This window comes from Excalfactoria chinensis, chromosome 1 (assembly GCF_039878825.1).
Source record: "Excalfactoria chinensis isolate bCotChi1 chromosome 1, bCotChi1.hap2, whole genome shotgun sequence".
Lineage (NCBI taxonomy): Eukaryota > Metazoa > Chordata > Aves > Galliformes > Phasianidae > Excalfactoria > Excalfactoria chinensis.
This window is the reverse complement of record NC_092825.1, coordinates 113,531,756-113,643,184: the sequence shown is the minus strand read 5'-3', so window position 1 is coordinate 113,643,184 and position 111,429 is coordinate 113,531,756. Positions and strand designations below refer to the sequence as shown.

The 111,429-nt window shown below is 41.1% G+C and overlaps 2 protein-coding genes across 9 annotated transcripts; both read right to left on the bottom strand.

Moving 5' to 3' along the window:
• Positions 1-2,756: 2,756 nt before the first annotated feature.
• Positions 2,757-30,112, bottom strand: BCLAF3 (BCLAF1 and THRAP3 family member 3). The gene is made up of 12 exons (XM_072330062.1): positions 29,977-30,112; positions 20,295-20,366; positions 18,655-19,233; positions 17,652-18,311; positions 15,345-15,523; positions 14,540-14,654; positions 14,296-14,359; positions 13,348-13,466; positions 12,168-12,279; positions 8,981-9,076; positions 4,858-5,013; positions 2,757-3,166 (listed from the first exon to the last, which is right to left on the bottom strand). The coding sequence occupies exons 2-12, from the start codon at positions 20,333-20,335 to the stop codon at positions 3,137-3,139; spliced, it is 2,151 nt and encodes a 716-aa protein (XP_072186163.1). The 5' UTR covers positions 20,336-20,366; positions 29,977-30,112; the 3' UTR covers positions 2,757-3,136.
• Positions 30,113-36,445: 6,333 nt separating this feature from the next.
• On the bottom strand, positions 36,446-110,306 carry MAP7D2 (MAP7 domain containing 2). Of its 8 annotated transcripts, XM_072328997.1 has the most exons (18): positions 110,148-110,306; positions 73,718-73,795; positions 70,650-70,813; positions 62,389-62,503; positions 61,397-61,495; positions 59,398-59,508; positions 57,995-58,117; positions 54,919-55,067; positions 53,727-53,854; positions 46,511-46,743; positions 46,015-46,141; positions 44,556-44,760; positions 44,302-44,406; positions 43,358-43,411; positions 42,768-42,846; positions 41,832-42,018; positions 39,933-40,212; positions 36,958-38,604 (listed from the first exon to the last, which is right to left on the bottom strand). In XM_072328997.1, the coding sequence occupies exons 1-17, from the start codon at positions 110,188-110,190 to the stop codon at positions 39,963-39,965; spliced, it is 2,250 nt and encodes a 749-aa protein (XP_072185098.1). In that variant the 5' UTR covers positions 110,191-110,306; the 3' UTR covers positions 36,958-38,604; positions 39,933-39,962. The 8 variants fall into 8 exon arrangements, with proteins under 8 accessions (XP_072185153.1, XP_072185098.1, XP_072185107.1 ...); XM_072329006.1 differs by lacking the exon at positions 57,995-58,117; XM_072329012.1 differs by lacking the exon at positions 57,995-58,117 and having other exon boundaries at positions 54,919-55,043; positions 110,148-110,305.
• Positions 110,307-111,429: the final 1,123 nt, after the last annotated feature.

Here is a 111,429-nt window from a genome sequence, read left to right as displayed (position 1 = left end):
ATAAAACAAAGCTAACTATCTCTTAGACAATTGCATTCTTAACTTGCTTTTCCAATGCAAATGCAGTGACCGGCTTTATTAATACAAGGAACTGTTTTCCTTTGGAGCAGAGGATTAATCACATAGTTAAAGGTAAGCAGTTACATTAACAATTCTACTCAGTCCATGCTGCTATTAGAAATAATGCAGTAATCAGAACATTCTTTAAGTCTTGGTACAGCGGGCGTTTTCTACAATGTAGTCACAATATAGAAAGGCACCAAATTATTCAAGTAAACTGACCTTCTTCTTAACGCTCCTTTTCTCAACTGGAGCCCTCTCACAAACCAATCAGTAACTTCACTATATTATTCTCAACCAACTATCCTGTGTCAGTACAGCAGAGCTTTCCTGTGCAGAAAGAAAAAAGATGAGCCAATTACTTGTGTATGAGTATACAGATGCAAGTCTCTAGTTGAAGATTCAAAGCACAGTAAGTTGCAGACCAGACAGTTAGGTTCCCTCTGGCACCTCATTCAGTCACTGAATTAAATTTCAGTACAGATCCGATTAGCAGAGCAAAGTTATTGGTCAAGAATGTGATTTCAGCAACTGAAACAGGAACTACATTTCATCATATGACATTCATCTTGGGACCCGGGTGGGGGTGAGGTGAATAAAATACATCAAAATCAGTAAACATGTTAAAAGATATCACATTGGTAATACATCGCTTACAGTTACAGAAATAATAATTACATACCATGTGGTAACGCGTTGCTTACAGTTACAGAAATAATAACCTGTATTAAAGAAACTAGACACAAAGTACTAAAACTAATTGTGCACAAAGAAAATAAAGCACTAAACTGGAGGCATTCACACTCTTAAACCCGGTTTTCATATTACAATCAATAAAATGAAATGAAAGAGCAGCATTAACTGGCTGAAGTCTGATGCTTCAGCATTATTTCTAGACAACCTTAGCAACACTGACATGCCACAAGTTTCTTCGCATATCCACTTCTCCCATTTGCTCAACAACAAATTCTCTTCCAGGCTTTAGTAAGAACAAAAAAGGAAGCTTACAGAAACAGCAGTATCCTGCAAAGCAAGACAAGACAGCTTCAGGAGTTTGTCCTGTATAGTGTATGGTTTCACCTGTGCTTTTCGGTTACACAGAACACATGTTCAGGAGCTTGTCAGTTTCAAGGTGAACCCGCACCAATCTGCAGAGGTACACGCAGCACTCCCAACAATGGGCTGCTAAATGAACATGGTGACTCCTTGTTTGCTTTGGGTTGGTTCAATTTGTTGCTTCATTTCCTTATTTCCACTTGTTGGAAAATCCATGCAGGATGATTTAGTTGGGTTCATCAGCGACAGCAACACAAGTATCTCTGATCTGCAGGTAGTTAGCTGCTTCCATTTGATCATGAAATTCTTTTTCTCCAGCTTCCCATCTTGAGTATGTTTCTCAGAAAGTTACCTAAATACTAGTTGAATCACTTAATAGTTATTTAAAGTGAAAACTTGAGCTTTAGGAACCAAAACCATCTGGTGTTATTGTTGAATCACCATAGCATCAATGAATCCGGCACACTTCCCACCTACTTATTTTCTATGAATGCTAAGCAGTACATCCCATGAATTAAGATTAAGTGACACTATTTTAGCTGCTCTGAGCCATACTTACGCTTCCAATAAATAATCCTCTACTGTGGAAAAAAAATGAGACAAAGAAATCATGCAAAGAAAAAAAAGAGCATCACATCCTGACTTGCCACCAAAAGACAAATATCCTTTTCTCTGAACCTACCCCTACCCACTATCAGAACTGTGACCTGTTATCCATAACAGAGCCTAGCCTGCATTCCCTACACCTAACACTGTCCCAAAAACGATGAAAAACGTTTCCTTAAAACAAATAAGGACGTTATCTGAAAACTACTGCGTATGCATCTTTCATTTACCTGTAATAAAAAGGTGAAGAAATCTGTAAATACATATGCCCAACCCTACTATATATATTATATTAAGGCAAAGCTATAAACAGGAAATAAGCACAATATTGTTTATAGCTGCTGAAAAACATGTCGAGCTATTTAAATTCTGCGTACAGCATAACAACACGTTCTCCTCTGAAGCATTGTAAGCTTTGGAGAATCACTGGGATTTTGAACAAAATTACAAGCTATCTGCATTTAAAGCAGTTTCAATTATGAACAACTTTGTTAGAATACATGCTTATAAAAAAAACGTACATTTTTTGTTTTGCTTTTTTTCCCCCCTTGCAACTAAACACTTCAGGCCCCAATTTCAGAACTCAAGAAGCCACCAAGTCATTTATGACAAGATTAAAGAACACGTGGCTTGGTCAAGAATGTCATACATTACAAAAAAAAGCCCAAAACTATGAGAGAGAATAACTTCGAGTACAGACCAACTAACCCCCTAACAAACCCAAGCATGCCTTCAGTGCAGTTACTAACTACTGCTACAGGACATTACATACCTGCCCATTACCATTCGTTATAATCAAGTACCAAAAGCCATCTCAGTCTTCACACTTCACAAATGTATATACATCTCAGAAACCCAAGAATAGTATTAAACTAACATGAAGTGATACAAAATACTGTTTTATGGAAAGGATTGAACAGAGGCGTCAGATCTATTGCACAACCTATCGGGTCATTTCTTTCTTGGAATATCCTGAGCTATGTGCTATCACCAAACAATTCAGGCACTTTTTTATTTTGTTTTCCTTTTTTTATTACATAAGCAATAAACTTTGAACATATAAACCTCTGGGTATCACAACTCAAGTTCCATCCGTAACATCATGCTCAGAGAAAAAAAAAAGTAATAAATAAGACTCCCTTCAGTGACTTCTTTACTCGAGACCGGTATGCAAAAGGAACTAAAGGTACATACTACAACATTTCAGTTGAATACTGTAGTTTAAAAGCAATTATGAAAACCGTAAAAAAGTTCTGCAGCATTCTCCTACCGAAAAATAAAGTTATTTTTGAATCAAGAAAGTTACAGGGTTAGTTCCTCTATCCCAACTTAGGGCTGGACAGAAGTTGTCAAGAAGCGAACAGATGTTCCCTTTGCTGTGTTGCGTGTTTCAACTTCAGGATCAGAGCTCAGTTCAGGTTTCTGTCCCGATATTTATATTTCCCTATAGAACAGAAGGAAAGCAATTGTTACTGTCAGGTTTCTAACAGCAAAAAAAAAACACAAGCCCACAACTTTCTTATAAATACCGTATTATTACTGTAACATACAAATCCTTCTAGTTAAGGACTGGAAGAGCACAACTGTAAAGACTGTGCCTTAAAGGATGCATATGCATTATTATTTCAAAAGAGTTAAGTAAACCAAAGGCATTCTCACCAGTTTAACAAATCTTAAGGACAAGTGCAATTACTACACTGAAAAATAAGGGAAGTGCTGCAATCTAAGGAATAGTCACCTTTAAATAATTACCCAACCAGCAATCAGCATGTTTAAAAAAAAATGGCCGTCAGCCCTAAAGGTTTATTTGACTTCAGTGATACTCAACTTCCTCATCAGCCACAAATCAATATTCAGATCTTATTATGATTTCAAATAGAGAAACGTAATCACCAACAGCCAGATTTTAAGATTGTTCCAATAAGTTCCAGACAACTTGATAGCCGATTACAGAACTGCATTGGAAATTAATGGGGGGGAGAGGGGGAAGGTGGGGAGGTGGAAAGCTCACTACAACAGAATCAAGTTACGGCACTTTATGCCCATTTTCCAGATCTATAATTTTTGGAAAAAAAGCTTTCCACACCTTTTTTTTTTCCCCATTGATACCAATTTCATCTGCCCTTCAGATATATCTATTGGAGTCCATTCCAATTTAAAAACAATTCATCAGTATGTTATAGCAAGAAGCCAACTGTTTAACACGTTTAGTTTTCTTTATTCTTTATCTGTTAGTTTTGTTTATTTTTCCACTCCTTCTTCATTCTTCTACCAGACTGGAAACTTGGCTTTTTTTAAAACAGCTCTAAGAGCCTATTAATGTTTCTGCATTCTAAGAACTCAACTCTAATCCAACTACTAATGCTTATTATGCAAGTGTATTTACTCATATGTACACAGACACAGAATTACAAAACTAACATTCTCAAAGGAACGCAGAACTGGAAAGGGCTGTGCGGGTCATCTAATTCAATTCTGATGCCATTGAGTAACCCCACGTGACTCTGATCATACTTGACCAATCCTAATGCAAGATTTATAATGTTTTAACCACTTGTCTTCCCAAAAGCTGTAATGTTTTATACAGTTCAGAAGTTCTTCTGCACTTCTATATTATCACTGTCTCACACACACTGCAAATCAAGAGGTATAAGATAGACGTGCCCGAGTTTTTCAGCCTGAGTTTGTCAAAGCATTTTACTCAGACACCATATGTTGTGGAATGCTTTATTCAGAACAGCACTTTAAGGCACATGACGAACATAAGATAACATAACAAAGAACAGAATCATAGCCTTAATCAAAAAGTGTATTAACATTCTTCATATTAATTTAGTATTGCAGTCTTAGACAATCTAACACTTTCACAGAGGTCCACTTTCTCTTATCAATAAGAAAGTAGACCAAGAAGAGATTACTGGAACAGAAGCGATCACAGAACCTCACTGCACACCTCAAACAAGTATCCATGAAGGAAATAAGTGCAAAATCAAGTGTCTCCTTGTGCTTTTACAGGCAATGTTCCAAAGTATCCCATCTGAGCTACTCCATGGAGATATAAATACTGGAGTGGACCATTTGAATATTGACATTTTTATATAAGTACTTAGTGAAAAAGAAATTAAACCAACTCACCTTTTCTTTCCTCAGAAATCCATCTCTGTATTTATTAGTGGTAAATCCCCTTACGCCAACAGAACGTAACCGTTGGTACTTAGCTTGAATATATAAACCCTTCTGTACTAAGCCTGATTTATAATGGGGTTGCAAACGGCCATCTGCAAAGTTGCTCTGTAACGGTAGGGAAAGGGAGGGAAAAAGTGCAGAATAAGGGCACCAAAACTCAATAGCTGGTATTTACAGTTAAATATACATGCAAAACCTACAGTATTGAACAAGAATATGCATTAGCAGCAAGTACCGAGCCTTTTCCTTATTCACAGCTTACTGTTCCTTAGAACACCAGCTACCACATGGATCCAGTAACTGCCATATTACATTCGCTGTTTAAAACACCTGAAATTATCATTGTTACAGAAAAAAAACAGAAAATGCTAAAAGGAAAACATCAACAAGAAAAGAAACAAACAAAAAAACCACCCTTACTTGCTACCAAATTCACTGATACTAGGCCTGCAGCAGGCAAATGTGTTGAACCTAAAAATGTTATGCTAAGTAGAGGTTAGCATGACCGTATCATGTACCTTCAGACCATAAGACCTTAGAATTGCTTTCCCTACTCTGTTCTTTTATCACCCCCAGACTGTACTACTGTATGCCAGCCTAGCATGGCAACAGATGTAACAGAGCTTATACCGCTGAGGGAATTATAAATGCACAGAAATAACAATACAGGCAGAGCAACACTGATAGCAGCAGTTAAAAGGATAAAAATCTGTTTATAATTGAGCACTCCTATCTCCAACAGAACAAGCCGTGAAGTCTCAGAAAAGCCCTGTTTATTTTAATTTTGTCTAGTTTTCCAATAATGCAGTTTAATGCTTCCAAACGTGATAGTAACAGCAAACATTCCCATAGATGCTCACCCTTGAAAGCTTTTTCACCCCATTCAGAGTAAAAAAAAGTACATAAAGAGGAAACATTGTGTCAATATAATCACACCTTTATGACACCCTTTATGAACAGCTTTAAAGTGCAAGAGAATTAAACAACAGAAAAAGAGCCCTTCTTGAGTATGACCCAATTGCCCTGCTGAATTCAGCCTCCTTTTAACAGAGTAAAGATGACTTCAAGACAAAAAGCACAAGCACTGAGGTTGTGGTAAGTTTGGTACCAGTTTTCCCCACTGTGTATGTGGGGAACAGCTGAGGGCTGTACAGAACAGAGATGCCTTGATGCAAACGCAGCTTCTGTTACTTCAAAATAAATAAATCACTTCAGCCACCTCCTACGTAGAGATAACCATGAAGCTGTCCCCACCAGTCCCCTAGCATCACTCTCATGGTGCTTGTAGACATAGGACATACTCGGAGAAGGATACTAAATGCTATTTAAGCCCTTTACTGAGAAGTATCAGATTCCAATCACAATACAATTAGGTGCGAGTAAATTCCTTAAGTAGATACACGCCTACCATAGGGGAAGCTGAAGGGTGTTTGTAATGCTATATTAAGCCACTGAACACACTTAACAGCAGAGGTCCTCGTTTCTCCTACAGCTGCTGCAGCTCTCTGCTCTGACATCGGTGGCAAGAAAGGGGGCCTCAGAGGTCTGCTGCTGCTTGCCGTGCAAATGCAGCAAAGGAGCAGAACAAATAAGAGGGGAACAAAAGGCTCAAGATATTGAAAGTGAGAAGATACATACACTTCAGTTTCAACTCAAGCCATCTACACAAGCAGGGAGACAGAGGAACAGAGGGCAGAATCAGCTGCAGATACACTTAATAGATCACATACTTGGTACTGCAGTCACACAGCTGAAAGTAAAGTGAAGTAATCTAAGGTGCGTGAAAAACAACTACATTTCAGTCTAAGGAAAAAGAAAGCTGAAGTGACATCTAATTTTACATCAATGCCATCTTATAAGCAATGCTAATCACAGTGCCTATGAACCAATGGCTTTCAAGCTCTGAGAAGCCTGTAAGACTGAATATACTACCCCTGTATTGCATCTGGCTAGGATGAAGTCATTTTTCCTCACAGCAGTCCACGCAAGGCCGTGGTTTCAATTGGTGACCAACAGCAGTGTTCTGTCTGTGGCTGAACAGCATTACTACTCTCTTCCTTCAGTCTGCCCCCCGGCAAGCTGGCCAGGCAAGACAATGGGAGGGGACACAGTCAGGACAACTTACCCAAACTGACCAAAGGATTTCCATGCTCATGCACTTGATCAGTAATAATAATGAGGAGAGGGAGCTTTGGGATAGGTAGCCATTGCCTGGAGGCTGGCTGAGCATCAGTCTCTCTGTGGAATGTGGTGAGCAATTGCCTTTGCATCATTTATTTTTCTTTCATCTTCCCTTTACTCAACTGGTGACACACTGGAACAAATTGCCCAGAGAGGTTGTGGATGCCCCATCCCTGGATGCATACAAGGCCAGGCTGGATGCGACTCTGGGCAACCTGGTTTAGTGGTTGGCAGCCCTGCACATAGGAGGGGGGTTGAAACTAGATGATTTTCACAGAATGGCCCAGGTTGGAAGGGATCGTGAGAATCATGACTCTCCAACACCCCCATCCATAGGCAGGGCCATCAACCTCCACATTCAACCCAGGCCATTCTGTGATTCTGCGATCCTCATTCCATCTCATGAGTTCTCTTGTTTTTGCTCTCCCTGTTCTCTTCTCTAGTGCTGCTGGAGGCGGGAAAGGAGAGCGAGCAAGCCATTAATACACAGGACCGTGTAAATTACAGAATGAAGTTCAGTTCAGAAGATTGCTATACATGTACCCACTGAAACCAATCACAGTCAACATTTTAAGGTCTTCTTACAGAAGAGAACTTTCCATCTTTGCAAGATTTCTTCGGATCTTTTACAAAACTGCTGCTCTAAGGTATTTTTTCCACAGAATGTTAAGCTTTTTGCAAGACCATATGCTTCTTAAAATAGTCTGAATAACTCCCCCCGTTTTTTCTTTTTTGCTTATTAGGTTAGAAATCTCCAATTTTATGTATCAGGAAGAAGAATTTAGTATATTTTTAATATTCAGCCAAGGAAAGCTCAAGTGTCAAATCACCTTCCTTAAGCAGGTTTCAGCAACAGCATGGGCAGAAAAAGTCCTTTAAGTTATGCAATAGGAAATTAAATGTAAGAACATCGATGAAATCAAATCAGCTTTTTCAATGGCAGTAATAATGTGCTATATACATATGGAAATCGCAATACCAGTGAAAATGCTATTTTCTCAACAGATATTAAAGCACTGTGGAACCAATCACTGGATACAGCAACGTTCAGTTTCACATGTAAAGATAATTTAAGCAGACTTATGTTTGCATAGTCTTCAGCAGAATTCTGTGCTGATGTAAAATAAAGGAAATTGAAGGCTGCTTTGAATAATCTACCAACATAGCCTGAAGGAGACAGTGCTGAACAATCATTCAGCCCTTATAAACAGGCAATTTGGAGGGGACAGGAAAGAATACTGATTAAGTGACTATAACACCTTCATATGTTAAGATGGAGTTACGACAGGCTGACAGTTTTAACTTAAGCTTCAGCTTGGAAGTTTTTTTTCCTGTTTGGTTGTTTTGTTTCTTTTTTAAAACAGCAGAATAGTGAGCCATTTCTGACAGGGTTAGCTTAGCTTCCTGGCAGACTGACTGCTTTTCTAACAGTTCCCTTATATTTAGTCTGAGGGAACAGAGAAGCCCTTCTGCCCTTCAAATTGTTATCCAGAGTGCTAGCTGCTGAGCTAAGCTAACTAAGCTTTACTTCAACTTCACTACCTTTAGAACAAGAAGGATCAATACCTATTTTGTGTGCTATTTTACTCCTGAGAACACACTCGTTAAATAGTAAGTAGGGGTAATTTTAAAGGAGAAAATGAGAAAGCTTTTTTTCTGGCATAAATAAATCTAACCGGACGCTTTTCTTTCAGCTGTATGGATACAACACTGAATAATTCAGCTCAATCCACTGCCAGCCCTCTTTCCTCCCATTACATCAGCAGAAACAATTAGGCTACATTGCCACTATTCTTCACAGCATTTAATGTCTTCAAATCTGCATCACTTGACCAAATTCAACAGGATCAAAAAACACAATTGATACAATGCACTTCCAATAAAAATGTACCTTAAAGTGTCTCCTGATAGGACCTGTATTTTCAAGGCGTCCTCTAATATGTCTGTGCGGAAAAGTATCATTTGTTCTTGAAGAATAGTAAGAATTCTAGTACAAAAACAGATAGCAAAGTTATTAGCTTAACAGTACTAAATCATGAAGGAAAAGTTCCCAGGTTATAGTTACATAAATTGCAGCCCTTCCAGCCTTGTGACACTTGACACAATGACAAAGCCTGTCATTTGAAACCTGGCTCTCTGATGTACTCTTTTTTTCCTCTCCATATTTACCTGTAAGCCAGTGCAAACAAACCTCAGAGGAGTTCTTCAGGACTTCCCAGGGTCTGATTTTTAAAATGATAGGTGGAACGCTCTCAAGCAGAGTGGTAAGAGGTATCTACTGCATACTTTTTCCCACTGTGTTTTTCCACACCTTTACCATTTTTTGCTGACACAATGTGCTATTGCTACCTCTCTCTTGCAGTAAAGAGCAGCTTCCCACAAAAACTGGAGAGCTCTGCCTGGAATTAACTGAAACAATTTCTATTCAAGTACCTGTAAGAATGAGCTAAATCACTACGTACTTTTTTATCCAGCAACTATTATCTTAGCTCTTGCTTAAGTTTCAATCCCTTCCTCAGTATTTTCATGCATTTTTGTGCCCCGCTAATATACGTTTATTTTAGCATGCTTTCTATTTGTTTTCCTGTTTAATAAATGTGGCTGGCCCAACATCAACATCCTGGTGCCACACCAAACTATTCCTTAAATCCATTGTGGATACAGTCACACAGCTCTGAAATTGTTACAAAAACACATCTCACAAGCTAAATGTAAGGCTGAAATTACAGTAGGCTACTTAGAAACTGCTCCAGCTCTCAGCTCCCTCAATAAATAGCAGAGCAGTGCTAGTACCTCACGCATATGGAAATCAAGCTTGAGCTACAGCCTGCCGAGATCTTTTCCCACAGCACCCAATCCTCAAGAACTACTTCAAGAAAAGCCATCTATAAGCACCAGTCTCACATAGCTTGTCTGCACACCACAGGGAACTATTGGAGCCAGTTTAGTTAGCTGAACCATTTGCATGATCTCAGATCTGCCCAGGACAAGACTGTGTTCTTTCTGCATTACATAGTCAGCATTTAACAGAGTAAATAAAAAGGAAAACAAAAGGAACAGAATAAGAATAGAGCAAAAATAAAGAACAAAAACAGACAAGAAGATACAATTAGAAGGCACTGATTAGTATACTCCAGACATATATGCAAAATGTCCATAAAACCTCAATGTCAGGTGGTGAGCACTGGGTCATCCTACTTCTACTGATGCATGTAGATGCCAAAGCAAGGTGTTCTACATTCCCTCTTTGCCTGCAAATTAACTTGTGTATAGCTGACACCATGAAGAGTCATCTCGCATTTTTAATACCTATGCTTTCTTAGCTACTGCTGTTCTGAACTGGTGAGTTCCTCAGTGCAATGTATCGCTCCTCAGGAACATTTAAACTATTTAATAACTGCATGTTTTCAGTTTGCTACTAGATGTCAAAGTGAAGTTTTCCTGAATCTTCAACAGTTCAAACAATAACTCAGTCGCTATTCCAAATGAGCATCCAGCATCATTTTGCAATTACTATATTAGTGAAGGAGGTATTACTACGTGTTTTCAATCTTAGTCTTTGGGTTTGGTTTTCGTTTTTCCTTTTAAAATTGTTGTGGTGAGTCATTTTGCACTTACACCTGCCAGACAGCTACCCCTCAATGGCAATCTCAACTTCAACTACATACAGACTGTTTCTGATGGACCTTAAAGGTTTTGTGGTCTTCTGAAAGCTTGTCCATGGGCAACGTATAAAAACTGACAGTTTCCCTTAGTCTCCCCTTTCTTAGCACCAGCCACAAAACAGGTTTTAGAATTCTATGGTACAAACCAACATGGACAGCTGCACAAGCTTCATTAAACAAGCACAAGCACTTGGAAATAAGACTGCACTCATTTAGAGAGTTTTCCAAAAGGAGTAGACATTTATTTCAACTGAACTTAATATTAACTGCCTTCTCAATTTCAGTACTAAGTACATTACAAAGCAAGAGCCTAAGACAGAGCAGGTGCCCAAGTTAGCCCTGATAAACTCTGTAACAACACAGACAGGCTATTCCATTGTAAAATACTTCATCTTTAGGAACACAATCCCAGGCATTTCTGTAATCTTATCTACGTAAGATTACAAGATACAAAACACACAAGATATTTCAAAAACTTCTCTCACGAGGAGAAACACCATTACAGTAACAATGCTGGACATGGTCATCTGGTCTAACTTCTGCCTTAAGCAGGTTGCCTGGGACCTTCACAGACCTGAACCACTCTGACTTGAACCATTCTGTGAATGCTACTGACACAGAATATGATTCAGATCATTCCTCTGGACTGATGACAACTGGCTCCCCTTCCCTTCCCCCAAGGCATTTCATATAATTTCAAGTTACTTGCTCAGTAAGAATGCCTTCTAATTTGTGGTTTAGATAATATACATATTATAAAGTGGGAGAAATGCAGCATTCAGGAACCTACACTACACGTAGCCTTATAAAATAAATTTGTACTATTTATTAGAACATCTTTAAAAGAAAAATAAAATAAAATAAAATAAAATCAATTAACTCCAGTAAATCATTATGAACCTTAAGTTAGTTTGGCCTGTTCATACTACTCAATTAGAAGTCTAAAGTTGAGCACTTTATCTCCAGACTCCCTGAAAAAATACTGCTTCCACTGTAAACACACCCAACCTAAACTAACTTTCTGACAAGACAAATTCCTGGCAACTTCCCTGTGAGTTAATAAAATACAGTAGCAAAGTTGTTTTAGAGTACTCCAGAGGTGCTCAAAAGTAAAATAAATACTTTTCTTTTACCAGCATTTGGTCATAAAAGCTACTTTTGCTCTCTTACACTATTCTACATTGCAAAAGATGCATGGGGAAGCACTGTGTGCACTAGGACTGAACTAGAACCATTTTTATCACTGAGCAAGTTTGAAGACAAAGAACCACATGGAAATTAAAAAGGCAAGAGCTCACAGATCATTAGTTATATCGGCCTAAAAAGTGCAGCAGAAAGTGAATTATGAAGATAAGGGAAAAAAAACCAGAAAAACAAAAACAAGGCAGAAACTACTCTTAGATTTAAGCTTACCAGGTAAGGTTTCCCAATAAATTTCCTGAAAGGTGGCTTAATGAACCTCATAGGTTTATGGAAGCCATCAAGTTGAGAGTTTTGTAATCTTGAAAAACTGCAGCTTTGATTCCTGAGAGAATAATTCCAGAAAGAACAATCAAAATCCAGAACCATAACATACAACATCTGGAATTTTAGATGACCGTATTTTAGTATTGGTACCACTTAGAAATGGTGAAGTGATGGCTTTCAAGTAATCTTAATCTAACATACTTGATTAAGGACAAGTCCTCTAGCTAAAGAGAAGTCCAAGTTACACACAATTACATAGTAAACTTCATTTTCTTATGCAATGATAACAAATAGTGACTTCTGTCTTCAAAGCTCCCACAGCTACACCACCACGCCAGGCTACCACTGCCCTCTACTGGCTGACGTGCTTTTTGCATTTCAGCGATTCAAGACTGAGCCGCAATCTTCAGAGTTGCACAGTATTTCTTATCTCACCAAACTCCAAATCAGACAGAAGCTCTGGTAAATGCCCAGATGCTTCTGTATGCCTGTTACATCCTCAGTACAATGCAGCTCTGACTTCGGGTTTTGCTTTTGTTTCGTTACTGAGCACACTACTGATTGCAGACACACCCACAACCAATAAATAAAATGAATGTATACCATGAAAAGTAATTACTGGAAGCCAAAATTTATAGTTCCCAGAACTATAACATGTATAATAAAAAAGGCCAACAGCTAGCTAGCTGATTAAGCACTTTCAAGTGCTTAATATGTGAACTGTGGGGAAAAAAAAGTCTATTTTTTAGGAAGACTTTATCCATAATCCATTACTGCCCTCAGCCCGGAAATGCATTAGCCATCAGCACTGCAAGTCTTAGTGTCCTCCAGTCCCCATCAAGCTTCATAAAAAAACATGAGCTTCCCACTTGAAGTAGTACATATAGAAGGTTTAAGCAAGATAGCAACCGCAGAAGTTTGACAACTTTCATCTTTTTGTTTAAGCAATCTCAAGCACAAGAACTTTTTTCTACAAGTCTTTCCCAAATACACACTTAGTGCCAAGATTTGCCATTCTGGACTATTTAAAGTGAAATGGCAATATACTAAAATATCTGCAAAACGTGACTACAGTGTAGATGCATTTCATTACAACTCTTCAATCAACACCTCTCACACAAATTACCTTGGAGCTGTACCATCTGTATGAAATGCTCTCTCATCTTCATTCTTCAATCTCTCTTTTCTTCTCCTTTCTATATCATGGCGTAGATCATTTGGATCTTCTAAAACTCTGATGATGTTCTATTGAAGAGGAAGGGTTGACACCAAGTTAGCTAGTAATAAGGAAACACTGACTTGATTTGTTCTTCAAGGGTTTTCTTCAGTATATAATCTTGTTAACCAACCACACTGACAGGACAGATGTGCATCAGCCCAAGAATCCAAAGTCCAAGACAATAACAGTAGCTACTCCCAAGCTATTACCTTCTCACACCATCTGCCTCCTTACACATTTCTGAACAGCAGTGGACAGAACACTGGAATTACAGCTAAATAACAGCTCAACATAGAGCTGACAAGAAAAAAAAGTATTCGCAAACTTCAGTAAATCTTAATTAAGAATAGTAGAGGGTCTTAAATTACACCTCCACATATCAGCACAGGAAAAAAAATAAATAGGAAACCAAATTGCAGTAAATGTAGTTTAAAAAGAGAGAAACAAAATCCCATGGCTCTGGAAAAAAAACAGGGACTAGGACTGCATTCAGTATAGAACTGCACTCAAGACATTGGGCCAATCTAACATCAGCATAGAAATGTTAAGGGTTTTTTCCAATCTCAGACAGAAATCAGAATCCACATCAGTTGCCCACTTAGTATTTACACTAAGTAAGAATAACCAGTTCAAGCAGCAGTAATAACCATGCTCCAGTTATTCTAGAACACATCTGCACTCTACTTACAGATATTAAACATACTTATATCACTGTGATAAATAAATTCATGCACATTCCTTTCAAAACAGAATTGCCAGTGGTCTTCAAAGCATCTAAGAGGAGCTTATTAATATAAAGAGGAAAAGCATTACTTGCACCTATATCATTTTCACTGAACTATTAAAAAAAAATACCTGAGGAGATTCGGATGGGACAGTTCGTTTGTTCTGAAGTTCTGCTAAAGACATGTCAATCCTCCTGAAACAGCAAAATCACACAGCAACAAGCAACATCAATATAAGTCATTATTAACCAACTACAGAATCTTTACATACTATGAACAGATAGTTTAGAGTCAGGGGAAAAAAAAAAATTAAAACAACAACTCCGGCTATGCTACGTAAAGCAAATAAATGAAGGCAGAAGCGCACCAATTACCTGTGAATTTCTGGATCCAAACTTCTTTTAACTTCATTCATGTTTGGAACTGGTTTATCCTGGATTTTCGAGAACCGTTCATGCAGTGTTATGTCGGAAGATGTAAAATAATTTGCTGTGAGAAGACATTTAATACAAAAATGTTTACGTGCACTATTTTAAGTGCTTCGTGGGACATCTTATCTTTCAAAAGATTAACTGCTAAGGACACCATAACAATTTCCAAGACTGAATTCCAAACTACTTCCACTTGCAGGTTAACGTTCCCAAATGAGAGACTGGGCCAGCTCAATTCAGAGAGCCCTCCTATTTAGTAAGATTAAGCTGAAGAAAGTTAACGTTCATCAGTTCCATCATGGTAACTGCTAGAAGCTACAAATAACGTTCCACACTACATGTGATGCAACAGTCCAGAAACTCATCCAAAAAACTACAGGAGCTATACGTAATTAATAAGCTGTGACTATAACAAAGCTTTATTTCCCTCCACCCCCCCAACCCCTCATCCCACTCCTCTCACTTGTTAAAAAAGCAGTTTAATCTCAAGCACTTCCATGAAATTCCTTTTACATTAACAGTCTATTGTCCTTTTACATTAACAGTAATGCTTCTATTAAGGAGCAAGACCTTCTAACCAACGTGCTCCACCCAACTACTTTAGATCTTCAACCTACGCTCTCCTTAAATGAATGACACAAAACCAAATGTAACCTAACATTTGATATTTACAATCTTTACATGCCTAATTCGTTATTTCTTTTTTAGTAACTTAAATACATACATATACCCCAAATATGACAGCCACCTTTAATTTGATGGATAATTGTGATTATTTCCTGAGTAAATTCTCTCGATGGGTCGTTCTCAACACCTCGTGTTACAGATTCCATGTGCTTGAACACCGGATGAAAGTTCTCATTTTTCCTGCCAACGGCAACCAGATCCCGTGACATCTGTCTGTCTGTAGTATGACTAGAAGCAGCCCTAAAATAAATGTTTGGAGATGCTCAGTTTAAAAGAACACTCGGAAAAATTCATACGAAGAAGCAAAACAAAAATTAAGTTTCATGGCTCTTATTCCAAAAACAAAATCCTTTTTTTTATATTAAAAAAACAAAAAACAAACCAAACAAACCATAAGCAGGAAGATTAACAGCTCTAACTATTCGTCTGCAAATCCTTGTTTTGGTGGTATCTGATACAAAACATGTACATTTTAAACTTAAGACATCTATCAAATAATACAGACATACGAAGACATATGAAGTTCTGTGAGGCAATTACGTGTCTGTTATATAAAAACTAACAAAACTCTCAGCAGCACACAAATGCTAAAACTGAATCACTTGAGTTTAGTGAAACATCTTCCCAGTAACAGTATGTGAACTTAGGAGTGTGTGTAGCATCGTTTTGTCAGGTTTTACTCATTCTAAACAGATGCATAAATCAAATGGTCGCATCGCTTTGCAATAACTATTATCACAAGGAGGCTGGCATTAAAATTTCTGCTGTTCTTGGTGCAGTAGAAGTACTTCTCATTTGGAAAGAAACTGAGAACTCAAATATTCCACATAAAACTTTTAGGACAAAGACGTTACTGTCCATTCTGCAAAGTGATAATGCACCTGCCCGTTCTGTACTTGAAAAGTAAGAGTAGAATTTCATATAAAAATCACACCAGAACCAGCCTCCAGCAAGTCCCAGGAGTCAGCTATTTGTCTCCAGTAAATGCCTTTCAGTGAATCCAAACAGTCTCAGTTTAGGTATTTGTTACTGATGATTTGAATTGCCTAACTTCTCCCAAGGCTTATAAAGAATGTATTCTTCTCAGCTCGGCTGTTTTAAGTCATGTGTTTGTTAAATGCCTAAAGTAGGCAGTATGAATACTCTCAGTCATCAGCTTCTCTAAAATTAGCCATTGAGTTTCTGCTAATGTCTTCATTATTGTTGCAAAGGCAAACCTGCACATCAAGTAAGCTGTAGTCAATATAGTAACTCCTTCAGTCTGTAAATAATTACTACATGCATTGTTCACGACTTTCAAGAATAGCAGCAAGAGGATACTATATATAGTAATCAACCCACAGGCTTTCAAAAAGAAGAAGGAAGAATTAAGTTTTTTCCTTATATTATCACTTAGATAGAATTGTTTCCTTTCCTCAGTCTCTCATGCTAACTTCTTACAGGATGACAGTAACTTTTCTTTACAGCATACAGAGTATGCATTATATATTCTCTGAAATATTGGAAAAAAACTGGCAAAGATGTTCTACTTGAGAGAAGAGGTCAAATACCTTTAAAATGAAGACTGAACAGCTTCCAAAAGCTATTACTGCCATTATCCTCACCTAAAACAGCTAGCCAGTTAACCAGAAAAGCCTGCAAATATCTGTACAAATCAGGCTGCTTAGTCTTTACAGTATATCCTTCATTTAGATTTCCATATTACCCCTTTTCTCCAATTCAGGTGACAAGAGAAAGTACTATAAACAGAAGTACTATAAACAAGATAAACATACTCTATTACTTTTCAGTTCTGAGGCTCCAAAAGATTGTAACATCATTCACTGTTATACTAAGTAATATAACCCAGGGATTTATGTATTTTTTGACGGCTTTATTTGACTTGATCTTAAGCATGCAAATGCACACCTGAGATTAACGCAATTTAAAGGTTACCTGGTTTTCAAAAGAAATGAGATACTCCTCAGGTAGTCAAAAAAGTCACCATATTCCAGAACAAAGAACAGGATTCAACTTTTCTGATTTTCTGTGTTTTAAATAAAACTTCATACATTTACTCATAATAAGCAACTTGAACTACAGTTTCTACTGGTCTTATCTTCTCTGTTCTTTCCACCTGCTACTACACTGTCATGATGTTAACTGGGCTTTTTGGGGGCGATTTTTTATTGGTCGGTTGCTTTTCGTAAACAGCAACAGGCAGCCAGTTTCCAGCCTGAACAAGTCAGTGCTTTAAACAAAGTAACATCAGAAAGGTACAACCTTAGTTTGTCCTCATTACCTCCCAAGGAAACACTGTTTTCTTTGGATATTCATAAACTAAGCAGACTGGAATAAACAACAGGTGAGAGGAAACAAATACCCGTACCTGTTCACCGCTTTCTTCATGTCCACTTTGATTGTGAGATGTTCCCTCCTACAGTTGACATCTGACATTTTCACATCTGAAACAGTATGACTTGAATCATGCTGGCTACTGGAAGAATCTCCTTTTCTCCTGAGTTCCCCTTCTTTCCTTACTCTTTCCTTCTGCTTGTTTTTAAAGGGTCTCAGATCAACATCGATTTTGGAAGAGTTAACACAAGCATTGCAGCCCTTCTTTGAACTATATTTATCAGGGACTTCAACGTGCCCTTCTTCAGTCTGTCTCGCTCTTCCACCACTAAAGTAATCTAACTTTTTGTTATTCCAGGCACCCTTAGAAGATCCGTATTTCTGATCTTCCTGCTTCACATACTTCTGAGCTCTATCGTCTGTGAAAGACTTTTCCCCATCCAGGTGCCGGCGCCGTTTGTGACTGTACTCATAGGCTATCTTTGTGACAGATCCCTCCGAGTACTCCCTTTCAGCCGATCGGTGAGGCTGGGAACCCAGATTTCTTTGTTCCTCCTTTTCTTGGTAGGGTGGAAAAGAACGCTCTTGCTTCCACTTGGAATTTCTTGCTACTTCTCCACCGTCATACCTCTCCATTTCTTTAGCCCTTTTAGACGTGTGCCCATATTCTCTGTAATCGTGATCTTCAGGATACCTGTGTTGACATAAAGCAATTTACACTTGCACTAGAGAAGAAAGCGAGAACTTATATGTGAAGAATGTTGGACAGCAGAATGCGTGGCAAGTTAACCCATAATCCCTCACGCCAAGGTACGGATGTGCAGGGGCTCTTAAGAGGGAAATATTATCCTTTCATACTCTAGCCATCAATATGATTTACTTAAAAGACAAATACTTCACTATTACCAGTCGCCCATAATTAAACTACAAAGTGGCAAACGTGTTTCAAGGTGATTATCTTCAACTATAATGAAAACAGACTTTCACTTGAGGCTTTACACCACAATACCCAGGTTTTAATTATTTTATTCCTATACCTCTTCTGTAAAGAGCTCCTTGACGTAAATTCATCAGAAACTCTTCTGGGTGACTGACCATACTTCTCTTCATGTAACCTCTGGTGCCTCAAGTCATCTTCATGCCATTTTCTTTCAAATTTACATGAATCCCCTAACGGTCTGTGAAAAGGTTTAATTCCTTTTTCATTTCCAGTGACTTTGTAGTGTTCAAACATGTATCTTTCTTCCATTTTGTACTGGTAAAATGATCGATCATGCTCTTTATATGGTATTTCTGAGTATTTTGGTGGTAACTGACATCCCCTGTTGCCTTCAGTTCTTTCCGATGAATGTGTTCTGTAGGGCTTATGACCATACGCATCTTCCATGGGAATTCTTTTCAGGTTTGGTGAAGGTGATCTACGTTCATACATTCTCTGATGGTTATTTCCATGAGGTGCGAACCGGGAATTGCTTTGTCCATATTTTTCATCATCTGTTCTCCAAGTCATAGGTTTCTTTAGGTCCTTACGAAAGCTTTTATATTCACAATCGTAGTTCACATGAGCATGCCTTTGCCTGTGGTGCTCTGGACTCCTGAATGCTGGAGATAAGGACCTAATGCAAAAATAAAATTCACTTTGAGTAGTCCCATAAAACTGAATCAATTTCTTAATAAGAACATCCATTCCCTAAAGAAGTACAGTTTTGATCAACTGGAAAGAAAAGTTTAGAACTTAGTTCAAAGTTTCTTTGAACTTCCAATTCCTGACATTCTGTGGTCCTGTGTGTACACACATATACACATATTATACAGTTACTGCAGCTTCTGCTCTTAAAAGTTCAGTAGTACCCCTCTCAGCCTTTAATTCTGACCTACAGTTAGTAAAATGAAAGCAACTTCCAGCCAAAATCTCATGAAAGAAAAGCAGCACAAGCCACTAGCAAGAAACAAAGTAATTCCAGACCAAAACCAGACACAGCACTCGCTGTATATTCTCAGAAAACAGCATTAGAACGAAATTCAAGGGAGTTAAGTCCTTTATGCATATACTGCAAATATATTAATATGTTTCAGCAAACAAGTTTAAAATCAGAACCTGGATCTTCATAAAACTACCACCAGTACCTATGCTGCCATGCCAAAATTTCTTTGACTGTTTTGGTTAGGGCTCACAATTTTATGAGAGCTCAGGCATTACCCCCCTTCTTCACTCACAGAGCATTCCTGATCATCAGTACAGTATGGAGAAGGCAGGATATCACTAAAATTATGTTTGTGTTACTCAATAAACTTCCTTGATCGTCCAAGACCAAGAGGCAAAACAGAAATAAGCTACAGACATCAGGTGGGGCTGGAGTAAAGATAAGTTTAACTGATTCAGTACTTGGAGATCGGTATTTCAGACAATTTCGATTCCCAAAATATCCAAGCCTAACAAGGTTCTTAGCAAGAGCGAAAGCTTCATCTTTCCAGTTTTAATTAGTTATTAAATTATGACATGGAAAAAAAATGTTACAGAAGCTATTCAGTTTGGAAAACAAATTATGATTCTTTAAAACACTTCTCTGCAGTTATGGACGTAGTTTCTTCTGCCAATGTCTGGAGACTTCATTATAAATCCTTCTATGGAACTACATTTCAGAACACACAGTGTTGTTACAGATAAAGCATTTACCTTTGCTTCCATCGTGGTGATCTTGATCTAGATCTTGTCATCTTCACTCGTGTTTATAGGAAGTTCTTGAAGCTGTAAAAATGATACAGTTCACTGGTATGATAAAAGAACTCACTACAGTTTGCAAGAGGGGCACACTTAACCAGGATAACATTAGATGCATTAAGTTTGAGGTGTGGCATATTTTTTAAACAAGCTTTATTTTCACTACTAGTTCCCATTTTAAAGCAAGTGACTGTTACCCTAACTGCTGATCTTAGAATAGTTTACTTTCATTGCAAAAGGTACGAATACCTGACTATTCTTCATCTCTGTCTCCCCCATCCAATAATTTAATTCTGCTTTGAACTATTAATCCCAAGAAATATACAGGAATTTAAAGATGCTGCAAATATTAGGAGGCACCGAATGCCGTAGATGACAGAGAAGGGACAGGGAGCTCGTTTTAAAATGAAGTGTACAAGTATTTGTTTTCATTATGTACTCATACATGCTGAGTTTCACATTTGTAATCAATACACCAATATCTTCACATCATTACAGACCTCCTGCAAGCTTCTACTGCTCCATCCAATGTTAACATCTATATTATCACATTTCATCCAAATGAAACTATATCTGCAAAAGATATATTTCTGTACTTCACTTGCTAATAACCCACTACCAAGACAGATGGCTCTTGAATCCTGGAAGCAGTTTTGGACATCCCTTCTCATAAGATATACAGAAGCATCAGAAAGAGATCTATGAGGTCTATCCTTCTTGGTGCTCTTCAAGAAAAGGTACTGAATGCTTGGAAAACAGGAAAAGAAAGGACATACAAGCTCACCAGTAACATGACTGGTAAATAAGAACAGAGCAGTTATTCATTATTTAGCAAAGACAAGGATTAAAACTGAGTAAAGTTATCAGGTAACTGGTTAGAAGTTGGAATTTGAACCACATACCCAAGCCTACAGCTCCTAATTACTACAAGATGCTGTAAAAGGCAGAAATATAAATAGAGGCAAAAAGAGAACTATCAACAGCTCTGAAATTAATGAACAACCAGCCACTTGAAACTGGAAACAAGAATGCATACAGGTCAGTGTTGTTTTATATGTGCTCTGCTATTTACCATATGAACTTGTTCCCAGGCCCACACGAAGATAGAAAACCACTCCAGAAAAACCACCTACAGACTTTTTGATACTTCAAGGCACTCAGATCTGTATTTTGTAATTAAACTTTTCACCCAATCAACTGAAATTGAAAGGAAAAAAAGGGGAAAAAAAACAGAACCAAAAAACAAACCAGCAAGCTTTAAGGCTCATAAAAAACAGGCAGAGTCACACCTATATGTGTGTTCCCCCCAGTCCCACATCATACCAACTGGCCAGATATTACCCCTTGCTATAGCTTGTATGATTCTGTCAGCAATAAAACAGCACTAACATACAGCAAGCTTCTAATACTTACCATCACAGATGAGTGCTAGGCAAACCATGTATATAATCTGCTACATTCCAAGCTAATTCTGAAAATGCTCACTTTGTATTCATTAAGTTGGATTGTAATCTAACTGAACTATAACTTGCCAGACATAGTAACAGCACAGTTCTAGATCTCAGAAGTCTTGCATTCTATGAGAGTATCTGCTCTGCAGTGAGTCTATGTGGCAAGACGCAAAGCTTTAAGAACTGCTGCGAGAGACAGTGAAGCAAGAAAGTACCACCCCAAGATGGCACACAGAACTTCTTCCTTGAGCTTTCAAACATGAAGTTAAGCATTTCCTCTTAAATCCTAAAGACGCGCATCTAAGGACTGCATGGCTCAAATTCAGGCCCTTTGGCCAGTAGAATCTTTGAGTGAATGTAGTTAACTGAGGTACTCTAACACCAGTACTCACATTAAGTAATTTTCAAAAATAAAGGTGTGGCTGCAATTATTTCCTACTTCTCACAAGTAAGGACGCACCCTATCAAACTGCACAGTATGTCAGAAACATGAGAAAACTGCCCCTGCAAACATTTCACAAGAGACGAATATACCACAAGCTCCGAAGATTTGTCACTATTCTCTTTCCTTATAAGCTTTAAGTGACTGCTTCATACACCATTCAAATTCTTATTTTCTATCCTCCCTTCAGTTCTGAACTTCATTTTTCACTTTAGAAGATATGTTAAAACTAAAAACACAGTGTACCATTAAACCCCACCAAAATCACCATTCAGATCCTGATGCAGCACCACAGAGCAACCAAGCTAGAATCTGAACTTCCATACCCACACATGACTTTCTTTCCAGACCAGCTAAACAATTGTACTAAAAGCATGAGAAGGAATGTGATGGCCTGTTCAGGACCTTGCCTTAGGATAAATAGGATTACTGTCACTTCCACTCCCTAGCAGAAAGAAAGCATTCGCTTGTTTTAATGCACCTCCTAAAAAGTGACCCTGAACTAAGAGATTCACTCACAGCCAACTTAAAGATGCAACATGTAGCATACGAACACAGGAAACATTCAATGCCAAACAAAATTCCCATTGTAATACCAGAGTCATATAGTCATCCACAGAGAATTTCTAAGCACGCTGCTAAACTCAGGTTTAAATCCTCTATTGTAGATCAGCAATACAGTTCCAAATCAAAACAAATACGGTACTAAACAGCAAACCTTCCTATTGCAGAAGGATTTGGAAGAAATGGAGGCCCTGCAGTTCCCAAGCGAGCCATCCAGATGTCTCCCAAAGGTCAGCTCATTTTGAGTATGAGAGATGCCAGGACCTGCTGTACTCTGGATTCTGCATTTCACCAACTCCTCTCGTTGTACTTTATACGATACCGTCACTACAGAAATGTGCAAAAATGTCTGTAACTAAGAAGTAACATTACTAGGTTCATAGTGATCCTTGCATTCACTGTGTTACAACAATAAGTGACTCATTGCAAGAGTTATCAGCAACTGTGTTTAGGCAGTTCTTAAACTACTAATGGGAAATCCCACCTTTTATTTTCTTTGCCTTGACTTTTGGAATGGGAATCAGTCAATGTCTCTCTAAGAAGAAACTGCCCTTATCCTGCTTCCAGCTCTCCTCTGATTCTACACTTAGGAAACCGGAGTTTTCTTGAACTTTCTAGTAACAACCTGAAAAATGTATCTTGAGAAGAAGTAATTTGGGAATGACCACAAACTGTTTGGGACAAATCAAATAGAACACACATTCTTGCAATAGGACCACTGACTTGTTTTTCCGAATTAAACTAGATTCCAGCCTCTTTGATTTTCTCTAGCAAGAAACACACATAAAAACACACAAGAAACTACAACTGTCCAGCTGAATGGAACCAGAGTTCTTGCTAATGCAAAGAGTCCCAGCAGGTGGGCCCCAAACAGCTAAGATCTTACAGACAGAACACAGATGGAGCAGAAGTAGTTAACTCTTTGTAAACAGACCATACATTGTCAACTGCTTTACATAACTTTCTGGGGTACTTCCCATCATCCACAACATAGATGACAGAAGAAACCCTAAAATGGAAATGAACAATTTCAGAGGAGCCGCAACCAAGGAGCTGCACTTAAATTGTCATTTCCCCTGTGGTGAAGTGAGGCATTTTTTATCCCTTTGTAAGGGCTGCCAGACAGTCACTGGAACATCACACAGGAGGAAGAGATAAGCAAGTATTTCATAAGTTGGGTCACACAGCAGACAGATGCTGACCCTCACTGAAAAAGCCACCTAGTTCACTATTCTTTCACTCTCCACTAGAGGAAATGAGTAGCTGCAAGCTTTCCATATGGCTCTCTTACAGGCTGGGATCAACAAGGAACTGCAAGGGACATGCCAGAGCATGCCATGTAATGCTACAGGGCTTATCAAGAAAGAGAAACTAGAAACTGATCGTCAGCATCACTACAGCCAATCGTCAGACAGAAATACAATCAAATAAAACCCTCAGCTGCAATCCAGGCAATCTGAAGATTTTAAAGCCTTTAACAGAGAAGACTAAACAGTGTTCTTACCTTACTCTCAAACAAGAAGCACAGAACAGCAACTTATCTAACAAGTAAGTTAAAATAGCTAAATCAAAGCTTGCCACGTGTGTGTCCCCAGCTATTGCCTGAGCAGGACATAAGCCTTGCTTGCTCTTCAAAGCACACACAAGTTCCCTTGACACTGCCACTCAGAAAGGAGCCTCAAACAGAGAGCTGAACCATAGCACATAAATCTGCTTCCTGAAGCGTGACTGTGCTTACCAAAGCTAGCAGGTATACACAAATCTTGCCCCCAACAGAAAATGTCTCAGAAAAAAACGTAAGAACAGACTCGCATCTCCGAGCAAACTAGCTAGAGCCTTTCTGAACTGCTGTGAGACTTCACATGACCTTTAGCTCAGTGCTTCCCTGACCGGCTTGGACACTACCATCACAAGCAGAGGCTGCCAGCACTGTGCTGGGTCACATCAGCACCTATTTTCCACTCATTTTTCTATTCCAAGTTTGCACCCTACTGCACAGCCACAAGCCCTGCTGGGGCTAAAAGCAGGATGCCGTGAGTTGGGCCTCAACCACCTTGCCTCATACTCCTCACTTCAGACCTTCCCCTGTATCGTATCTAGAGACAGCAGCGTGGGGACATGGCAACATGAAGCTCCTAGAAGAGGCAGAAAGGGCTCCAACTGACTGATGGCGGTCGAAAAGTCATCCAGCACTGACTGATGGCTCTGCCAGCCCTAGGGGTAACTCCTGACACACTCCCTCTGGGCAGCACAGGTAGCTTTGTATGCTATGAGCTAGAGCGGCTACTGAATTCAAGGACACGCACACACTGTTGAGACGATGAAACTCGGCTGAGGGATTTCTACACTGTTCCTTTTTATAGGCAACGGGTCCCCTGAAAAGCAGTTTTACCAGAGAAAACATTTTTTCCTTTTTTCTTCAATAGCGAGATAGCAGAGCTCAAAGTTTACAAATATTCCAGAGTATTGGCAGTCCACCCGGACTTTCAAGGTCAAGCTGGCAGGTGCAGAAACCTAAACCTCAGATAGCTCCCTAATGAAACTCTCTGAAAGCAGAGGATTCTTTCTAAAAGCTAAAAAACAGCAGCTTATGCCCACATCCTCCACCTAAATCTGTCGCAGGTTAACCGAAAATCTACCTGTGCCTGTGACGGGGGGCAGGTGGCCTACAGGGCCGCTGGCCCAAAAAGGGAAGGGGAAAAAGGGAAAGGGAAAAGAAAACAGCAGCAACGATCTAAGGAGGCACATTTATTTTCTAAATACTATATCAAAATACAGATAACACAATATAATACAATGTAATTGAAATTAAGGCTAATGAATCAAGCAAAATAGGAGAGAGAGTGAGTCCCAAAACCGAGAGGCCTACTGTAACTCTAGGCAAAACGGCTAGAATGCTCCCCCACACTCCAAGGATCCAAGAGAGCGATTCCAGCCCAGGAGTGAGATTATATAGAGTCCTTGTCCCATGACTTATCCCTGACCGTGATGTCCTCTGAGATACGTAGTCTTTTTCTATGAGCTGCACATTCGGTAAATTATCCATAGTTTACATGATGTTATGATGTGGAATACTGATAGCAAAATTACAAAACCATGACAAAAGAGAAAACAAATCTATGCAAAAGACTGTTGAGTATAGCCAAGCATAGGCTGCTGAAGAAAGGGAGAGGTCTTGCAAGGCTGGAGAACAGGATGAGGCACAGTCCCAGTAATCATCCTTTTGTCAAACTACCCCTAGCTGTGCAGGTCAAATGAGACTGTAGCTACAGCTCTGTCACTCTACTCACCTCCAGCAATCCCTACCCACTTAATCTATGCCTAACAACATGCAGCCCAATATTCACATCAAGAGCCTGAGCTATAGCCATAAACTGTCAAGGAAAGGAGAATGTAACACCTTTGATACAACACAGAGCCCATAAAACCGCATGAAGATTAACATATAAACAACTCCTCACGTTGTCAAGTAATTGAAAAAAAGATCTTAAGGAACCAGGGGAAGTTCCTCTGCTTTTCAGCAAGATCATGTGTTTTTTTTGTACCCCTGCCCATATCTTAGTTCACATACTTTATAACAGTTTGGTCCCCCTTGCTTATCATGGTGAACATGTATAAAGAGTATAAAAATCAGGACACTGCAAGAAAGCCTTTGGATCTCCCTTCAGCTGCCCTGAGACCTCCCCAGTACACATGCTCCACCCCACACCCCAATGCCCTTCAGTCCCCACCTCACAACAGACACACTGATGAGACGGACTGTATAATCTTTCCTCCCCTAACTTACTTTGCCCAGAATTTGTATAACCTTAACCAACCCAATTTACACTTACCTACCCCATTACAGGCCTCCCCAGCTGGAATACTGACTAGTCACATGCTAATACATTGGTTGCTTAGAATACATGTGATTATAGATCATATCTGCAACAGCTTGCACATAATACGTTCAATAAATTGTTTTGGTGCACCCAACCTGTGTCAGTGCAGTGTGATGTAGTCACCGTCTTCTTGCTAGGCAAAACATACCAAGGAACAGGGCGGGACAAAGACCTAGATTTGAATTCCATCTGCAGTTTCCTCACCGCTCTTGTATCCGATGAGTGTTCTTTTGGATTACAAGATACCTCCTTCCAGGTTTTTGTTAAGTCCAAGGTTACAGATTGACGTATCTTAGCACCATGTTACCTTAACCAAATCTCCTTGGCCAGTCCTTACCGCCCATCCTCAAAAACACGTGCGGCAAAGTGGCTGAGAGAAAGGAGTCCAGAGAAAGCAGGAACCAACACCGCAAATCAACACTCACACCAACCACACTGCACTGCCAAGCCACAGCCCCTGCAAAGTCCACTCTGACCCCTCATCCTGTCAACCCCCCTCCCAGCCATCATGGCTGCAGCCTCCCATAAACTCAGTCACTGCAGCTTTGAAATTTTGTTCTCTCTTTCCAGCTTTTATCCTGCCACAAAGCTGGTGAAGGGTGTAGAGGGCAGGATGTATGAAGAGCGGCTGAGGCCTCTGTGTTTGCTCAGGCAGAGCAGAGGAGCTGATGGAGGCCTGATGGTGGCTGCAGCTCCTGACAGGGAGCGGAGGGGCAGCGCTGAGCTCTGCTGTGTGTGACAGCGACAGGGCCCGAGGGAACGGCATGGAGCTGTGCCAGGGGAGGGGCAGCTGGGGGGCAGGGAAAGGGGCTGCACCACAGGGCGGTGGGCATGGAACGGGATGCACAGGGCTGTGGGCACGGCCCCCAGTGCTGGAGTTCAAGGAGCATCTGGACAGCGCTCTCAGACATAGGGTTTGGTTTGGGTGGTGCTGTGTGGAGCCAGGGGTTGGACTCCGTGATCCTTACAATCCTCTTTCAACTTTGGATGTTCTTTGATTCCTCTTACAGTCACAGAAGGATGAAGACCTACTGCAGGAAGTACAGTCCTACCTGAAGTATATACTTCTTACTGATACAACTTGTTTAGCGTATGCAGCTCCTTGAGATACACAGGAAGTATTTCCTTGCCCCTGTGCGTATGAACAAAAGAATAAAAATACCTTAGCTAATCTAATGAGGCATGTAACTTAAGCTCAACATGCTCTCATTTAAAACTAACCCATTTAATGACACTAATTAGCAGGCAATGCCTTACCTTCGTAGAAAAACAGATTACAATGTGAACTTGAAGAGACTAACAAGAATTAAGTCTATATCACATAATAAATTATGTATTTCAGTCTCAAAAGTATCAGGGTCAGGAGGTCATAATAGGTGATTGTCTCATTCCATTTTGCTCTCACAGGACCCTACCTGGAGTACTGCGTTCAGCTCTGTGGTCCCAGTACCAGAAGACTGTGGGGCTGTTGGAGCAGGTCTAGAGAAGCACTGCTCCTAAGGAGATGAGCTGAGAGAGCTGGGCTTATACAGCCTAGAAAGGAAAAATCTCTGGGGAGACCTCATTGTGGCCTTCTAGTTCCTAGAGGGGCCTACAGGAAAAATGGGGAGTGAGTCGCCATCAGGGAGAGCAGTGATAGGACGAAAGGATGACAGCTTTAAAATAAAAGGAAGCAAGTTCAGATTAGACCTGACAAGGAAATTCTTTACCCAGAGGTTGGTGAGGTGCTGGCACAGCTGCCCAGAAAAGCCGTGGTACTCCATCCCTGAAGGCGCTCAAGGCCAGGTTGGATGGGCAGCAGCCCTGTCCACAGCAGGCAGCTGGAACTGGGTATGCTTTAAGGTCCCTTCCAACTCAACCATTTCACAATTCTATAGCATGTCAAAAATTCATGCCCTCATTGTCTTAATATTTAAGCTTAAGAAAAACAAAACACAAAAACCACAACTTCCTGCCTATTGAATGCCATCCAACAGGCATCAACTGTAGTAACAGAGATGTTTGCCGTTTAATCTTAAATCACAGAAGCAGAAAGAATTGCCTTATTTACTCAAAAGCCTTGTAGAATCAGCAACATCACACAGTTGCTGCTGCCAAGGTCCTGGACAACCAGAGCTGTTCTCACCAGTGAGACCAGCCATGCTGGAAGGCTCCCAGGATGTTTCCTCCTTCCCTGAAGAGCCCGCTTCCACTCAGGACAGAAAGAGAACCCAGCCTGCGTTGCTTCCCAACAGGTGAACGCCCACAAGGCCCATCTCATTACACCATAGGTAGAGGGAAAGTCGGTGTGAGCGCTCTTACAAAAGCCCTGGCAGAAATACCAGTTATTTTGCTAACGGCAGATATGGAGGAGTAAGTACACGGACACTCGCTAAGACAGCTGTTTATCAGTATTACAGGGTGTGCCTCTAAGGGAAGTTAATTAATTCAGCTCACCTCATCAACACCAATATTAAATTAAAAGAAAATAAGTAAACCCTAGCAGTCCTACAGAGCGGAAAGATGAAAACAAGAGGGAAAAATATCTTAATCATCACATCCTCCACCCCCCTGTGCCCAGCTCCAGATCTCAGACTGCCACAGCCCAGCTTCTACTACCAGCACCCTTCCTCCTCATGTGCTTCCTGGAGCCTCTCACACTTGGCCAAACTTTGAGGACAGATTCTGTCTCTTCTCGAGGTCCGCAGAAACGCGAGGTAAGCAGGTAAGCAGAATCTGCCTGCAATCTGAGGAGCCTTTGTTTTAAGCCCTTGGGGAACTTAAGCTGCATTTAGAAGTGACTCAGGACAGCGGTGAGCAATACGGACACCGTTACCACCGTGCTTGCTCCCCTCCAACCTACCGGTGTGCCGCACCTTCAGATGAGGGTGAATAACCACGGAACGCAGCACGGCATCAGTCAGATCGGTATCAGTTCACTTTCCTCCGGCCCAACTCGAACCCACGGTGCAGCCGCTCAGCTCGGGGACATCTCGGTGCCGAGCCGTCGGCTCACGCTGCCGTGCATCACATGCACTATACGGGCGGACGCAGGCACGGTGCAGGCCGCGCGGCCGCCAGCGCAGCGATGCCCGCTGACCTCCCGTCCCCTTCACACCACGCCGCCCCCACCTGACTGACAGACGCCAACGTTTCCCCCTCGAGGCCGCCCCGAGGCCGGGCCGTTCCGCGGAGCCGCCGCGGTTTTGCCCCCCCCCCTGCGCGAGCCGGGCCCAGTAGCGGCACTGACACCGCACGGCGCCCGGCCCGGCCCGGCCCTCGCCACCCCGCCGGGCCTGCCCAGGCCCAGCCGCACTCACCGCCCGCGGAGCCGCTTCCGGAGCCACCGCCGCCGCCACCACCACCTCCCCGGCCTCCTGCCGCTGTTCCTCCGGCCGCCGCCGCTCCGCCCCGAGCAGGTGCCCGGCGAGGAGGCGGGGCGGGTCCCGGCGGCAGCGCCGGCCGCAGCTGCTCCCCACGGGCGCGGCGGAGAGAAAGGGCGGGCGGCCCGGAAGGGGAGGGACGGGACGGGGCGGGCCGTGCTCCGCCTTGTTCTTCTCCTCCTCCTCTTGTAGCCGCTCCGCACATCGATCTGCCCTCGGGCACTGCTCGGCTGCCAGGAAGTTCACAGAGGCCTCACAGCCTGGAGGTTCCGTGACAAAGTTCGTGGAGCCATATTGGCTCCTGTGGTGGGGCCGCACGACCCCGGGCTGACAAAGGCTGGATGCAGAGGAACGGAGGTGTCGCGGCCGTGGCTTGTCGCTTACTCCATCCAGATGCATCCCGTGCCTGCATTTACTTTACTTCTTGGAGTGCCCAAGTGTGTGCCCAGCACTCTGCTTCTCCAGAGAGAGAATTGAGCCCAGCAGCATGAGCGCTTCCCTTCCTGGGCTGTCAGCATACACACCTCATGTTGGTCACTGGCTGGCCAAGCGGGTTTGGTGTTGGAGCTAGTGCTTCTTTCATGCACTGATGTATAAGGAAGCCTTTCAAAATGGAGTTAATGCTGTGATTGGAAAGCGCAAAAATAGATTTAATGCAGAGTGAAATAACATGTAAAATGAGATAGCAACTTTATCTACTTTATGCTGCTCAGCATCTGAGGCCGTTGGTTGAGGGCTGTGAGTACCATTTTGGCGCACTATCAGACCTTAACAGAAAATGAACTGAGATCGGGCACAGGGAGGTGCATTAGCCTCATTCTAAGCACAGGGTTGATGCTGTTTTTTGTGTTCACATGAGCTGCAGGAAGGTGGGTGATACCTGATACAGCCTCCTTATCGTTTTGCAGGCAGGTGACATCTGATCTGGTGCAGAGCTTGCCAAAACCAAGCCAGCTTGTCAACATCTTTTAAAAAGAAACAAGGCAGAAAAAGAGCCGGAGTCCATACTGTGTTATATCCTCCTGACAGTCCTGATCCAGCTCGTCAAACCACAGCCTAGCAGTGTGAAGTTAGATGTTTGTCCTCCCTAGGTGCAGACATTACTTCCTCTCCATAAGCTCCTGGTTAGATGTAGCTCACAGAAGTGGTCCCAATTCCCTCATGTTTCCAGTGTGGACTGCTGACTTGGACAATCCATCAACTTCTGGCACCTGGCTGACATCTTCCTGCCAACCCCTTACAGGGCCAGATCCTTTAGCTGAGTATTATCTTCAGATCAGCTTCTTCTAGACCTCGGCAGAATTGCTGCTCTTGGGACTGAGGCATCCCTTCACAGCTTCAGTCCTTTATACACTCACTCAAACACAAGGATAGCGGATGATCTGCTGGAGAGGAGCTCTGTGGAGAAGCACCTGGGGGTCATGATAGACAGAGGGTGGCCGTGAGACAGAGGTGCACCTTGTGGCCAAGAAGGCCAATGGGGCCCTGGGTTGCATTAAAAAGAGCATGGTCAGCAGGTTGATCTTCCATGTACTCTGCCCTGGTGTAGCCACATTTAGACTACTGTGCCTCCTCCCCAGTTAAAAAAAGGACAAGGATCTCCTAGAACTCTTTTTAAAACAAGTAGCCTTCCCAATTAAAAGGGATTGCAGAAGATATACTGAACTGTTTGATTCAGAAGTACAGTCACAAATCGCACAAACCAATGCCTCCTGCTTCTTTGCCTGTTGGTATTGTTGTTATTAGAAGCTCAGGGTGAGTCTTAGACTCCTAGAACATAGAACATCCCCAGTTGGAAGGGACCCACAGGAATCACGGAGTCCAACCCCTGGCTCCACACAGCACCACCCAAACAAACCCTATATCTGAGCACGCTGTCCAGACGCTCCTTGAACTCCAGCACTGGGGGCCGTGCCCACAGCCCTGTGCATCCCGTTCCATGCCCACCGCCCTGTGGTGCAGCCCCTTTCCCTGCCCCCCAGCTGCCCCTCCCCTGGCACAGCTCCATGCCGTTCCCTCGGGTCCTGTCGCTGTCACACACAGCAGAGCTCAGCGCTGCGCCTCCGCTCCCTGTCAGGAGCTGCAGCCGCCATCAGGCCTCCATCAGCTCCTCTACTCCTCTGCTCTCTTCTGAGCAAACACAGCCGTTTATGTGTCTTGCCCTGGACCTTTCACCATCTTTGTAACCCTCCTTTGGACATTCTCTAATAGTTTTATGTCCTTCTTATCTTGTGATGTCCAAAACTGCACACGGCGCTCAAGGTGAGGCTGCACCACCTGGTGAAATTAAGACTGGAGAAAGAGAGACCAGGAAAATGGGACTAACAGAAAAGGATTTGGTCTTATTCCCAGCTGCAACTGGTGCAGTGGTTTGCCTGTTCCCTATGAGCAAGGAGGCAATTACTACCCTGCAACTCAGAAGTTAGCAGATGCCTCACTTGAAGCAACAGTGGTTCAAAGGAGTAAGCATCGCCAACCCATCTCTGTGCACATGTGATAAACTTATACATCACACACACTAACTGATGCTTCATATCTCTTTGAATTCTGCTCAGATGCTCTGGAGTCAACACGCACTTACCCTGATCGCTAACATAAGGTGTATCCACCAAAGTCTCTCTGCTGGGACCGCATAGTCTAAGAAAACATGAAGTTAAACACACATTACAAATTAAATTAATATTCAAAGCAGCGCCTGTTAGTAGTTCCCCAGCATCATTATTTTCCATCTCTAAAGTGTCAAGACTATGCTACTGCACAAGGCTTGAGAATTACTTCTTATTAAGACTAATTATTTTAATCTATTTTCATGTTTTTTCTAATTACGTATCATTAGAATAGAGAATAGCTTTCATATCCCTTTAATGTTTAATGTAGTAAACATTCCCTTTGGAAACAGCATGCATGTGGTTTGCATGCTAAATACTTGGAAATTATGGATGGAAGTAAGCAAGGATTCAGACAGAAACTGATAGGAGATAGCAGATGGATCTTATCTATCTTTCAAGCAAGTGATTTGTTTTCTACATCAAACATTACTATTGGAGCTAGACTGTATGGGGGTAGGACTAGGTGATCTTATTGGGCTTTTCCAACCTTAATGATTCTGTGATGGGTAGATCCATCACAAGGAACTGCTGTCTAAGTGTAATGATAGTTTTTTATCAGCCAGTCTCTCAGTTCCCCATAGGGAAATGCTTCATTTGTACTTTGCTGGTTTATTATGCTTGCTGATAAGACTTGTGTGGCTTCATTAACTTTGATCTCTTCTTTTAGAGGAGTTTCACATTCACGTTTTGCTTTTCACTTCTCATCCACCCCTGTCCCTTAGCACAATCATTCCTTTTTTTCTTGCACTGTATCAGAATGTTTTTACCAAACCACAAATCGTATCTGCCGTCTTGAAACAGGACCGAGCTGCCTAAGGCTTTGCAGACACACAATGCAGCTGCTGCTTTTAATACAAAAAGAAAGTATTTCTGTCACCCCGTAGAACGCAATTAGCCAAACCTCTGAGCCCTCAGTGAAGCAGCATCAGGTTTTTCTCATTATAGAACCGTGAGACACCAGTGCTTAGATCAACTCCCAAGGTTACTTGTCAAAATTACTTTAAATCTGAAACACCTCATCCAGACAACAGGGAATGGTAAACCATAATAATAAGTCATAAGAGCTTTGTTCAACAGCATTCTGTAGAACAGTGCTATTTTCTTAGTCAAGGCTCAAAGCAACAGATAACAGCTCCCTCTATAATTGAGGAAATAAGCCCCACATTATTTAGCCTTGAAATTTAAGGAAAGCTATAAAGTAATCACTTAATTAAAACCCGAGGGGAGGTGAGAGGCTGATGGATGGAGCATGCCTGGGCTCTGATAGCATCACCAAATTATGCTTTAAAGAGTCCTTCAGCGAGCCTGACATCTCCTGATGTACGGATGCCTGCGTGTTTTATGTACAAGGTTATCACAGCTGTCCTGTCACAACTTGCAGAAGCCGTGCCATTGCCGCCAGGCATACGGTCTCTGTCAGCAGGGTTGGGTTTTTGCAACATAGCTGTGGAAACAGTCTCTGCATATGAATGAATCCAAACATGCGATGCAGGTAACAGAAGATCCCACTTTTAGTCCTAAACAACACTGACCTAAAGACAGAAGCGTAAACTAACCTTGTTCAAATTGAGGTTAGAACCTTCTAGCTAAGAGGAAAGAAATGCTGACACAGCCCTCACCCAGCAAGGTCCATCCAATTCTGACTGGGACTGTATGGCTTTATCACCTCTAACAGCAGCACATTGCTGCAGATAATCCATCTCCAAAACCCTCAGGTTTTTTCTTTCTCTGCTAGCAATGGTGCAGGCAGTCTTTGCCCAGGAGCTGCAAGATCAAACTCCTTCCAGCAGGGCTAAAGTGTTTGAAATGCTAAGAGGTTTAAGTCAAGAAGAAGAAGGAAAGCGTGAAAACTGTTGTTTTTTCCCACTCTGGGAAAATCATAAGCAATCCTATAGAATTTACTGGCTTTAAGCCCCCATAGCTCTGCATGTTTACCATAGTAATAACAATATTTCTGACAACGTTGCCATCTGTATTTGAAAGGAGAAGTTATTCTGGAAAAGGATACACAACCATTATTAATGTATGTGTCTATTTCAGTAAAGCTCCTGAGCAAACATCACACACCAATTTCCAGAGTGTTTATTTTGATGCTGAGAATTGCAGTGTTCGGGAACCTCCACACACAGCCCTCTCGTTTTAGGAAATTACTACTCTGGCCTTGAACCATTAGAAATTCTATCAAACGTGTTATGGTACTTCCACCACCAACTGCAGAACAAACACGGCAACTGAGGCAAACACAAGAGCCAAAAATTATTTGCGTGGTCAATAAACCATTCTCTTGTAATTTAGGTAATAATTTTAAGAGCCTAAGCATCTTTTCTCTTAGTGTTTCTGCACTGGAACAGGCTGCCCAGGGCAGCGGGCACACAGCCCTGAGCGCCACAGTACAAAGAACATCTGGACAATGCCTGGTGGTGTCAGGGGCAGCTGGAGCAGCCAGCCACTTTAATGAGCTGTATGCTATAGCTAAGGAGGCAGGAAGCTAGTCAGCAGGCAGTCACTTTTGGAAGTGATGGGAGAGATCCATGCTCTGCCAGCCAGAGCAGCAGACTGTATCAGCAACAGCACAATCTGTGCATTCACAGGAGAGAAGATGATCTTCCCCTTGCCTGGTCCTTTATCTCTCTAGATGAAAACACAGCCTCGGGATCCAGATCCACCCATTGCTGATGCTGCTCTGCTTGGAAATGAAGGTGCTCAGAAGCCAGGAGGGAAGCTTGAGGCCTTTGTGAGGCCTGAGACAAGCTTTGGTTGTCAATTCCCAGAGCAACTCCAAGGAAATTGCTGATCCTAATCAGAGTTACCACGATGCCCCATTACCTTGCATGTATTATTGATGCGTGCATTAGAAACTTGCTAGTAGTTATTCTAGTGATTGAAAATAGATCTGGGAAAAAGACAGTAGCAGTGCCAGATTCTTCTTGGTGCTTAGGACACCTGCAATTGCATCACTGCCCAGGGAGGTGGTGGAGTCACCATCCCTGGCATTGTTCAAGAGGCGTCTGGATGAGGAGCTATGAGATCTGGTTTAGTGGTTTGTGGTAGCAACGGTAATGGGAGGACGGTTGGACTGGATGATCTTGTAGGTCCTTTCCAACCTTGTGATCCTATGATTCTGTGACTCCATTGTGCTGTGTCAGCACTGTGTATTAGTAGCTAACATTAGCTGCTAACCTAACTTTTTGAAGTAATGCAGTTCTCATGTCTTAGTCTGAGTTCTGCTTCAGTCATTCCCACACTCCTGGTCTGCAGCTCACTTGCTAAAAGTAACCTGGAAAAACAAAAATTTTTTCACCCCATATAAAAATCCACTTGAGGATTGTACCTCCAGTCTGCTTTCTTGCTTCTTCTCACAGTGTCATACACAAATACTTTACAGCAGGAAAACTCCACCAAGGATGAGTGTGAATCCTTGGCAATCATTCACCAGTTTCAGGACCACTGATAAATGAAAAATGAAGTTCTCTGGGCAGAGCTGAATCACAGCAGCAAACATTCATATTGATGCAGGGAAGTTGTATCATCTAAAACAAAAGGTGGAAGTGAAAAAATCCCTCAACAAATAGAGCTTGCTTCAGATATTCAACCAGTTTCTAAGGTTACATGTGAAAGAAGATGTAAAAGGAAACAATATGAGGCCTTTCTTTACAAATACTGACTTACCTTGCTTCCTTTAAGCTCAGTAAATAGTTGAGCGGACAGGTCACATGAATGATTTCAGAGCTGATAAGAGTGAGATGAACTGTTATCCCGGAAAATATTAACATACCTTAAAAATAAAAACAGTCTTGATATAAGTTTTAATTTTCAACAAAATTATGACTTAAAAAAAACAACACAAAAACGTCTTTGCAGAAGTTTTTTCCCTAACATTTCAGTAGACTATAAATAGCAGCTCTAAGCCAGTTACTTTCTAAATACTGGTACATGCATTTAGCTTGAAGAGAACATCGATGCACAAACACCCTTACAGAACAGGCACTCAGTAGAACAGCATCCAATGGCCACAGCTCTCAAGTTCTCTTTCTCATTTGCCTTCCCATGTAATAGCCCAGAGAGCTGAAGCTGAGGTTGCAAGCTGTTTCCTATGCCACCAATAGCATCAAGTATGCCACTGATTGGAAGCCCTCAGCTTATAGCTCTTCTGCTGCCGGTCTACGTTTCTTCTGTGTATTAACAAGCCCTCAGAAAGCAAATCAGTGCACAGCAAAGGAAGCAATGTGAAATATATTAACACATGGCTACTTTTAAATGCATCTTACTAACAGCAAAAAAAAAAAAAAAAAGCTAAGAAACAACCGTTAGCTTCATAAATGAAAATGTATTTCACCTTTGTACATGCTACACGTCATGCAAATAAAGAAATCTACATGTTACACAATCACACCGTAATAAAATATCATGTGACATTTGTCAAACACAACGCACCACAGCGAAACAAACAGTTTGGTTTGGTTGGGCTTTATTTCAGAAATAAAGGTAGGACTAAATTGGAAGACACGGTACCATGCTACAGCTTACTGCACAGTCAAAAGAAATTACTTTTTCTGAAGTACACCAACATAAATAGCCAGATTGCTGTAGGAATGCTTTCTTTATACATTGCACTTGATTTCATTGGTTACTTCCCCATTGCGGGCTTCAAAGAGCACAAGAATGGGTCTACAACTGAGTTCAAGCTACACTTGGAACTCCCCTATGTGTAAAAAAAACCAAACAATAATAATAACCAAACAAGCCATGTTTCCACTTTTTTTTTTGTCAGTTTCCAAAGACAGCAGTATTTATGATTTATTTTTATAAGGAACTGGACAAAAGTGTCCTCAAAGCAGCACATCATCTTAGCATATAGTTATCGTAGGTTACCAACAGAAATAAAGTTAACACTGTATGGCACGTAATGTCTACACACAATACAGCTCGATGTGGATTTTCCCATACAGATGCTTATAGGATATTAAGTAGGCTAGCAGTGCTTGCTGCGTGTCTCCCCAGCCTTTGTATTTCTGCTGCGACTTTCATATATTATTTTGCTGTCAACCGTATCTTGTTTTGTTGAGCCTGTAAGGAAGACAAAACACTCCTGCACATGACAGAAAGACTGCTGGTATTAAACAAGTGTCTGCATCTCCCAAGGTTATCGTGTTACCTGACCCCCCCCGACATACTCATTTGCATCTACTACAGTTATACTATAATATATTAAGGGATTATACTCAGCATTGTGCCTGCATTGTTTACAGGTGTTACACAGGTATGTTTTTAAACACACAATTCATAATCACTCCAGGACTATTAATATTAACCAGTAAGTGCCACCAGTGACTAAAACTGTTAACATCACCATTACAAGGTAATTCCACACCCCGCAGTCAGTAGGAAAGTTCTTTCACTCGCAGTAATTATCAAGTTTTAAGACTTTTCAGCTATAGCTTTGAATTATACGCCTGCATAAAAGCTGCCAACAATTCCTTATTAAAAACAAAAAAAGAGATAGGCACAGAACCAAAGTAGAGCGTAGTATTTCTTTTCAGTGCACCGTGGGCAAACTTCATTGCTATTTACAATAAAAAGATGGCTAAATGGATGCATGACAAAATTCAGGAGGAATGATCTTAAAATTAAATGCACAAGGAAAAATCACAGTGAGGTGTTCGGATGCATTTTGAATTAAAAGAAAAAAAAAAATAAATAAGTGCTTGACTAGCAGCTAAAGCTCGAATTCTAATGCATATTCAGTCTTCCCTGAAACCATCCAGGTTCTACATCATTGTATTCCACCAAAAGCAGCCAGTGAGTTGACGTATTCCCTGGGAAGACAAAGTTTTATTCAGCTCTGATTATTTGAAATCCAGTGTCCAGGACTGCAGAAGCTTTTTCAAGTGCCAAAAGTTCATGTTTTACCACCAGTAGTGTCACAAGGACGTACCTCCTCCACAAACTGCTACCTCTGTCAATTGAAAAAATAAAAGAAGAAAATCAAGTCAGCTATGCAAGTTAGATGACCTCAAGCTGGTAGTCTAGAAAACACTTAATAAAATCAACTACAGCAATGTACTTGAAAATGTCATTAAAGCTTACTTACCTTCCCCCCACTCCTCCCTACCATACTGTTTCTCAGCCTTCCAGAAGTGATTCTACACTATGCTGCAAGTACCTACAGCAGCAGAAGAGAGTAAGCAGCTGCAATAACCACCATTTTCTAGTTCGACTCCACTTCTAGCTGTTTTCTTTATCTTAATGTACTCCGAAGACTCATAGCAACAGTATTTTATTACTGAAGAAAATGAGCAGCTCACTACTCACTGTATTCTGAGAGCAGGAAGAAAGTGTTTCAGTTTACCAGACACATTCAGTTGCTGACAGCTCAGTAATACATACAAAAGAATAAATCTTTGAGACCAGCCCTGCAGAGAAGGATTCGGGGGACCTGATGGACAAAAAGCTGGACATGAACCAGCAATGTGCTCTTGCAACCCAGAAGGCCAACAGCATCCAGACTGCATCAAAAGAGGGGTGGCAGCAGGGAGATGGAGGTGATTGTTCTCCCTCTACTCTGTCCTTGTGAGGCCCCATCTGAAGCACTGCATCCAACTCCAGGGCCCTCAAAACAAAAAAGATGTGAAGCTGTTGGAGTGGGTCCAGAAGAGAGCCACAGGGATGATCAGAGGGCTAGAGCACCTCTCCTATGAAGAAAAGCTGAGGGAGTTGGGCTTGTTCAACCTGGAGATGAGACAGCTGAAAGGAGGACATCCAGTACTTGAAGGGAGCTTACAAAAAAGGAGGGAGAATGACTTTTTACACACAGGTAGTGACAAAACAAGGAGCAATCGCTTTAAATTGAAAGAAGGAAAATTTAGGTTAGATTGAGGGGGAAATGTTTTATTCAAAAGGCAGTGAGGTGCTGGCACAGCTATTCAGAGATGCTGTGGTGCCCCATCCCTGGAGGCGCTCAAGGCCAGGTTGGATGGGGCCCTGGGCAGCCTGAGCTGGTGGGGGGCAGCCCTGCTCACTGCTGGGGCTTGGGCTGGGCGGGTTCTGAGGTCCCTTCCAACCTGAGCCATTCCATGATTCTATAATACGATGCCCATTTAAAAAGAGCTGTAAATGTGAAAAATTATGCTACGTTTAAATATCCAAGAGATTATATGTGAAAAGAAGAAGAAAGCTGCTGTTTACAATTGCTATATCATTCTTACAATTGCTATATCATTCTGGGAAGTTCACGAGTAATCACACAATTTATCACATCTAAAGATATTGATCACACTACTGTACCTTTATCTGTTCTGTTGAAAAGCGAGGTTGTCAACAGATTGAATTCAGTGTATTTTCCTGTCCTGGACTGTTAAATCCCTCAATCAAGTTTTTGTTACAGTCATCAATGCTAATAGTATCACTGGATGTCTTGGAATAAGTAGCCGGGCCTGTGAAATCCAAGAGATCTTCAAGAGCCTTGGCATTACTTGTCCCATTTTGGTCGAAAGAAACACCGGGCATGAGTTCATTCATGGGTGAATATTCAGGGATAGAGATAAGTTCTTCTTTTGAAACAGGGCTATAAAAAGATAAATGAAAAGAAGATGCAGAACAACAGCTGCTGAGATATTCATTAACCAACAAATTAATCTTCTGACCATTCAAGAAATACTACTTATCTTAAGGCCAACTGCAGCAAGCTTTTTACCTGGAATATGTCCCAAATTGAGGAAAAAATAAAATAAAATTACTCTGTTCAGGATAAAAGGTCATATTTAATCTGTATTTCTTAAAAATTAAGGTTTGTGGTTCCTCTGCGACATGAACAATCATCTCCAAAAGCCCACATTTCTAATAGTATACTGAATTGAATTTACTGTCTCCCTTCAGCATCTGCACCTTCCATTATCCAAATATTTAACTGCACCTTACAGATTATTATCCCGAACCTGCAAGCATATAACTCCAGTCCTTGCATTTCACACTTTAAATAGAAATCCATTTCTCAATACTTTATTAACATACTTTAGCCACAGAAATCCAGAATTTAAGAAGCACTACAACCAGCTGATGCTTTGCAGACTAAAATTTGCGAGGATGTTTCAGTTTAGAGAAGAAAAGTCAGAGGGAGAATTTCACTATGATTTCTATGACCACACCAAACTTTGGTGGTGCACAGTGACACTAGTAAGAGACTGGGGTTAACGCAGATCAAAGAATACAATTTACCTCAGGGAGGCTGAGCTGTAGAATCTGCTGTAAGATAGATTGTGGAAGCATCGGCAAGTTGAAAAAGCAGTTAGATAAACTCATGGGAAATAGGTAAATCAGCAGATATTAGACAGAGTGAGGTGGACTCCTCCCTTCCAATATCCATAACAGAATACTTCTGTGTGGTTTTGGAATGCACTAAGTTCAGGTTCTCTCCCCAACCACTTTTTTCCCATTGATGCTCGTTGAAACAGAACAATGGTCTAAAGGAACTTTTGGTCTGTTCCAGTAATGCTCTTCTCATGTATGTATGCATACTTACTGAAATACTTATACACTATGAGAGCTTAATGGGTTAATTTGGCTCGTTAATTCAAGAAATGTAGTATGAAGTTCCACGCTTAAAATTCTGAGCTCACTTTCCCATAGCAAGCTTAAATCACCAATTTTCTTCTTAACTGCAAATCCTTCCATCAAAACCCAACAGTGTTTAATACGTAGGGCACTGCTTACTGATACCATAGACTCATTCCAGTTAAACACAATTTTAAGAGCCTAATTTTCTTTGTTCTGTTTGTAGGGACAGAGAAAAGCTTCTGCATTGTAGTTATGCAGTCTTGGGACACACAAAATATAAACGGTGGCATCTGAACAATATCTACAATGTTACTGTCACAGTGTGACATTTTGGATTCTGAGAATTACCTGAAAGGTTTGGACAAATCTGTATAGAATCTGTAAGTAAGAACAGTAGGAAGATTTTTAAGTTCCCCTGCCCCTAAATACATGAAATGAGATGAAGTTCAGGCTCTTGTCCAAAACAACTGCTTTGCATCTTGACAGATTTGGAACATATCACCATTGACACCACACCACTCCCCACACTGTGAGGCTGGGGAGAAATAAAAGAGTACCGAAAAAAAAAGTACCAGCAAACAAAACAGGCAAGTGCGTGTGCTAATTTCTATTGGTAGTTATGGTCTGTACCTCACATCCATAGACTGAACCTCATCTGTTGAATCTTCCATGCTGTTAGATTTCCCATCTACAGCTTCCAGCTGAACAAGTCCTGGGACAGACTTTAGTCCATTAGCAACTACATCTTGAGAAGGTACTACAGAAGCAGCAGTCTCTAAGCTTTTACTTTTCAGGCAAGTTGCCAGCCCATTGATCTCTACAAAACAAGGACAGAAATTGTGACAGTAGCAATATCTTTATTTAATCATTTTTAAAACATCACAAATGCTTTTAATAGACAGAATAGAAAGGAAGACTGACAATGCAGTGGGACTCAGTTTCACCTTTGACTCATTCTGTTATAGTTGAAATCCTCCTTTCCACCCTAAAATTGTGCTTTATGCTCCATCATTTGGATTTAATGAAACAGGAAGAGAATGTATCATCTTTTTTGTCATGTGCTAAAAGCCTTAACCTGGGGAAGTAACCAAGTATAGATAAATGCTGCACATATATATATGTGTGTGTGTGTGTGTGTATTTAAATTCATGCTTAAAAAATATATGCCGTTTTCATTAAGTCAAATTAAATCTTATTTTCACCAAGTGAGATTTGGAACAATGCTATAAAAAGCTTGCGAGCTTGACTGTGAGCCAAAAAAATTTTTACCCACAAAGCTGAAATGCAGGTTGCAGCAGGCAAACCAATTAGTAGACTGGAACTTCCCATTTATAGAAATGCTATGTCAGGTACTAAATGGAGGACAATCATTCTTCAGCTTACATAGCAAAATGAAGTCTCTCACTGAGACTCTCACCAAGTCTTCAGTGCCTAATATTCGTGACTGACACAAATCTAACCTACTTGTTTTCAGAGAAGAGCTAAGAGCACATCATTTGCTATCTGAGCAAAACTCTGAAAGAAACTAGTTATGAAAGCAGGTAAGAAAAATATAGTAAGTTTTACCTGGCTGGTTAAGAACAAGGGGTTTTGGTTGCTTTTCCACATTCAAAGTTGATGGTATCTCCAGTTTTGGCTCTTCCTTCTGCAGTCAAGTAACAAATCAAGTCTATTAGACAAAGTACTGTAAACTTCATGGAACTGACTGGGCTCAGACTGTGTGGCATTGCTCACGACCAGACAGTGGTCAAAGTTCATTGACAGCAGTAACAAAGTTTTTCATTTAATATTGGGTAGAGATTTTTTTTATTATTATTATTTGTATTTTAACTTCAAAAAGAAAATAGTTCATGGAAGTAACTGACAGAACAGTTTTTTAGTAGAAAACTTACAAGTGGAATCTTAACTGTCCATCACTTCCAAGCTGGAAACAGCAGCTTTGTTCTCAAAACCTACAATCCTGGTAGGCCTAACATGGAGCGCTCAGTAACTATGCTCACTGGCTGGTACAAAGCAGAGGGATCACAGCAGCAAACACTACTGGGTGTAGAGAGAACCTAAGTACACCTACTATAATGTAAAAAGACAGGGTTGAATTTTCACGAGTTATTAAAATAGAGGCAACGCAAATCCTGAAACCACATACAACTTCATACCTTTATTTCTGGTGTTTCACTCCTCCTTGTTCTCTTCATTATTTCATCTATTCTCTAGAAATCAAAATAAGTTGGAGGATGAGAAGGAATGGAGGAGTAGAATGAACTATCTGAAATTACTCTTGCTGGAATTCTGAAAGGCATTACCCTAAAAACCTTTTTTTTCTTCTTTGTGCATTAGAAAAAACAGCAACGACAAACTGTTCCAATGAGCCTTGATTCTTTGCACTGTCATGAAAGGAAACTACTATTTCACATGTAAGGACATTTTACTTTGGTATTCCAATCTACAACAGCAACATGTTTCCAGCTCAGTGGTAAACAGTTAAAAATAACATATTAGAATAACATATATGGAAGGACCTTCTATAACTAGAAAGAGGCTCAGCAGCTCTGCAGCTGTTGTCTCTATTGCTACAGAACTGTATACAAAGCTATGCAGTTCCAGCCATTTCCTTGTGCAAAAATTGTGGTAGACAGCTCTGCTGCCTCTGCACAATGTAACCATAGACAAGCCAGGTGGGAGAAACCTGTTTGTTAATCTCATTAACTTTCTAAATTAAAAACACTGAACTTCTGTTGAGTAAGTTTTAGAACAAAGTCACTCATGTTCCTCAAGAGCCTGTGATGCCCTGCGTTGGGTGGCAATGAATGTTTGCCTTGGCATGCCATGCTCTATTTGTGTTAGGCATTTAACCTTGTGGGTATGGGCTAATTGTGTATTTGTTCACTGCTTAACACAAAGTCATTTGCCTTCGGCAGTTCCACTTTGTTACAAATGTAGACGTTCCCCTGACTTGCAAGAAGCAAATACTAAATTAATCATAAATATCAGTTTGTAATCCCCTCAGATAATTACTTCTGGATACTAGTAGGTACTTTCTGGGTTATATATTTAAACAAGAAATTAAAATAATCATCTTAAACGAGACACAAACATCTACCTTCTTCCGCTCCAGTCTTTCTTGCTCAATTTGCTGCATGATTTGTTCCCTTTCAAGACGAAGTTGCTCAGCTGCCTCACGGGCTTTGATTTCTGCTTCTTCCCTCTAATCAGAATGTGTAAAATACAGTAAGTCCATTATTTATTACAGGTTAATTACTATACGGAATAAATTCTTTATTTATATGCATATATAAGAGCACGTACGTATTTGTAAGTATACGTATTCATATACATTTCTGTTTGAGATGATACCTGTTTCTCAAGTTTGGCTTGGAGCTCTTTTTCTTGCTTTTCTTTCAGCATTTGTTCTTCCTCAGCTCTCCTCTTGGCTTCCTCTTCTGCCTTTTTCCTAGCTGCTTCTTCTTCACGTCTTCTTTCCTCCTCTTTCTTACGAGCCTCTTCTTCAAGACGAAGCCTTTCTTCTTCTGCCTTTCTCTTCTGCTCTTCTCTTTCAAGCCTGCAAAAAGGAAAAATACCGATATATTTAAAAGGTTTCATCTTGTTCAGCATGAATCCTACTGTACACATGATATACAGTGAGCATTAAGTAACTATAAGTCAGTGTACATTTTCATGGATAATACCAAGAATATAACTAAGAGGTTGAGAACATGCCCAGAATTTAAGTTGATATCAAAGTTTTATTCCAGTCTTTTCCTTATTGCTTAAAACACCTCATAGAAATTATACTTTTCCTTAGGGGAAATAAATAAATAATTAAATAAATAATTTCCAATCTAATTTCCAACAGGATACAAATAATGTCTGTAAGTTTCAATAAAAAAATTAAAACTCCCTCTTCCTCTGTACTTAATTCCCAGAATACTGGATTCTATAAACAAGCATACGCTTCTGTCCTTGCTCACAGCTGAAGATAAACAGATTGGATGAGTAGCAGTGAACAGAATCCACAAAACACAGTGATCTGCACAAAAGAGTGGGTCTGTCTATTCCACTTGTGCTGTTCATAGGCCTGTACAGGGACAGCTTATTCACTATCAGATTCAAGAGCTGTTTTGACAACTGATCATTCTTATCCTTGCATATTGGAGAAGTGGGAAATATTCCCATCAGGCTGAGCTTGCAGACACTTCTGATTTTATCCCCCCACATTCTCAGTAAGAACAGACACAGTCCCAATTTAGACATGCACAGTCAGTGCTTTAATATTAGGGAATGAAGCCATGATCCGCTGACATATGTAACCAGTGCCGAATACGAAGAACAACCCAAAGGCTTGCTCCTGAAACAGAGCCAGAAATTCACTGTTTAGACACAGCAACCTTCAGTGTGCCCACACTTCTAAAGCCCTCACCTGCCTATGACAGGGTTGGGCAGAGAGAAAAACTTCAGGGTGATGTTTCAAATAATACAAGCCTTGCAGTTTAAGGCATATACTAGCACTTATCTGTGAACCAGTAAAACTAAAACTACCTCATATGCTTTTACAAAGTACTGCATACTGCAGAGTGGACGTACCTAACTATTTGGATGGGTTAGTTTCTTCAGGCTTCCTGAAGGGACGCAATTACTATTTTCAAACTTCCCTAGTCATAAGGACTGCAAATGACACTAACGATGAATACAAATATAAGGAGATTAACTTTTAAATGTAAGCTTCTGTATTGATTCTGAAGATACTATTTTGAAGCAGCTCCTGCGATGCAGGTTAGATTATTAGCCAGTAACTTTCACGAATCAATGAAGATACCTCTCCCGTTCTTCTCGCTCCTGTCTCTCCCTCTCCTCTTGTTCCTTTTGGAGGCGGGCCTGTCGTCTTTTTTCAGCTAGAATTTTTGAAGCTTCTTCTGCATCAGTAGTTCCTGCTGTGATCTTTCCTAGGAGATGACGACCAAGGATGAAAAGTTAGAGAAGGAACTATGAAAGTGTCCGGTTTTTGCTCACTGGAAAATGAGCCTAGTTCATACTGTTACGTCACTTTCACTTTTCAAATGCATATATCAGCATTTTCAGCAACCAGAACATGGCATAGGTGAGGGCATCCCTGCATTTCAACATTTTCACATTCCCATTAACTGACATTTTTCATACGTTGATAACCCATACATAGCTGCTTCCAGCATGTACTTTCACACATGCTCATAAATCTGTGGCCAAGGAGAGTCATGAAAAAAAACAGTTCACTGCTGTCTGAAATCCTCAGGGGCCCACAATGCTTTACAACATGTTCTCTTAGAAAAGCTCACCTTCATTACTTTCTGACTTTCCTGCAGCAGGCACATGCTTTTCAGGAGCCACCTGGCCTGCCTCTTCAGTGCGTGCTCCTGGGGATTTTTGATGACTGACATTTTCCTTCTCTTTATCTGCTTTCTTTTTAGGAGTTTCCTGGTTGAGATTAGAAGTGGCACGATGCTTCACAGGAGAAGCTGGATATTGTTTGGCATTTTTAGGAGACTGAGGATAAGTCTTTGCAACTGTCCTGATGAATTAAAAATTAAAAACAAAATTGAGTACAGTTTATACATGGTACGACTTGGAATCAAGTTCCATCTTTACAAATATCATTCTTCCTTCTTCTATTCGAATATCAGGTTTTTTTGCACACTACTGTATAGAATCTACCCCGATGCAAGCAATCTGAAAAGCAGGTAACTGAAAAGCTAGTTCAAATGATTACTGACTCACTTAAAAAGACCAATAATATCATCCAAGTTGCATGAAAGTAGTCATGGACAACCTAAAAGCAATTCTTTTCGTAACAGCCATTCCATAATCATCTTCTCTACTGTGCTGTATTCAATAGCTCATCTCAACATTTAAAGCAAAGCTATGACCAATTATTACCATGTAACAAGGTAAAACCAAGCACTACAAGAGACGGAACCAACCAAACCCTTCCACAGTCCACTTTACTGGTTCAGTTGGTGCTTTCATCAGTACCAGAACAAAGGTCTCAAGGCTCAAAGATGCGCTAATGGTGATGGCAGAGCACAGCAGCAGTGCTGCCGATATCTCATTTGGCTCTGCGTACTTCAGATCGAGTGACAACCCTGAAATCAGCTTTGGCATAGTGAAAGGGTAAGGACAGTTGGCAATGTGCAAATATTTTCAGCGAATAAGAGATTACAAGGAAACATAAAGCCACACACAAACACCGTTAATTATTTATATAATACCGGCAACAAGAACTAAATGCTTCTAACATTTAGAAGAGCTGGGCTGCATGGCTTAATACTATGGAGGTTAAAGAGATTACGATCTGAAAAAAAGTGATTTATGTGAGTCTCATTAGAAGAAACAATCCTACATTAAGGAGAGCATTACACAAGCAGTTTTAACCTTCCTTATGAACATATAATTATGTGTTACCCCTTATCGCTTTCTTAATCTGCACAATACATAGTTTCAAATACTACAGCATATTTTCTGGACTGTACACACACTCTGGTAGACCACACACATGAAAAGTATGGACACTGGTGGAAAATTAATGGATGAGTGTGCGAAGATTTGTCTAGATTACAGTACTGTGCGGACAGAGACTATTATAACTGGAACATGATTTGCATTACAGAGCAGACAATAAAAATTACACGTCTTTCAAGTCTCTCTCAATTCATGAGCTCAGGAAAATAAAGGGTTCTTTTCCACCATACTAAAAGAGGCTGAGATAACAGAATACAGGGAGCTCATTTAAAGGAGCCCAGTTTGTGAGGAAGAAGAGTCTGCAGAGAACAGGTGGATTCTCAAGCCCTCTAAAGACAGAGGCACAGATTTCAAAGTCCCTACCTATATGCATACATATAGGTCTCACATGTGTGCCTCACCATCATGTCATTTCCTTTCATAAAAATATAACACGTAAACAGAAAGCAAATGGCTTTTTTCATCCTTCTCCACAGCACAAAGGATGTTTCTTGCCAGGTTCTCAAAGCACAGTTCCTTCTTGTGGCCTTTTAACATTCCTGACTCTACCACATATTTCCTACGCTGCTTTTTACTTAACTTGTTGTGACAGGAAGAGCAAAATAGTCATAACTAAGGCTGACTCACTTTCAGTAGTAGCACAGACATAATTGTTCTCTAATGAAGACGCGACAATCACATTAAAGAAGCTGGTAGGAAGGAATCGAGCCATGACAGCTAAGAATCCTGGACTGCATAGGAATTAGAGCTCCGTACAAGTCACTGGTGGACAAGAAAGGTGCCAGATAGACTGAGTAAAAAACTTTGAACTTTAAGACCTTCAAGATTCTTTTCTTACAGCAATTTGGCAATAAGAACAAGCATCACTTTAATTGTTTTAAAGCAACTAAAAAGGAGGAGCATCTAAAGCCAATTTACAAGGACAGCGGCAGTGAAGGATAGAGAGTTAAAAGCTGAGAAAGCCCATTCGGAATAAAAATGTTTTTCCTTCAGAAATTTTTATATCATTTACTCAATGTCAAGTAGAAATTATTAAGTAAGCACTGTCTTTCTCCCTTGTATTTAATCATATTGCCAACTTAGGATATTAAATATTCCTGAACATGGGAAGAACTGCTACTAGAAGAGGCTTGCCTTCTGCTAGTATTCAGATTGATACTACTTTTTACCAGCAGGGACAAGCCTTATTTTGAAGACAGAAAATAGAATCATCAAGGCAAATGGACACATATGGGGATCTAGTTGGATTTTAAAAGTAGATTTCCCTATGGATAAAAGGAAGGGGATGCAATTATATGCTACAGGAGTACAGGAAGCATACGTGATGAAGATTAATTAACTAAAGGAGACTCCTCAAAATCCAAGAAGTGGCAGCACATCAGCTGCCTGAAAGTTAGCTCCTCTAAGTCACCAGATTTTACAGGTGGATGCAGAAGCACAGGAAGCCTCTTCCTCCCAGCAAGAAGTCTCAGCTTTCTCCTCTCATTCCCATGCTGATGGCAGCAGCTGGTAAGGAGCCATTCACATCATGACCCCTAAACACACTGCACAAATCTCGATCGGGTCTGAGGATCCACTGATGCTGAAATTACGGTGGCTTTTTTTTTTTATTTTCCCAATTAAAGAGAGGCAGCAGTAGACCACAGAGCAGGAAAAATGTCTTAGGAATAGCAGGAGAGGAGTTCAAAGCTTACTTTAGCTAAGCACACAATGTAAAGTACACGGAGTACAACCCAAGTCAGAGGTCACATCCAATTTTGTTCACAAGCAGCAAGATGGAGACAGCATGCTTTCTTCCAAAGCCAGGTACATGACAGGTCATTGGTTACAGCACTTACACAGGCTAACTTTAAATTAGAGATCAGCAGCAATGCAATACTGCATTTTTTTTTCTCCCCTATCTGCCTATTAATTGACAAAAGCTCTGCTGGAACCATACTGAGGACTTTCAAGTTCTCAAACTTGCTGAGAATTCTCTGATCAAAACACCATTCCTGGATTCTGACGTTTTTGCTCAATTATTTTTGATATTTTCTCAAAAGCATTTCATTTTACTCTCATTTTTCATCTTTTCTAGCCTGCCACAGATTCATTTCCCTTTCCGATTCCTTAAAAGAGCACAGACTCAGACCACGTCTATTGAATATTGCTATTTTCTTTGATAGTTGCACTGTTACCAATGTTTTCAAAACCCCCAGTTGGCCCATCCTGTAGGCCAGCTGCTGAAGAACTCAGCATAATCCAACATTTTATCATTGTTATCTTTTCCAATGCAGAACAAAGACTGAGAAAAATAAATGCAGTAGGTAACAAAAAAACTTTAAAGCTGGGTTAGTGGGGGACATAGAAGCTAATTCTGTGAGGAGTTCACCATAAAAACACACATCTTTCCAATAGGCCATTTTTTTAAAACTTTTTAAGATCTGGGCATTTTTGTTCTAACGTACATATATATTTAATCGCTATTCTGTAATTCGATTGCCCACATGTATTTTGAAGACAAAGCAATGTCCCAGTGGCTGCAGTGGAACACTGCCCAAAAGAACCAAGTTACAGTTTTAGTTAGTGCAACTGTCAGCAAAGGACAGTGGTACAAACTGGGAGCTGGAAACAAATGAGGAGGAGCAGAGCTGCATTCCCAACTCCCTCCCCCCCCCCCCCCTTTTTCTCCTCACATAAGTGAGATAATGGCTTGGCAAAATAACCTAATGTAGAATCTTGTCAGAGCTTTCCATTTTTATTCACTGTGGCTTATCTGAAAGCACTTAAAAACTACGCTCTACTTCCTTGATTCAGTCAAGTTCCATTGATTTCAAAGGAACTATTTACCCAAAGACATGTGAAGGACATAGGCTTTATTGCTTTGCCAATCTATAAGATAGGACACTTACCTAACCCGCTGAGGGACGCTGCAAGAATAAACTGATTAGTGTATGGATCTTGGAAAGTGAAACAATCAGGAGAAAAAAACCTCACACAAAATCCTGGTATTATCGACTAAGTAAGCGCTCTGAAGAACAGAAGCATTTTAAACCATCATTACCCATGTTTACAATTAGTTTAATTTTTAATTTAAAGAACATTCTCTATTTTCCCAGCTCCAACCCACTGACAGCCATCACAGTCAAATGATCTATACTTCATTCAAAGCAGTACTTTCATGATTCTTTCTTGTATGGCACTTCTTGATAACATAGTTAGATTTTGCTATCATTTCAATTCGTCTCTTGCTTACAAGTATTGCTACTCCTTAACAAACATACTTCTTTCTCTCTCCTTCTTAGATCAGCATTTGCTTACACATTTTTCTTGGATGTTACATTTTGCACAGTTTGTTTGCTTTTTTAATTTCCTTTCCTTCTTCTTTCTCACCGAAATGTGTACTTTTACAAACATCTCTATTTATATACTTAATGCAAATCTATCCTGCCATCAGTCACTGTCTCTGCTTAGGTTACAGCTTTATAGTCCCATCTGAGCCTGTTTCAGTCACTCTACCATGACAAGAAAGCTTTCTAATTAATAAACAATGAAATAAGATAGAAAGAAGACATGCAACTACCACTCACAAACCAAGATGATGACTACAACAGCACCATGCAACCTGGAATACCGAGACATACATTTTTCACAAGCAAAATGCATACAGCTAACTACCACCTCAATCATAGCCCACACTTGATTATTTACTCAACAGCTTTCAAAGACAAGGCACTATGTGGGATTGCTAACTACTAATGCTGTTGAATACACATCCTTATTTCTTCCACATGTAATTGTTGGTCATACAATGTGCTGGATGGAGAATGATTAAACTTGAAAAAGACTGTCAGGTTTGCAAAGAGAATGAATATTTTATATATATACTAAATCACATTTAAATTATTCTTAAGCCCCACAGTTTATTTTAAAGGAGAAGCTAAGGTGATACGATCTAAAAGAAGGTTCCTACATTTAAGTCCACTGACCAGCCAGATCATCATCTCTACGTAATATTCAAGTATGATGATCAGAATGCATTTTGATTTTTTTTAATCTGTAAGGGAAGTCTGAAGAGTGCTACAGATTTAAACTGCATTTGCTGTAACTCTAATAAGGTCAAAGAGGGTGTTCTAATTGGGCCATGTTAAGATTAAATGCTCAGTATTTGCAGCAGTGGTCAGAATAAGATTTTCTTAAGGAGGGAAATAGGGGATAACTATCCAGCTTAAAGTCACAGAGAAACCCATAACAAGCATCTTAGTTCCTCCATGCAGCACCCTGCTTCCTCCTTTAAAAAGCAGAGTCTATACTCCTTACATGCATTAAAACATTTTCCTATAAAAAAGGTTCTCAGAATTTGCATCTTGGGAGTGAAAAAAATGAAAAAGAAAAAAACCACATCTTTGCCAAATCTTCTAAGGGAATTAGTTCTATAAATTAAGAGCAGCCATGCCTTTTTCACCAAGCATTAAGCATCTGTTTGGTTATTTGACCACATCTCCTCCCCACCCATGAGGACATCTCTAGAATGAGCTATGCCAACATTTTCGATGACTGCCTGCTGCTTCATGCTTAGTAGTCCATTTCCCACCAATCATTTTGCTTCAGTTTTATATGTTTCTTGCTGTGTCTTTTATACTGGTTGACTGAACTGAAAAATGCATTCTGAACAGGGAGTATCAACGACTTACAGAATAAAACACATTTCTATTGCTTGAACTTTTCTCTGTACATTTGGAGAGCCTGATTTATAACGATCTGCTCAAAATTTTAATGACAAAGCTGACTGTCATTAACATTCCATATCATTACGTTATTTACCAAAGTTGCACAGTTCAGAATATGACATTCTAGATGTAGTACTGAAAGTTTGTACACTTGTGGCCCATAACATAAACAAGGAATTGCTGTTTCATAGTTGCACACAAGAGGATGTCTAGAACAGAAAGCATACATTGAATCATATTATTTCCCACATTTTGCCTCACACCAGAATCACACGCAGAAATCACTTCTCCATTAAATAGTTGTGCACACAGAGCTAAGGCACAGAAGGAACACTAGGCTGGCTTTTGAAGAAGTTTATCCAAAAGATCAGAATGGTTCAGAATATAATCAGATTCAAATAGAAAATAATATTTGCAACCAGCCAAAGGAGATCATTTTCAACATGAACAGGATCTAGAAAAGGAAACTACAGACAACTACTGTAGACAATGAGTACCTTAGAGTACTTTGGCGCTTGAGTCAGACTTAATATCGTGTTCTAAGAAAGCTGAAGAAGCATTTGTTTAGACCTGTGAGCTGCAAACCATGGCACACACACTACAATTCCGACAGTTTGCAACTGAGGACTAAGAAAAGCAACTCAGTAAGGCAAGTAAGGTCAGCTATGCCACAGGTCCACAATCCTGCATGGGGTGGGGTGGAAGGAAGAGCTCTGTAAATGAACAAAGATTAAAACCAAAGCTTTGGATTACAGAATCATAGAATGGCCTGGGTTGAAAAAGACCACAATGATCATCTAGTTTCAACCCTCCTGCTATGTGCAGGGTCGCCAGCCACCAGACCAGGCTGCCCAGAGCCACATCCAGCCTGGCCTTGAATGCCTCCAGGGATGGGGCATCCACAACCTCCTTGGGCAACCTGTTTCAGTGTGTCACAATTAAGTTTACTGATGGATCCAGACAGTGGTGCCAGCAAAGGCATATTTTAAATGCTAAAATTTCTAGTTAGTATTAATGTTTTGTACATTTGTTCAAAACCAAATAAAACAAGTGCATGCTTAAAAAAAAACAAATTTTAAATAAAATTTCACAGTAACTGAATTGCACAGCAATAATTTCAGAAAGCTGAGAAAACAATGAATATCTCCAGAGACCTTTATCATAATTTCATATATATTTGTTCATCTGTTCCTCCCTCCCTATGTGTATAACTAAAATTAATTGGATTTTATACAACCCTGCCAAGGAAATTCTTCAGGAATTCATATATTCTTCGTAGATAAAAAGAAGCTCAGGGCATATCAGATCACTAATCAGAAAGGCATACTTAGGTGTGGCAGGTGAGGCAGATCTTCTGGACATAGCAGCAGGAGAATCAGACCTTCTGAGAGGAGATCCCATTCCAGATGATGAACCAGGCGTGGTGGATCGCTTCTCTTTCTTTATTTTCTCAGTCTAGAAACACCAATTATTTTAGTTTGTGAAATTAGGAGCAATGCTTCAAAATGTATTTGATAATTTTAGTATCAAAATTACATGTGAACAGATTAATGCAGCACACATTCTTAATGATTTTTTTAACAGCACCTCACAAGCGAGGAGCATTTTTTCCATACACATTAAAAACAGGTCACATCTTGCATTGATATAGTAAACAAGGAGCAAATAAGTAAAGTCATATCAGTGCTCTCCTCTCCAAGAGTTCTTGGTAGAGGGCTGAGAAGAGCATTGGGAAGAGTAATCAAAACCATCTATATCTTACTGCACAGCCTCTCAGATACAGTCAGTAATGCAAACATGCATCTCTCATAAATGCTACCAGGTGTCACAGCATAAATCATGCAAAACTTTAGCTCCCAGGTTTGGTCCTCTCACTTGCATCCAATTCAGATGGTACAAAATCCCCTACTATTAGTATTAACTACTGGAAGATATAGGATCTTATAAAACACTACTTCACAGCCCTAACATAAGTCTTCTATAACTTGCCTTTCATTGTGCAGACTGTGTGAATGTAAATGACTTGCCTTTACTTATCTGGAAACTACAGTGGATCAATAACATGACTTCTATGCAAACAGCATCTAAAATGTCTACAGAGAGAGTTAAGCAATTTGTATAGAAAAGAGGCACTGCCAACAACTTTGGCAAGTTTCCAAAATATGTGAAGCCTCCTAATTAACCAGCAAGACTGGACTGACTTATACAGAAAGATGTTGTCATTCCCTACTCCCAGAAGTTATAGGCGAGTCCACAAGCATGCACTTCTCGGTTCCCTGAAAATATAGGTGCTGCTGTTCTAAATACCATTGCTTAGCATTGACTTCCAGCAGGAGAAAGATATTAAAATGTTGCAATGCCAGAGCAGAAAAGCAACAGATGCGCGCAAGTCTTACCTCCTTACTGTTTCTTATAAAAGAGATACTCAATAAAACCAAGTGACACAAAGTGAAAGGTAGCAACAACAAATAGTCCCGTCAGTTTAGCCGGAAGTAAAATCAAGAATATTCCAAACTGACCTGAGTCACTTCACCTGCAGCCGCCCCTTTCCCAGCATCAGAAGTGGAGGGTGAAGTCGCCTTCTTCCTGTCTGTGCTTCGGGTGGGGGAAGGCTTGTAGGGAGATTTTAGAGGACTAGCTGGTGCTACACGAGGACAGATATGGAATACTAAAGAGTTATAGCACAATAGCAAGAGCAAAAGGGAGCACAGACAGAGGAAGCAAGGGAGAGGAGAAAACAGCATATTTTTACGTTAAAACATTCTAAGGTTGTTTTCAAGTTTTCAAAAAAGATCCCAGTGTGGAATACATTCATCATGGTCTCATATTTACTATAAATGCTTCAACTGAAAGTAATGCTTTATAGGGTTGTTTTGTTGTTTGTTCTTTAATCATCTCTACTATATCATTTTCTTATCCATACACTTTTTGAATCACTTGACTATGACTGCAATTCTCTTCTCTTCTAAAAACCCTCAGTTCCTTCACATAGGACAAACAGAGTAACCATGTAATTCCAGCTGGATAACTTCTGAACAAACACTGCAAAACTGGGAGGGCAACAGAAGCACAAGATTTGGTTTAGTTCGTTTAAAAAAGCTTAAACATGGCAAAGGCCTCTAAATACCTCAATTGCTTATTAAAATAATACACTGAATTCTTGAAGAAACCCTAAACTAAATGCTGCAGTAGGTATTTCAGTTATTGTCATTGGTGGTAAATACACTTTACAGGGCAACACTTCCTGGATACTCCTTTTTTTATTTGCAATATGAACAGGATTTAAAAAAAAAAATGAGATATTTTACTCCTGTTGTTTTTTTTTTGTGGGTTTTTTACGTTTTGTTTTGCTCATATTGCTAAGACAAAACTTTCACAAACATATAGAACCATCAACAGAACATAAGCTTCATTAATAAGATACACACCAATTGTAATCGCATGGCAGTGTTTACAGGCCTATTTTATTCAAAGTAAGTCAAGAAGGACACTGACTCAATTATAATCAAATTTTAAGGAAATAGCTTATTTTTTATTTATTTATTTTTAAAGTTGGGGACAGTGCTGTAAAATCTCTTTAAGATTCAATTTTTGGACACTTTCATGTTTTAACTGGGCCCATGTTTTCCTTTGACTTTCTAGCAACTTGGCAAGTTTGCTGAATGTGGAGAAAAATGTTCAGCAACTTGATTGTCACTAAAGGTAGTTCTACCTCAATCATAAGAACAGCTTTTGTTGAACTCTCATGTCTTCACTTAGAGTTATATTAATAACATGTTGCCTTCAAGAGTCATAAAAGCTAGGAACCTCATTTCTAAACCTACAGAACGTGCAGGAATGGAGCAATTTTGACCCAAACACAATCACGAGAGCACACTACATGATCATGAAAAGGGAGGACCCTGTTCCATGTTCGGAACGCTGCTCCTACTGAAAGAATGATAGAATCACAAGATTGAAAAGGTCCAACAAGATCATCTAGTCCAATTATCCTCCCATTACCATTGCTACCACAAGCTACTAAATCACATCTCATAGAAGATACACACTGTAGAAGTACGCTTCATGGAAGAAATCCTCCCTCAACCTTTTTGCTGACAAAACAATCAATGGACACTGCAACGGACACTTTAGGGAACAGGCAACCTGTAGGCCAAAAGGCATTCCTGTTAGACATGCCTGCGTGCTACTTTAAAGACCCTGAGATGAAGAGGGAGACAGGGCCGGGAGTTTACAGGCAAGATGACCAGGGAAGGACAAAGAATGTCCCTATTGATTTCTTCAATATCAATCAAAGACAACACAGAAAGCAACATCTGTAGGTGGTCCTAGTAATTCACCTCAACATTTTCAACAAAATGTATTGATCTAGATTTGAACTGGCTTTTGTTCAGTTGTAGCAGTAGCTGCTCCCTGAACAATAAGTAACCTGGGAATTTTCTTATGGGCAAAGCATTGTATGGCAACATTCCTGCTTCCTGCAGCTACAAGGGAAGTAATTTCAGAGTGACTCCATAACAATGTCCCTGTGCACTGCAACAAAGAAGCACTGCATAAAGGAAAGCATGCTTACTGCCTAATCCATTTTTAAAAGGCCTTGCAATGAAAGCACAGATGCAGGACCTGAGCCTACTCTAGTCATGACACTCGAAAATACCAATCATAAGGATGTTTTGTACTATCTAACCACTTCTGTCTGGGAAAAAGTTTCCTTTTGCAAACAGGTGTTTGGGTGTTGTTTTGCTTTTGAATAAAACTGAGAAAGAGCTATAACACTTTTGTACCCATTTATGCATACACCACGAGCAGGTATAACCTTTTAACCAGGAACTGCTCAAAGTCAGGTCCTTGCCCAAGTATTAACAGGACTGGAAACATCAGTTCTGTAGTTGTTAATAAAACCCTCACTTTGCAATACTGCCATTTACTTATAGGATCAGCAATTATCATCTTCAATTTTTAGCTTCTTAAAGAGGAATAACTTCTGGAACTGATATCATCCAAATCAGTGCATCTTATTATTTTCCTCTAAGTAACTCTAATTTTGTATGTACTTTATATGTATAAATGCACATACAAAAAAATACACATACACAAAAACAGTTAAAGACAAAAAGTGATTTAACAGTAAAGAACAGTAACCCCAGTAAAATAGTTAAGGCTCAAACAGCACACTGGGAATTTTGTTCTACATTCTACTTGGATATAAAAAGAGATGACATTAATGTCTCAGTGAAATCCTTGTGTTTTGCATTGAGAGGTGTCACAATGCTGCTCTAAAAATTGTTTCCAAAATAATATATTCAGTTTTCAGCATATCACTGAAACCAGTAGGATTTATTAAATCATTTCTTTTTTACTCTATTTTATATTTGAATAACTACTATGTTTCTATGTTTTCCCTATTAGGAGACATTCAGAACAAAAAAGGCAAGATGATGTGCTTTTTCAATGCACTGATATCAAGAACAGTCTATTTTGTGCTACCATACAAACTGTCATTTGATTCACAGTACACCATTTCTTTAAGTAGCTACTCAAATGCAATCAAAAACATACCTTAACGGTTTCAAAGTCAGTAATTCACATTTTTACCTGGGTTATTGTACTGCTCAGAAAGCATTAAGGTACTTCTGCTTCTGGCTAAAGATGACTGTGTGGGAGTCAACAGTCGAGAAACAATAAAGTTTTCCATTGGACTAAGATGCATGCGGTGAGCTGAAGGATGGGAGCAAATAAAAACAAAATTTAAAATGCAACATAACAAAACTTCATGTTAAAATAACAGAAGCAAAACAATGGAATGATTAAATGAAATGAAAGAGTCTGCAAGTGTCTGAGATTTTAAGTAATTTCCAATAATTCACACTCCATTTGAAAAATGGTTTCTGGTTCCTTCATCGCTTTAAATTAGTTTTCACCCAGTATAATAAATACAGAAAGGATAAGCCTACGCTGCATTTTGTTCTTACAAAGTAGAATATTCCATTCTGCAAAATGGTGGTTTTCATGACTCAGCATGAGAAATGTTCGCTTTTTTACCTTAACAGAAAAGGTGAAACATTTGGTCCAACAGTGCAGCTACTCACTAGCGTGCAAACCACACTGGAATACATTTAAAATGTGCAGTCTCACTGTATTATATAAACCTTACACAATATGCCTGGATTCCTTTCTACTCCACAGAAAAACAAAAGACATCAATTACAGAAGAAAGATATCTATAGATGTTCTTATTGCACATGAATAAAGACACCAATTGCAATATCTCAAAGCTATCGATGAGTTTTCAGTAAGTAGCTCAGACAGAAAATCAATTTTTCTTTCTCTTTTCAGTTTAGAAATAAGCCTTTGCTGTCATTTCCTTCAGCCAGTTTTTTGTTTGTTTGTTTGTTTTTCTCAGTTAAGAAGGTGGTGAAAAAAAATACAAACAAAACAAATCAGAAAGGTCCAGAAGAGTTTACACTGGGATAAATTCCCCAGCTCTCTCAATAGCGCTCAGTAACCACTAATCCTGCAAAACAATCATCTTTCATTGAGCCTCTCATGCATCAGGGTTTCAAATCAAATTCAAGGGCTCAGGAACTCTGGTCACCAGATCAAGGTCTCCCAAGGGGCTCATGGATGTACTGCTGCCAATGGTGCAGCCCATACCTACTGTCCAGCCACACCTGCATTGCTACTTCCAATTATTTGGCTGGAAGATCAGAAGCTGTACTATTATGGGAAATGCTGCAGTTACAGCAAGCACTACCCTGTCTGCAAGAGTAAAAAACCCCACAGTGTTGACCCAGGCTCTCCAGTGAGGCAGCACAGCCTTGGGACAGACTATTCAACTATCTGATTGTATTTCAGATTAATAATTCAACATACAACCCCTAAATGTTTGATGCCTTTTGAATAATAGACATAAGAGAGTTGCACAGATAGTTGCAGAGAAGAATTGCTTTAAGCAGAAGGAGAGTTTATGTTGGCAGGAGACCAACATGTTCACTTGCCTCTGTCGGGGGAATGTGTTATTGCCGCTGTGGAGGAGGAGAGGCGCTTACTGATTGGCGATTCCATTTGCTTTGGCAGGTTCATTGTAGAAGCTGAAAGTTTGTCACATGCTGCAGAGAGACGCATTGAAGATATTTGTATTCGGATCACAGTGTTGATAATCAACTCCCAAAATTCACCTTGCATTTGTACTCGTGGCCTTGCTGCTGATCACAGCGCTGAATGAGTAAGGCCTGATGTACATGCGTGCTGACTGCCAAAGGACCATTTGGGACAGACTTTGGAATGTGACTTTTCTGCTTGTGAATTTAACATTTCAGTTATACAACTGCCTGCGTTTTACAGTGTCACAGGCAAACAACTGCATATCATGTCTGCTGAATGAAGCCATTCCAACAGAAGATAACTGCAGCACAAGCAGAAAGTTACCTATAATCCTAAACTGCATATATGGGGGCTCTGACCCTCACTTTCCCTCCACCTGCTGTCTACTTCCAGTCTGGAAAAGCTGGTGTAGATTTCAGGTATTACTCTATTACAGAAACAAAATAATCAATATTTGTGCATTCACACAATGAGAACTCACTCTTTTGGTGACCAGTTATGTTTTTGCACTTGGGGAGGAGAAAAAAACACACAGGTTTTTGGTGCCACCCCAAGTGTTTTGTTTTTTGCCCCCCTCATTATTTATCCTGAAATACTACTGACAGCCTGTTTGAGCACAATACTCATTTCCTACCTTGCCATTTACTGAACAGAACAGCAGAAAAATGCTACTCAACTACTATTACAGCACACTGCTTTATGATGAACACTGCATGATGCTCAGAAACACAGAAAAGCAGAGGCTTTGCCCTTTGAATTTGAATTCTGTTTCTTTCAGACACAAAAATACATTCAGCTGAAGGCATATACGTGGCTCCAGACCTGCAGCCCGTAAGCCACTGCATTCACTATGACTCCCGCAAAAACCTCACCACAGGGAGCCTGTAGGATTTGCCTCCACCTACTACAGTAAACAGTACAACTCTCCACATTCCCTTTTTTAAAAGTATGGGTAAAATGCCACTATGCGACATCAGCTGCAAACCCAAATCTCTTTGAAATATCTGTACTAATCGTTGCTTGTGCACAATCTGTTTGCACAGAAAGAGTAATTCCATAAGAGCATAGCCCCAAGAACCAATAGGGTGCATTCTGCAGGAGGAATATCCGAGCCCAGCTTCTCCTCCTGGAAGAGGAGGATCCTACATCTTAAAGCACAGGCTGCATTATGTTTTTAAAATGCCAAGTACATTTTGATATCAAAGCTGGAAATCCTACACGCAATTCATTCTTAATACTCATCTACTTCACAGTCCTTTTAGGAGAATAAAAAATAATGAAATAATGATGAAACAAAAAACACAAAACAAAACATGATTGCCGACACACAAAGTCAACTATTTGAGTTGGTTACTAATACCAGCTTGGCCAAAATCCACCACAAGAGGCTGAAAACACAGCATGGCTGCTTATACCAAGCTCACTCGTTTTCAAATTATTGCAGGAAAAAGGCCCTTGGTATGAAAAAAAGGGGTTGTTCTGATGAAATACCATCTCCTTAACGTATTTTCCTCATAGTGATTTTTTTAAACAGCGCCTGCAGATGTACATTTCAACTGTAATATAATTATATACACACGCAAACACACAAACAAACACAGAGTGCCCACTGAATTAACAAAAATGAGAATCCGAGCTGTAGAACTCTACAGTTAGTGGGAAAATCATGAGATGCCTCTACTGTGGAATGTGACGCATGCACTGCTCCACCATGGCAAAATTAAAGCAAATTAAAAAGACACTTGGTCCACATCACTAAGGGTGATGCTGTAGAGCATCAGACTGAAATAATAAGAAAACAGTGGTTAGGAAAGACGAGATCAGCAATGATGAACTACAGTGATTAGAACAGTTATAAACGAGACACGATGGTACTGTGATTCTCTGAAATACCATTGAAGGAATCAGCAGGAGCAGTAGAGGTCACAGGGTCTGGATGAAGGGTGTTGGCAGCTAAACCTAGAACAGGGGGTGGGGTATTTTCTGATTCACCTACACAGCAGAGAGATCAGAGCAAAAAGAGGTGAAAGAATTACTGAATAAGTTGGGGGAGGTAGAATTAAGCACAAGCCGCATCACAAAGACAATCTGGTTTCTTTCTCTATGTGTGAAAGACTCCTTTCTTTTCAATCACATATATTGAATTTCTTGTGAAACAGTTTGTCATTTTAGAGTTAAATGTATTTACATACTGCTTAGAAACAGTAACTATCATAGTTTGTTACCACCCAACCATGAATATGTAATATTTTCCTATGGCTACAGTTTTTCCAAACCTGGCCAATTTAAATAAATTCCATGATTTAAAACCGAAAACATGCATATTTTTGAAATACACAAGCAGTACGTGACTGATTATGAAGTAAAAATTATCTGTTCTGAAGCCAAATCAAAAAGCACGACAGCAAAAAATACGTGGGAGGGAAAAAAAGCCTTCAAAACTATTTTAAACTGCAGATGCTGCATAGCCATGTAGAAATTCCCATCAGGTTTTCAGAAGTACCAAACAATAACAGATCGTCTTTTCAAGGTTTGGCCAGCACTTAGCCCTCTGATGAATATTAAATTTGCTAACCATGTGCATGGGAAGACAATGCGGGGGAAGAAAGTAAGGGAGAAAGAGCACTAATTTTGATTTTAGCATCTGTCATCCTCAAAGCAGAATGTGATTAAAATGATCTGCATTCCTGAAGTTAGGAGAGACCTTTCTTCCCAGAAAGTGTTAGAGAGAGGAAGCCTGGCAAGCAGTTACAAAGCATTTCTTCACACCCCGAGGCAGCAGCCCCTGCAGTACCACATTACAAAATGCACCATCCTCACTATCTCCACAACCTCACGCGTTTTGCGCTTCAGGATCTGCAATGCAGGCAGCCTCTTTCACTCACCATCTCTCCCTCCTGAGCCTGCAGCCAGTGCTCCTCCCCACGACCATCGCTTCTGCTTCTGTTCCAGCTGCTGGCTGCGTTCAAGGGACCGACGCATCATGGCTTCTAAACGTTCCTGGTTATAATAGTAGAAAAACAGAGAAACCAAACTGAATCAGTTCTTTCAGGGCTTTTTAATTTAATTTATATTTTTACCTTCTTAAACAATGCTAAAAAATAAGCTGTTCCCCTGTTGCTCCACTTAAAATGTTTACAGGAGCTGGTTTCCAACAGAAGAAAAAAAAAGACTAAATAAAGAATGTATCAGTATGTTACCTACCTCCAGATCTGTGTATCCTTTGTCTGCAAGCCACTGAGGTCACTACAGAGGCCTAAGTAAATAACACAGGTTGCATCACTGCCTAGCATCTGCTCCTGCTGGTGAGGCTGCTGCTGCGCTCTGGACTTAATTTGTATAAGAATAATGCTTGACAAGCATTAACTCCTTCTTGTCTATGCAGACCTCAGGATTTCTTCCATCCCTTTCCGAGTACAGCTAAATTGCTGCAATGCCAGTGGCTCCTCCTAGCCACGCAGATAAATGATCGCTTCAAACCCAAAGTAGGTTACTTTGCAGGATGGCTTAGTTAATTATTTATTTTTGGGGAAACTCCCTCCTTTCTTACACTGTGTTCTTCACAGCCTAAGCATCTAAAAGCCTTTTGCTTTTCTTTTTTTTTTTCCCCTCCCTTCTCCTCTTCTCCTGCATTTTTCTTAGTACATGCTCAGATCACCCTGTCCAGAGAGCTAGCTTTTTTCCTCCACCCTCTCCATGGTATGATGAGTTAGAATTTTCCAATGGGGAAGAACAAAAAGAAGATTCTCTCTCTCCCCAGATAGTACTGCACCTTTAACTCACAGCTAGGTCTTCTGGTTTCATTTCCATCACCTCCCAACTCTCATAGATCTCTGCTCAGTTTTCTGCCCATGTCCTCCTTCTACCAGTTTATTGATGGCTTATTGTTGTGGCAAGGATCTCTGCATGCTTCCTCTGCACCTTTCGAGCAGACAAAACCTGGTTCTTCCCCATCCACCATTTCTAAACCTGCCACCTTCCTTCTTTCACATTTGGCAACCTCTTCACCCCCACAGTTCAGCAATCAAATCTCTACCATAAGAGATGAGCCCACTCTTGCTGCCTCCAACTGCTGCTCCAATGGTTTTTAACCCCTTTGATGCTCTCAGACCCATTACTTACTACCTTTGCTACGTCCTTCCCATTTAGCACAAAATCCCCACTCTAATCACTCTAGCTCATGTAGGTTTCTCACTCCAGAAACACTATGTCTGTGATTACGTCAGATCCTTTTACATTGCTACCAATCCCTTGCACCATCTCCAAGATTTTCTGACAACTCAGCTCAACTACATTGAAAACCTTTCTGCATCTCCAGTCCAGATTATTCCTTCCCATTGCTTCATGACTTTGGTCTAGCTCTCCCATCCCCCTTATCTAATATATTTTACTTCCCCAAATATTTAATGCCTTTGTTCAAGCATGTCTCCTACAGTCTCTACACTGATGGTGAGCCTGTAGTCTCTAAATTGGCTTCATCAAAAGATCAGACCAGAGCACCAGGCACCTCCAAGTAACTACCACACTGGGAACAGTTATGTAAGTATCTACAAAATTTATGTTACCTTCCCGAGATTGTCTACAACCACTGGCTTTCATTAACAGTCATCCAGAAAGCTGATGAGGGTGTATCTACAATATCCTTTCTCTTTTACACACCTCTGAAGAATCTCTTCCACTTACCGGGAATAACTTCCAGCAATTTATTTCTAACCAAGCTTTCCACCTCATCCAACCTTTCTAGCATCTACCAAGCCATATTGAAGCTCTCTTAATTTTCTTACATATCACTTATGTAATAAATTTGGTTACATTACGCTCTGTACTAAGAATGAAAAAAGGCACTCAGTTCTTCAGCCTATGTTACCTTTCAGCCAGTTGACTCGCTGCTACAATTACAGCTCCCATCCCCAGGACGGCAACCTTTTAGTCCCATGTTCGGAGTTCACTTTATTTTTGTCTCCCTTCTCTATCTTTAGCTCACAGGTACATCAGAAAAGACTGCTGAAATCAGGCAGCTGTTTCTCCCTCCCCCTTTTTTTTTGTTTCTTCTGTTGCCACCCATGTCCAGGCAGGCATGCCATGTAAATGCGTTATCTGCCTTCCCTTCTCTTTTTTCCCCCCCCACTTAAAGTGCACGTGCACAAAGCATCACAAAGCTCAAGCGCAGACTTTTCTGTAATAGCACAGGAAAAAATGTCACATTTTGCATATCCCACTGCTTCTTGACCATCCTTCGGACATGAAAAGGTAATCCTGCAAGTAATCTTCCAGTCTTTAGATCCCCTGTAGTTTGCTCCAATCTTTCATTCTTACCATTTGGCGATTAAATTTTCACATTGAAAATCTATGTGTTCTGCCTCTGCATTTCAAGTTCACATATTCCACTTTTACCTTCACACTTTTCAACATTAATTTCATTCTATTTCAGCCCCTTTTCTGTACTTCTGCTTTCCTAGCTTGTTATTTCAGCACCAGCTCTCTGCAGTCAGCTTCTTTACTTTTACCTACTTAATTTTTACTCTAATTTATGTTTCTACCAAAACTCGAAGTAAAATGACCCACCCAATCCTTTTCCATTAAAACACATAATCCTACTGAATCTTCTTTTTTTCCCCTCTGTAACCTAATTAACATTCTTACATATTGATACAAAAAAAAAAAACAACACCAGAAACAGTATGACAGCAGACAAGTTTTACCTGAGTGATTAATAGCTTTCTTTAATACTGCTTAGAGCAAGTACCAACAATATTCTCCGGTTTGCAAGCCACAGAATACAGTCATGCCATGTACTATAAAAACACTGTTCTAAAAATAAAATGGAATGCATGATTAAATAGTTCAAAGAGAAACAATTTTTCATACATATATGAAAGCTCACAGCACTCGCATTCTGAGGTCAAAATCTTCAATCACACAATGTGGAGAGGATCATTTATTATTGTTTGCAAAGAGCCTTTCATTACAGCACTATAGAACATAATGATTGAGCTTAATGAAACTCTGCAGATATAGGTTAGATAAAGAACAATATGAAAACCCTTTGCACAAAGGAAGGACTGTTATTAAAAAGCATTTTAAATAAGCACAAAACCGAATTTTAAAACTAGAATGCCAAAGAAAATAACAAGGATGCACAGAAGCACAGCATAAACAATGCTTACACCAATAATTTTCAATTATAACAAAAGCTAAAAGGCAACACAAAGCTTTCCTTCATTAGCAAGCACTGTGCTGAAACCCACCTATGTTATAGACACATTATCTCGTTAAAGACATATCCAAACTCTCTGACCCTCTTTAGGAACTCTAATTGCCACAGGCAGAAAAATCTCTGCACTGGAGATGCAGTTAACCTGCTCCAAAAAATATACTGGACAAGCTTTGCATGCAGGTTAAACTGAGAATGAGTAACACCATAAAAAGAGAACCATCTACTGCTAGTGTCTGAAGTAAACATTACTTTCCAAATTCCATAGTAATTCAGGCACATTTTCCCTCAGACTAAACAACAGAACAAACATTTGGACTGCCTGAGTTTTAAAAGTAAAAGCAAAAATTAACTGTGAGCATACAAATAATTTGTCTGAATTACTTCCCTTTTGTCTATATAAGATATGACAGGTGTGAAAACAAAAAAATATATATTTTACAAATATTATGAGTCAAAATAATTTGGGCAAATAATTCTACAACAATCTCCCTTATACTTAGAGCACAAACACCTAGCAGAGCCATGTGTAAGATTAGAGAGGAAAAACTCCTCTTCTTTACTTCATGTATTCATCAGCACCGTATGTAAGTAGCTGTTTACTGATACTATCAGTTAGCCTCACTTTTATTAGAGTGCCTCTTCTGTCTAACAACAGAAGAGCCCTGTTATTTTCTATTTAAAGAATGGCTTTTAACATTTGTAAAGTGTTTTTTAACTACCTCTTCTGAATATAATTTATTTACACTGCCAGCAATTTAAGATTACAGTTGTATATAAAATTTATATGGAAAAAGAGTGGGTGCATCAAAGGAAATCAAATAGGACAAATGAGGGCTCTGTTACTGTACACGTAGAGCTGGGGTAGCAGTTATGGCAGAAGTGGAGCAGAGAGCAGAATCACAGAATCACCAGGGTTGGAAAAGACCTACAAGATCATCCAGTCCAACCATCCACTCATCACCAATAGTTCGTACTAAACCATGTCCCTCAACACAACGTCCAAACGTTCCTTGAACACCTCCAGGGTCAGTGACTCCACCACCTCCCTGGGCAGCCCATTCCTCTGCCTGACCACTCTTTCAGAGAAGTAGTATTTCCTAACATCCAGCCTGAACCTCCCTTGGTGCAGCTTGAAGCCATTCCCTCTAGTCCTACCACCAGTTACGGAGAGAAGAGGCTGACCCTCAGCTCACTACAACCTCCCTTCAGGTAGTTATAGAGAGTAATAAGGTCTCCTGTGAGCCTTCTTTTCTCCAGACTGAACAATCCCAGCTCCTTCAGCCTCTCCTCATACGGCCTGTGCTCCAGACCCCTCACCAGCTTTGTTGCCCTTCTTTGAACATGCTCCACAGCCTCAATGTCTTGCAGTGAGGGACCCAAAACTGGACACAGCACTGGAGGTGCAGCCTCACCAGAGCTGAGTACAGGGGGACAATCACTTCTGTTCCTGCTAGCAACACTGTTTCTGATGCAAGCCAGGATGTCCTTGGCCTTCTTGGCCACCTGGACACACTGCTGGCTCATGTTCAGCTGAGCATCAATCAATACTCCCAGATCCATTTCCTCTACAGTCTTCCAGCCACTCTGCCCCAAGCCTATAGCGCTGCCTGGGGTTGTTGTGGCCAAAGTGCAGGGCCTGGCATTTGGTCTTGTTGAACCTCATCCCATTGGTTTCAGCCCAGCTCTCCAGTCTGTCCAGATCCCTCTGTAGGGCCTCGCTACCCCTGGGAAGATAGACACTTCCAGACCTGGTGTCATCTGCAAACTTACTGAGGGTGCACTCAATGCCCTCATCCAGGTCATCAATAAAGATACTGAAGAGGACAGGCCCCAGCACTGAAGAGAGAATGCCCATTATTAGGAAGGGGACTTAATTCTTCTCCTTGTGCCCACTGCCTACCAATCAATAGACTGCTTTTGCATAGCAGTCCCAACCAGTTTACAGCAACTTTTCCCTATTACTTGCATGACTGAACCTTACTCATTACATAAATGACTACAAAAGATATTAATTCCATGTATTACAATTTGAAAAGTAAATAGCTGACACTACACCATTCTAAGGTTTTCATATCTTATGTTTAAGTGTATTTTTTTTTCAAATGTAACAAATAACGTAGTATACCAAAACAAAAATCTAACTGAAAGAATCTTCCCAGCACTGTGCGATATTCTTTTCCATTTAACACTGAGTTTGCATGTTGGAACAGATTGGATTTGTCTACCTTTTGACCACCAGCTGTTCAAGTAAATGTTAGTACATTAGTAGCATGAGTACTAATTTTACCAACTCCCTTTTGATAAAACCATCAGATTTTGTTAAAAAACAAACCTTTGAATGGATGGATGCCATCACTCTTATCTGCGTTACTACCCTTGACATGGCCCATATAAACAATGCTCAAATTGTATTATGAGATATGCAAGAAAGAGAAGAACACTGCTAAAGAGACTTCCCATGTGCATAGTAGCACATCTATCTACAATACATTCCCAAAGCAGATGGGAGCTTCAAGATGGAAAAAGGAGAAAAAATAATAATAATTGAAGCAAACAAAGATCAGCTTTTCCTTTTATCTATTTGCAGCTCTACTGTCTGCTTGCTGATAAAAGGAACTCATTAATACCTTTTGCTGGCAAACACCAGCACACCTCCTTCCTCAAGGTTCACAGCCTGGCAATCCTAGAGAAAGGGGCAGGTTTAAAAGTAACATGGAAGGAAGGGTACTGTTACTGAAGACTTCCCCTGATATGAAAGGTGCAGTCAAAGCAGACAGCACAAGGATGATTTTCTGACACATTCGTTCAGTTTCTGCTGAAGGAGTAGAAAATATTTCCATCATACTCCACTAGAAGCTCCAACTGCCCTAGAGAACAACTGTGCCAGAGTATCTCCATTCCCATTAATATAGACTTTAAAATAACCACCTCTTCCCTGTCAGGGGAGCAGAAAAAGCAAGCAAAATAAATTTTGGTCACTTTGTCTTTGAGAAGTCCTTCACATGCAAAATACTCAAACAGAAAAGGCAGCAATGTAGCAAGCAAACAATTCCCCATGGTTTAGTAGCCATTTACCTCCCAAATTCCTACATATACAACAACAATATTTTTTAGAGTGAGATTTATACAAACTGTTCCTGTCAAAATTACGCGCTGCCATCTGTTGTGTTAAAAAGCAAGGTAAAAAGAAAAAGACCTAAGGAAGACATAAAGGCCAACCAATAAGGCAGACTTGCAGCAAGGAAGAAAATCTACGTGGCACTTTAGACACCTTAAACAAGGTAAATATCAGTGCTCCAGTCACCATCCAGTATATACCAGTCTTAAAGGGAGAAAGGCTGAGCACATGCTGTAGTATACCAGTACACTGGCCAGGGTGCATCCCCCACAGGAGTGGGAAATATGAGCTCAAGGCTCTTCCAGTAAAGACAACCTCAAATGTCCAGAATGACTCATGAGCACTGAGTAACTTGAAATGCCCCTAGGGCTATAAATTCGTCAGCATCCTTACTCTTCCTTCCTACATTCATCCCTGGGCAAATGTAGGAAAGTCTATTACAGGAGATGGGGCACCTCAGTGAAGAGATCCCTGGTCTAACCTGGAACAGCCTAACTTGTGTTTGACAGTCTCCACACTGACTGCTCCAGCACAAACCACGCAGGCAGGCAAAGCAGTTAAGTTGCTCACTTTGCCTACAGCTTTCTCCCACCCCATCTGCCTCCAGTGCAACTTCTGAGGACACAGATTTTGAAGTGTTTGTATTTGCCACTACCCCCTGCCTCTCCCATAAAGAAGATCAATTTTGCTTAGCTGCAAAAGGTTATCACAGCAGGAAGCACTAGGGAAAGAAAACACTCGGTCAATGATGTTACCATAGAAGGAGATAGGTCTCCTAAGCCTTTGTTCCTGTTTCTGTCATTCTTCTTAAAATGTGAAGTGATCCACATGACAAAACATTTAAAAATGAATTCTCAGCAATTATGCAGAAGCCACAAGCACTGTGTTACAGTTGAAAGAGGAATGGCAGGATACAATTTTCTTTTCAGGTTTCAGTAAAGAAGTGAAAAAAAATCAAACATAGGGGAAAAAACAGACAAGTATTCTGATCCCATATGGAAATGTTTCATCTCTTTTGCAAAGATAATGGATAAACTCGGGATGGAGAAGAAGTTAATAACCACAGGTCTTTATAGCCTTTTCATATAGAAACTAAAGAAATATCTTCTCTTGACATTTTTTTTCCCCCTCTCTAAACCACTGTCCCCTTTCCCAAAAATCATTAATTCTTAATTAGCTGCAGTAGTAGTGCTGCATGTCATGCTGGGAGAAACACACACATGTACTGGGTTCAGAAATCTGCATCAGAAATTGGACTCAGAGAAAAAACAGAACCTTATACATCACTAAAGGGAGTAGAAAAAGGTGGAATTCTGTATAAATTCTGTTCTATGTGACAAGTTTCAATCAAGACTAGATTCTTCACTGCTTTAAGAAAGAATTTCTCATTTTATATTACCAAGGAACAAATACAATTTCCTAAATATCACTTCAGCTTTACAGACAGCGTAAACAAAACAGCAAGAAAAATCCTGCCAGTTTATGAAAATGCTGACCTGTAAAAGCTATCTTTTGGGATGCTGTTGCTTTATCATGGGACAGTTGGAGTCCTGGATACATTAATATAAGTAGATGATAGTTTTGTGAGATCAGATAAAAAACAGGAGACAAAAAGAGCTTTGGAAAATGTTCTTGGGGTACAAGCAGTCGTGGAGTATTTATAGTTGTGATGTGGTTGCAGCTCCCAAAGTAACATCCATATGTCTTTGGGTCAAAGAAAGGAATAAACACCTGCAGCAGACATTGATATTCAGCTATGTTAATGCTAACAGACACAGTTGCTCTTTCATATGACTCCCAGTGGACCTTACCTCCTCCTCTTTAAGCTTTTGTCTCCGCTTTTCTTCAACAGCTGCTCTCTTCTGCTCCTCCCTCTGTCTCTGCTCCTCCAGTCTTCTCCACCGTTCCTCCACTTGCTTTTCATATTGAAGCTTTGCTCTTCTCTCCTTCTCTAGTATCTGCTGTTCCCTAGCAGCTTAGGCAGAGAAAAAGGTGCTTCAGATATATATCAGATATAATAATAATCTATAGACCTAATAATATATGCTGACTCATAAAATCCTTTGGAATTTCTTTACAAACAAAAGCTGTGGGAATTTCTTTAAAACTATGATTCTCTTCACAAAGCTGCCTTCAAAATAAATACAAAAGAGATATATCAGCTATACTTCCCATGAAGCTTTGGAAATATATAATTCTGTAATTTGATACTATGCTGTTAGACCTTCCAGGCATTAAAAATAAAACAACAAACAATTATAGAATTTCTCCAGTTGCTTATTCCAAATGGAGTCATAATTTTTGTCATTACTTTGTTGTTACAGAAATTCAGACTGCAGCATTATGTGCAGGACTGCTGCTTCAGGCTTACACCAGGACAGTAAACAGCAGAACTTAATTTGACAAATCATGGAGAAAAAAAATCTATTTCTCGTGCAAGTGCATTCCATAAAAAGGCACAAAATAGGCCAGTAAGCATGCTTACATACAAACAAGCCTATAACATCATACCAACATGTATATAGCCAATATGAAACAGAGAATATTTACACAGCTGATGAGCTAAGAACATAAAAGTTAGGAAAAGTCAGAATTAACACGGGTTATACAAAAGCAGATCTTTAATTCTGCTCACCTGTTATGTCCCAGTTTACTTTTCCAGTTACTGTTTCCCTTGTTCAGCAAATTATTGCCCTGCAAGTGTTCTCTCTCTTGGCTTCTTTCCATCAACCCAAGGCTCTTGCCCAGCTATCTCAATTCTTCACAGATCAGCTTTCTTCTCCCACCTCCTTGACCTTGGGTTCTTTATCTACAGCTGGGGCCTTCAGTCCCTTCTAACCTCCCTTTGTCCCCAAGTCTGTCCCTCTAGGAGACACACTCCTTTCCCTGTGGCCTCGTTTCTTTCCCCTTGATTACCAGATCCTTGTAAGATACTTTCTCACGTCCAACCTGCTTTACAGACCACCACTTGTCTTACTCTTGTGAGTAGCATGGCTGGTGGTGTTTTCTCCTTTTGCCTCAGGAAAGGCCAATATGAAGGGAGTGTTAGTGCTGCAGGAATCATCAGAATAAAGACTTGGATGTGTCAGTAGATAGTTATCTCAGATACAGTGGAAGAAGAGAGACAAGTCCCTAACTGTTGATGACTACTGGTCACATCAGGTAGAACAGGTGAAAATCGCATGGGAGTTGATAAAAGACAAAAAATAGAGTGAGGTGTACGGAGATTATGCTAGTTACCTTTTGAACAAGTATGTGAAACCCGGGACTGATTCTGAACAGAGAAGTGAACCATTCCGACATCAAGACATAAACACAATTCTTTTTTCTTGATTTAGGGATACTAAACCATTGGTTAATTAATTTTAGCTTTGAAGAGGAGATTATTCTATATTGCTGCAAAATACCTGCTGGCTGCATAAAGATTTGTCCTTCTGGAGAACTCACTACTTTTTTTCTGAACTTCTGAAATGAATCTGACATAAACAAATAGCTACTAAGGCCAAAATCCAAAGGTCTTGATTCTTGAATGGGTCTCAGCTCTAAAATAGTATGTTCTCAGAAGGCATGTACACTGTCTGGAGACAAGAACTGCAAGCAACAACTTACAAACCACCTGGGTTAGCCACTCCCAGATTGTCCAGATTTCAGTTTTCCTCCCACCTCCTCTTGCTCTTTAATCCAAATCCTTTCCACTCTACTCATCACGTCACTTTCTCAGGAGCCAGCAAAGAAGGATAATCAAAATGACAGGAAAGGTAGTCTAAACTAAATACAGCTATAAGAGATAAAACTAAGGCTGGTGCATGCCCCATACAGACGGAATTTCTGGGGAGATTAACTACTAAAAATTTAATTCCCCACTAAGCAGATTTCCACATGAACTACAGAAAGAAATCTTGCTCACCGAGCTCACTGCACTAAAAAACATCACATCTCAGGCCTCAGGTTTTGTCAAGATATGTTCAACAGTTTATTTATTGCAAGGAAAACAGTATTTTCTCATGTTTCTTTCCACATGTGTCCACACTGTTTCAGTTAACACTGTCTTGAAATAAATGGCAATTTATGATTTTTACAATGTTATTAATTTTACAAAATCCTAAAATAATGACAAACCCTTTTAACAGGTATTGTCGGGTAATCATAAGGAACAGAGCTACTGGCCTGTCTAGTTATGGCAATGAGAAAAAAAATAAGCTTACCTGTTTAAACATTTACTTTTAACTTTATAAATATACACACACATTTAAGGGAAGGAGGGAGGGGATAAAGGTTGAACTGTTCATTTTTCTCTCTCGCAAAATTTCCCCAGCATTTCCTTGGAGATGTTAGCAGACTAAAAACAACTGACTGTTATAAGACTGGTGAAATCAGTGTTTGTATTGTTCGGCAAATTAATTGATGATTGATCTTTTTTCATTCCCTTGAATGAAGATGGCTATAAAACTTCCAGAAAAATAATCCACTTTATGAAGGACTTAACAGCTCCGTGGTATCTTTTAATACAGCTAAAACTTTACACGCTAAAATCAAGGCTGTTTTACCAAATAATCCTACATATTATCATAAATGTTACTCCAGGCTTATTTCAAGCTTTTTGTTTCTTTGTTTTACAAATACAAATCCTAACAGTCAGCGCGTTAACCTACATTCAAAAGTACATGTATCAGAGAAGAAAGTCAACTCATCACTACAAAACAGAAAACGTTTGAATGAAAATTAAAGAAGGAATCCATCAATTTTAAAGAAGTAATGTAAGTGATAAAGACTAGTAATAAACTAAATGACAGTGTTTAAAACTTGGAACAGATGTCACACAAGTAACTTAAATCTATTAGCATATATACATAAATAAAGACACTTCCCACCATCTTACCAAGATATTTCTCCCTTTCTTCTCTTCGCTCCTTCGCTAGTCTTTGTCTTTCATCGGTTTTGAGAAATCCATCAATGGCTGAAGTGAGAAAGAGAAGAAAAACAAGAGTTAGTAAAACCAAAGAAGCATCCAAAAGAACTCTCCACTTCCTGCAAATCGAATCTAGCCCATGTAACAACTCAGACAACAGAAATGACTTTGCACTTGGTGGAGGCAGGTGGGTTAACAATCTCTTACCTACAGCTGAAGTCCAAACACAGCTCATCGGCCTAAGTACCCGACTCTTCTCTGAGTGAACAAGCAAGCTCTTAGTGCTCATTTTAAAGTTCGTATGTTTCTTGGGAAACATCATGCAGATGTATTCCTTCAACTTCGTTAGTAACCTCAAAAATGAGTTTTTAGCTATCAAGTTTAACCAAGTTTTTGGCTAACAAAAAAAAAAAAGGCCGTTCAGGAAAGCAGTGGAAGTAGTATATCGTTCTCTCATAGCTTAACACTGTGTGGAGTCCCAGCTGTCGTATTTGCGGCCTCCCAGCCCACAGGAAACCACCAACACCAGCTCAGTGCAACAAGCAGTAATTAGTGCTGGATGAAGCTAGGGAGACAGCAGCCCTCCTACTTCCTTTTCCAGGTAGGAACCAGTTTCCTCCTCTAGTCAGTACCTACAAGCACATTACTCTCCTGGGAGGAGGCTGACTATAGATGTTTTATAGCCACATATTGCAGCAAGGCCCAATCCACTGAACAGCATGATTTGGCCGGGCAGTCAGAGCGTGACACGTGAGGAGGCTGAGAGCCACCTGCCTTTGCACCCTGCAAAATGCTGATAGCTGGGCCTTCACAGGCTCCTCCATCCCAAACACCACACAAGCTCTCCAGGACCTGCTTTCTGGACAAGCCTTAGCCACTGACTTGCGAGAGAAGCCAGCTGACTGCGTCCTTCCAACAACAAGGCCTCCCCAATGCCCTCATTTCTCTCTTTGCTTTCAGGATCTCCTGGGGTCTTAGCAGGGTCATAGCGCAAACAAGCAGAGGGTTTCACAGCAGTTTATATCCTTTACCATCATTATTTGGGCTCCCTGCTGAGCTTTCATACAATGGAATCCCCTTCCCCTTTGCACAAAGAACTGCAGTTGCTCTTTTTTTTTTCCCCCCCCAGATAAATATAATGGAAAAGTGATTTGGATTGTAATCACAATTCTCTGCCCCAAAAATTACACTTCTAGGCTCAAGAGGGCATTCTGCCCATGGAAGCAAAGTTTGTACAGAGTGAGGACTTCTCTGTAAAGGGAACTGCTCTGTAGCAAGTCTGAAAACCAGGCTCAGTGGCCTCTTGTGGCTAGAGGAAAAATGCGAGTGCTCACACAGACAGCAACTGCCCAAAGGCAACCATGTCCCGGGCAAATGATGATTACAGCTGCTGGCTGGGTAGTTACACCAGGAATGTGTGGGTCAGATCAATATCTACTTATGACCAACAACTCATCCTACTTCCAAACTAATCCAGTTGTTTGTTCACTTGGCTGCCATTAATTGTCAGATTTGACAAGCAGTGAGAGCAGCAGCTCAGTACAGCAAATGTGACAGGGGGTTCTAACTACCAGAAAGGGCCTGCTGTTAAGCGTCTAGAAAGGAGAAGAAGCCCACTGTCGGCATGGTTAAATTAGAGCTCCAATTAATGGAAAGTTATTTAAAGACCGGAAACTAAAAACAGCCTGAAAACTACAATTTAGACTAGAAGCAGCAGATATGAAACCAAATCTAGATGAAGAGCTCAGGGAAGGCTAGTAAAGGCGTATGTTTGGTGGCCCTGCTAGGCAGGGGGGTTGGAACTACATGATCCTTGAGGTCCCTTCCAACCCGGGTGATTCTGTGATTCTGTGAAGGAAGACTGGGCTTGAGAGCAAGTACAGGCTGCAGACAGGGATGGAGACGAGCAAAGGCAGGAACTGAGTTCTTATGAGTGAAGGGATGTGGTTAAGAAGCAGCACCTGAAGAATGGAAAACTGGATGGCAGTAAGCTGGAGGGATTGGAGGAGCCTCTGGTTCATGTTCATAAAACAGTGCACTGACTTTCACTGCCCTCCTGTCACAGTTGTCAATAAAATTACAGCAATCTATCTCTAATGTGATTGCTTTATGAATGCAAGGGGGTAGAAGTGGATCTAAAAGCTCTGGCCTTGTCACAACTGCCACAGCTATCCCAAGCTGAATTGGGATGAAACCACTGATTTTCTAGGTTGGCTTCCTCAAGACTATGGATGTCTCAATCCCACCAGGCAATATTAAAAGACTGTCAAAGTTGTACTGCCAGATGCTTAAGAAATGAGGATGTATAAGAACTAAAACAGTCTGCACAATCCTTGTTTTGCTTCCTTCCAGACATATTATTATGTATTTTTTCTTTTTAGGTCCCTTGACTTATGTAGTATGTAGGATGAACTTCCTCAAAGGGTGAACCAAGTTCATAACAAAGGAATTGCAGTTAATGCTTCCTGCTTCATTTCCTTCTGAAACTGGAAAGTGTTTAGAAAAAGAAGCAGATATAATTTGAAGGCTGCCCTGGAGAAGAACACTCCACACTTGGCTATGACACAGAGGAAACAACAAAATACATGGGATGATTGTTCATTAAATGCACAACTCACCAATGTAGAAACAAACTGCGTGGAGGAAGACAGTATGTAATCTATTGAAACACAGACATCATAACTGCATATAGATGCAGCAAGGGTAGCATTAAAATAGCACAAGCATCCTCAGAACTAGTATTTCGTAACTGAAGTACTTGACTATGTGAGTCAGCTTCTCGATCAAAAAACAAAGTTTTTTTTAGGTTTCAGAAAGTAAACAGAGCTTTGAAGGCTGGAATAATATTCCCTGGGTAGTAACTTCTAGCATGATTTTTAAGACTTTAATTTGTTTAATACATGCATTCACGCAATGTACATTCTAAGCGTAATGGGTACACCAGCTATTTGCGATGAGAAATTTGATTAACGATAGGAATGCAAGCTCTGTTTTGTAAAACAGACTACAAGCAGCAGGCCAGCACAGACAGCTCTACAATTACAATAACATCACACCATCTCTGTTTCGTAACATGATCTACCGGTAGATGGCAGAGCAAGGTTTAAATGAAGAAACAAAACCACGCAGTGAAAACGTTTTCACTGTGATGTAGGAAGTGAGCTCAGGTTAATATTTTGCACGCTCAGCATTATCCTGAGCTTTCCTTGCATTTAACTAAAGCAGTTTAAAAAGATGCGTAACAGTCAGAACAACATTTAAGACACATAAATATATGCCAACCAGAATAATGAATACAAAGAGCCACTAGCAGAAAATTCTCCCTTTACTCCCAGTCTTGCAAAATATGGAAAATGCCCAATTAACAACAACAAAGATTTTACAGTAAGGAGCTGCTCTCTCCTCCCTTCTCCAAGTACGCTGTTGCTACTTATATTTTATTTCTCAGCTCCGTTCCACAAAAATTCTCTCTTTCAGGGAGTCCCTATTCTCAAAGGCTGCTGACTGACAGTTGCTGTGCCTGACCACTAGGCTAATTTCTCAGGGCCCTGCCTCATTTTTGACTGAAGAGGGTCAGCTGCTCCTCTGGGACTTTGTTACAGCAAGCAATTCTAAAGAAGACTGTAACTTAAAACCAGTTAAAATGTCAGCAGCCCTGAAGCAGCAACCTGTCATCTAATGCTGAAAGGCTATTTCAACACTTAGTTACTTTGAAATATATACTCAGAACTAAAAACTGACACGTTAATCAGTTTCAACTCTTTTTGATTGGCAACGTAAATCTATTTAGACAGATGAAACAGTGCCAGAATATGTACATATATTACGCACTATATACTGTTGCATAAACTTCTTGGCTATTGCGAAAGACAGAAAGGAAGACTGTTGTGTTCTGACAAGGCACAAGGCGAGCTTTGTCTTTTGAAACCCATCCCCTGCTACTGGTTGAGAATACAAGTACTCAAGGACAGTCAGGCAGTTTGAAGCTGAGAGTACTTTTCAGTAAGTTGAACCAGCTGTCTGGACACTTCATCTTCTGAAATTTGCAATGGAGCAGCAGCCAACAGGTATGGTTCCTATTCATAGATTTTCTTACTTTGTTTTTAAACCTATGTAGTCTTCTGTACTCTACAATACCCCACTGTATTTAGTTACTTGTTTATATGTAGGAGATACTCAAGCCTTTGGTAGCAGACATCCCAGTGAAGAAGTTAACTGGAGATCCAAAGCCAGCTCTACATAACATATTTAGAACTTTGGCCACCTACCATAGTCTGTTCAAAACCATTAGACCTTTGTCCACTCTACACAGCAACATTCCACATATTTAGACCTTTGCCACTGCATACATCACCTAAAATGACATAGCTGTATTGGTGAAATTCCTGATTCAAATGTACGTCTTTCAGAGGGAAAGCATTTTTCTTCTGTATCATTTATAGTGTTCAGGGAGGCAATACAGCTGAATGCTCACAGAATAGGCAATTTCCAGCATGGAGGTGGCCTTGATAGCAATGTGGGGAGCAGATCTTCAGAGCTGGCCAGACAAACGTACCGCTGCACTTTCCACCCCCCCTTCTGCTGACAATCTCCACTGTTTCAAATTATATTGTCTCAGCTGATAGAATCAAGGTTTTACTCCTTGTAATCTGCTTTTCCTCCTTCAAGACTGTTCTTCAAAATAACAAAGAACAAACTTTTCCACCTGCTGCTGCTTTCCACTGCTGAATGAAGAAACATTCTTCAATTTCACGGTGACTGACTATAACTCTGCAGGGAAACAAAGGCTTAAGATGGCATATGACTGGGGTAATGAAGGACTACTTTCATTAAGAAAAAACATATTTTCTGAACTTTGCTTATAGGATATTGCTGAGAGGTATTCAAGTAGAGTCTACGGGCAAAAAATAGGTGAGCCTTACAGGTATGTCAATAAAATCCAGTGGAACTTCCTCGTTTGACAACTGTCTTTTACTAAGCTTAATTTAAGAAGGTGCTTATTGCATTGCACTAAAACAAACAAGCAAAAAAACCTACAAAGAAACAGAATTTTTCAGTTTCAGTTAGTTAATTTTATTGTTAGGTTTGTCTGTAGAGACTTCAAATATAACTAGAAAAAGAAAAAAGATATATTCTATTATGTCTGAGATAACAGGAAAGTTATTTGTTATTATAAAGATGTTCAGTGGACATAGTCAATAAGGAAAGACTCACATGCCAGACACAGTGGCATTTCAGACACCCGGGGCTAATTGCATAAGACATGACCTGGCAGGTATCAGAGAGAACCTGCCAGGGATCTGCACATTGCAGTTAAACAGCTGGGACATAGAGTGTCACAAGATGCCAGGTTCATGGTCTTGAACCCCACACGAAACATTCAAGGTTTTCATTTGCATCAAGATGCACACCATACGAACACAAAGATAACAGTACAAAAATACATCCCACAAACACCTTATCAGCTCTCTGGGGCTGCATGCCCTGTGTATAAGCTGTATCTAGCCATAACACAGCCCCAGGCAGACTCCAGTATCATGTAAACATAGCAGATATGTCTCAGGTCACTCAGAGAGCAGATAATATACACTAGCAGAAATTTTGTCATTTACGAAGACATTAATGATTTAGCATATGGAACAGATCTGTTAGACAGCCAAAGATGCAGCAAACCCATACAAAGGAACTGCACTGCATCAACGTGTGTTCCATATTGCTATTTCATTTAAGTGCTTTGGCAGCCACTCCCTCAGGCAGGAGGGAGTCAAGAATTTCAGGCTGAGCAGTTCCCTTCACCAGGATGTGTTCCTTTTCTCTGTGGTTACCTTCTATGATGCTTGGTTAGCAAAGAGAAAGAAGAAAAAAGATGAAAAGAAAGGAGGCTCCTTTTGCTTATCGCATACCTTTCACACAGCAATTAGTAACAAATGGGATTAATTCCTCTGCTAGAAGACAAACAGGCAACTACTGTTAACAGTGTCATACAGAACACAAAATAAAATGTTCCTACATATAAACATTACGTCCAGAGCCTTAGCTAATTTTTCTGAGTGCCCTAATATGAGCTTCCAAGCAGCCATAGCTCCATCAGTCACCAAGCAAAGTATTCACAGGCCTAGGGTTAGCTATAGGGCAGCCCTGCAGCTGGGGACCTGTCTTCATTTTGCCCCTTTTCCCGAGACCTTCATCTTTTGCAGAACATCAGCAGATGCAGTAATTTGCAACAATATATTTCTTACAAAAATGTGAGTTGACTAAAGATTATGAATAATTTTCAGAGATATTTTACTTTTTCTTAAAAGAATGACTTCATACAGTATTAGAATTGAAAGCGTGAATGATTTCTAATACTTATATCTTATAATAAATTAAGCAGGCTTTTAAAAAAGAGCTTGATTTTAAGAAGTACATATTTCTTTCCTAGTAAATGTAGACACGATCAGTTTAAAAGGCTATCATAATTAAAGAGGCATCGTTTGAGACATGGAAAAATCAGTCTTTAAAAGGGACTCAGTCACCACTTTTTCTTATCGTTAAGAAGGTGTTATAATTAAAGCTCTCAGGAGTATTCACCAAAAATAATAATGTAGTCCTTTTCCCATTCAGAGGTGCAACTGCACCCAGGCTTATGGTGAGGAGTAGAACAGAAGAAGAGCATAATCCCAAAGGAAACTGTGCATTCCCAATACTACCTTGATAACAGATTCATGCTATATAAACTCCATGTCCAAAAGAAGCCAGCCTTTTTTAACCCATGCCCTGAGCAACCAAACCTATACCACTGCCAGCTAACCACTAGCAACTAACTTATGTGCCTGGTCATGGGCTACTAGTTCAGCAGCTGATTAATGGGAAAAATCAGCATCTTTATCCAATGAAAATCATGCATCCTGTGACAAAAAGAAAACAAGAAACAAAAATATATAGTACTTCTCAGTTATCACTTTGAAAGTGAACAGAAGCAGGGTTCAAAAAGGAATAATTTTGGGACCAGCTGGAAATAGACTGAAACAATAAACCAAACCTCAAAGTTATGAACATTATAGCTGCAATGTTTTTTTCCCCACAGTATAAGCTTTTTGTCCTTCCATACACTTCCTGCACTCCTCTTAAACCAGCAATTGTCCTAACATGCATTTAGCCTGCACACACTGGTTCACTTGCACAGTCCAGTCTCACTGACTCCAGCAGAACGACTTTCTCAGAGCTGGCAGAAATACCTCATCATGCCCAGAGAGCCTTCACATACCTTGCCCAAGCCCTGAAAGAGGCCCTGTCACCCATGTACTGCAATAAAAACTAAATCTAGGAAGAGGCAAAGGCCTTATTCTGCACCAGGAGAAGTTAAGGTTGGACATAAACTGGTCACTGAAACTAAAAGCAACAGTTTTGCATCCTCTTGAGCTACACATTCACATATTAGCATCTGTTGATTGCACGTATTTATGATTAGGCATTAGATACCCAAAGCCCAGAGAAAACTAGGATTTCACTGAAACACACTGATCTGTTAAGCAGCAAGTGAGACAAAAACTGTCAGCTTCCTCCACCTAATTGGCTTTGCTGTCATATGGCACTGAACACTGATATTATTCTTTAACCATATTACAGCTTTCATTTCTGCGCTGCACTCTCAGTGACAGCTAAAGGCTATGAAGACAGCAAAAATGAAGAGGGAGAACACACCTGCTACTACCAGATCCCGATACCATGAGCTTTAGTGATATCCTTACTGGCAGAGCAGTCCTACACAGCCCTCAGGTGGACAAGGAACCAATCTGCAGCTGAAGCTCGACTCCTGCTGTTTTAGTGGGTTTTTTTTGGTTGTATTTCTTTTTCTCCCCCTCTGACAATGACAGCTCTCATTCAATCCTTCACAGCAACTTCCTACGCTGCAATTTACAACCAAGGGGTGCAGGAGCCAGTATTCGCAAAGGTGCTTATTTGGAGAAGACAGACAGTTCACACACACAAGCCCTTAGAAAAGTTACAGCGTATTGCTGAGAAGAACCAGTGTCTTCACCCTCAAAAAAATTACCAGCCCGAGTAATCTGTCCTATAACACCCAGCAGTGGGGCTGTCCCTGTCTGTTGTCAGACGGGCCAACTGGTAGGGATTAAAGAGAAAAAGCAAAGTCTACCTCTTGATTAACCTAAATGTCCGTGTCTTTATACAAAACCATGACACAGCATACCTACAGTTAGCTCGTAAGGTATTCCTCTCCAGCCTTGAGTAGAAATTACAACATAGGCTTTGGTGTTTTTTTTCAATAATTATCTTTAAAAATCAAAATAATCTAAAAAAGGATAGCTAGTGAACAAACAGTAAAACGGTGTTTCAATCTGTGGACTAAGGAACCACCCAGAGAACACACTGGCTTGGTGAAGGAGCCAATCAGACAACACAATCTGCAAAACATATCACTGATATGTGCACAGAGACAACTCTGTAAAATCACTTTTTAACATTACCTTCATTTTTCATAATATCCCACCCTTAGTCATCAAGTTGGTGATGACTAAAGATGAGGAGAAGACTTCAGAATGTTCCCCTTTCATTCTTTCTGTTGAGCAAAATGAATATAAAGCATTTAACAAAGGCAAAGTAACAAAGCACTGATGACTTATTAACTTGGGCTCCCATCAATTACTAATCTAAAAGGCTTCCACTTTCTGTGCCTCAGGCTCACACATCACTGAAGCTGACTGCTACTCCAAACAGAAAAAAAGACTGGATTCCTGAAGAAGGAAATGCATTTTCCAAGTGATTTTGCAAAAGCTTCAAAAAAGAAGCAAAGCTGATTAATCCAGAATTGATATTACCAAGTGAACTTTATCCTCTATGGACCTGACCACGATTAGGAGCATGAATTAAAATGTTTCTTTTACCAGGCTTCACACTAATAATACTAACCATGCACTCATTTAAGAGAAAGGAAGAACAGCCATTGATACATCACAAGGGAAGTGATGTATTCTAGGAAAAAGCACAGCAAATCCTCAGAGGGAGGAAAAGCTTCTACCATTAGACACCTTTCTTTACCCTGTTTTCTGGTGGTGTTTCAGACATATACACTTCATAAAGAGAGACATCCAGTCCCACTCACCTTGTCTACTCCACTCCGATGGTCAGATAACATTTGAATTTAGTGGAACTCGAAAAAGGCCATTTGATTTAGTGAGTTATTACCAGAAGAATAATCTTCAAGACCAGAAGGCAGTATGCAAACAAACTGATGCGCTAACAAAATTAAGGCTGGTCATTTCTGCATTCCTTGAAAAAGTTAAGTGAACCTATGTTCGTAAATACTGATTTCATTTGATCTTTTGCACTTGAAAAGGTGCTAAAACGATTAATCTACTTTATTACCACTACAGCAGATAAATCTTCATTTAATCTGTAATTTCTCAGAGGATTATTCGCTGAGTTTCCGCTCTAAATCTTCTTATTTGTTTACGTAAATTCAGAACACTAGTCACGTTACCAGCTCTTGTGAGGCCCCATCTGGAGAACTGCATCCAGGCCTGAGGCCTCCACTATAGGAAAGATGCAGAACTCTTCGAACAAGTGCAGAGGAGAGCCACTGAGATGATCAAAGGGCTGGAGCACCTCTCCTGTGAGGAAATGTTGAAGGAACTGGGCTTCTTTAGCTTGGAAAAGAGAAATCTCTGAGGAGACCTCATTTTGGCCTTCCAGTTTTTGAAGGGAGCATATAAACAGGAGGGGGAACGGCTGTTCATGAGCATGGATAGTGATAGGCCAAGGGGGAATGGTTTTAAACTGAGATGGGAGGTTTAGGTTAGATATTAGGAGGAAGTTTTTCCACACAGAGGGTGGTGATGCACTGGAACAGGTTGCCCAAGGAGGCTGTAGATGCCCCATCCCTGGAGGCATTCAAGGTCAGGCTGGATGTGGCTCTGGGCAGCCTGGTCTGGTGGCTGGCAAACCTGCATGTGCAGGGTTAAAAGCAGAGGTGCTGCAACTAGATGATCATTGTGGCCCTTTTCAACCTAGGCCATTCTGTTATTCTATGATTATCTAGGAAGCTCTTGGCCTGCAGAATAAGTAAGGCATTTTATCAGTGGATCAAGGGTTGGACAGATAGGCATGAGTCTCCCTGCCTCGTTCACTTTTGAAACTAGTGCAGACAACAGAAACCTCAAAATGGCAGCCAGGCACTTAAAACCAGAATCCTAGTCCCTTATTCACGTGCATGCTCTGAGAAACAGAGTGCACTCAGTGAATAACTGCCCTCATGGGCCCTACTCACCCTTGTGTTTGTTTCATTATGAACTTTCAGAAGCAAATCAATAACTCTAATACCATTCTTTTCCTAATATTTCAGAGCTTTGATTCTACCCATTCAAATCAATGGCTTTTCTTAATATTTCAAATATTTGTTTTCAATTAATTGCCAGCCAAACTGGCAGGCTTAAAGGAAGGCAGGTAGGGATGCTGTACAAAGTATGCACTTCAAGTGATGTTTAATCCAATGGTGTGACATGAAACTGACAACATAAACTGACCAACAATAATGAAAGAATAATTTTCCATGGAATTTTTTTTCTTCTTCATAAAAAGCAGAATAAGAAACTGCTAGCCCTTACAGTTTATCAAACCAGCACTATTCCCTCAAAACTGAGTGATAAACGAGCTTAAATAAATGTTTTGCAAGAAACATAATAAATTCTAAAAGGAAACTGAAGTAATTACTTGCACTAGTGAACAGCCGTATATAGTAGTAGGCTGTCAGCTCTGACAGTGGCATGGAGCACATTACAGCAAGAAGAGTTCTGTGGTGTAAAGGACAACACATAAGATAAGCTCTACTGGTGACTGGATGTTATGCAATGTTGATTCTTAAATTTTATTTACTGAAAAAAAAACAAGTGTACTTATACACACATGGAGAATGTGGGTTTCTGATAACTGCTACGATGACAGTTCAGTGTGATTATGGTAATTACCTGTTTAGTAGTATAGCGGAATGTTGCTGCAGAGAGTACTAGTACCTTATGCTCTGTTGTTTACCCTGATCTTATGTAGTTTGCCTCACTTGTTATTTAAAAACAAACAAAAACAGATAAGAAGGAAAGGCACTGGCACAGCTGCCCCATCCCTGGAGGCTCAAGGCCACTTTGAACGGGGCCCTGGGCAGCTGAGCTGGTGGGGGGCAACCCTGTCCATGGTAAGGTGGTGGGGCTGGGTGGGCTTTAAAGGTCCCTTTGGGCTGTGTCTCATGTATCTCACTCCCACAGACCCCTTCAGCTTCAAGCACAGGCACCCTGTCCCTCCTTCCCCAGCAGAGGCGGTCTGAGGAGGCTCCTGAACTGCCATGAGGCTCCCTGGCCCATGCAAAACAACACAGAGGTTTTAAACATATCATCACATTAGGTCTCATTCTAAAACTTCAGTATGGCCTGTACAGATGGGAAACACCCCTGTACAGAGGGATCAGCACAAATGTGAAGTGAGCCTCATGGTGGGCACAGGCCTGCAGCAGGGACCACAGCACACCAGGCACAAGCAGACAGCCTGACCAAGGCAGCCAAATCATCTGAGGCAAGATGAGGAGTTCCAACAAATCCAGTCTTTCCCTATTTTTTCATGACTGCAACGCATGCAAGTAAATAAATCAATAAATAAATCATTGTTCCTTTTCTTTAAGCCATGATTAAAGCAAGACGGACTTCAAACCAGAGTAAAGAGCATTTGCTTCCTTACTGCAGCTGATCCTTTCCTTCTCATTTGACTATTTACAAGTTTCAAGGTTATGAAGCATCATTTCTTCCTATCTACCTCACAGTAGAGGTTGTAGAACCTCTAGTTGTAGAACTTTCCCCAGGTCCCTCCACTATATAAACTTGGAAAATAGGTCCACTCCCCCTCTTATTTGAAGGAAGTTTGACCAATTCTTCCCTTTTCCACCTCACACATACCAGTCTGCAAAGACACTTAATGCCATAAAGCTGCCATTTCCAGCTCTCAGACAAATCTCTCTGCTTTAAAGCTTTAAAGACTTATTTGCTCCATTTTAAAACACTGTTTATTGCCATGCTACACAGCTAAAACAATTACAATTTCTGTTTGATACACGACTTCAGAATAAGTCTTTGGGTACTACCGCCACTTCAATGCAGCGCTCAGAAAGTGATGGTGAAGGTTTGAGAGCAGAGCTTTGTACAGACATGAAGAACTTCCAGCTGATAAATGGGGAAGGGTGATGGCTCAGAGTCCTTGCAGGCAGGCTGCGGGCACTGCAGGCTTTTCACAGCAAGCACAACGGTTTGGAAAGCTTCTCACTGGTTCAGCGAGCAAAGGAAGCTAACACACATCAGAGCTCCACGTTAGCAGCCAATTAAAAGCTTCACATTATCACATCACCTCACTGAATGCAATAGGTAGGAACAGAACACCGTAATTTGCCGACCTCTTTATAAGATCAACAACAACAACAAAAAAAAAGAGAGAGAAAAGAAAATAAACAACAGAGTACATACAGTTCTGTTCCCACAGCTTCCAGCACAGGCACATCTGTACTCAAAACAGACAGTGTTTTCATTTAGTGAATACTGTGATTACCTTAATGTGACTAATTTGGGGTGAGCGTACACAATCCTTTCCAAACTAAATTGCCTCTTTGCTAAGTAATGTTTTCGTAGTACTAAGTAGCCTACTTCTGTCCAACCTCCCTTTTGAGGTTCTCATCTGTTAAGCTATGTTCTCATCTATTAAACATAATTGTAGCAGAGAAGATCACTTGGATGCTACCACTTCTACACTACAATGGCTCTGAATCCAGTGAGAAAAAAACAGCCGTCTAATACATGCAGAGCATTATTCTCCTATGGTAATAAAGCAATTAAACCGTGTACATTTATGTACTAATAATCAACATGGCTACATGTCTCATTAGCATCATAGTGGGGTGAGTAGTAGTCATACCGCAGTCATTTCATGAGGATCCAAACAGGTGGAGAGGAAGTGGGCCAGTGTACAGCAGCTGAGCAAGATGGCATTTTTGTTAGCTGCCTTCTGCTGCTGCAAGATCTAATTTCCATCCAGGAAAAAAAAAAAAAAAAAAGAAAAAAAAAAGTTTTTTTGGCAAATTTAGTAAATTTCTACATATGCCTCAGTCAATGGGTTTGATGAAGTGTGGATCGCACCTATTTGTCTCATAAGCCTTTGAATATTGATTTAGGCAAGCAAAGCTTGTCTTGGACTCTCTAATTAAGAGCTATTACAAGGCCAATCAAATAATACAATTAAAAAAAAATAAAAACACGAAGTCTCCTCCAATTCTTCTATTATATCATAAATAAGCAGCTTGACATAAGGTATCCAAAGCTGTTAGGGAATTTATTTATTTGGAAATGGCAAGCCAATCTCAATGTCAGTCTGACAGCTTTCCCTGGGGAGTCAATTTACTTAAAAATAAATTCAGTCATTATCATACCGAGACAGAATTATTAGATCACACATGTAGTCGCATTCTGAAGTATTGCAGTTATGTGAAGAAATTTCTATAGAAAAAAAATGTTAACTAAATTTAAAATTAAGAGTTACGTTAGAGCTTCTATCAGATTTACTTTTGGAAGCAGCAGTCATAGAACCATAGAATCATCAAGGCTGGGAAGACCAGTAAGCATCTACTCCAACCACCAGCCCATGCCTGTGACTGCTCTAGACCACTGCCACATCTACCCTGTTCTTGAACACCTTCAGGGACAACCTGAGGCCATTCTATCCCATCCTATTACTGTTATCTGGGAGAAGAGGCCAACCTCCACAACAACCTCCTTTCAGGCAACTGTAGGGAGTGATAAGGTCTCCCCCATGCCTCGTTTCTGAGGACTGAGAAATCCCAGTTCCCTCAGCTGCTTCCCATCAGACTTGTGCTCCAGACCCCTCACAGCTTCGCTGCTCTTCTCTGGACACACTCCAGGGCCTCAGCATCTTTCTCGTAGCAAGGGGCAGAAAACTGAGCACAGCACTCAAGATGCATCCTCATCAGTGCCAAGTCCAGAGTGGGCACAACCACCTCCCTGATCCTGTTGGCTGCACTGTTTCTGATAAAAAACAGGATGTCATTAGCCACCTTGTCCACCTGGGCACACTGCTGGCTCACATTCAGCTAACTATCAACTAATACCCCCAACACCCTCAGTGGTATGCCCTCCTGCAACAGTGCTTACATTAAGATTGCTCCCATAAAATGTATTTATAAGTATTCACCTATTCAATCTAGCACTTCACAATTAGGGACATACAGTACTGGCACCAATGAAATGGAGAACAGAATGAAACATCATAGTCTCTAGGGACAAAGTCCATATATCTAAAAAGACCCATGACTTTGGTGCTTTGGTGCCAAGTGATGACGTTGTACAGAGGCCTGATGTAGATTACTCACCCAGCAAGTCTGTCACACACTCTTTGGAGTGAGTTATTTGAAAACACCATTTTATTTTAAATTACTTTTTTTTTTTTTTAAGGCTTATCAAGAGAATTTTCATCCTACTCACCTTACCGAAATAGCTTGAAGTAGAAATATTTGGCTCAGGGAAGAGAATTACTGAATTTGTACATGCATGTGTTTGATCCTGAAACTCCAAAGTATGCCAAGCCAAAACAGCTCAAACCTCCACACAGCAGACAACAAATGGAGATTTCTATTTTAACATGCACACGTGTGCATGGCAGATCTCTCAACTTTTCTGCCTACCCAGTCCATGATTGTGCAAGGAGGGGTGGGGGCACCAAGCTATGCAGTGGGAGTCTGCTGGAGAACGAAGGTACCAAGGGAATTCTTATAATGCAGAATGCTTGGAGCCTCATGCCCAGCTTCATCACATCTTGGTATCGTCACTCCTCCCATACTATGGCCAGGGAAACAAAAGGCAGAATACATGGCAGGGCACACACAGCTCATGCCAGCAGCTCTGTTTGGCAGCTGGGAGGGAGGTGACAGCATGGCTCCAGGAAGCTGGAGGCAGGTGCTGGCCTGCCCAATTTCACACCGCAGCCGCACAGCCTGACAGAGCTGACTTAGAATTTTGTCTAATGCTGGAATTCGTTTTAAAATACAGGATTGTGTTACAGGGTGACAACTAGGTTTTTTGAAACCATTGAAATCTGTCCTGGTATTCTGACCACAGTATTCTAAAAATATATTGCTTACAAAGGTCACTAGGTAAAATCAGAATCAAGGGCTTGCAAGGCTCTGCAAGGCAAGGAAGAAGGGCAACCAAAATCCACTTTAATTTACATGCTTATAATGGTAGTGTAGCAATATTTAAGAACACTGCAGAGCATGACAACAGAACACACAGCAGCATCCCCTGACATCTGCACACATCAAAATAGACTGAGCTAAATATTTCGGCATATGAAACCTAGCAAAGAACATGACTTCAATAGTCTCTAGAGGCAAGAAAAGCTTTTAAAAAGGAAAACAGAGGCAGACAGTGTACGTGGAAAGACTGAGATAAGGCATTATGAAGGTTTAACTACAGGCTCTTGAAGTTTAGTTTTCATTCTCTGCAATCGCTCAAGCCCTAGTTCAGAACATTTTATAAAGCAAGTCAATCTTTCAGAGTAATACAGTGGAAATTCCCTTAATGTGCACATCCCAGAGCCCTGGAGGGGTTCAGAGTGCTGTGACTCTACTTTCCTAAGGGTGAAAACCTCACTTCTTTGATACTGCTGTATTCTTACATGTGTGGTTAACAGTGATTCACAGAATCATAGGGATTGGAAGGGACCTCCAGAGATCATCTAGTCCAACTCCCTGCCAAAGCAGGTCGCACAGGTAGGCGTCCAGGTAGGTCTTGAATATCTCCAGAGAAGGAGACTCCACCACCCCCCTGGGCAGCCTGTTCCAGTGCTCCGTCACCCTCACCATAAAGAAGTTCTTGTGCACATTCGTGTGGAACTTCCTATGCTCCAGTTTCTGGCCATATCCCCTTGTCCTGTCTCCACACACTGCTGAAAAGAGTCTGGCCTCGCCACTTTGCCCCCCACACCTCAGATATTTATAGACCTGTATCAGGTCCCCTCTCAGTCTTTTCTCAAGGCTAAACAGACCCAGTTCACTTAGCCTTTCTTCAAAGGGGAGATGCTCCAGGCCTTTCACCATCTTTGTGGCCCTCCACTGGACTCCTTCCAAGAGATCCCTGTCTTTTTTGTACCAGGGAGCCCAGAACTGGACACAGTACTCCAGATGAGGCCTCACCAAGGCAGAGTAGAGGGCAGATCCAAAAAACAAACAAAAAAACAAACAAACAATAATCAAGAAATAGTCTACAGCATCATAAAATGACTCTAGTTTTGCAGAAAGCACACAGCTCTAGACCAAGGTCAGTCCAATCAGACTCAACAGTCAAGTCCATGCTGGGCAGGATGCTTGCTCAGGGCTGCAGTAAGGCAAGTGAGATAACACACCATAAGGAAGGCATGAAACACTGTTCTCTGAGATGTGGCAAAGCAGGGATCTCTCTTGCTCCTTGTTTTGCCTGAATAGGCATTCACAGAACAAGCAAAAATACTATCAGGGAAGTTAGCACATCGGATCATGTTTTCCACTCTCATTCAGCTGACAGAACACTTAGTAGCCAACTTATGTATATCAAGAGAATATTAGAAGGAAAAAAGGAGGTTAATCTAACATACACATAAATGAGATTTCTCTTCATTCAACACAGGTCATGATCTTAAAAAGGGTAAATACCTAAGAAGAACTTAAGGGTTCTGGTTGATGAAAAACACAAGCCAACACTTGCATCCCGCAAGACCAATGGTATTCTGGACTCCATCAGAAGAGAGGTGGCCAGCAGGAGCAGGAAGGTGATTGCCCCCCTCCCCCCCCATTCTGCCCTTGTGAGGCTCCAGCTGGAGTGCTGTGTCCTCATCTGGGGCCTCCAATACAGGAAAGACATGGAGCATTTGGATAGGGTCCAGAGGAGGGCCACAAAGATGATCCAATGGCTGGAGCACCTCTCCTATGAAGACAGGCCGAAGGAACTGGACTTATTCAGCCTGGAAAGGAGAAGGCTGTGGGGGGATCTCACCAAAACCCATGATATTGAAACTCACCAAAACACTGTCCACCTTGTTTGATTTATGAAGTCAACACAGTAAGAATAAATAACCTTTCATCATGGAAACAGGAGCCAAGAACTCTGACTTGTCTTTGGGAGCGGACTTCTGTTATGTTCATACATGCAACAACACGCAACAAGGCAAGCTGGTGTACTCAAGCACAAATTACATATATTTCATGACTATTCAATGAAGTTATGCTTCAGCAATAATGTTACTAGAGATGATCTGAGATAGATTATTATTAACAGGAACAATAACATCTTCCTCAAAAATCAAATACTTTCCTAGCTTCTGAGTATTTCTCAGCTTTGTATTCTTATCTGTATTAGACTACTCTAGGATTTTAAAGGACAGCTTAAGAAGTCCCTTTGAACGCAAGCCAGTATTAAGTAATGAATTTTTCATGGTAGATTACATTTATATCTGATTAAAATGGAAAGTACTGAATAAGTAGTAAGCGAACAGTCTTTGCACAATTAAGTTTTCACTCTCAAAATTACTAATGCTTTTAAATGAGAACTGAAAATCTCCACAAGTCTACGCTATATTTACAAAACTGTGCGAGTAATCTGGAGTAGGAGAAAAAGTACAAGAACAGACAGTAGTCTTGTAGACTTTACAAAAGACAGGAGAGTGATGAAGTTTTCCTTGTTATGTATTTTCCTGCAGAAATTCCAGCTTCAAAAAGAATTGGGACTTCACACTGTAAATAACTGCTTAAGGTGTTAACAAGCCTTTTTATCATACATGCCAAATTTTGGACAGAGTTGAAGTTTCTTAAATTATTTCAAATTATCCCTGATAATTCTAGCACAAACTGTGCAGTTATTTTCCAAATACTGCACGTTTCTACAGATGAACTCATCATAAACAATTTTCACTTGTGCTTATTGCACAGATAAGGATTCTCTAAGTGATCATGACGAATACTGGTGAATTAGAACAAAAGATTGATCACACCTGTGGACAGCAGACACCTCCCACGTTTGAAACACAGTGAACGGGCACTTTTACACATACAGCATTCAAAATCCTGTGATTTTAACTTGCGTGACTTTTGTTACGATGCTTCTGCCTGATTTCTGTGGTGCCTTCCAGTTATTGTCACGTAAGGCATCCTGAAGAATGGCATCCAACCCATTAGCCACGTTCACACCATTGACTTTCATATCTACACACCAGTTGAGCTACAAACCAAAGCCATTTGATGCTTGTACCCAATCACTTTTTAGTTCAGCTGCTGTCTAGAACTACAAGTCACGTCCAAAGCACATGCTTTGTGACAGAGCCACAGCCTTTTCAAGTCATCCTTTCATTTTTTTGATCACTGACATTTGAAAACCTTTCACCTCCAATACCCCAATGCTAACAGCTAATCTGCAACACCTCACACTTGCCTCCTGTAGACATTACTCCCCCTATACAGTTGCACCTATTGAGGCTGAAACTTGTCTGCCATTTTACTGCTCCATTACTCGCTAATTCTTCTCAACTTTAGTAAATGACTCTTTACATGAATGTTTTTAGCACCATATCAACAGAAAATATCATCTCCATATTCACACATCCCCACACCATTTATGAATTCTCCAGCACAGCACAGAGCTTTCATCAAAGCATTTAGCATCTAATGAAGCATCCTAATACATCTCAGAAACTCCAAGCGTACTTCTTCATCTGGACCCCTTCACGTATTTACTGACATTCTGTGAGAAGTCCCAATTGATTTACAAGACAGAACTTCTCCTTACAAAAAGCACATCGTTTTTTCAGGGTGTATGTTGTCTAGCAAGTTTTATACTCAAAAGCTTTGATTTGCCACTCTTTAGTTCTCTGCATCACTTTGAAGCCTTTAAATTGAGGCTAACGTCTTCTGGCATAAAAAATAATTTAAGGGATCATTGTGAGAGAATCTTACAGATAAGAAAGACCCCCTAAGCTCTTCCACGCTGAACACTGATGCAAATAATTGAGCTCCAGTGATGCAGCCTTATGTTTCTTGACTGCTGCTTTGACACATGCACTTTTTAGCAACCTGCCACATAGTCTGGCAGGCTTGGTGTAACAGGGGGCGGGAAGTGGGCTGTGTTCACTGTCTTTTTTTATGTCTTTAGCTGTTTGCTCCTCAAGAACATTTGCCCTGTCATATTATCATTTTATTTTTAACATTCCAAAGACTATGCTTTCTTCCATCTTCTCATTTGGATGTATTTTTCCCTTCGTCCTTCTGTTTCCAATAGCTTCCCTTCCTACGCTCTTTAGCCACATTTTATGTGTCCATGGAGAAACTACTATTTTTAGATTATATTATACAAGTTTTGTGGGTTTGGTTTTTTTTGTTGGTTGTTTGTTTGTTTTTTTAACTCTAAGAAAAGAAAGGAGCAAGAGAGTGTGTTATTGTAAAAAGAAAAGGTACAAATTCTCACACTGGGCTTATAAGTCATTCAATTCTAATAAGGCATTAGAAATAGCATAAGATCAACAATGGCAGGAAAACTGGTCAAAGCTGAAATATTATCTATATATTTGGCAAACACTGAGGTGCAGTGAAGGAAAGAAGGTTTCATTTATCCAAATAGAATTTAGAAGTGTTATTGAGCCAAATCCTACAGCTGCTAATGAAAGCAGAAGCCAGGAGAAAGGGTACAATGAGACCTAAACCACCATCTGCACGACTGTGCTTACACAAAGGCTCAAACCTCAGGCTTACAAGAGCAGAGACTGCTTACCGCAAGCAGGAGACAAAGCTGCGTCTGCAAGGCTGGAGAAGGCTTGCAGGCAAAGAGCTTCTTTCACACTGCTGACAGGGCCTGGCTGTACGAATCTGATGTGAATTACAAAAACAGAATAAAATAGAAATAAAATATAGGTACTGCCTATATATAAAAATATAGGTACCTGGAAGCCCTCACCGTTCCTTCCTAGTTGGGACCCTACAACTTGTTTCTTATTTGAAATGTGAAATCTATTCCCTACTCAGTAGGTAGGCTGCCCAGAGAGGTTGTGGATGCCCCGTCCCCAGAGATGTTCAAGGCCAGGTTGGATGGGGCAGCCTGGTCTAGTATTTAATGCGGATGTTGGCAGCCCTGCCTGCGGCAGGGGTGTGGGAGCTTCATGATCCTAGAGGTCCTTTCCAACCCAAGCCATTTTACGATTCTGTGATTAACCAAAAGAAGTCATCTCAACAACCTTGAAACCACAGGATCCTCCTGTTCCAAATGGAAAATTAAACTCACAGCCTCAATAACAAGCAACATAATAAGGAACAGAAACATGTACCAAATACCCGAGTCAAATAAATGGAATTAATACAGTTGGGTAAGCTTTAGTCACCATTAGGTAGACCTGTATCACACACTTCTCCAGCAACATTTTCTTCTTTCTTCTCACATCTATGTGCAATTTAACAAGAAAAATAGCCTCCATGGATCAAGATGCAGTATAATCAAAAACAAAAATCAGAAGCCTGAAGCCTTGTAGAATTCTGTAGAATCAATATTTTTTCAAACCTAGGCCCAAATGCTGTGTCAAATGGCAGACACATGGAAATCCAGGGAACCCTCGGTACCTTGCACAGATCTTTCTAAAACAGGCAGCTCTCAGGGTTATATTTGTTCCATGTTTTCCAACTACTATATTGCCAAAGCTAAAGCATCGTAAACAAACACTACTGGCTTAAGTGGCAGACCTTGTAACCATGATGGTTAAAGTCAATAAGGTACACTACATAAGGTGCAGTAATACTATTTTTGACTAAAACAAGCTTCTGTTTCAGAGTCAGAGAAGGGACTGCATGCTGTACGTTTTTTTCTCAGGGCACATCAACAGATTCCCCAAGCTTCCTATGAAACCTGTCTGTCCTCTTACATCAAAAAGGATGACTTCCCAGCTAAGGATCAAAGGCTTATAAGAGAACACCCCCAAAGAAACACTCCAAGAAATCAGACTCCAAATTTTTCAGTTTCATTACATATAACTGTATTCTACACTGTCAGCCTTTGCACTCGTGAATGAAGGCAGCATTCTTTCCCTGCAACAGAAACAAATTTTTAGGCAAAGTAAATTCAGTATCAAGTACTGGAGCAGGTCCAGAGAAAGGCAATGAGGCTCATTAAGGGCTTGGAGAATCAGCCCTATGAGGAGAGGCTAAGGAAGCTGGGGCTGTTTAGTCTGAGGAAGAGGAGGCTGAGGGGAGACCTTATTGCCGTCTTCCAGTACCTGAAAGGTTCTTACAGTGAGAGTGGGGCAGGTCTCTTCTCAATAGTGACATGTGACAGGACAAGGGGAAATGGCCTCAAGTTGCACCAGGGCAAGTTTAAGTTGGATATTAGGAAGAACTTCTTTACAGAAAGGGTGGTTAGGTACTGGAATAGGCTCCCCAAGGAGGTGGTTGAATCGCCATCCCTGGATGTGTTTAAGAGCCGTTTGGATGTGGTACTCAGGGATATGATTTAGCAGAGGGTTGTTAAAGTTAGGGTACAATGGTTAGGTTGTGGTTGGACTTGATGATCTTTGAGGTCTTTTCCATCCTGGGTGATTCTATGATACATTTAAGAAAGTAGAATGCCCGGAACAGACTAAGAGAACTTAGTTCTAAACGTAATACCAACAAAACTAGATTTGATGACGCAATCTTTGCCTACAGCAAACCTGTGTAAATGTTCACCTGAAGATAGTATTTCTCAAGAAAGTCACTTTACAACAAATTAGCACAATAGTACTACCAGCCTTCCACTATATATCTTCAGGTTCAGAATTTGCTCAAACTGAATGCTCAAAACAGCATGAAATAGACAGCACTCAAACCCTGCGAGCCTTAGATGTAAGACCAAGGAGACCTCAGAGTTTTCGCAGTTCAATGAAAGCAGAGTAAGAATGATTGCTGAAAAAGATCACTGTGAAACAACAGCAGTGCAGTAACAGCACCATAAGGTAAAACATCTGTGAGATGGGGAAATCAGCCTCTTCTCCTGGGTAACTAGCAATAGGACGAGAGGGAATGGCCTCACATGGCAGCAGGGGAGGACCAGGTTGGATATGGGGGAAAACTTCCAAGAAAGAGTGGTGATGCAGTGGCACAGGCTGCCCAGGGAGGTGGTGCAGTCACCATCCCTGGAGGTGTTCAAGAACTGTGGATGCAGTACTAAGGGACATGGTTTAGTGGGGCGATATTGGTAGGTGAACTGTTGGAATAGATCATCTTGGAGGTTTTATCTAACTTTGGTGATTCTATGACAGAATCTTAATCCCCATTATCCTTTTTCCCATTCATCACAGCAATTAAACGCACTCACACAGAAATAAGTAAATGAAATGCACAAAACCTGCAACAACTAAACCCATTACAAGAGGATGAAAAATGAACAGTAAGAATGAATGGAGCAAGGACTTCACCGAACTTCATTTTTCTTTCCATTTACATGCAGGCTAAAAGATTTTTAAAATCACGTTTATCTTACACGTTCCAGTAAACAACTTCACACCTTGATTTCCTTCCAAGATAATTCATCAGGAGCAAGATGTTCCTTTTAAAAGATTATTTCAAAAAGGGATCTGATTGAAAAATCAAAGTCAGTATGCAAAAACCCTTATCCGTTCCCACACATTAAGAAACATGTAGCGGGATCATTAGGAAAACCAATGAATTTCTATGCAATGTAATGATGTTTCTTTTCAGAATAAGAATACAGAAGGAATTTGTTTATTCTTTGACCACCTTCTTATAATCTTTTCTTTGGTCTTTAACTCGCATTTGACATAAATGAAGTAAAACATATTGATCAAAATTATCTTCCTCAAGATTTTTCCCATGCCAACTGTACCTAATCTTCAAAGAAATTCAATCCTCCTAACTGAGGCTAACTTCTAAGACAGGAAAAAATTGTATTAATCCATCCAAATGACCCTACATCTCTGTTAGTCAATATATCATACTCAATAGTTTTTAAAACAGTTATTTTCAACAACAGGAGTTGTTTCCTCAACAGTTGAGAGCACAGACACATAAACAACAGAGATAAGATTAAAATTTGAGAACTTCAAGGTTATATTTCTGTGCTTCAGTGCTGCTATTGCACTACCTTAAAGAGTTACACACACGTATATGTTATGAATCCTCGTGCAAGAAGCACTGTAGACAAGCTCTACAAAGCGTTAACAGATTCATTACTTGTTTACTCCCCCAGAATTTTTCAGAACGTTGGCACTGAACATAACAAGCTTTATTCTTGCTTTTTAATCATCATTTCCAAAAAATACATAAGCCCACTTCCTTTTGCATTATCTTCCTACCCCTTGCCCTCCCCTCCTCCCCCTTTTTCTTTTCCTTTTTAATTTCAATTCAAGCTCTTTGAAAAGCTCCGTATCTTTATAGCCGAGTTGTGGTCACTGATTAGCAGATGTACCATCCTTGCAAATCTCAAACCTCAGCATGTAAACTAAGTGGTAAGGACAACATCAGGACAAACGCTGAGTTAGTGACTTCAAATAATAATGAATTTTTACAGTAGAGTAGTCACACTAGAGGAAAAACACCCATGTACGTTATAAAGCTTTAATGAAAGCAATACATCACTTGTTACCGGTAACGAACAGCTACAGCCATGTCTTGGTAGCATAAGCTATACAAACAAGCATGAGATCTATGCCAACAAGCCTTCCAATGTACACAGCTTCCCCACAAAAAAAACCCTCAAGAGTGTGAGCTTCCTACAGCCTTCATATTTTGGACAAGAGAAGGCTCAGAGGAAACCTTACGGCTCTCTACAATTACCTGAAAGGAGATTGTACGGAGGTGGAGGTCAACCTCTTTGCCAAAGTAGGGGGGTTGGAACTACATGATCCTTGAAGTCCCTTCCAACCCGGGTCATTCTGTGATTCTGTGATAGGATGGCAGAGAATGGACTCAAGTTGCATCAGGAGAGGTTCAGGTTGGATAATAGAGAATATTCATTTTCAGAAAAAGTGAGACATTGGAACAGGCTGCCCAGGGAGGTGGTTGGAATCATCATCCCTGGGGGTTTACAGGAAACGTGGAGATGTGGCACTAAGGGACATGGTTTTAAGTGCTATGGTGGTGATGGGCTGACTGTTAGACTGGATGATCTTGGAAAAAAATCACTAAATGATTTGCCAGAAGTTGCCCATTGTATTGGTTGTTAATATACAGATGGTAGCAAATGTACAGAAGGAATAAGCAAAGGAAAACTCACCAATGGTGGTGCCTTGGCTGAAGAAGCTGGGGCAGTCCTCACTGGTGAGCAACCTCCAAGAGATGCTGCCTCAGTGGGAGTCAGCCCTTAAATGAGGTCTCAGAGGGGATGGAGTCGAGCTCCACCCCTTCCGGGAGCACAGCTACATCACTCTCACCTGTGCTCCCACAGCTGACCCCACACTTGCCTCAGCTGATTAATCAGAGGTTCAGGCTGTGATTACCAATCTCCCATACACTCATCCACACCCAGAGCAGAGATTCTGTTTTCAGGAGGACCTAAAAGCTCCTACAGAGAAAATAAGAGTGAAGGGGCTCCCTCCTCATTCCCCACCATGGAGCTGCATATGCTATGCACGTTGGCTAACCCACAGTTTATATGGGTCAGCATTTAAGAGTTATGGTAAAACAGAATTAACAAGAGCATAAGAAGAATATCACTCACATTTAGTATGAAATGCTACAAATACAAAAGATTTTTAAAAAGCAAGTTCTGCTCAACTGCCATGAGATAAGGCTAGTCCCATGCTGCCCTGCTGCTCTGTTCCTAAAAGGAACCCACACAAGGGGATGCTTAGTGTCTCAGCCCTGTTTGATCATGCCTATTGCTTCCACTTCCACAATTAAGCAGCCTATTTTCAGTACCTTTGCTAACACACACCTCTGTGGAGTCCCTCCAGCCCCAGCCTCCACTCCCATGTAAGGGGACAGAGTTTAAGATACCTCTGCACGCAGTTGTCTGCTATGGTCTCTCTGCTTGTCAAACACAACTGCTACTTGGCTTTTTGTCAGCTATAAAGGCAAGACACTAAAGAAATAAGAGCAAGTATCCACTTCTCTCACTAGCTTACCGGTGCACTTAGTGTCGCTTCCCACTGGCTCCACATGTCTGTGCTCACACATAGGTATGCTCCTCCTGGCTATCACTACTGCTGTGCCAAACATTTTAAAAAGCACATGCCTCATGCTGGAAGTACAGTGTTAAACGAGCTGCTGCTTCTCTATACTGGCAAGCTATCTGCGTAAGAGATGAAAATCATAGTACTTTCATAGGGAAAATACTTCTAAGGATGCAGCACACAATAGATGTGACAGGGCCTTAACTTTTTTTGTTATTATTATTTACACTCCCTAGAAGATTTGGTTAAGAGGGACAAAACAAGGCTGAAACAAAGAATAACTTAATATGATGGCAGTTGTACATGGCCTCATCTATCCACTTCCCTTCAAATAAAGAGGAAAAAACCTCACCCCTCAAGCATGCAAAGCTCTGATGGAGGGTCCTGATTGCAGCTCCTGGTGAGCACAGCTCAGCTCAGCTCATTAAGCCACCTATCCCCTTTCCACAAAACTATAGTAGACCCTTAACTGTCTTAGTAACTTAACAACTGAAGGACAGCAGGTGGGTACAAGGAATAGATCTGGTGATGCTGTGGGAGGCAGCAGAGCCTCTTCTGCTCTCTCCTATTGTCCTCCATTAAAACCTCACAGAGAAACAACAAAGTTCAGCTCCAAGTGCGCCCATAACAAACATCTCAGCACTTGCTAATGACATTACAGACGATGCACTTCCTCCAGCAAGCTCCCATCTGATGTTTTTTCCCTGACAAAACTCTAAGCAAGAAAGCTGGGGACTGTACCACACTTTCCATGGAAGCCATCCAAAGAAGCTACAGCTGGTGAGTGGTTTGGAGCACAAGTCTTATGAGGTGCAGTGATCAGTCAGTCCAGAGAGGAGGAAGCTCAGGGGAGACCTTATCACTCCTCCACAGCTCTGTACTGGATTTACTTTGCTAATTTGAAACTACACCGATTGAACCAACAAACCCACAAATCAGGGTTGTTATATTATGCAGAACTAAACCTGAACAGCAGTAGGTTGGTCACAGGGACAAAGGAAGAAAAAAGAAAACAACAGTACAGAAAACAGTATTATTAGAAGCAGAACAGCAGCAGCTGCTTATTCCACACCTTGATCTGAGCCCTCAGGTGTTTGGCTCATCCAGTCCCTGCTTCTTGGAGCAAACCTAGAACCCCTCCCAAGATAAATGTCACACCTCAATTCCCGCCCTCTTTGTCAGAGCTCACCTGGGCCTACACAGAGCTGCACGCAGCTGCCCATGTGCCACAAAGCAGGATGCGGTGCTCCATTTCCTCGGTGATGGGAGGAAGAAGCTTTCATGTTTATGCTATCATCCATACATGTAATAAAGAGATTACCTGCCCACAGTCCTTGCCTTGCCCAACAGAAGCAGAGGAAAGAGCACCTCTGGCAGAGGGCACCTGAGAGCAATGAGATGCAGGCCAACAAGGAGAGCAAAGTTCAGGGCACACCTGCACAAGTGGAGGCTGCTGTGATCGTGCCAACAAACCACACCTCTGCCCAATACAGTGAGGCTGGAAATAGCACTGGCATGGAACCACGTGCTCTGCCAACAACATTTCACACATAGAGACAAACCAAAACAGATCTGGGGCTTAAGTAGCCTGCCTGCCCAAAGCTTGAGAATAGGGGTAGGGATGACTGGGTTGAGTTGGCTTAAGTAGCAGAAGTCAACGAGCATTTTGGAAGGCAAAGAGAGGAGTCAGCATGCCATCAAGAGCTGCATCCCTTCCCATGCCAATGGGGAAGCTCAGAGGCAGACTGAGCTACATAAGGCCTGCACAGTGTAAGAGACTATGCACTAGGACTGGTGGCAGCAGGAGGGGCTGGCACATCAGGAGCAGCAGGTAACCTGACAGAAGGGTACAGGCTATGTAAACACACATCCACCATACACACATTTGATTTTAGTACCATTGTATTGATGCACGCAGAATATATGGACTTTTAAGACAGCTACCAACAGTTACCACTGTGAAGTGAAAAGATTCTTATATCTGATGACGTCTTTGCAGACTGAGGAGCAAATTACAAGTTACTTGGGCTTAGCCATACCTGGCACTAGGAGCCAAGTCCTGCACCACCCAGTCTAAGCTGCACTAGAAGAGACTTCTACTCCACAAACCTGACACTGTCAGCTCTTATAAGCTTGCACAAAGTTCCTGAAGACCCCATGCTGCAAACTAAATACTTTTGTATTCCATTCCACCTCCATGTGGGTAGAAATTGGGGTTATTTTGGCAAGGCATAAAACAATAGACTAGACAAAAGAGCTAGAAACAAGGATGGCGGCTGAATGCGTTCAACTCTAGCTGAAAGAAAAGCTGGTTTTTAGCTGTTGAACAAATCTTCCTTTTTCTTCTAATACTTCTATTTCATGGGACTTCCTCAGTTGTCTGTCTTTTATGAAGGACTGTAAAATATAATCTGCCTAAAATGCTGCTGCTTAAAACCAACTGCAGCACCTCTCAGGCAGTAGAAGTCAGAATTCACATATGACTTCTCCTACATGCTAAATCACCAACAGCAGTTTAGACGGGAGCTTCTCAAGATGCATGCATCAGCAGAACCTATCTGCATTAATTTCAGTGCAAGACAGCCATCAGAATAACATCTTGAGGACCTCTCCCCTCTACTCTCAGTCTGTAGCCTAAGGAAGCATATCATACTGCAATACTGGTTAACTGATAGCTGCTCTGAAGACTAGGAAAATGCTCCTCAGCCTGTATGTTACATTACCTTTCATTTTCAAAGAGTTCTTTGATATGGTGATTCTCTGTTTTTGAACTGTGATGCCTGAAGCAGGGGGTTATATAGCAAGGAATGTGATTTCTTTCTACCTCTTTCCCCTTCCCAGTCTCCTTGAGCAGCTGTCACAAAGAAAATCTATGATCCACTTCATCCCCTCAGGCTCCCACTGAAAGGCAGGTGGGCTGGTGAGAAGTCAATTCCACTGGAGCCCATCTGATGGGTGCAGCTTCCTCCCTGGCCTCACGCTTTTCATTTTGAAGGCTGCATGGAGTGAGGTCTGCTCCACTGGGGCACAGGAATGAGTACAGCATTGAGTACTACTACAGACCTGGAAAAAGGAGCAGGACAGAGCATGGAAACACATCCAAGTCTTCTAGACTGGTTTTTGTGGGACATACGAAGCACACCATTTGCTTGCTGCAGTCTTATCCTCCACCCCCAGTGTTGTCTTCCCTGGTAGCCTGAAGACAGCACAGCTAGGAGATGCTGGCTCTGATCCTTAATGACCTCATAGGCAGGAATGTGTGGATCAGAACAAGGAAGGAAGACGACACCATTAAGGAGAGGGAAAAAAGCCACCTTGTAAGCTCAATAGTCAATACAGTAGGTTGTCAGTACACCAATAGCATGGGCTGATCATTAGCAGCAGTAGCTAACTAGGCAATAAGGAATTTGTACACTGCAAGGGTTTTTACACACAAAATTCAGTGGTCTTCCAGGAACATTACTCTGCTGCTCGAAACACTGAGTTGCTGCATGGCCTGTAAGCTTGTCACCACGCTTTAGGAAGAACTCATCACAAGGAACATTGGTTCTGTATGAAGACTTCCTTTACAATCTTCAGCATTACAAAGATTGGATTTGAAAGTGGATGTGCTCGTACTGCGTAACATGACTTTCAGTTCCATTCACGCATCATTTAAGCAACTTCACTGCAGATTAAATGTATTAGGATCCAAGGCCATCAATTCTTTTTGAGACACTCTTCTGAAGTACGAACTTAAAGGAAGCCTGAATACAGTCAGTGACTGCAGTATAAGAAAGGAAAGTAGCTCAGAGTGGGAGGAGATAAATCAAAACACAGGGAAAACGTACCACAAAGGGGAAATGCAAACCTCACCTTCGATTACAAAATATATCATGAAAAACAAATTCCTTCTGTTATTTGTAAGTAACTGAACAGATTTTGCCAGATATTTGTTTCACTTCCTTTCTGTTCTGTAACCTGATAAGGTCACAAAATCCATTTCCTCTGCAAAATTCCCTCTTTTCTGTAGCATCTCTCCCCTACACATCACCCAAACATTTTCACTCAGTGCCACGACCTTGAGAACCTGCAAGCAGCCATTCTCCTCAGAGCCTGATCCACAGCACACTTAAGCCAAAGGAAGGTCGTCCTTTTATTACACTGCACCATTAAATCACTTCCCATGACTGCTGAAAATTGCCCTGTTTACTTAAAACCACAGCACTCAGTGTTACTAAACCCAAGAAGCAAAATGGAAATGCTTACATCTATTAATAGGCCTTTATGGGTAAGGAAAAAGATGCCCTGTGGCTGAAGCACAGCACTAAAAGTCAAGATACTGTGAATAAAGGTAAGGCCCTGCTCCCATTTCCGCGTAGGACAGTTAAAGGCAAACCAGTTATTATTTATTTTGGAAACAATAACTGGCCAGTCTCTTAATCGGCATTTCAAGAACCCAAACAACAGGAGGAGAAAGGACTGTTCCCACTCCACCAGGGATGCCCTGACTGAGCCAAGCCATCACCTCATGCTACACTCCTGAGGGAAGGGAAGTTAACAACCCTTCATTCATATATTCAAAAGACCAAAGTGATAATGTGTAGGTGAACACTGTAATACCAGGCAGGGAAAGATCACTTCTGCGCTCCTCCTGCAGCTAACAAACCCAGACATGCTGCACAGCCACCAGCAACATTTGCATCTCTGTTTTGGGATCAAAGCCACATTAAGAACTGCACTACTCGACCACATCTCCAACCAAAATTAATTGCAGGCTAGAAATACTTCAATGAGTGTTTTGCTGAAACAAACAATAGCTCTGCTAGCTCCTTCTTGGCGTGAGGCAAGTAATTTGATAATTCATATGGATTGAACCAAGCAAGGCATTCTTCCAGATCCTACCGAACTGAAACAAAACCACAACAAGCCCTCCAGCATCTGGCATTACAACAGACAGAACAATCAAATACACTAAATACACTAACATTATTAGCATGTTCTTCAAGATTTTTAGGATGTTTTTACAGTGGCATTCACAGTTCGATACATATGGTTACCACGTATTATTTAACCAGCACAACCCTTCTTATCTTATCAAGGCCTCAGATAGGGACGATAAATTCTAGGGCCTTGTTTTATTCAACCAAGTCAATGCAAGGAAAAAGGAATCTATACAAGAAACTACTCAGCAAACAAAGGCAAACTGATTTATGAAGCTCCATAAATTCCCTCCTAAAATGGTTGTTAAGCACTGGATCCGCATGGCACTAAGGCTGTGGGGCACAGCATCCATCCCCCTGCTCATTCATGCAGATGCACTGATGTGCACATGGAGGAAACAGGCGGAGAGCTGTAACCTGGAGGACCAGCTCAAGAAGTGCCTCAGACTTGAGAAGCCCCTTAACAAAACCAAGTCAATATGCATCCAATATGTTGTCCTTTCGGAAGGCAAATGCAAGCATGCAGGGATGACTTACAACACAGTTTTAATTATTAGTGAAGGGGCTGACTTCTAAACCTTGGACAGTTAAGTCTATTTCTGTACTCAGTGTAGAAAGAAATGTGTGTTTACAGGTTCCTGGAATGCTGGAAAAAGAAAGATCTGAATACTTATGCTAGATGCTCCAAGCATCTATTTACTCCTGTCACAGGGTAAAAATAGAAGTTCAACAAAGGTGAATGCTGTGATGCAGAAGAAGGAATCTCTTCTGTTGAATCACCACAAGAAATTCAGATTAACACTATAGTTCTCAAATTACCTCAAATGACGGAAGCACAAATGTGTTGTACGGGTACAAAGAAAGCTGCATTTTCCATATCGTATTTCTATTAACAGTAGTGAAACATCAGTAAGTGATGTTTGCTACTGGCAGTTTTATTTATTCACCAAGAAAATAATATCCAAGCAAAGTGACAGCAGAAACTCCAGCACACGCAGAATGACAACGACTGGCCTGCAGCATCTCGCTTATAAGGAAAGGCTGAGAGAGCTGGGACAGTTCACCGTGGAGAAAAGAAGGCTGAGAGGGGATCTTACCAATGCTTACAAATATCAAAAGGACGAGAGTCAAGAAGATGGGGCTGAGCTCTTCTCAGTGGTGTGCAGTGACAGAACAAAGGGCAACAGGCACAAACTGCAACACAGGGAGTTCCATCAGAACATGAGGAAGAACTTCTTTACCATGAGGGTAACAGAGCCCTAGAACAGGCTGTCCAGAGAGGCGGTGGAGTCTCCTTCTATGGAGATATAATCAAGACCTTCCTGGATGCTTTCCTGCACAACGTGCTGTAAGGAACTTGCTTCTGCAAGGGGAAGGACTCCAGAGGTCTCATCCAGCCCCTATGGTTCTGTGAGAAGCTGCTGAAAGCAGGGTGACCTGTAGGAAAGCCGCAACACTGCAGGCCCCACAGGAAGGCCACCAGTCACTGTGCTTTGGACACGCTCATGGATAAGCAGCCAAAGGGCAACGAGGAGCCAGCACACAGCCTGATATTAATCCAAAGGTCACAGGAACACCGCACTGATCACAACAACGCAGATATTTCATTGCAGCACTTCAACTCCATGGGGATAGTTTGTTTCCCACTGGCCAGGGAAGAGGCAACACGCACTGGGACAACAGCAGAAACCTCCAGACACTCAAGTGCAAAAGGGAAACCCGTGACCCAGGGTTTATGCTTCTAAGCAGTTTGATCTGGCATTCAGTAAGCAAAGATATGCAAATAGTATAGTAAATAAAACCAGCCACAAACTTGACAAGATTTCACATCACAGAGAAGATAAATATTAAATAGTTAAGGAGAAACACTGACTAACGTGGATCATTAATTCAAGAGTTAGAGGAAGAAAATGAAGTAGGGTAGTATGGTTAGGTTGTAGTTGGACCTGATGATCTTTAAGGTCTTTTCCAACCGGAGCAATTCTGATTCTACGATTAAAGAGAAAAACTAACATGTGACCATCCGACATTTTAATATATTACTTCATTGCATCTACAGAAAGTCTGAGATATACACTCAAAAAAGCAATTCTATTTGAATCATTTTAATCACCGTTTAACGGGGGCAATAAGTATTCACTCAGATCCTTGTAGCGCTCATTCAGACAGGCAGAGAGCCAGCTGTTACAGTTTAAGGAGCTCGGTACAAACGATACAAAAAAGCCTACTTACCATTTGAATGGCAGGCACAAAGTGAGAGCTGCCTTGTACTATTTTAATCAATAAAACAGCCATCTTGCATTTCTTTCCTCTTTTTTTTCCATTTTACTACTACGATAGATTCCCACCGCATGAAAACCATTTACCTCCCTTCCCTCTTCTCACCCCCGCACATCAGCACCGTTCATCATTACGGAAATAAACCACAGAGGAAGGTGTTTATAAATACCCCACCTAAAGTCAGCCAGGGTAATGCCATGCAGTGGAAGAAATTTCTGCGCAGCCAAGATTTTTTTGTGCTGTTTCAATCAATTTGATAGACGGTCCACTGCATGACTAAAGGAACACACAAGTTTGAACACAAGTATAAGGGGAAACTAGCACATAGCATATCCTTACATACGCTGCCTTCAACCACAGAAAACACATAGGTACATACATCATGTTGTGATAGAAATACCAAATACCAGTCAAGCACAGCAAAATAGCTCAGAAATTAACTTAAGCATCATAAACCATGGTTAAAGAAATCCACTGTGGTACTGAAATAACTTGGTTTTCTATTACTGCAGTAATCTTAGCTGGCTACAGTCATATTAAAAGTGCTACCCAAAAAAATGCTTCTCTCATCCACAGGGAGATTGACAGAAAAGTTAAGGCTGGATGGGCAACACAACTGTATTTAGGAGACTTGCAGACCAATGTCACTGCACCCCAGGATAGAGAGCTAGGTTAAGCAGGAAGACATGCAAACCTCACAGGACTTGAAGTTATCAGGCTGAGAGCAACTGTGAGAGCCAGCTAGAGGTTAAGGATGGGAAACATGAAGATGACTTGAGCTATTTGCTATTCAACACTGTTAACATTCACACAGTTTGCATTAATTTCTCCAAGACCCGTATTCCTTTCATAGAATCGTGAAGGTTGGAAAAGACCACTAAGATCATCTAGTTCATCACACCATGTCCATTAACCATGCCCCTCAGTGCCACATCCACATGTTTCTTGAACACCTCCAGGGATGGTGACTCCACCACCTGACAGCCTGTGCCACTGCCTCACCACTCTTTCCAAGCAGCTGTTTTTCCTAATACCCAACCTGAACTTTTCCTGGCACAACTTAAGGCCAGTCCCTTTCATCCTATCAATGATACCTGTGAAAAGAGGCCAACCTTCACCTCTCCTCAGCCTCCTTTCAGGAATCACAGAGAGAGCAATGAGGCCTCCCCTGAGCCTCCTCTTCTCCAGACTGAACCATCCCAGTTCCCTCAGCTGCTTCCCCATAAGACCCGTGCTCCAGACCCAAAATAAACAATTATTTCCTATTACCTCAACACTTCAAGAACTATCCAGAATTAAGAGACTTTCTCTTACTTTCCTATAGACTTAAAATGCACTAGTAAATAAATGACAGGTAAGAGAAAGATATTAAAAGCATTTTCCTTGCTGTTTTTGCTCCACACACACTAAAAGACCAATAACTGTGAAAGCTATAATCGTACCTTTTTTATTCATGAGAGGAAAACAAGCCCTGTTCCATCACCCTTCATACAGTATCAACATGGAGGATATACAGTTTCATTTACATGAAATATGTATATGCTCCTTCAACTAGCGTACCCAGAAATGATCACTTAATATTAAAAAATGCATCCCTGATGCATTTTCTCTGCTGCAGCCACCAAAGCAAAGGCATCTATACGATACTGCTCAACGGCACCTTACAAGAACTATGAGCACTATGAAGTGTCCAGGTGTTTCATGCTCCTGCCATATGCACTTCAAGCAACACGCCACCCTTTTATTTCTAAACACTTCTAGCGCAAAGGCAAGAGGTTTTCCTCCACTATAATTTAACGAAACTTAGTGGGTAAAGGCAATGACCTTTTTCTTTAGTCTTTTTTGTTTTCTCCCCATCAGCAGAGTCTGTCCAATGTGATGGTATTTTAAACAACAGAACACTTAATGCTGAGAGCACACACAGAACTGAACTCCTCCAAACTAAAACCAGCACTTGCAAAAGGTAACATCACACGTAGAGCAGCGCAACAATTAAAAGCTGTGCGGCTTAAAGAAATCAACTGGAAAAGCATTGCTGTCGAGAAGGAAAAAATACACAGTGCTTCGCAAGAAATACACCTATGTATTCCTTTCACACACTGGGTTATGATTTGCAGTCTAAGTTGACACGACATGCAGCTTTCTCTTAAATCCTCTTAAGGCTGACCAAAGAAGAAAAGAACACATTTTGCTTTGCAAACCAAAGCACTCAGTATTTTAATCTCTTAGAAGATGCATTAAGCAAATTTCACCAGGTAGCAAAAGGGATGACTAGCAATTCAGTACTGAGCAGCTTGTCCTTCAAACACTATTTAGTCATTACTGCATTACTGTTACTACAGATGGTAGCAGCAATAACGCCCACGGTTTGGTGTCACCTAGTGTTTTGCCTTCCCTTACCCAAAACACTCCTGCAATGCCTTCTCAGGCTGTAGCATCTCTGCTGTTGGCTTCACAGCTCAGATTTTCAGTCAAGGGAAGAGCTCCACATCTATTAATTGCTTGCACCCCAGAATTTTGCTCCTTTTTGACGCATTATAAACCTTTGAACAAGCCTCCTCCCTAGCATCCAGGAGATGGAAACAACTCCTTAACACAAGAGTGTTCATTTCAATTGCATTTGGGCAGATCTGGTTCATACTGCCATCTATGAAACACCTCAAGCACACACTGGCAACTGCTCCCTAGCACCTTCTATACGATCTTCTAGCAGCTGGTTCAAATAGGAAAATGGGCAGGGCTGAAGGCACTCAATAGTGAGGTGTTTAGGCACTGAACCACGTGATGACATCTGCCTTGTGCCTGCCCCACAACACGTGCCCCATTTGATACCATCTTGAGTTACATCACATTTTCTATGGGTTCTCAGTTTCACGTACGAGGCAAAAAATGGTCTGTATAACGAGTGTCTGAAGTTATAAGGTAAAAAACAGGAAAACACAAGAAGAAAAAAACCTGTTAACAGGGAAGAATTCCTTATGCTTTAAAGTGGGAAGAAACTAGAAATATAAATTCTCAGCATTAGTTGTTTTTCTCCCAAGTGACTGACAGGGAACCAGAGACCCGAGGGTTGGAGGTACAGCACTGCTCATCTACAGTGGTGACGGGCAGGAGAAGTGAAGATCCTGGCTCTGACACGGGGTGACCTCGGGGCACTTAAAGGCTTGGTTCCAGCTTCCCACTCAATACATTTGGGATAACAGAGCTTACCTCCCAAAACAGCAGCAATGCTACTTTTAGAAGTTATGCTAGCTTAGGACAGAAAGAAAATTAACTCCCCTTTCTGCCCACGCTACGGATGGATTGTTCACCACAAAGACCAGGCCAGTATCAGGTGAGTAAGGTAAAAGCTCATTCCTTAATCACCACCCATCTCACACGCTGAACCAGGGCGAGGCCACGCAATCACTGTCACGACTCCATCCGACCCGCACCAGCGAGCTGAAGCGTAACGGTGCCCCGGCCCCCCAAGCCCTGCCCCACGTCTCTCTGTCCCGGGGCACACGACCCAGGCAGGAGCCGCGCCGGCCCGCAGCGGCGGGAGGCACCTCGTTGAAGCCGTGCCTGCCCACGGGAGGCACTCCGCTCCGTACCAGCCCAACCAGTTTGCCGCCTGCCTTGGCCAACCACCGCAGGCAGGCCCAGGCACCGCAGAGAATTCGCTTTATGCATCGCTCCCTACTTTAGGGCAAACCCGAGCCTCCTCCCTCCCTGGCAGCACCGCCAGCGGTCGGGGAAATCACAGCCGCACGAGCAGCCGGCCCGGCTCACAAAAGCCGCCCCGTGGCTAATTCACCACACGGCCGGCACCTGCGGCGCCGGCGAACCCCCTCCCCGGGCCCGAGATGGCGGCCGCGCCGGTCGACACCTGCCGGGAGGGGAGCGACCCTCGCCGGCGCCCGCGGGGCTCCCCGGCTTGAGGCGGGCAGCGGGCGAGGGGAGGGCGCGGCCGTCCCGGGCACCTGGTAGGGCCGCGCTACTCTTACCTGCCGCCCGCGGGGAGCCCCGCGCCGCCCCCGGCTCCGCCATCTTCCTCCGGCCGTCGGCCCCCACCGACTCGGTTCGGCTCTTCGCTTCGCTCCGCGGCGCCCCGCGGCCGCCGCACAGGCGCACTGCCCGTCCCGCGGCACCTGACTCCGCGCGGCGGGGAGGAGCGGGACCGGGCTCGGAGGCGGCTGCTTAGTGCCGCTCGGCGGCGGCGCCCGCCCCGCCAGGTGCTACCGCCGCCCCGCCCCGCTGAGCTGAGGGGGTCTATGGCGGTGCGGCGAAGGGTGAGGAGTCGCGCGTGTCCTTGGGCGGCCCTGGGCAGGCCGCGTCTTTGTTCGGGTCTGCGGCGGGGACCGTACGTAGGTGACCTGGGATCGTGCATGATTTCGGAAAAGACAGGGAATTGGAGAGACGTCTTTTTATTTTCATGCAGTCACAGAAGGGATTGGGTTGGAACACACCTCACAGCCCACCCAGCCCCAACCCCTGCAGTGGGCAGGGCTGCCCCCCACCAGTTCAGCTGCCCAAGGCCCCATCCAACCTGGCCTTGAGCGCCTCCAGGGATGGGGCACCACAGCTTCTCTGGGCAGCTGTGCCAGCGCCTCACCAACCTCTGAGGAAAGAGTTTCTGTGTAACACCTAACCTAAATCTCTTTTGTTGAAAGCCATTCTCCCTTGTACTATCACTATGAGACCTTGTAAAAAGACACTCCACTTTCTGCTTATAAGCTCCTTTCAAGTGCTGGAAGGACTTTTCTCCTAAATATTTATGTCAAAAAGACCTAAAACTTTCAACACGCTGCTTACAAATTCATTGCATTCCTGCCATCTCAGCTTTTGGAAACTCTGGAACACAGGTCATCACATGGCTACTCCCATTGCGCTGCCTGAAAGCCTTCTTAGTGCCCACATTGCAGCCAAAGATTGTCCAGCAGTTCTGTCCCCACTGTATTCTCATCCAGCTGAAAATTCAGACCACAATAAAAAACAGGCAGTGGAGGAAAGAAACATTTTCCTTTCTCTTTCTTTCTTTCTTTGTTCTGTTGGGATTTGTCCTTCATCTCCGCATTCAAGAGCTGTTCCTGTGTTTGGGTGTGCACAACCCACCAGGGAGCTTAACCAGGCAGATTGCCTTTTGATGGCACATATGGCAGTAACTGTTCCCAATGTCACCTTAACGGTTACAGACTCTATTTTTGTTGTATGTTAATGTCAAATCTTAACTATTTCAAATGACATTTCTCAGGCAACACTTCTGTATGGAGGTTTCTCCTGCAGTGA

Coding starts and splice junctions, on each gene's coding strand:
- BCLAF3 (XM_072330062.1), bottom strand. CDS start 20,335: ATGACAAGATCTAGATCAAGATCACCACGATGGAAGCAAAG. Junction 18,312..18,654: donor AGGAGCTCTTTACAGAAGAG/GTATAGGAATAA, acceptor ATGTCAACACAG/GTATCCTGAAGATCACGATT. Junction 14,655..15,344: donor AATTATCCATCAAATTAAAG/GTGGCTGTCATA, acceptor GTCTTCTCACAG/CAAATTATTTTACATCTTCC.
- MAP7D2 (XM_072328997.1), bottom strand. CDS start 110,190: ATGGCGGAGCCGGGGGCGGCGCGGGGCTCCCCGCGGGCGGCAG. Junction 73,796..110,147: donor GGGCTCCCCGCGGGCGGCAG/GTAAGAGTAGCG, acceptor TTCTCACTTCAG/CCATTGATGGATTTCTCAAA. Junction 46,142..46,510: donor AAAGTCAGAAAGTAATGAAG/GTGAGCTTTTCT, acceptor GTCATCTCCTAG/GAAAGATCACAGCAGGAACT.